At 39.6% G+C, this 132,631-nt stretch overlaps 2 protein-coding genes across 5 annotated transcripts; one reads left to right on the forward strand and one right to left on the reverse strand.

Annotated features, from left to right (window-relative positions):
* Positions 1-35,052: 35,052 nt before the first annotated feature.
* On the reverse strand, positions 35,053-61,324 carry CXHXorf58 (chromosome X CXorf58 homolog). Of its 4 annotated transcripts, XM_070365319.1 has the most exons (10): positions 61,171-61,324; positions 58,548-58,683; positions 57,257-57,353; positions 55,283-55,377; positions 54,752-54,863; positions 48,207-48,338; positions 42,465-42,694; positions 39,909-40,071; positions 38,519-38,559; positions 35,053-35,207 (listed from the first exon to the last, which is right to left on the reverse strand). In XM_070365319.1, the coding sequence occupies exons 2-9, from the start codon at positions 58,661-58,663 to the stop codon at positions 38,545-38,547; spliced, it is 960 nt and encodes a 319-aa protein (XP_070221420.1). In that variant the 5' UTR covers positions 58,664-58,683; positions 61,171-61,324; the 3' UTR covers positions 35,053-35,207; positions 38,519-38,544. The 4 variants fall into 4 exon arrangements, with proteins under 4 accessions (XP_070221420.1, XP_070221422.1, XP_070221421.1 ...); XM_070365318.1 differs by lacking the exon at positions 35,053-35,207 and having other exon boundaries at positions 36,533-38,944; XM_070365321.1 differs by lacking the exons at positions 35,053-35,207; positions 55,283-55,377; positions 61,171-61,324 and having other exon boundaries at positions 36,524-38,944; positions 58,548-58,682.
* A 196-nt stretch (positions 61,325-61,520) lies between these two features.
* Positions 61,521-115,022, forward strand: APOO (apolipoprotein O). Its single transcript, XM_005904035.2, has 9 exons — positions 61,521-61,698; positions 85,925-86,032; positions 87,204-87,323; positions 89,824-89,878; positions 92,559-92,654; positions 97,386-97,477; positions 100,846-100,926; positions 111,209-111,274; positions 114,772-115,022. Exons 1-8 carry the CDS (start codon positions 61,690-61,692, stop codon positions 111,242-111,244), a joined length of 597 nt encoding a protein of 198 aa, XP_005904097.1. The 5' UTR covers positions 61,521-61,689; the 3' UTR covers positions 111,245-111,274; positions 114,772-115,022.
* The last annotated feature ends 17,609 nt before the right edge of the window (positions 115,023-132,631 follow it).

Genomic DNA, 132,631 nt, shown 5'->3' on the forward strand with positions numbered 1-132,631 from the left:
AATGTAAAGACTCTGGAAACTGACCAAAGGCATACAACAACTTGAGAAGTATTTATTTGAGAAAATGTACTGAACTTGAGTAAGAACGATGGGAATCTAATGTTTTAGCCTGAGGCTGTTTCCATTCCATCTCCCTGTCCTGGAACTCTGTGGCATGGAAATTCTACCAGGGTCATCAGAGGGGGCCTGCCTTCCTTTGGAATGGAGCGTGGAGAATCCCACGTGTCATTGTGGCTAACACTGCAGCTCGCCTGAGGTCTCAGTAGTGATCTGGTTTAGCAATAGACAGTGGACAGGCCAGGAGATCTTGGGAATTAGATAGCTCCTGGTGCTCCAGGAAGCTGTGCTCATGGACAGGGCCATGTGTATCTAAGGGGAGTCCTAAGAAGGCCCTATGAAGCTACTTGTCCCTGGCTGGATGTGAGGTCTTGTAAATGCAGAAAATAAAAACTGCAGCAGACTTGGAAACTGCTTGAACTTTGAATGCGTTCCCCAGGCCACACACATATTGCTCAGCAAAGAGCAGAAGCCTTACTGGCTTAAGGTGTTTAAGTGTAACTTCTGAGCAGTCATTGGTTGACCACAAAGCTGTGTCGACTCGGGAGATCCCTGGGACTCCAAGCTTAAAAATAAAAACGAATTAAAAAGGGAGAAACTGAGCTGAGCCATCAGTGGCTGTACATGGGTGGGGGAGGCGAGTGGGGAATGGCTTCCATAGAATTCCTCCTGGCGAGTCGCTAAACACACAACAAACCAAAAAAACCACAAAAAAACAAAAATTTTAAAATGAGCAAAACAACCACACAGAATCCAGGGTTGCTAAAATATATTATCTATAATGTTTCTAATGAAAAATTACGAGACATGCAAAGAAACAGCAAAGTGACCATACCCAGGAAAATAAGGAGTCATTAGAAAGCTGTCTCAGGGATCAGAGTATTATGGAGATGAGTGAGATTAGTTTTATATCCTGTATTCCACATAAAATTTTATTGAAAACAATTGCACGTCATTAAAATTTCTTTGAAAATATTTGTAGCAATTGCTTAGTGTGCCGTAATATGGCTATACATAATTTATCTAACTATGCCCCTATTGTGACACTATACTACATTTAAAAAATTTCTTTCATTTGATATATTCCATGCTTTTGATTGTTTCCTTTATGTAGTTTTGTAAGATGGAATTAAAAAATGAACTAAAATCCTTGACAAATATTGCCAGGTTAAGCACCAGGAAAGTTGTACAATATTAAACTCACATCAGCAGTGAATATGAATTTCTCTATTACCACATCTTGTACTTATAAATAAGCAATTTAATAGGTGAAAACTGTATTTTAATTACTATTTCTTTGATTACAGTAAATGTTGAGTGATATTTCCCATGTCTATTTGCCATAATGTTCTATGAATTCCTGTTCATGTCTTTTATGCATTTTTCACTGGTATTTTGGTGTTTTATTATGGATTTTGAAGGATTCTTCATCAACAATGCTTTGTTACACTTGAGTATAGTATTTCAAATGATGACTAGGTATCTTTAATTACTGGAGATTATTAAAAATCATATAATCAAATCTCATTAAATGTGGAAAACAAATAAAACAATTTAGAGAAAACAAAGGGATGGAGAGTATACTGATGGAACAAAATGATTAAGAATCAAATATATTTGAGAGATAGGAGAGGCTAATAAAAACATTGAGAAAAGCATGGTATACATTACAGATTCAAAAGAAACCTTATTCAAAAGTTAACAAACATACCCCTTAGATCTGGGGTATGAGAATTTTCTTCGTAGGGTGCCATCTTCTCTAATGGAAACATATATTCATACTTGTATTGAATACCTGCTAGGTGGGTGCTAGTAGGAATGAAAGAAAAGATCTCCTTTGCTTTCAATCTAATGAGGAAACAGACACCCATAAGTCACTTAAGGCAAGAAAAGGTGCCAAGTAGAGGGAAAAACAGGATGCTGTGGGAGCTCAGTTCAGTTCAGTCGCTCAGTTGAGTCCGACTCTTTGCGACCCCATGAATTGCAGCACGCCAGGCCTCCCTGTCGGTCACCAACTCCCGGAGTTCACTCAGACTCACGTCCATCGAGTCGGTGATGCCATCCAGCCATCTCATCCTCTGTCGTTCCCTTCTCCTCCTGCCCCCAATCCCTCCCAGCATCAGAGTCTTTTCCAATGAGTCAGGAAGTTAGTTACTATTGATGAGAATCAGGTTTATGGAGAAATTGGCATCTCTAGTTGGTCATGAAGATTGACTTGGATTTCTCTAGGTGGAGAATACGAAAAAGAATTTTAAAGAAAGATTATGCAAAAAATCTGAGGAGGTCACACAAGGTGGGAGGTTCTGATCCAGGCATGCACACAGATCCAATCCATCATGCACCCGGTTTTCTATTCAAGTGGATTCTAGTACTGGTAGAAATAATCAACATAGAAGAGCACCTAGTAAAATTTGTGAAGATGAAAAAAATGGCTTATTTTTATCTAAGGGCTCATTTAACTCATTAAAATTATTTATCTCTGAGAATTAAAAAAATAACTACCATAGAAAATTTAGGCTCTGTAGAAATAATCAACACAATAAAACTGAGAATGGCAAAAACTTTATACAATTACATTTGTAATCGTAGGTTGGGCTCCCTGGTAGCTGACTCCATCTGAGACTAGAATGTGAATACAAGTTATCTAAGAGGTCATTCCAGAAAGCATCACTAGGGAGGTGGGAAATAAGACAGGGATGGGGGTTCTTTCCTGATGGCTCAGTGGTGAAGAATCTGCCTGCCAATGCAGGAGACACGAGTTTAATCCCTGATCCAGGAAGATCCCACTTGCCGCAGAGCAACTAAGCTCGAGAGAACAAGGGGAAAAAAAAAAAAAGACAAAGATAGGGATGAACCAGTAAAGGGTAAAGGGTGTATCATCAAGCAGTTTTTTACTGGGGGTGACTGGGTTCAATTCCACCATCCTCCCCAGGGTACTGGGAAAAACCGTGTAGAACATACCTGAATCATCCCCACCAGAGGACTAGGAACCTGGGGTACTGATTGCCATCTGTCACTGGCTTAGGGTTACTTGCAGGCACATTAAGTCCCCAGCACTTCTGGCCTGGGGTGTCTGGCTGAGAGCCCTCAGGTGGGGAGTTGCACGTATGTATTCAGAAGGGTGAGTGCCAAGGGAGGATGGGGAGGGCCACAATTACTATCAGCTACATTTGTTATTGACTCAAAACTATTAGAAGAATCACCTACTGACAAAATTTAGGGCCACAAAATTTGCATGTCAAGAAATTGGTTGACATTATTGCCATAAAAGTAAACTCACCTTGTAAGAGGTTAAAGCTAAGATTTTTTTATTGGGACAAATTTTAAAACATGTTTCCATGGTAACATTTTTATGAACAAGAATTTTCCAGATGAAAATAATTTCAGCAAAATGAAAGCAAGTAAAAAATTTAAAAACATTTTACCTGCATTATACAGAAAAAGGATATCAAGAAATTAAATTGATTTTGAGTTTGCTCAGGAAAATATGTTCTTCGTTAAATTTCATCAATGTTGGCATGATTTTGATTAGAATGTTTGTACTCACAAACATGGAGTCACAGTGTCCTCAGGCTCAAAACAAGAGGAGGGTAGAAACATCCTGTTCCTGAACTGCTAGAGGCCAAAAAATGAAGAGGATTTGTGCCAGGGGAAATTGCATGGGTAAATGCAGAGTGGAAAAGCATATGGAATGCTTTGGGAATGATGAATTCCTCACTGACAGAGCTATGGGAGCAGATGTTAAGCAAAAAAAAAAAAAAATCATATTCATGAATATTCTGTGGATCTGCAGAGTTCTTTGTTGAAAGAGGATAAGAGAAAAATTGGATATTACAGCCCTCCAGTGAAACGCCTCACGACTTTTCACTAATATCCCATGACCTTACAGAAATGAATAAAAACCCAATAAAATAATGAAAGATTGACAGACAATACAAAATTGTGAGCAGCCTTGAAAACTTTAAGGCAAATGGAGTTAGACTGAGAAAAACAGATCTATACTTCACATTATGGAATACTCAGGCTTCCCTTCCTGATAGACAGCAAATCAGAGAAAGATTTTTTTTTTAAGGTATATTGTTCTTGCTCCACCAACTGCATCCTGACTCAGAGATTTGTGCCTTTACTAGCTAGAGAACTGGCCCTTCAATTCTCTCGATTCCAAGGAGCTACACTGTAAGGGAAGCAGTTTTGTTGCTGAGTTTTGCCTCTTGCCTTGAAACCCCTCACCCGCACCAGCACCCTCTGACCCCTTTGGCCCCCATCTCCACTCCTCAGTCTACCCACTGTCTTTTTGTATTTTCACATTGAGACAGAACAAGCCCAGTAATCAACTAGGTAGGAAGTAAGAGCTGAGGGGCTGTGGTACAAAGCATATCCTCCCCCATTAATCAGTGTAGGTGACCACAGACAGGAAGGACAGTTGCACTTACTGCCGCTGGCTTCCAGTACCAGAGAAGGAGACGAGAGGAGGGCAATAAGCATCAGAGTTGAAAGAGGCACAATGAGGGAAAAGCCTGTTAGAAGCTGAAATGTGGACTGGAAGCTATGCTCATCACCTTACCCACTTTCCAACTGCAAATGCATCAAAAGAATGGAACCATTACCCAATGGATAGAAGTTAAGAGTAAAGGCAACCCACACACTGAGACTGGAAAGGTCTTCCCTTGTTTGTGTATGAATTAAGAGAAAAAACAAGTTGGGGTTTACAAAGACTATGGGATAAAAGAAGTAGTTGGGAGACTCAGAGAAAGGAAATATTTGTGAAAAATAATTTGCTTTCAGATCCAGAAGAAATAAGTAACACTGCTTGGCATTTTCAAAAGATTGCAAATAATCATAACCTCTGTGTGTGAGGAACAAAAGGTCACAGGTAAATGAGCAAAAGTTGAAAAGGTCATTGACTCAAAGACTGTAAGAAAAGGCAACAAGAGAATTAAAATCCATATGAAGTCAGTAAAGAATAGAAAGGATGTTGTAGAAAATTCACCTGCTGATGTGAGTCATCTTTGAGATGCTTTCCCAGAGTGCAAGAGAAAATGACAAGGAGATTTAGTTCTCACTACATGCTTCATGAATACCTACTACGGAGCCAGTCACTGTGCAAAGTGCCAGGATCTAAAGGCTTTCATATTCTCAATCCTGAGAGTATGAGAGGCTTTCATTAAATCCTTAAACACAAATTAACAAGGAGAGATAAGAAAGCCTTCCTCAGTGATCAATGCAAAGAAATAGAGGAAAACAATAGAATGGGAAAGAGTAGAGAACTCTTCAAGAAAATTAATGATACCTAGGGAACATGTGATGCAAGTTCAGTTCAGTTCAGTCACTCAGTCGTGTCCAACTCTTTGCAACCCCATGGACTGCAGCACGCCAGGCCTCCCTGTCCATCACCAACTCCCGGAGTTTATTAAAACTCATGTCCATTGAGTTGGTGATGCCATCCAACCATCTCATCCTCTGTCGTCCCCTTCTCCTGCCTTCAATCTTTCCCAGCATCAGAGTCTTTTCAAATGTGTCCGTTCTTCCCATCAGGTGGCCAAAGTATTCAGCTTCAGCATCAGTCCTTCCAATGAATATTCAGGACTGACTTCCTTTAGAATGAACTGGTTGGATCTCCTTGCAGTCCAAGGGACTCTCAAGAATATTCTCCAATACCACAGTTCAAAAGCGTCAATTCTTAGGTGCTCAGCTTTCTTTATGGTCCAACTCTCACATCCATACATGACTACTGGAAAAACCATAGCCTTGACTAGATGGACCCTTGTTGGGAGAGTAATGTCTATGCTTTTTAACACGCTGGCTAGGTTGGTCATAACTTTCAAGGAGTAAGTGTCTTTTAATTTCATGGCTGCAGTCACCATCTGCAGTGATTTTGGAGCCCCCCAAAATAAAGTCTGACACTGTCTCCACTGTTTCCCCATCTATTTGCCATGAAGTGATGGGACCGGATGCCATGATCTTAGTTTTCTGAATGTGGAGCTTTAAGCCAACTTTTTCACTCTCCTCATTCACTTTCATCAAGAGGCTCTTTAGTTCTTCACTTTCTGCCATAAGGGTGGTGTCATCTGCATATCTGAGGTTATTAATATTTCTCCCAGCAATCTTCATTCCAGTTTGTGCTTCATCCAGCCCAGCATTTCTCATGATGTACTCTGCATATAAGTTAAATAAGCAGGGTGACAATATACAGCCTTGATGTATTCTTTTCCCGATTTGGAACCAGTCTGTTTTTCCATGTCCAGTTCTAACTGTTGCTGCCTGACGTGCATACAGATTTCTCAAGAGGCAGGTCAGGTGCAAAGGCCGGTCATGCAAAGATGGGCACAATAAAGGATAGAAATGGTATGGACCTAACAGAAGCAGAAGATATTAAGAAGAGTTGGCAAGAATACACAGAAGAACTATACAAAAAAGATCTTCATGACCCAGATAACCACGATGGTTAACCTAGAGCCAGACATCCTGGAATGTGAGATTAAGTGGGCCTTATGAAGCATCACTATGAACAAAGCTAGTGGAGGTGATGGAATTCCAGTTGAGCTATTTCAAATCCTGAAAGATGATGCTGTGAAAGTGCTGCATGCAATATGCCAGCAAATTTGGAAAACTCAGCAGTGGCCACAGGACTGGAAAAGGTCAGTTTTCATTCCAATTCCAAAGAAGGGCAATGCCAAAGAATTTTCAAACTATCACACAATTGCAATCATCTCACATGCTAGCAAAGTAATCCTCAAAATTCTCCAAATGAGGCTTCAACAGTAGGTGAACTATGAACTTCCATATGTTCAAGCTAGTTTTAGCAAAGGCAGAGGAACCAGAGATCAAATTGCCAACATCCATTAGATCATAGAAAAAGCAATAGAATTCCAGAAAAACATCTACTTTTGCTTTATTGATTACACCAAAGCCTTTGACTGTGTGGATCACAACACACTGTGGAAAATTCTTCAAGAAATGGTAATACCAGATCACCCGACCTGCCTCCTGAGAAATCTGTATGCAGGTCAAGAAGCAACAGTTAGAACTGGACATGGAACAACAGACTGGTTCCAAATTGGGAAAGGGGTACCTGAAGGCTGTATATTATCACCCTGCTTATTTAACTTACATGCAGAGTACATCATGCCAAATGCCAGGCTGGATGAAGCACAAGCTGGAATCAAGATTGCCAGAAGAAATACCAATAACCTCAGATAGGCAGATGACACCACCCTTATGGCAGAAAGTAAAGAGGAACTAGAAAGCCTCTTGATGAAAGTGAATGAGGAGAGTGAAAAAGTTGGCTTAAAGCTCCACATTCAGAAAACTAAGATCATGGCATCCAGTCTAATCACTTCATGGTAAATAGATGGGGAAACAGTGGAAACAGTGTCAGACTTTATTTTCTTGGGCTCCAAAATCACTGCAGATGGTGACTTCAGCCATGAAATTAAAAGACGATTGATCCTTGGAAGAAAAGCTATGACCAACCTAGACAGCATATTAAAAAGCAGAGACATTACTTTGCCGACAAAGGTCTGTATAGTCAGGGCTATGGTTTTTACAGTAGTCATATATTGGTTTAAGAGTTGGACTATAAGGAAAGCTGAGTGCCAAAGAATTGATGCTTTTGAACTGTGATGTTGGAGAAGACTCTTGAGAGTCCCTTGGACTACAAGGAGATCAAACCAGTCCATCCTAAAGGAAATCAGTCCTGAATATTCATTGGAAGGAATGATGCTGAAGCTGAAACTCCAATACTTTGGCCACCTGATGTGAAGAATTGACTCATTTGAAAAGACTGATGCTAGGAAAGATTGAAGGCGGGAGGAGAAGGGGATGAGAGAGGATGAGATGGTTGGATGGCATCACCGACTCGATGGATATGAGTTTGAGCAAGCTCCTGGAGTTGGTGATGGACAGTGAGGCCTGGTGTGCTGCAGTCCATGTGGTCACAAAGAGTTGGACAGGACTGAGCCTGTGAACTGAACATAAATATAATTGTGATGGCTGTCACAACTGGCACTATAAAGACTGCTCAGAAGAAGCCAGTTCTGCTTCGATGGTTAGGAAAGGTCTCTTTAAAGAAGGTATATATAGCAAGAGATATAAAGTGTGAGTAAAACAAGATAAAAAAATAGAGAGTGGGGCAGGGTGTGTAACTGTGCAGCAAAAAATGCTTGTGGAACAGCAGAGAGATTGAAAGAGGGCTGAGGAGAGGAAGGTAAGAATGTGGTGCATGTTATGATGGGAGAGCTACTAGGGCCGTATCATACGACACCACTGATGGCTGGGTGAAGTGTTTGTATTTTATTCTAAGGGAAATGGGAAGTCACTGAAGCGTTCTAGTAGGTGGCTGATGGGATTTACATTTTAAAGGGTCATCTGGTTTCCAAATGGTGGTAAGGATGGAGTTGGAAATCTCACTGAGGGGTCAGTGAAGTGTGAAGGGTGATGATGACAGAGGAGCGAATGGTTAGGACATGCTTGGGAGATTACAACTGGCAGAACCTGGTGATAGGTTGGGTACAAGAAGTGTTAGACAGGGGACCATCTTGAGGACAGTACATATGATGATGCCATAAATTACAATGGGAAAGACAGAAGAGCAATTTGGGGAGGGAACAGGAGGAATGCAGGTTCGGACACATCAGGTCTCAAATGCTTGTGAGGTGTTCACCAGTGAAGAGGTCCAAAAAGTCCCTAGATAGACATCTAGATGAAGTTCAGAAGAGAGGTCAGAGCTGCAGAGATACAATGGACAGTCATTCACCATTACCTACAGTACTTATTTATTTTGCTTTTACATACCTTTTCCTGATGGAAGTATTCAAAGATACACAAAAGTAGAATTATATACTGAATTTCTATGTACCCATCATAGTATGTATAATATTTTGTCATGAGAATGTTAAGTATCCTAAAGAGAGAAAGATTCCCAACTCCAACTCATCCAAAAAAAATGGGAATGTCTGAACCTACTTCATGGAGTTATGATGAGAATAAAATGAGATTCACCATGTCAACAGTGTGTGGTTAACCAATGTTAGCCATTATTATTTTGGTATTGTTGGGTGGGCAATATTGATCCAATATTGGAGGGAAAAAATATATCCAGGTTAGTGAGTGGAAACAAATTACTTAAGTTTCTAAACTCCAGGAGAAAGTATTCAAATCACTGAATTCTTAGGGAGGGAAGAACCAAACAGAAGCTACTGACACAACCATGGCAAGTTTTGGAATTCTTGAAAAGGTGAGGCAAGCCAGGGACAGATCAGGAGTCTGACCTGGTAAAATTAAAGTTTCAAGAAAGTGTGAATTGTGCATATAAGATTCCTAGTCCCTGACAATAGAGCCCCCAACTTATGGTAGTGGCATTACATGAAGGGAAAATTCACATGAAGATGAAGCAAGAAGTAAACAGAACATGACATGATGTGGTCTGGTGAGAAGTTTGGGAAGCTTTTTGCTGTAAAGAATGACTCTGTCAGTAGACGTCCCCACACAAAAAAAGGATTATGAATAAAGGGTTGAAAATGCCTGTGCTCTGGAGCTGAGCTTTTCAAACATTAACGGACACACAAATGGCACAAATCTGGGCCTTCTGTGGCCCAGGAGGTTGGGGGTAGAACAAGGAAGGAGTTACCCACAACAGTGCCCCCAAGAACTCATCAGAGTTGAGGGAGGAATGAAAAGAGAGATGGTAGATACAGAGAACAGAGAGGGAGCATCCGCACCCAGGGACTTGCTGTTCCCACCAAGGCATGCGAAGAGAGCTCTTTGAGAAGAAGGTCTTCCTAAGCTGGAGGAAGATCTGTATCTGTGGACTGAAAGAACGCGCCACGGTTCATGGGAAATTAACTACCTGCCCACAGAGACACTTGGCAATGATGCTTAAGGAGGAGGAAAAGCCCTGCCATCATTCAGGGAGGAGAAAACAAGTCATCATTAATGGAGGGCTTGAGTTCCACACGCCACATGGTACTTTCCATGAATTCTCTCATTTAACCCTCATAGCCTTCCAATAAAATGGTGGTGCTGGCTGTTAAGTGGACTGGATTCAGTGACTCGGACCATCTTGTCAGGATCCCTCAGCCCTCCAGCTGCCTCAGCTCTCTCATTGCGCGTGGGAGCAGGCAGGCTTCCCCCAGATGCACAGGCAGCTCTGGGCTCACAGTGTCCCAACTCAGCTGCCCCAGAAGAAGACAGAGTCCCTCTTCTGGTTTCCCCACAGAAGGACACCGGTTGTTTATGTTCTGTGCTCGCCCTTGGATCCATGACGGTGGGCAAGAGGATGGAGTGAGATATTCAAGCAGGGGCTGAGGGTACTATGACTAGAAGTCCCACCAGAACTAAAAGGTTAGAGCGAGAAGAAACAGACAAAGAAAAGAGAGGAAGGCTGGTCTGGCTAACAGATCCAAAGGGGCCATGACAGGGAGGTCTAGGAGCTGCCCCACTTTACAAAGGACAACAGTAAGGATCAGAGAGGATCAGAGAGGTCAAGTCACTTTGCCCAAGGTCGCACATCACAGGCAAGTCAAAGAGCCAGGACACAAAGCGAGGCAGTCTGACCAGAGCTCTTAACCACTGTGCTCGAAAGCAACAAAGCCAGTTTGGTTTCAGACTTCTCTGCAACATCAGTTTTCAGAAGAAAAAGTCTAGCAACAGCTCGACTTTTAGGGGGAAAAGACTGTAACCGAAGATTTGTGTGCTCTGACAAATTGTCTTTCACAACAATAAGGAACAAACACAAAACACACATTGTGTGACAGGCACTGTTCTAAGGGCTTTATTTGTATTGACTCACCACTCCATGAACTACACTGTAAGACAGAAATTCTTATTATCCTCATTTTACAGATGAGGAAATAGAAGGCCAGAGAGGTTGAGGATCTTATCTAACAGCCAGGGTGGCGCCTAGGCAATCTGATCTCCTAAACCCATGCAGGCAACCACCCTCCCACAAGGTCATGGTTCAAAAGCATATCATCAAGACACACTTCTTGGAAAAAATGTAATAAAAATGTATGATGAAACAAGAGAGTAAATAAACAGAGGTCAAAATCATGTAAAAACAAAGAGTTTTTGAAAGTCTAAATGATTAATCTGTATCTATCATAAATGTAAGATTTTAGTAACAAAGAGGGAGGAAAGTAAAAGTGAGCTCAACCTGGCTGAGTCAGGAAGAACTAAAACATTACCATTTTATTTTAAAAAATTCTGATAATTTAAGAAATAGAGGCCACAGAATGCTTTTTAAAAAAATTGTTGTTCTGCTTGAGTATTTTATCAGTATTTAGCAGTTTTCCAAATATAGCTGGGACTGTAAAGATCTCTAAATGAAAAACTGTAATTTTTTTTTAAAAGGTAAGCAGTAAGGGTTTTTTGATAATATGAAGTCATGGATTCAAACATATTTGATATGTTTCACACCACTGCAATTAGCTTTATTGATACTCAAATGATTACCACTATGGCTAGTGGGAACAATGTAGGCGCCTGAATCCTTTTGCCATGATCTAGCAGTCTCTGATAGCTTTACTGCTATCAGAACATCTTGTATGTGTCCTTCCACAAATTCACAGAATGCTTAAAGGTCATACTTTACTAGTCCTAAAAGAAGTATATGTGCTCTCCAAAGCAAGAAGAAGATAAAAGCAAAGGAAATACTCGTAAGAGAAAAACAAATCATAAACTAAAGGAAATGGCAAAAAAAATTTAAATAGCATAGAAAAAAATGAAACATAATAAACTGGATGTATTAGCTATAATGAAAAATATAAATGGAATCTGCTCCCATATTTAAAAATAAAATTTTGCAGACTGGATTTTAAAAAATCAATTCTATGGTATTTAAAAGTGTCATAAAATGGCACAAAAAGGGAATAGGAAAATATATGCAAAACAGACATAAATGAAGGGACATCAAGATCAAAATACTTAAATTAGTAGAATTTGAGACCCAAAACCGAATGAAATGGCATGGAAATGTATAAAACTAAAATATGAAGGATAGATCCTCAATAACAGTAAGTCTTGGGCTTCCATAGTGACTCAGTGGAAAAGAATCTGCCTGCCAATGCAGGAGACACGAGTTCAATCTCTGGTCCAGGAGGATTCCACATGCCACAGAGCAACCAAGCCCATGCATCACAACTACTGAGTCTGTGCTCTAGAGCCTGGGAGCCACAACTACTGAAGCCCACGTGCCTAGAGCCTGTGCTCCACAACAAGAGAAGCCACTGCAATGAGAAGCCTGTGTACTGCAACTAAACAGTAGCCCCCACTCACCGCAACTAGACAAAAGCCCGCACATCAATGAAGACCCAGTACAGGCAAAAACAAATAAATACAATTATTTTTTTAAAAAGGTCTAAAAAATAATAACAGTAAGTCTTACAGCTTCCTGGAAAGGGACATGTATGTCAGACAATATATCTTTTTTCCTAGTGCCCATGGAGGAGTAAAAAAAACTAAATATATAGCTGTAGTAATAGTGGTGCTTAACCAGGACTCAACTGCTGAAGAAGACTGACAGGACCCCAAATGGCAAAGCTTACAAATGAACAGTTTATTACAGGGAAAGGACATACTACCGCAAGAGCGTGAAAGTCAGAACATACATCAGAGCATATGACTCACGGCAGGGGCTGGGGAGAAGCCAGGTGCAGGCTCCTATTGTCCTCTCACTGGAAGGGCCAGGCCAGATGTCTTGTGGATCAGGAACCACTGACGTATGCACAGAACACTTCGGAACCAGAGATACTAAAATGAAGTCTTTGCTGAGTTTATTTATATTTTGCTCACCACCTAGGCCTAGCCCTGCTGTAGAACCAGCAGAACCCTGGGGCGGGCGTTGGGGAGTGTCACACCAAACCAGGTGCAACTCTTCAAGCTCATCGTTATTAATAAACAAGGCTGACAAGCTGGGTCAAACCACCCTGAAAGTCTTTGGACTCCTGGATATGTAGACACACTACACATCAATGCTTTGTGCTATGACCAAGAGTCACTGTTAAGCAGGAGCTTTAATTTTACCAAACAGCTCAGGTTAATTGCAGGTCTGCTGTGATTCACCTTTCCAGTCCAATAGCAAAACACAAAGCATAACTCAGTAATTTCCAAAATGCTGAAAACATACAAACTCTATTTTTGGACCATAATTCCAAAAAAAAGGGATAAATATGATGAGTACAAAGTAATAAAAAATGCAAATTATAACAAGGTATGTTTTTGAGAACATAAGTCTGATGAAAATTCACAAGAATGTTAATATCTAGCATCAGTAAGGATCCAGGGTAACTGGGTCTCCACATTTACTGCTCTTGGAAATATAAATCTATAGACTTTTTCTCAGGTACATCTTGGTATCTATATCAAGATCCTTAAAAATGTACATTCTCTTGGTCCAGAAGTTACATATTTGGCATTTCAAGTATACTTGAGGATATGGGCAGGCAAGGATGTTTATTGCAGTGGAGTGTATAATAGCAAAATATTGGAAATGTAATGTCCAGTAACATGGGGACCACTTCACTAAGTTATATCCATGTCTAATTATTCCAAATAGTTTTGTGGAGGTCTGTTGTGGCAGGCTGTGTTAGTTGCATATCTACAATCCTTTCTCCTCTTCCTCTGTAGTTACAGAACCCAACTATTGTTCAGGGCGACAATGCTCACTTTCCAGGCAGAAAATCATGACAATCCTGTTCCCAGTTTCTCAGCTTCCCTTGTACCTAGGAGTGGCCATGTGATCCAGTTCTGGTCAATGAAATATAAGGAGAAATCTACTGGGGCTTTGAGAAAGTTTGTTGTTTTCCTAATCAAAGGGAAGGGCTTCCCAGGTGACTGAGTGCTAAAGAATCTGGCTGCAATGCAGGAGATGCAAGAGAGCAGGTTCCATCCCTGAGTCAGGAAGACCCCCTGAAGGCATGGCAACCCACTCCAATATTCTTGCCTGGAGAATCCCATGGACAGAGGAGCCTGGCAGGCTATAGTCCATAGGGTCGCAAAGAGTCTGACACGACTGAGCAACTAAACCACCACCACCAGTCGGAGAGAAATAGTCTGTTGATTCAGCCAGTAATCATCTACTGCAGACCTTATATTAAGGGAGAAAATTTTAACTATTTGTTATGCAAGAGTTGCTTGGTTTTCTGTTATTTGGAGCCCAAAGTGTCTCTAACTTGGTGGATGCTGTGATGTGCTTCCTCAGATGTCTCTTCAGGGCTAAGAGTGCTCCAGGCTGCCAGTCTTCAGCTGCCAGCCCTCTCCAGGTATTGCACTCAGTTGAAGTTAGCTGCCTTGCCCAATGTCACATCACCCCCCACACCAGCCCTGCAAGGCAGCCCACATCAACATCTCCACAGAAGGGTACAGGTCCAGCCTTCTTTCTTCAACTTGGAGGGCCCCCCAGCTCCAGAGCTGGAGCCCCAGTGACGACTGCACCATTGCCTAACTTCCCCTTCTGCCTAATTCTACTTTATTCTCTTTCCCGGTGGTGTTGATCTTAAGAGTAGTTCCTAATAAACTTCCTGCACTCAAATCTCTCCAGAGTCTGTTTCCTGGGAACCCCACCCACAGTACTGCTGACACAGTTATTCATATAAAAAAGATATTCAAAATATATTGCTAAATGACACAACAAGTTATAAAGCAGGACGCCTGGTGTTTTCTTATTATACAGATTACATGTCTCATATAGAAAAACTTTCCGTAAAGGAAAATACTAATAATTTAATAGTGGAACTTGTGTTTCCAACAATACGCTGAACTAGATATTTAGAGAAACTCCTACTTCAGAACACATTAAATGACAAAAAAGAGAGAAGTTTTAATGTTTTAATACACAAGGCGGTGGTAGGAAAATACGGGAATTCCTGCGGTGGGGGCAGGAATGATAAGAAAGCACAAATTCACAAGAGTTAGAGATCATGTTACTCTGGAGGTATCTGCTGATTTCTGATGGCCTAGAGCCAGGTTTTAATGAGCCATTGCTGTGGGGGACAGGAGACAAAGCTTAGAGCCCAAGTAGTGTGAGAGGTCAGGATGGAGATGATTGTATCAAGGCTGGAGAGCCAAAGAGCAACAGCCTCCAGAAGATCAGTTGGGAAAAACCCACCTTGTCAATGGAGCTCGGGAAAGTCAACTTCATAGGAACAGTCAAGCACAAGCAAACTTGCATGGGTGTGGGCCAGATCTAAGCCTCAATCGCTGTGGCCAAAATAAACCCCATGCCCAAAACAGAGTTCAAAGTGGTCCTGGGAAGTGCCCTGAGAAAACTACCAGAAGAAAACAAAAACTTTTCTTTGAAAAAACACATTTACCAGCTTTAAGAATTACCAAAAAGTTACTAATTTAGAATAATATGTAAATCACGAAATCTGTGAGCATTAGCATAAACATCAAAATTCAGAATCAGGTACATAAACACACAAAACAATAGATATGTGATATTTAGGTACTGATTACAAAATACTAATGTTTGTTGTATACCAAGAACTAAAAATAGAGTTGCCAATTAAGGGCAAAGAGACTATCAAAACTGACTAGGGTATATTGGAAAGAAAATCAAATAGGAGCTTATGCAATAAAAAGTAATAATTTAAATTAGAAACTCAAAGGATCTTATAAAAAGAGCAGATAGAACTAAAGATAAAATTGGAAAATTTATGAATTATGGTCTGAGATATTTTCAGACATAAACAGACATCATTAAAAGAACTTTTAAAGAACATATCCCAGAAGGATAAAAATGATTCTAAGAGGAACATCTGGAACATTGGTAATGAAAAAAGGCAAGAAAAAAGAAATAAACAGCATACATAAGACATCTGTGGTAGGCAGCCTCTAAGATGACCCTTAATGATCCCTGCCTTCTGGTAATCATGCCCTTGCAGAAACCCCTCCCCTTGAAGGTGGGCTACACCAGATCATGCACATCTAATGAAGAGAACAGGGCAAACATGATGTTGCTTTCTAGGTTAAGTGGCAAAGATTCTTTTTGTCTTGAGTACTCTCTCATCTTCTTGCTTAGAAGAAAGCTAACTGCCACATTGTGAGCTACTCTAAAGAAAGGCCCATGAAAGAAAAGTGAAAGTTTAGTCGCTCAGTTGTGTCCGAGTCTTTGTGACCCCATGGATTGTAGACTACCAGGCTCCTCCGTCCATGGGATTTTCCAGGCAAGAGTACTGGAGTGGGTTGCCATTTCTTTCTCCAGAAGATCTTCCCGGCCCAGCAATCGAACCCGGGCCTCCCACATTGTAGGCAGACACTACCATCTGAGCCACCAGGGAAGTCCCATGGGTAAAGAAAGGCCCATGGGTAAAGGAATTGAGGGAGGATTCTAGTCAACACCCCAAAAGGAACTGAATCTTGCCAACAACCACATGGGCGAGTTTAGAAGGAGAACTTCCACCAGTTGAGCCTTCAACTAAGCCCTGGCTGACAGCTTATTGTAACCTGATGCAAAGACTTGAGCCAGAGGCACTCTGGGAATCCCAGGTGGCTCAGCGGTAAAGAATCTGCCTGCAATGCAAGAGACTGTTTGCAATGCAGGAGACACAGGTTCAATCCCTGGGTTAGAAAGATCCCCTGGAGGAGGAAATTGCAATCCACTCCAGTATTCTTGCCTGGGAAATCCCATGGACAAAGGAGCCTGGTTGGGCTACAGTCCATGTGGTCCCAAAAGTCGGACACAACTGAGCAACTAAACCACCACCACATATGTACCTGGCTAAACTGAGACACCTGATCCACAGAACCTGTAAGGTAATAAATACTTGATGATGTAGACTGCTTAATTTTAGGTGAGTTAGTTATGTAGTAATAGATAAGACAATGTCAATTTTCCCCAAATTGATGGATAGATTCCATGCAATCCCAACCAAAATCTCAGAAAGATTTTGTTAGAAGTTGTCAAGCTGACTCTAAACTGATATGGTAAAGCAAAGGAACTAGAATAGTCGACAGTATTGAAAAAAAAAAAAAAAACAAAGCTAAAGGACTCACAATGCCTGATTTCAAGATGTGATATAAAGCCAGAGTAATTAAGTGTGGTATTGGCAAAAAGATAGACCCCTAGATCCATGAAATAGAACAGAGAATCCAGAAATAAACCCACACATATATTGTCAATTGATTTTTGACCTAGGCACAAAAGCAAGTTTTACATAGATAATTTCTTCAACAAATGTTGTTTGAACCACTGAACATTCACATGCAAAACAAGCAAGAGAACCTCATTGTATACCTCACATCATATACACAAATGAATTAAGCATAAATTACAGACCTAGATGTAAAATCTAAGGCAATAAAACTTTTAGAATGAAATCTTCATGACTTTCATTAGACAAAGAATTCTTATCTCCAACACTAAAAGGACAATCTATAAAAAACTGATAAGCTGGACTCACTAAAATTCTGCTCTTTAAAAGCACTTTTAAGAAAAGGAAACAGACAAACCACAGTCTGAGAAAAATATTTGCAAAATACATATCTGATAAAGAAATTGTAGCAGAATACATAATGTACTCTCAAAACTCAGTAAGAACACAAACAACCCAACTAAAAATGGTCAAAATATTTAAACAGATACTTCACTAAAGAAGATATATGGATGATAAAAAGCACATGAAAATCTTCTTAACATCATTAGTTATTAGGAAAACGCAAATTAAAACCATAATGAAATATTACTCCATTCCCTCTAGAATGGCTAAGATTAAGATGACTAATAACATCAAGCGCAAAGCAAGGATGTGGGGCAACTCAAATTTTTTTTTTTTTACATATTAAATTGTATTTTTAAATTTAATTTTTATTTTTTTTCCTATACTTTGCTAGTGGGAATGCAAAATGTTACAGTCACTTTGGGAAAGAGTTGGAAGTTTCTTATAAAGTTGAATATACACTTACAAAGTTAAACATACATAGGCTGAATAATTGCTTTCCAAATGTGCCCACATCCTAACCCCTGGAATTTGTGAAAGTTACTTTACATATAGTAAAGGGAACAAGTTGCAGATGTGATTAAATTAAGGCTATTGGGATGAGGAAATAAGTCTGGATTGTCTGGATGGGCCTCATGTAATTACAATGGTATTTTATAAGGGCAACACAAGAGAAGTCAGAGTAAGAGGAGAAGGTAATGTGATAATGGAAGCAGATAACTGGAGTGATGAGTATTGAAGATGGAAAAAGAGACCTTCATCCATCCTTCTATATTCCACCTGAAGAAGGAATACAAGTGGCCACAAAGATATTAATTCTCTCCCACATTGATCAAAAATTCAATGCAACCCCAAAGTCTTAGCACAATTTCTTTTGGGTAAAACGCTGACAAATAGATTAATCAAATAGAGAGTTCAGGAATAAATCTTCACATATACGAACAACTTATTATTATTTTTAAAAACTATTTATTTTGCTTTGCTGGGTCTTTTCTCTAGTTGTGGCGAGCAGCGGCTACTGTCTAGTTGCAGTGCATAGACTTTTCTCATTGTGGTGGCTTCTCTTGTGGTGGCTTCTCTTGAGCAGGGCTCTAGGGCTCGAGAGCTTCTGTGGTTGCAGCACGTGGATTCAGTAGTTGCAACTCGAGGGCTCAGTAGTCCTGGTGCACAGGCTTTAGTTGTGTGCAGCACGTGGAATCTTCCCAGACCAGGAATTGAACCAGTGTTCCTTGCATTGCAAGGTGGATTCTTATCCACTGTACCATCAAGGAAGTCCATGAACAACTCTACTTTTTTAAAACAAGGGTGCAAAGGCAATGTGGTAGAGAAAGAATAGCCTTTTTAATAACTGGTACGTAATAATTTGTTATGCACATGCAAAAAAAACAAAAAACAAAAGGAACTTGGATCCAAGCCTCACACCATATGGTGAAGACCATATACCAAAACTAATACAAAATGGATCATAAAATAAATGTAAAACCTATAATTATAAAACTAGAAAAAGGGCTTCCTGGTGGCTCAGTGGTCAAGAATCCGCCTGCCAATACAAGAGACGTGGTTCGATTTCTGATCTGGGAAGATCCCACATGCCACAGAGCAGCTAAGCCTGCGAGCCACAACTACTCAGCCTGTGGTCTAGAGCCTGGGAGCTGCAACTACTAAAGCCCTTGACCCCTACAGCCTGTGCTCTCCAACAAGAGAAGCCACCACCATGAGAAGCCCACACACCACAACTGGAGAGTAGCCCCCACTTGCTACAACTAGAGAAAAGCCCAGGCAGCAAGGAAGACCCAGCACACCCAAAAGTAGATACATAAATAAAATTATTTTTAAAAAACTAGAAGAAAACATGGAAAAAGCTTTGTGACTAAGTTAGGCAAAGATTTCTTAGATAGGACAACAAAAGCATAATCCATCAAAAACCAAACTGATAAACTGTGTGCTGTGCTAAGTCACTCAGTTGTGTCCAACTCTTTGTGACCCCATGGACTGTAGCCTGCTAGGCTCCTCTGTCCATGGAATTCTCCAGGCAATAATACTGGAGTAGAGTGTCATTTCCTACTCCAGGGGATCTTCCCAACCCAGGGATCAAACCCGGGTCTCCTGCATTGCAGGTAGATTCTTTACCGACTGAGCCACCAGAGAAGCCCAAACTGATAGACTTCATCAAAATTAAGAACTGCTCTTCCAAAGAGGTCTGTGATGAAAAGACAAGCCACGGACTGGGAGAAAATCTCTGCAGAGAATATATCTGATAAAGGATTTATATTCAGAGTATATAAAAACTCTCAATACCCCAAAATAAGAAAACTACTGACCCAATAAAAATATGGCCAAAAGATTTGGCAGGACACTTCACCAAAGAAGATATATGAATGGCAAATAAGCACATGAAAAGATGTTCAACATCATTAGTCCTTGAGAAAATGCATATTAAACTACAGTGAGATATCACTTGACACTTATCAGAATGGCTAAAATTAAAGAAATTGATGATGTCAAGGAAATGAAAGCCTATATCCACACAAAGACTGTACATAAATGTTCAAAATAGTAGTTTCATTTGTAATAGCTTCAAGCTGGATACAACTCAAATGTTCATTACAGGTAACTTACCCAACATGGATAAACAAATTGTGGTGTATCCAAACAATGAAATATACTATTCAGATGAGTACGTGCAACAATACAAACGAATCTCCAAATAATTATGTTGAATGAAAGAAGCTAGACAACAAAACAGCACATGCTATTTGATTTCACTTACACAGAACTCAAAAAAACGCAAACTAATTTATACTGACAGAAAGCAGATCAGCAGTTGCTTACAGATGGGGCTGGGAAAGGCATAAGGCAGGGACTACGGTGGCATGAAGAAACTTATGGGGATGGCGGAGTACGTATTCACTACTTTGTGGTGATGGTTTTATGGGTGTATATGTACATCAAAACTTCTCAAATTGTCCTTTCAATATGTACAATTTATCATATGTCTATTATACCTCAACAAAGCAGTTGAAATTTAAAAAATTAAGATTTGTGTATTGTGTACTGAGAATATTGTTCCCTGACCCAATTTTCTATCTGAGGATTATAACCATAGTCATGCTTGACTAGGAACTCATCATTTATTAGTTATCAGAGGCAGAAGAGCAGGGATTAAAAGGCTCAGTTATTTTTCTCCTCTTTGAAAATAATTTATCTTTTGACTTGCAGAATTAAACTTCTTCAATGTACTTCAAAATTCAGCTACAATGTTTTGCATTTTAGTAAATCAGGAAGGAAATAAATGAAAGAAAAAACATAAAACTTAAATTTGAAAAATTTTATCATACTGCTTTGTCCATTATCATTGTTGGTCTCTCATCTCAGTCTGGCCAAAATACAATTAAAATCTTATTAATTTCACTAGCATGGAGCTTCAAGTCTAGAATGGAATGAAAGAAGAAAATGGAGTTTTGTCAGAAAGGAATGTCACTCTATAATTCACATTCCAGCTACAATTCCCTGTTCCAGCTATTCTTCATGAGCAAAGGCAAACATTTAAGACATTTAAGGAGTCATGTCCCTTTCTGAAAAGACAAATAGTAGCAACAATAATGGCATATGAAAAATTAATCAGAGTGAAGCTCCAAATATGGGAAACACTGGTGTGAGGTTCAAGTTCAGTTAGTTTAGTTCAGTCGCTCAGTCGGGTCTGACTCTTTGGGACGCCATGGACTGCAGCACGCCAGGCCTCCCTGTCCATTGCCAACTCCTGGAGTTTACTCAAACTCATGTCCATTGAGTCATTAATATCAATCAACCATCTAATCCTCTGTTGTCCCCTTCTCCTGCCTTCAATCTTTCCCAGCATCAGGGTCTTTTCAAATGAGTCAGTTCTTCCCATCAGGTGGCCAAAGTATTGGAGTTTCAGCTTCAGCATCAGTCCTTCCAATGAATATTCAGGACTGATTTCCTTTAGGATGAACTGGTTGGCTCTCCTTGCAGTCCAAGGGACTCTCAACAGTCTTCTCCAACACCACAGTTCAAAAGCATCAATTCTTCAGTGCTCAGCTTTCTTTATAGTCCAACTCTCACATCCATACATGACTACTGGAAAAACCATAGCTTTGACTAGATGAACCTTCCTTGGGAAAGTAATGTCTCTGCTTTTTAATATGCTGTTATGCATAAAAGATGCTTGCTCTTCCAAGGAGCAAACGTCTTTTAATTTCATGGCTGCAGTCACCATCTGCAGTGATTTTGGAGCCCAAGAAAATAGTCTGTCACTGTTTCCATTGTTTCCCCATCTATTTGCCATGAAGTGATGGGACCAGATGCTATGATCATAGTTTTCTGAATGTTGAATTTTAAGCCAACTTTTTCATTCTCCTCTTTCACTTTCATCAAGAGGCTCTTTAGTTCCTCTTTACTTTCTGCCATAAGGGTGGTGTCATCTGCATATCTGAGGTTATTGATATTTCTCCCAGAATTCTTCATTCCAGCTTGTGCTTCATCTACCCCAGTGTATCTCATGATGTACTCTGCATGTAAGTTAAATAAGCAGGGTGACAATATACAGCCTTGACATACTCCTTTCCCGATTTGGAACCAGTCTGTTGTTCCATGTCCAGTTCTAACTGTTGCTTCCTGACCTGCATACAGATTTCTCAAGAGGCAGATCAGGTGGTCTGGTATTCCCATCTCTTTCAGAATTTTCCACAGTTTCTTGTGGTCCATACTTTCCTATTCTATTGTTTTCCTCTGTTTCTTTGCACTGATCACTGAGGAAGGCTTTCTTATCTCTCCTTGCTATTCTTTGGAACTCTGCATTCAGATGCTTATATCTTTCCTTTTCTCCTTTGCTTTTCACTTCTCTTCTTTTCACAGCTACTTGTAAGGCCTCCTCAGACAGCCATTTTGCTTTTTTGCATTTCTTTTTCTTGGGGATGGTCTTGATCCCTGTCTCCTGTGCAGTGTCACAAACTTCCATCCATAGTTCATCAGGCAATCTGTCTATCAGATCTAGTCCCTTAAATCTATTTGTCACTTCTACTGTATAATCGTAAGGGATTTGATTTAGGTCATACCTGAATGGTCTAGTGGTTTTCCCTACTTTCTTCAATTTAAGTCTGAATTTGGCAATAAGGAGTTCATGATCTGAGCCACAGTCAGCTCCTGAATAGGATGTTATAAAAATATGAAGTAATTTTTAAGGACTTACATTATTTTCAGGTAACTGATGGAAACTTCTTGAGGGACAAATTGTTATACTTCCCTCTATAGCATTTGCTTGGCCACCAACTCAGGAGGCATCTGCAAAAGTGTTAGGTCTTATATGTGAAATATATATTAACTGACAGACAGACTCTTTATAATAGCATAGAAGTAGTGCAGCAATGCCTTCCTGAAGAAATTATTAACTGCATAACCACTCATGTAGAAACTCTGTTTGCCTTTCAAAGCTAATACATTAACAAACACCACTGACAGTGATTGCAAATTTTATAGGAACAGTTTATAGGAACTCAACAGTAAAGGATTTTTTAGAAAGAAAAGGAAGGAAATTGATTACATGATTCTAAATGTTCAAAATCTGGGAATTCCCTGGCAGTTCAGTGGTTAGAACTCAGTGCTTTCATTGCTGAGGCTGGGGTTTGATCACTGGTTGAGGAACTAAGGTCCTGCCAACCAGGTGGTATGGCCAAAAAAAAAAATTAAAATCTTAAGTTTAAAAAAGGACACAGAATAATAAGATTTTAGTACTTGATGCTCTATGTAACTTTTTCCCATGATGAAGCAATAATACAGTCTCCTTGAAAGTGTTAGTCTCTCAGTCATGTCCGACTCTTTGCGATCCCATGGTCTGTAGCCTGCCAGGTTCCTCTGTCCATGGAATTTTCCAGGCAAGAATACTGGAATGGGTAGCTGCTCCCTTCTCCAGGGGCTCTTCCTGACCCTGGAATCAAACCCATGTCTCCTAAATTGCGGGTGGATTCTTTACCATCTGAACCACCAATACTAATTATTTCCAGAATAATACTAACAACTCAAAGAACTGTTGATTTGCTTTAAATCAAACATCAAGGCTTCCCATTCATAAATAGTACTAGGCTAAATTATTTAAAGTGTGATTTAATTTAGAATAGTTTTGTGGCTTATTTTCATAGTGTATAGTGATTGTTTTACATATATATATTATGTTTATAAAATTAATGAGGTTCTAGTAACAAGAATTTACTTCACCTCCACTATTCAATCTTTGTTTGGAAGTAAGGTAAGATGCTCAGATTTGTGGACCAGAAAGATAAGAAAGAATGAAGATTGCCCAAATACCAAAAAGTTTCAACCCTTCTCTATAAATTTACGGTATTATATTCAGCTATGATTCATAGGAATGACATTAAGTTTAAAATATTCATATGTATCATTTTTTAAAGTTCTCCAAGAGTAAGTCATTTCCTTCTGTATTTTTGGAAAAGTGAATATTCATTTCTCCCTGGTAATATTAAATTTTGACAATCTTTGGCATTAAAATTAACCTGTCAAATTATATTCTCCAACATTTGCAGAGATATGAGAAACTTCTAAACGTGAAAATATCAATGATGGTTAGGGACCAGACTAAAAAAATAAATATCAAAAATTATACCATTCTGTCACGGAGTATTAAGAAAGAACCAAACACAGCCTGAGCATATATTAGATCAATAATTACTACAACTTTCTATAAATAAAAAAAAATCCTCTGGTGTTAAAAGATGTTGGATCAGCATTTCCGGAAATCTATGACTAATGCCATTATACTGTCTATCTCAGGGAGTTTTATTATGATATCATCTTGAGAAACTTTAAATATTAATCCATACGTTATTCTCAGCATACAATCCATTGCTTTTTCCTTATTCAGAGTACTTTCTCGTGGGGTGCATGTAAATTGATGTGATTCTTTTAACATGCTACATAGGATCAGATGATGGTATTCAGGTTTGTATTAATTTAAAGTGAATAAAAATTCTCTGTGCAAAGACTATGCATTGCCAGTCCCTTATTGCCTTCACAGATTATTTCTGAAGGCATAGCATCAAAGGGATATTACTTTTGACAAAAATTTTACAGGTCACTCCCAGAAATATGTTTCTGTAGTTTGAGTAATTTTGGAATAAATTAAATCATGATATTCATTTTCTTTCTTTTGGCCACATCAAGATCTTAATTCCCCAACCAGGGATGGAACCCACACCTCCTGCATTGGAAGCATGGAGTCTTAACCACTGGACCACCAGGGAAGTCCCATGATATTCATATTTTCCTAATAAAATCACACAAATCTTTCTCTGTAAGGTAATTTCACTGTCTCCAAAATGTGATTCCCCCTTCCCAGCTATGGCAAATGCTGTAGATGTCCTCCATGTATCCCCTTGCCTTTACCACTTTCATGAACACAGCCTAACTTCCAATTTACCAAGCCCTAACCACCTTTTTTCTTCTTATTCATCAAATTGTGTATTAATATTTAAGAGCATCATTAGGAAGACCACTGCAGGGTACTAATGGTAAACAACTTTTTAAATGTAAACCGGAGAGAATATAATTTTGAGAATTGTCATTATAGAGAGATGAAGAACCAGAAAAAGAAGAAAAGAGTGGATTAAAAAAATATAAATATTGGGACCAACAGGTAAAACTGTTGTTTTTGTTTTGTGTGTTTATGTGTTTGGTTTTTGTTTGGTAAGCAGGCTGACCTTTGTTTAGGGCATTCTGCTGCTGATTTTTACATAGCAGGGGAGAAGTGCCAGGCAATTAATGCCTGAGAGTCTCAAGAGTGAGACTAATTCAATGCCTGAAGGAACTTGGTATATAAATATCCCAGCTCCTTCTGTCTTTGGTGGGGTCACTGAGGTGTGTATGCCTTAAACTGGTTCTCACATTTTCTACAGCATGATTAAGTTCCAGTCACCCATAGTGGCAACAGACTTAATAATTCACTCTGTTGGCTGCCCTGCCTTCCATGTCTTACCTTCCCAATAACTTCCTCATTCTCCTACTGAGGGATTTGTTTATTTTTATATCTTCTAAATAAGCTACTTGCACTTAAGTCCTTGCCTCAGAGTCAGCTTCTGGGGAAAACCAACCAAGGACCAGCTCTTACTGCTTTGGTTAGTTCTTTACTCAACATTTGAATTTATTTGTAATTTCCTAGTTTTATAGTACAATAAAGAGAACAAATAGCAACTTAGTTAAGAAATGATTGTTCAGCTCCTTCTGAACATACTATCTTCTTTCTATTCTGTGTCAAGAATAGTCACTTTAATTCCTTTGTAATCCTCCAAGGTATAGAAATCTGCAATTGAATTTGGTTACCTGGAGAGAAAAAAATGAGGTCTCTGGTGTCCCTGTTGGAGAAGGAAACGGCAACCCATTCCAGTACTCTTGCCTGGAAAATTCCATGGATGGAAGAGCCTGGTAGGCTACAGTCCATGGGGTCGCAAAGAGTCAGACACGACTGAGTGACTTCACTTTCTTTCTTTCTATAGTTCCTTTTGGAGAAGAAAACGGCAGCCCACTCCAGTATTCTTGCCTGGAGAATCCCATGGACAGAGGGGCTGGTGGGCTACAGTCTATGGGGTTGCAAAGATTCGGACACGACTAAGCAACTAACACACACACACACACTGGTGTCCCTGTGGTCAAATCAAGGTCCCAGTCAGTAATCAGTGATTTCAACGGTGCCTTCCAGCTTTAAAGATGATAACAATAACCCTGTGTACGAGACAGCAAAAGAGACACTGATGTATGGAACTTATGGACTCTGTGGGAGAGGGAGAGGGTGGGAAGATTTGGGAGAATGGCATTGAAACATGTAAAATATCATGTATGAAACGAGATGCCAGTCCAGGTTCAATGCACAATACTGGATGCTTGGGGCTAGTGCACTGGGACGACCCAGAGGGATGGTGTGGGGAGGGAGGAGGGAGGAGGGTTCAGGATGGGGAGCACATGTATACCTGTGATGGATTCATTTTGATATTTGGCAAAACTAATACAATTATGTAAAGTTTAAAAATAAAATAAAATAAAAAAAAATTCTTTGAGTTTTAGCACTAATGTACAGAAACTCTTCCAGAAAGTTAAAGAGGACGAAATACTTTCTAACTCATTTTGAGGACAATATAATAATACCCAAACCAGACCAAAGCAGTGTAAAAAGAAAACTATAGAATAGCATCACTCATAAACTTAGACACAAAAATCTTCAAAAAATTTTAGCAAATCAAATCCTGCAATTTATAAAAAGAAGTATATACATCATAACCAAGTGGGGTATATTCCAGGATGTAAAGGTAAAATATTTAAAATCATATCAACAGGCTAAAGTAGAATAATCACCTGATAATATAATGGATGCGGAAAAAGCATTTAACAAAATTAAACACTCATTCATAATAAACACTCTCAGCAAACTAGCAATGTAGGGGAACTTCCTTACCTTGATAAAGAGCATTGAAAAAAATGATTTAAAAAACCCCTATAGCTAACATTATAAGTGAAAAGTGTTAGTTGCTCAGTCGTGTCTGACTCTTTGCAAGCCCATGGACTGTAGTCCACTAGGCTCCTCTGTCCATGAAGTTCTCCAGGCAATAATACTGGAGTGGGTAGCCATTCCCTTCTCCAGGGAATCTTCCCCACCCAGGGACTGAACCTGGGTCTCCTACATTGCAGGCAAATTCTTTACTGTCTGAGACACTAGGGAAGCCCCCAGCTAACATCATACTTAAGAGTAAAAAACTGAATGCTTTTTCCCTAGGGTCAGGAACGAGGCAAGGATTTCACCACTTTCACCACTCTTATTCAACATAGCACTGTGAGTCCTAGCCAGTGCAACAAAAATGATAAAAAGAAGTAAGATGTTTATATATCAGAAAGAATGGAAACCATTCCTATTTGCAGATGGAATCATTGTCTACATAGAAAATCCCAAGGAATCTACCAAAAAAAAGAGAACTTTTTGAGTTCAACAAGTTTGCAGAGTACAAGATGAATACCCCGAAATCAATCTATTTCTGTATACTAGCAATAAGCATATGGAAACTGAAAAAGAATACCACCTAAAATCAATACCAAAAATAGCCCCACCCAGGTACAAATCTAAAAAAAATCATGTAAATAATCTATATGCTAAAAATTTTTTTTAATATGGATGAAATAAATCAAGGATTTAAATAAATGGAGAGACATGCTGTGTTCATGAATGGGCAGACAATATAGTAAAAGTATCAATTATTTCTAAGTTGATATACAGGCTTAACACAATTCCCATCAAAATCCCAGAAAGATTTTTGTGTAGATATGAACAAGTTTATTCTAAAAGTTATATGGAAAGGCAAAGAACAAGAATAGCTACATTTTGAAAAACAGGAATAAAGTGGGAATTATACCTCTACCTGATGTTAACATACTATATAGCCACAGTAATAAAGACAGTGTGATATTGGTGGAGGAATAGACATACAGATCAACAGAACAAGATAGAACCCAGAAATAAATCAAAACAAATACACCAAACTGATTTGTTTTTAGAAATATGCAAAAGCAATTCAATGAAGGAAGAACAGTCTTCTCAACAAATTGTGCTTGATCAATTGGACATCCATAAGCAAAAATAAAAGAATATTAACTTGAACCTTAAATTGAAGAAAACCACTAGACCATTCAGGTATGACCTAAGTCAAATCCCTTATGATTATATAGTGAAGTGACAAATAGATTCAAGGGATTAGATCTGATAGACAGAGTGCCTGAAGAAATATGGACAGAGGTTCGTGACACTGTACAGGAGGAAAGGATCAAGACCATCCCCAAGAAAAATAAATGCAAAAAGGCAAAATGATTGTCTGAGGAGGCCTTACAAATAGCTGTGAATAGAAGAGAAAAAGTGAAGTCACTCAGTTGTGTCCAACTCTTTGCGACCCCATGGACGGAGGAGCATACCAGGCTCAGGCTCTTCCGTCCGTGGGATTTTCCAGGCAAGAATACTGGAATGGGTTGTCATTTCCTTCTCCAGGAGATCTTCCTGACCCAGGGCTTGAACTCGGGTCTCCCACATTGTAGATATACACTTTACCGTCTGAGCCACAGGGAAGTGAAAGGCAAAGAGAAAAGGAAAGATATACCATTTGAATGCAGAGTTCCAAAGAATAGCAAGGAGAGATGAGGCAGTCTTCCTCAGCGATCAGTGCAAGAAACAGAGGAAAACAATAGAATGGGAAAGTCCAGAGATCTCTTCAAGAAAATTAGAGATACCAAGGGAACTTTTCAGGCAAAGATGGGCACAATAAAGGATAGAAATGGTATGGACCTAACAGAAGCAGAAGATATTAAGTAGAGGTGGCAAGAATACACAGAAGAACTATACAAAAAAGATCTTCACGACCTAGATAATCACGATCATGTGATCACCAGCCTAGAGCCAGACATTCTGGAATCTGAAGTCAAGTGGGGCTTAGGAAGCATCACTATGAACAAAGCTAGTGGAGGTGATGGAATTCCAGTTGAGCTATTTCAGATCCTGAAAGATGATGCTGTGAAAGTGCTGCACACAATATGTCAGCAAATTTGGAAAACTCAGCAGTGGCCACAGGACTGGAAAAGGTCAGTTTTCATTCCAATCCCAAAGAAAAGCAATGCCAAAGAATGCTCAAACTACCGCACAATTGCACTCATCTCATACACTAGTAAAGTAATCCTCAAAATTCTCCAAGCCAGGCTTCAACAATATGTGAACCATGAACTTCCAGATGTTCAAGATGGTTTTAGAAAAGGCAGAGGAACCAGAGATCAAATTGCCAACATCCATTGGATCATCGAAAAAGCAAGAGAATTCCAGAAAAACATCTATTTCTGCTTTATTGACTATGCCAAAGTCTTTGACTGTGTGGATCACAAAAAACTATGGAAAATTCTGAAAGAAATGGGAATACCAGACCACCTGACCTGCCTCTTGAGAAATCTGTATGCAGGTCAGGAAGCAACAGTTAGAACTGGACATGGAACAAGAGACTGGTTTCAAACCGGGAAAGGAGTATGTCAAGGCTGTATACTGTCACCCTGCTTATTTAACTTATATGAGAAACGCTGGGCTGGATGAAGCACAAGCTGGAATGAAGATTGCTGGGAGAAATATCAATAACCTCAGATATGCAGATGACACCACCCTTATGGCAGAAAGTGAAGAGGAACTAAAGAGCCTCTTGATGAAAGTGAAAGAGGAGAATGAAAAAGTTGGCTTAAAACTCAACATTCAGACAACTAAGATCATGGCATCCGGTCCCATCACTTCATGGCAAATAGATGGGTAAACAGTGGAAACAGTGACAGACTTTATTTTCTTGGGCTCCAAAATCACTGCAGATGGTGACTGCAGCCATGAAATTAAAAGACGCTTACTCCTTGGAAGCAAAGTTATGACCAATCTAGACAGCATATTAAAAAGCAGAGACATGATTTTGCCAAGGGGTCCATCTAGTCAAGGCTATGGTTTTTCCAGTAGTCATGTATGGATGTGAGAGTTGGACTATAAAGAAAGCTGAGCGCCAAAGAATTGATGCTTTTGAACTGTGGTATTGGAGAAGACTCTTGAGAGTCCCTTGGACTGCAAGGAGATCCAACCAGTCCATCCTAAAGGAGATCAGTCCTGAGTGTTCATTGGAAGGACTGATGTTGAAGCTGAAACTTTAATACTTTGGCCACCTGATGGGAAGAACTGACTCATTTGAAAAGACCCTGATGCTGGGAAAGATTGAAGGCGGGAGGAGAAAGGGATGACAGAGGGTGAGATGTTTGGATGGCATCACTGACTTACTGGACATGAGTTTGAATAAACTCTGGGAGTTGGTGATGAACAGGGAGGCCTGCCGTGCTGAAGTCCATGGGGCCGCAAAGAGTCGGACATGAGTGAGCAACTGAACTGAACTGATTTAGGCATATAATAAATATTCAATATATATATCTGCTGAATTAGTATTTTCGTTATTGTCATTGTTGTTGATAATAAAGAATGAGTCTCTAGATCTTCCTACCAATTTACAGGGAATACACAGGGTAGAAGAACATGTTAAGCTATGCCATGGGAATTCAATCAGCAAAATCCAGATCATGGGATATGCTAGAGATAAATGATCCAGTTTTGACAACAAATTTTAAGAAGGAGGAAAAAAAGGTGAATGGGGAACCTACAGATTAAAAAGAGGTAATAGGTATATAAAAATAATAAGCAAAACTAAACCATAGTGTTTATGGATGCATGCTTAGGTGGTGAAACTATAAAGTGATGAAATGGTTACCATAAAAGTCAGAAGTATGGTTACTCTCAGGAGAAGGGGAGCAGTTAGAGAGCCTCTGAAGTGGTTAGCCATGGTTCTTTTTCTGACATGGATTATGGTTACAAAAGTGTCTTGGCTTCCAATAATTCATTAAACTGTCTATCAGTCATATAGCTTTCTATTGATGTGTTATATTTAACAATAAAAAAGTTTAAGAAATAAACAAGAAAGACATATATTTTCAAGTTAATTTCCAACCTGATTTCATAACACAGAGTTGAGAAGATACGTCCAGTAGCACAACATTGTATAGTATTTCCATTAGACAGATAAAATAGATATAAATAACAGCAAGGTCACAGATCACAGTAAAATAAAGAGGAAGTGATGAGTTTTGAGTAATTAACTGTGTTTTAATATAATAGTTTACTTAATTGTAAGCCTATACATTTAATTTTTAATAATGGCTATATTTAACAACTGGTTTATGAACTTCCTGGAAATTATACTCCTGTCTGCATCCAAACAATTCTCTTGCTTTCTTGTATTTAAAAAAAAAAAAAAACTTTAGTTTTTAAAATCAAATGTATACTTGCACAGAGTTTTAGAAGTCAAAGAGTTCTACAATGATTGCTGTAAAATCCACTAGACCACTTCTCTTTTTTCCATTTTCTGATTCATAGAGGCAACCATGTCAATTCCTTTATTGGATTCTGTCTTCACATGGCTGTCTTCTTATACAGACGCCAGTCCTATTGCTTTAGGGGCCCACCCTATTCTAGGATGACCTCATCTTAGGTAATTACATCTGCAACAACTCTGTTTCCAAATAAGGTCACATTCTGAGGTACTGGGACTTCAGCATATATATTCTGGGGAGGAAGATGGGACACAATTCAACCTGTAACAGTGGGAAAGGGATTTGATGTTTTAATTGTGTCTTGAACAGATTTTCACCCGATTCTTTCTCCTTCACTTCACCCCCACTTCCAAAAATAACCTGTTAGCTGTTGCCATTTACCAAGTCTTTTAGGGGTTGCATGGTGTAAACAAGTTTGCTTCTTAGCTTTCCTTAGTCTGTTTAAGATACAGTTTTCTTAGATATGTCATGTCAACTATGTCAAAAACTCATGTTTCATAACTAACAAAATTTTTTCACTGCTTTCTCTTTATCACTGAAAGTTTATGCTTTAAAAAATCTTTTTACTGTTATTTTAGTGGGGTTTGTGGGGGGAGAAGAGACTAAGATAGATATTCAAGCCAGAATTTTTAGTCAGAAGTCCTTCTATGTGTATCTTAATTCTCTCCTCAAAGGGTGCCTTCTTTCTTAATTCTTTCACATCTCAAACCACAACAAAGCTTTTTAGGGAAAGAGTTTCTCTAACCTCTATATATGTGAATACTGGCAGGATAGAGAGAGATGGGGTAGGGAGTGAGAACCAGATTTGGCTGATTTAAACTCATACTCTATGATACCACTCAGCCTCCATAAAGTGGATAAACAAGAATAAATATAGTACTCACCACTCAAAAAGAGAATGGCTGGAAAGCAATCTGACAATGCATATGAATAGCTATAAAAACGTTTAAAACTTCTGATGCAGTAGGTAGTGCAATTCTCGGCATTTTATCCTAAGGAGATAATTCAACAGAATTAAATGACAATGTGTGGACTTTTACTTATGAGAAAATGATACACTGCTAAGTCACTTCAGTCGTGTCCGACTCTGTGCGACCCCATAGACGGCAGCCCACCAGGCTCCCCCGTCCCTGGGATTCTCCAGGCAAGAACACTGGAGTGGGTTGCCATTTCCTTCTCCAATGCACGAAAGTGAAAAGTGAAAGTGAAGTCTCTCAGTCGTGTCCAACTCTTAGCGACCCCATGGACTGCAGCCTACTAGGCTCCTCCATCCATGGGATTTTCCAGGCAAGAGTACTGGAGTGGGGTGCCATTGCCTTCTAAACATTCTGAAAAACCATCCCACTGCAAAAACCACAGAAACCCTAATAAAATAAAATAAAAAATCTTTTAAAGGATAGTTGAACTTGTGAGGAAAATCCTCAGGAGTGAAAAATAAAGAGGGAGCTACAAACTAGCATGGTAAGTGACTGATGGCCCTGAGCACGTCTGTCACTCTCAGGAACCTAAAGTCTCACGTATTAATGACCTCATGTATGTGGGAGACAAGATCCTGGGCTCAGACAGGTTGGGACTGAGACCTTCGCATAAAGCCAGCCTCTCAAAGGACAATGAGGTGAAATAAAATGGGGAGAGAAAAGACAGAATGTGGGACCATCTTCTTCAGTATAATTGAAGAGCACAAAATACAAAGAGAAAATCTTTCAAGTTTCAAGAGAGAAAAGAGAGAGCATCTAAAAGTCACAACTACTAGATTGGCAGCAACAGGGGAACAACAACTTCAGACTGCTGAGAGAAAACCATTGTCACTGTAGCCTTTGATAACTACAGAAATTAAGCATTTAATAATATTTAAGAATAAGAGTGAAATGAGGACATTTTCAGAAAACAAAAAACTGAGTTATCAATAAAAGATGTGCATTAAAGGAACTTTCAAGAGTATTCATCGGGACAAAGAAATATGATCTCAGAAAAAAGTCAGATTTATAAAACAACAATGATGTCTAATTTGGAGGTTAAAAACAAGGTGGTGCTACAATATTGGAGAACAATAACTTTTAAGACAAGGGGATGCTGATTAGCATTCTAAGACCTTTGGATACTTTGGTAAAGGGAGTGGAGATTTAGGTTTCAAGCACACATGATAAACTTTAAGAGTAATCACTAAGAATAAAAATAAGTTACAAATTCCAAAATAATAGAGGGGGGAAATGTGGAATCAAAAGAACAATCTGAAAGAAAACAGGAAAAGGGAGAAAAGACAGAAAAATCAGGCCAGATAGCACAAAATAAAATGGTAAACATAATTCCACATATCAACAATTAAAATACCAATAAAGTATAACTTTAAAACCACCAGTTAAAAGCCTTAAACTGTTTAACTTGTTTAAAACCACCAGTTAAAATCTTTAGATTGGATTAAAACAAAACAATCCATATATTTGCTGTTATCCTAGAGTAAACCTGGGTTTCAGTGGTAAAGAATCCCCCTTCCAACGCAGGAAATGTGAGTGCAAACCCTTGGGAGGATCCCCTGAAGAAGGAAATGGTAACCTACTCCAGGATTCTTGCCGGGGAAATACCCTGGACAGAGGACCCTGGCAAGCTGCAGTCCTAAGGGTCACAAAAGAGTCAGACCCGACTGTACAACTAAACCACAAGAGTAAATCTAAAACACAAAGACCTGGTATATCAGAATAATTAATGCTAGCTGCTGTAACAAATCACTCCTAGGATCCCTGGGGCTTAATGCAACAAAGTTTATTTCTTGCTCACATCACAGTTCATCAGGTCAGGGTGCTGCTTTGTTGCTTCTTCAATCAGTGACATAGGAATCTAAGATCTTTCAATCCTAGTTCTACCATTTTGGAGTTTATTTTTTGCTCTGAGCCATATGAGCTCAGTTGTGTCTGACTCTTTGGGACTCCATGGACTTAGTCCATGGAACTCTCCAGGCCAGCATACTGGAGGAAATCAGTCCTGAATATTCATTGGAAGGACTGATGTTGAAGCTGAAACTCCAATACTTTGGCCACCTGATGCAAATAACTGACTCATTTGAAAAGACCCTGATGCTGGGAAAGATTGAAGGCAGGAGGAGAAGGGGACACAAGAGGATGAGACGGTTGGATGGCATCACCAACTCAATGGACATGAGTTTGAGTAAACTCTGGGAGTTGGCGATGGACAGGGAGGCCTGGCGTGCTGCAGTCCATGGGGTTGCAAAAAGTCGGACATGACTGAGCGACTGAACCAAACTGAACTGAGCCATATGAGCAGGGGAAAGAGAGCATCAAAGACCATGCATAACATTTTGGGGACCAGTCCTAGAAGGGGTATACATCACTTCTGCTCACATTCCTCTGGTGGTCCCAAAATAACTGTAAAAAGATTTGGGAAATGTATCTTGTGTTCACAGGAAGAGGAAGTGGAATCAGTAAACATCCAGCCAGTCTCTGACACATAAAAATGTTGAAAATAAGAACAGATGCAAAAGGATATGCCAGGCAGACACTAACCAGAAGAACACTAGAGTAGCTCTGTTCATAATGGACAAGTCTTCAAAGAAAAATGTATTATTAGGAATAAAGATAGTAACTACATGATGATAATAGATTCAATTCATCAGGAAGTGACACAGTTTCTGAAATTATATATATACCTAATGATATCTTCTGGAGAGTCCTAGGTGGCTTGCTGGTAAAGAATCCAGCTGCCAATGCAGGAGACACAGGAGATGCAGGTTTGATCCCTGGGTCAGGAAGATCCCTGGAGAAGGAAATTGCAACCCAGTTCAGTATTCTTGTCAGGGAAAATTCTGTGGACAAAGGAGCCTGGAGGGCTACAGTCCATGGGGTCACAAAGAGTCGGACACAACAGAGCAACTGAGCATGCACACATGCAAATAAAGTTCAGAGACTTATGAGGAAAAACCAGCAAGTCTACCACCATCATAGGCTATAACCCTTGTTTCTCAGTAACTGACGTCATACAGAACAGAAATTAGTAGCATAGTATAGAGAATATAAGTAAATTAACAAGCTTGATCAAAAGGACATGTATAGAATGTTTTACCTATCTATAGAGAGTGTACATTTTTCTTCAGAATACAAATAAGACCTATAAAAACTGACCATATACTCGGTTATAAAGGCAGTCTCAACAGGTTTACCAGAATCAGTATCATACAAATCATGTTTTCTGATTACAGTGCAATTGAGTTAAAAATAGCAGAAAGATAACCAAATGGAAGAATACCATGTATGAAGATGTTCACTCTAGTGTAAATTGCCTACAATAGTGAAAATTAGAATCACTGAAATATGCAGTGATATGAGTACGATTAAGTAAATTATGCCTTATCAATCCAATGGGGTATCATGGGCCATTAAAAATTATTTTTAAAAAATAGACCATGCTTAAGATACAATATTAAGTGAATATTTTAGAATCTGTATGTTGCTTATGATTACAACCATGTGAAAATGTGTGCATTTAGACAGATTGGAACGATATGAGCAAGTGAAAACAGTTGTTATAGTGATGAGATTATATGTAATGCTACTTTAAAAATTATTTTATTATTATTTTTATTATTGGCTGTGCAACTTGTGAGATTTTAGTTCCCCGACCATGTATTGAACCCCAGGCCTTTGGCAGTGAAAGTGCTGAGTCCTAACCACTGGACTACCAGGGAATTTCCAAATTTTTTTTATCTTTTATTTTTTGTGTTAGTTTCTTTTTTGTGTGTGTGTGTGTGTTAGTTTCAAGTGTACAATAAAGTGATTTAGTTATCCATTATGGAGAAGGAAATGGCAACCCATTCCAGTATTCTTGCTTGGAAAATCCCATGGATGGAGTTGTCTGGCAGGCTACAGTCCATGGGGTGGCAAGGGGTCGGACATGACTGACTTTCACATTATCCATTATAGGTTGTTATAAGATACTGAATATAGTTCCTTGTGTTATACAGTAGGTCCTTGTTGTTTACCTATTTTATATATAGTAGTGTGTATATGTTCATCCAAAACTCCTAATTTATTTTAAAATAGACCACATTTTGGCATCCCACTCCAGTACTCTTGCCTGGAGAATCCCATGGACGGAGGAGCCTGGTGGGCTGCCATCTATGGGGTCGCACAGAGTCGGGCACGACTGAAGTGACGAAGCAGCAGCAGCAGCAGCACACTTAAAATAGGTTCTAAATTTTCACTTTATATGTTACTCATGATTACAACTATGTGAAAATACGTGTGTATTTAGATAGATCAGGAAGGTATGAGTAAATGAAAACAGTCACTATGTTATAGAGATGAGATTTTATGTAATTCTGCTTCTTAAAAATAATTTTATTTTTGGCTGTGTTGAGTCTCTTGCTGCCTGGGCTTTTCTCTGGTTCCTGTGAGTGGCGGCTACTCTCTAGTTGTGGTGCATGTGTTTCTCATTGTGGTGGCTTCTCCTGTTACCGAGCACAGGCTCTAGAGCACGTAGGCTCAGCAGTTGGGGCTTCTGGGCTCTAGAGTACAGCCTCAGTAGTTAGGGCACAAGGGCTTAGTTGCTCCGTGGCATGTGGAATCTTCCCGGACCAGGGATTGAACTTGTGTCCCCTGCATTGGCAGGTGGATTCTTTCCCACTAAGCCACCAGGGAAGCCCTGTAATTTTACTTTTAAAATACTTTTTTGTGATGTGATTACATTGTGTGTTAGTCGCTCAGTCATGTGCGAATCTTTGCAACACCATGCACCGTAGCCAGCCAGGCTCTTCTCTGTACATGGAATTCTCCAGGCAAGAATACTGGAGTGGGTTGCCATTCCCTTCTCCAGTGGATCTTCCCAACGCAGGGATAGAACCCAGGTCTCCTGCCTTGCAGGCAGATGCTTTACCATCTAAGCCACCAGGGAAGCCTGATTACATTCTTTAATGTAAGTTAAAAGAATCGACAGAAGACACATCTCAGTCTGGCAGCTGATGCTAGTTATGCCTTAATATCCATTATCCCTTTCTTTTATAACAATAGAATCTTAGGTGGGTACATAACTGCTCCACACAGCCTCCCTTGTAGCTAGGCATTATGATGGGACAAAGTCATATCACAGCTAATTAAATATGAGAAATGGGTGCTGTTAAACATAAAGAATCTGTCCTTTGACTTTTTCCTTCATCTTGTTATCTGAAATGTTGCTGGTTTTGCTACTGCACATACTGTGTGGGTGGACTGGATCTGATATGCATTTGATTAGATGAGAGACTGCTTCCCAACTTAATGAATGAGAATATGTGTGACTCATGAGGACAAATTATGTCTTCTATTCAACCAGTGTCCAGTACAAGCTCTGAAAACAACAAGATTATCCATCCTATTTTTAGAAATCAAATGAGGATATATTAATATTGAAGTGTACACACATGTTAAATATATTCTAGTGGGAATTATATACATTTACTCCAATATTCTTTATCATTTAAGAGAATGTTTTAATAGAGAATGAGATCCATTTATAGGCTGCTTTGCCTGAGTTAAATCAGGAAATCAACCTTCACATTTTAAATATTAAGCAAAATCAAAAATTATATTTTTAAAGTACAATAAATAATGCACTTTGTTTAATGTCATAGCCTTAGGTAAGGTTTGATGTAATCTAATAGATTGGACCACCACAAAAATTCATTAATTGGCACTATATCAGGAATGAGAATTTATCAATTCAAAAGGAAATTGATAGATATTACTCAAAATAGTCTTTATACTTAAAAACAAATACAAAGTACAACAGTGAAGCACATGCAGCATTCTGTCCCAGGTGTTTTCAATGCTCAATAATAATTATGTATGCTATGTCATGCCTTCTATAGCAACAAATTCATTATTATTTTTATTATAATTCAGAATGGGTCAATCACAAGCTGTTCTGTAAAAACAACATGCTATTAATAAGAAAAAAAAGACACTGGAGGCTGACTCAAGAGCAGCCTTTTATTCTGTGAATTCTAATATTTATGCTAAGCATGTCCTGTTTAGATTTTTTTTTAATGAAGGAAAATAAAAATTGAATTAAAGTTCCAGAGATGAAATACTCACCATTTCTTGAAGAAAATCTTATACAGCTAGTTTGAGGGCACCTATTTGAAATGATTTAGATTAAAATTCTGTCAGTAAAAAAATACCTGTACCTATGGTAATACAGAAAGGGCTTTAAAATCTGTCACACGTTTGCTTAAGAGAGCATACTGAGCACTTGTATATATTTTGTTTTCCTTTAATGCACATACTCATTTATAGACAGACAAGCATATTGTTGAATAAGTTGATTTTCTGTCAATTAGCTGTGCATTAAAATTATGGAGAGTTATTAATAAACAAGTCTTGACACCAGGCAAATAATTCCTTTTCCTCTTTTTCCAATTCGTCATCTGACAGTTCTTTAACTTTCACAATGTCAAAAGATGGGGCGGAGAAGACAACTGTCTCTTTCTGCTTTGCACCTGGTATGTCCATTTTTGGTTCCTAGGTAGAATTATAAATAAAAATGGAAAGTGTTTTATAGTTGGTTTCTACTATTTTATGTTTTCATATTTTACTGTTCATACTTAACCTTATCTGAAAAAAATTTATAGCAGATTTTTAAAAAACTACAAAGGAAACATGAATACATGTTCATTGAAAATATTCTTGCAACGTAGTATACTGAAGCTGACTTTCCACACTATAGCTCTTAATAAGTGTAGATAGAAATGACTTCCATTTTGAGAAACGCACCATTAGAGATGTGCTGAATCAACAGTATCAATATACAGAAACAATTGGGCTTTTTGCCAACTCACGCTGATGTGGAGCCAAGATGGCTGGTATTTATCAGAATAGCTATTTAAGAATTTTTAAAACATGTGTTACCAAGAGGAATGTAGCTTTATACCATCTAAAGTGAAATGAAGTCGTTCAGTCGTGTCCGACTCTTTGTGATCCTATGGACTGTATAGCCTATCAGGCTTCTCAGTCCATGGGATTTTCCAGGCAAGAGTACTGGAGTGGGTTGCCATTTCCTTCTCCAGGGGATCTTCCTGACCCAGGGATCGAACCTGGGTCTCCTGCATTGTAGGCAGACGCTTTACCCTCTGAGCCTAAAGTGAAAGTGAAGTCGCTCAGTCATGTCCGACTCTTTGCGACCCCGTGGACTGTAGCCCACCAGGCTCCTCCGTCCATGGGATTCTCCAGGCAACAATACTGGAGTGGGTTGCCATTTCCTTCTCCAGGGGAATCTTCCTGACCCAGGGATCAAACCCTGGTCTCCCGCATTGCAGGCAGATGCTTTAACCTCTGAGCCACCAGGGAAGCCCTAAGCCTAAAGTATATACCAAATGTATGTTTCATTTGTGAATTTGTAGATTAGGAAAATTCTACCTAAGGAAGTAGAATTACCTACAGTTTGAATATTGTCCAAAACAATGAATTCAATACAAGTTAAACTTACAGACCCCACAGAAGCATTTTTTTCTTTAGCCATCTTATAAGCTCTTTTCATTTTTTCAACTTTCATTAGAGCTTGTTTAGATCGACGACCCAGATGTCTAATTTGACTTTGCTGTTGGTAGGGCCGATATAAAGGTTGAAGACTTGATAAGGATAAAGGGGACCTAGAAAATATTTGTATAGACAGAAAAATTGCACAAAATAAAATTTACATGTAAAACAAGTTCCAACTTTTATTAAAGCACCCTTTAGCAACTATATTGTAAACCTCAGTGCTTGGAGCAATATTGCATGTAAGTATTTAGGCCAAAGTTATCATTTTTGCTTGAGTTACACAGCATAGTTCTTTCCCACTTATGAAGGTGTATGCTTATGTTCCTGCTTAGTTGCTTCAGTCATGTCTGACTCTGTGCAACCCTATGGATAGCAGCCTGCCAGGCTCCTCTGTCTATGGGATTCTCTAGGCAAGAGTTCTAGAATGGGTTGACATGCCCCACTCCAGGGGATCTTCCCAACCCAGGGAGCAAATCCGAGTCTCCTGCATTACAGGCAGATTCTTTACTGCTGAGCCACCAGAGAAGCCCATGAAGGTGTATAGACGATGTTTATGATGATGATAATGAAAATTACAAAATGTGGTATCAATTTAAAATCAGTTTTCCTGGAAAACACCATGTAATAGCCATTTGACTCTTTCAGAAATATATACTATATATGAATACCAACAAATATTAAATTTCATAATGGCTGAAACAAGTTGTTTATATCAGTGTTGGAACCAGACATGGTTGGTGCCACGCTCTTAGTTCCCTTGGCCATAGGGCACATATACCCAACTTCCAACTGTCAGCATTGGCTTCATTTACTCTGAGAGCTTTCTTATGGAAACAAGAGCCCACGTGCAGGGAAGTGTCCCAGAATTAATACCTCCCCTCCTAAGTTACCCTTCACCACTGAATGATGGGTGTTGGTGTATAAATATCCCAACTCCCTTTCCCTCAGTGGGATAACTTGAGTTGCATGTTCTACACTGGCTAGGTCATTCCCAGGAAGGATTAAACTCATTACCCACAGTAACAACTTGCTTGCTAACACACACTGTTTTGGCTGCTGGGCCTTCCCTGTTTCACTTTTCTATCCCTTGAAATGACTGAGCACAACACCCGCTGTCATCAATGGTTCCTGGGATCCACCCCTGAAATAAACTACTCATACTCAAATCCTTACCTCAGGGTTTGCTTCTGGGAGATCCCAAACTAAGACTGCATTCAAAGGAGTCTTTATGAAAGTACTTTCCCCTCTTCAGTTGATTTAGAATATGGTTACTTACTTGGCTTTTTAAGTGACTCATTCTTGGATCATCAGTAGCATGAGTCTAAATAGCAGGGAGCCTACAGTTATATATGGTGGCAGAGAAAACTGCATCATTTATTTGACCTTGGTGGTAATAGGGTTAAGTTCTCTATTCAATGCTTATATGGATAAGTTAGAGAAATCTATTTCATGATGACAGACTGCGCCCTACACTAGGCCATCTGTCTGGCAAATGTACAGCCTTGATCATAAAATAAATGGGATAAATCATGTTATTGGGTCAGCAACCACTCATCTCTACTCCTGGGAAAAAACCCAATGTGTTTGCCTGACAGTGGGTCACCAGTGTCTTTTCATGTACTAAAGCAGTATTTTTTCATTTCAAATATAGCTGTGTGAAAAGAGACTACCAACAGGTCCTCTTCAATCTTATTATTTTCTTTTTCTTAGGAAAAAAGCTTAATTTGTAAACAAGATGGGTTAGGTGAGGTTTGGTAATGGAAAGAAAAAAAGAATTGGTATAGCCATAGTCTGTCCATGTTGTTTCAGATCATAATACAGTCTATTTTGCTATGACATGTTTTTCTATAATGTGAACTGGCTCACATGTTATTGGTAAAGAAGGGAATAATGTCACTGCAATTTATATGCAATTTATCCTCTGCAAAGGGAGCCAGAATAGCAAGACTAGAATTATAACCTTCAGCAGAAAAGGAAAATGTTTTCCTCTGTGCAGCATGGGCAATGAGAGCCCTTTTGGTTGCATTTATGAAAATAACACTGGCACCTAGCGCTCTCTCCCCATAGAGCCCCCCAAACACACACAATCTACCCTTACTGCCCTCCACCCTACTTTCTGCCTTGCGTGGTTCCTGGTTTGTGGCAGTTCGCACTGCTTCTCATCTCTACTTAAAAGGTCACCACACTGGTCCAGCGCTTCACTTCCATCTGTACTGTCTCAGTGCCCACTACTTCCTCTAATTAAAGGGTCACCAGTATTTTCACTCTACATTTTTCATATTTGCTCTGGTGGCCTGTCTGGTGATACAAGTTATCTCCCCAGGTACCAAATGTTCTTTCTGCTAGTGCTCTGTTTACAAAGTTGCATAAAATTTGAGCAATCTGCTCCAACCCATTTTTTTCTCACATGCTCTGTTATTATCTTTCCTGAGCTATTTAGCAGAATGTGAACATTTCCAGAAATGCCCCTAGTATTGTAAGTCCAGTGAAGTACCACTTTTACCTAACTTCAGAAACAATCCGTAGCTGGTGCTGACGCATCTCTTCTGTTTTTGGTCTTTGTAATAGATACTTCATTTCTTTTTTTAGGCGTTTTGAGATTATTCCAGACTCGGCATAATCAACTATGTCATACATTATCATTGTCCTGGGAATGTTTTTGAGGCTTAATCTTCGCCAACAGTTATTTCTGCCACCAGAAGATGCAGGGATCTCATCCAGATGACTGGAATACTATATGAAAAACAACCAAGCATGATTGGCTGTGGTACTCCAGAAGTTTTTAGGCACATTTCCCAAGAATCCAGTCAAATGCTACTTCATCCAAAAAGCATTCCCTGACCCCATCTCTGGACTGTATTGAGATCACTCTTCTATGCTCTTATTACTGACTACTTGATGTTCTAGCTACCTGTGTATGTTTTAGCTCTCCTGCTGTGACAAGGCAGGATCCCTGTCACATGGTATTGTGCACATAGTACCACACTCACTGAATATTTATTTAATGCATAAACACTAAATCTTTAAGATAAATATAACTCAGATAAAATTGAAAATACTGGTATGATCTACATACCTGGCAATGCTTGTTCACGACATGCTTGCACTGAAAGCACAAACCTTTTGAGAAACAATTAGTTCACCTCTGGTGCTAAGTGGTGAATTTCACCATTTTCATGTGGAGTATTTGTAGAAATCCCACTTTTCTTTTTCTACATTTAAAATATCCAATTAGGAATTTAAAATGTATATATAATCGATTCATCCTTATAAATGTTCATTTAAGAGACAGGAATAGAGCAGGAGAAACTACTATGCTAGGCATTTAGGGTATCTCTCTCATACACACACACATCCCCTCTCTCTCTTGCATTCTCTAACTCACACACATACAAGCAGTCCTCCCTTTGCATCATTTAGGCTTGTACAAATTCCAATTACCACTATTTAGCAAAATAAGCTTAGTCCTTCAACAACACAGTTCAAATTTCACCTACCCAGTATAGCTGAATTAAATGCATAAACTACAAACTCTGTTGCTAGCTCTTCAATGCATAGATTACTACAGAAATAACAGGTGTGCGTGGTGGTGGACGACAAATCATGTCACTTCTTTCAAAGTGTGACAGTGATTGGACACTGTAGATCTGCTTTTTAGTTCACACACAGACAGCAAAGTATGTAACTGTGTTGTCTCTTTGTCTCCCAGTGATAAACCCATGTGACATTTTACCAATAAAGATAATCAAAAGAGGGAAAAGTCCAACAAAGAAACAAAAAGTGGTAAAGCTGGAAGTGAAATTCAAATTAAATATAAACAGAGTTCTAGAAGAAACAGGTGACCATGGAGATGTTGATACTTTCATCATGCAGGAGATTGCAGCTAGGCTGCTAGAGGGAGTTAGTGAAAGTGAACTTATCAACATAGATGGGGAAAATGGCAATGATGGAAAGGGTAAAGTTTTCTTAGAGGAAGTAATGTTGGCAAAAAAGAAACTTCAGAACACTTCAAGTACAAAGTGTTCAGAACACTTCAAGTACATAGTGTAGGGAATTCCCTGGTGGTCCACTAGTTAAGACAGTGCTCTCACTACCAGGAATCCAGTTTTGATCCCTCGTCAGGGAACTAAGACCCTGCAAGCCAGGTGGAGAAAAAAAGTACAAGGGGTAAAATATTGGCGGGTGATGCAAACTCAGGAGTATGAAAATTTTCCAGGGCATAGAGAAGATACTCACTCCTTATTGTAAATTATATGAGACTAAAGCGGCAAGCACTGTTTAAATAACTCTTGATAAACTAGCTTTTTTACAGGTTTTTTTGAGAGTCACATCTCTTATAATTCACCAGTTTAAAGTGTGTAATTCAATGGTTTTTAGTATATTTTAAATGATAAGCTTTTTACAAAGAAGTAAAACATTTTAAATTCTGAATGTTTTAAATTACAGTGTACTAAATAAATGTTTTGCTTTTTTCATTTTCCTATATAACATAGAGTAAGGGAGTTTTTAATGTTTTGATAAGGTTTTTTAAAGGCACAGAACAATCACGATTTTTCCCATTGATGATTAAGTTTGGTCTGCATGGTTTCAGCTTTCATGGTCATTTCTATGACCCTGTACTACCATGCAAAGTGAGGACTGCCTGTGCATTTTATTTCCTGAGAGTAGAATGGCAAAACGGGTAAACATCTCAGACCTGTCAATGATTTGCTCTGCACTTATTAACTATACGACCTTGGGCAAGTTTTAGAAAATCTCTTTAAGCTCCATTTTTCTCATCTTTTAAAGGGTCACAAACTTTACAAACTTGAAGGTTAAAGGAGATAGTATGTATTTAAAGAGCTAGAAATAAGGCTGTGTCCATAAAGGGCTCAATAAGTGCCAGCAATCATCATATCTCTTTCAATGTTTATCTGGGAACTTCTTTCTGTGACACCAGTCCTTGGCATAGTCACAATCTGCAAGGATGTGACCCACATCATTCACAAAGATGGTTGACATCCCCAAGCTCTACTTCTTCCCTGGTTCAGTTCTCTAATCTTCTAGGTTAGGGCTTTAAAAGAAAGAAAACACAACTGGGAATCTCTAAAGCACTGCATTAATTTCATGTTTCACATGGAAGCAACTGAGTGAATAGTTAAGGCCATATATTACTACTATTATTATTACTAGCTAGAATTTGGGATCCCTTGTTTCTTTAGAACTATAAAACACGGGTTATAATAGTATCTACTTCTTAGGGTTCTTATGAGAATAGGAGCTAGTATTACATCAGCATTTGCTATCATTACTACTCAGGTTTCCAGTTTAAGTTCCCTGATTCAGTACTGCTGTCAGACCAGTTATGCAAACCCAAACCTAGGAGCCATGTTGGACACCTTCTTTTATCTTACTTCTCTGTTCCCAAGGCCCACTGCTTTTATTCGCTAATTATCTTCTGCATCTCCAGCTTCACTGCCCTAAACCAAGATACCACCATCTCTCCAAAAATACTGCAGGAACCTCCAAACAAGGAGACAGTTCTTGCTGTCCTCTAATCCCTTATCTACATTGCAGCCAGACAGATCTCTTCAAGTATTAGCTTGCTGCTGCTGCTGCTAAGTCGCTTCAGTCGTGTCCGACTCTGTGTGACCCCATAGACAGCAGCCCACCAGGCTCCCCCGTCCCTGGGATTCTCCAGGCAAGAACACTGGAGTGGGTTGCCATTTCCTTCTCCAATGCATGAAAGTGAAAAGTGAAAGTGAAGTCGCTGTCGCGTCCAACCCTCAGTGACCCCATGGACTACAGCCTTCCAGGCTCCTCCGTCCATGGGATTTTCCAGGCAAGAGTACTGGAGTGGGGTGCCATTGCCTTCTCCAAAGTATTATCTTAGATCACCTCATTTCCTAAGATACTGTACCAGCTTCTCACTGCATACAGAATCAAGGAAAAAAATAAACACCTTACTATGGTCAAAAGCCCTGTATGATGATCTTTTGCCAGCCCTCCAGGCTGACAGCCCTCCACACCTTCTGCACACTCCCTTCTCCAGGCCCACAAACTCTTTTTCAGGCCCTCCAGTTCATCCTACCATAGAGCCTTGCCTGGGGTGCACCACCTTGAGGCTGTGACACATTGTTGATTGCCTGCCTATCAACCACTCTCCAACTCCCTTGCTTATGGAGCCCTGGTTTTATTTATTCTTCACGTACAGAACAGACATAAGCTCTGGGAAGGAAGACCCCAGCATATGAACCGTGATTGTCCTACATCAATTATGGGAAAATGATCCCATTTCCCTTTACAGTGATTGGTTTAGGGGGAGCATGTGATCCAGTTCTAAGAAGATCTGAGAAGAAGTCTGCTGGGGGATTCTGGGAAAGATTTTTCTTCTTGAGATAAAGAGGAAAAGATGCTGAGTCTTCTTCCTGCCTTTGAGTATAGTTGAGAATGTGCTAGTCATCTTGTCACTGTGTGAAGGAAGCTGAAAGGACTGTAGAAAAGCTGGCTAAGAACCCTGTTACCCTGGAGTTGTGGCACTAGCTATTCCATGATGCTCCTGTCCAGGGACATTCTAATGTGGGAAGATAAATGTCCTTCATTGTTTAACCCTCTTGTGGTTGCAGATATTCTGTTACTTGTAGCAGAAAGCACCCAAACAATAATAGATCCCTTCCTTACTAGGTCAAATCTCCATCATGTACTCTTTTTAGCACCATGCATTTACTTTTTATTTTTCAATTTTTTGTATTGAGATAAAAATTTACATAAAATTTACCATTTTAAAGTGTAAAATTCAGAGTGTGAAGTAAATTTATGATATATATCACTACTAATTCCAAAATATTTTCATCACTCCCAAAAGAAACCCCACATTCCTAAGCTATTACTCCCCAGACACAATAAGCCACATATTATATGATTCCATTAATATGAAACATTCAGAACAGGCAAATTCAGAGAGATGGAAAGCAGATTAGTGGTTGGTAGGGGCTGGAGTGAAGGGAGAATGGGGGAATCCACTTAATGCATGTCAGGTTTCCTTTGGGGTGACAAAAAGGTTCTTAAACTAGATGGTAGTGATGTTTGCTGGAATCAAGATTGGCGGGAGAAATATCAATAACCTCAGATATGCAGATGACACCACCCTTATGGCAGAAAGTGAAGAGGAACTAAAAAGCCTCTTGATGAAAGTAAAAGAGGAGAGTGAAAAAGTTGGCTTAAAGCTCAACATTCAGAAAATGAAGATCATGGCATCTGGTCCCATCACTTCATGGGAAATAGATGGGGAAACAGTGGAAACAGCATCAGACTTTATTTTTTTGGGCTCCAAAATCACTGTAGATGGTGATTGCAGCCATGAAATTAAAAGACGCTTACTCCTTGGAAGGAAAGTTATGACCAACCTAGATGGCATATTGAAAAGCAGAGACATTACTTTGCCAACAAAGGTCCGTCTAGTCAAGGTTATGGTTTTTCCTGTGGTCATGTATGGATGTGAGAGTTGGACTGTGCAGAAAGCTGAGCACCGAAGAATTGATGCTTTTGAACTGTGGTGCTGGAGAAGATTCTTGAGAGTCCCTTGGACTGCAAGGAGGTCCAACCAGTCCATTCTAAAGGAGATCAGTCCTGGGTGTTCTTTGGAAGGAATGATGCTAAAGCTGCAACTCCAGTACTTTGGCCACCTTATGAGAAGAGTTGACTCATTGGAAAAGACTCTGATGCTGGGAGGGATTGGGGGCAGGAGGAGAAGGGGACGACAGAGGATGAGATGGCCAGATGGCATCACTGACTCGATGGACGTGAGTTTGAGTGAACTCCGGGAGTTGGTGATGGACAGGGAGGCCTGGCGTGCTGCAGTCCATGGGGTCGCAAAGAGTCGGACACGACTGAACGACTGAACTGAACTGATGATTGTACTTAATGCCATTGAATAGTACACTTTAAAATAGCACATTTTGCATTTGGAGAAAAGTCTAGGGTGGTAAGTGAAGCTGTAACTTTTACACATGACATTACTATTTTTAAAAAAGTATCTATTGGGTTATCTGCCTGGTGAGATTATGCAACTATTTCTTTTTTGTTATTATCCTTTCTTATATAAAAATAAAATAATAACAAATCTGAAAAAAATAAAATAGCACATTTTATATTGTGTGTATTTTACCACAATAAACTAATGTATGATTCTTACTTCCTGAAAGATAGGGTCACAAGGCTTATTTTGCTGTTGTTTGTTTTCAATATCCAAATCTAAATTTCTTACTTGCATATAATCTTTCAGGGTGACAACATCTATGTCATCAGTTATTTTGAACTTCTGGAAAAGACGTTCATCTTCCTTAATTTGATGATAAAATTTCTTTCTCCCCATTATTTTGTAAGCATCAGCCTCAGCCTATAAAGAGAAAAAATTTACTTTTAAAATACTAATATAATAGCAATAACTATCAGCACACATTTTACATATTTTTGAGACAAATCCATCAAATATTGTTCCTTTTTTCTAGTAACTTGCTGTTCAATAAAAAGACTGTATTTACAAAGAAAAGATTATGTAGATTTTTAAACCACTTAAAATCTGTTTCCATAACCATATCTACATAGTTTTCAAATGCAGCGAGAAGAGTAGCAGAGTCTACAATCCCCAGAGGACCAGTCATTTTTTTTTTAATCTGTTTTTCCCCCTTAAAAAAACATTATTTTCCTTTAAAAAGCAAAACAAACCTCTAACGTCATTCATGCTGTCAATGCAGAGAAAGCCTATCTGGTTATTAAACAGGTTGCCCTAGGAACCGCAATGAAAGGTACCGGGGCCAGCTCTCTTTTATGTGGTAGTTAATACGTCGCCCCCAAATGGAAACATGTACGTTTCAGAGTGCTCAGACCTCCCTCTCCTTCAGACTCTTCTCGGTAGCAAAAGAGCAGCAAACAAAGGGTTTTTTCCTCTCCCAAATGTCAACATTTTGTACTCAAGGAAAGACCTGAGAGTGCAGAGACAGAAGAATCACAGAAAACATGGAGGCTCAAATCCTGTCTAGCCATATTTGCTTCATACCTTTTCATGTATACCTGTCCCTATGCTAAGAGCTATACATAGACTGTGAATAAAGACTTCAGCGCTCTCCACCCTCCTCCCTCCTCCACCATAAGTATGTGCTGACTCTTCTAATACATATTTATATTACATATCCATGCTTCTGGCCACAGAGATTATGCTTATGTGAAGGGAGAGTGGCATAGATGAAAATTCAAGCATCGTTAGATTCCAGATCAGTTTCTTTTTTCCTTTGTATTTCAGAATGTGATACTGTGAAAGTGTGGGAACTCTGTTTTCATGCTGATATTCGGCTATAGAATAGAGACAGGACTGAAACTCAGAATCTCTGTTCTTTTTACTTACACAAAATAACAGGAAGCCTTAATGTATTTATTTCCATTCTCATTTTTGTTATCCAGAATATTTCCTATGTATTTCTTTATTTAAATTGCAAAGTGAAGAACACAGACACATGGGGAAAATGAAAGAAAATATTCAAATGGTTGTAGTTTGATTCCAAATGCACTAAATCAAAGGCATAGAAACAGTTTTCTAAAAATGTGATGGAACCTTCCTTTAGGCAGATCATTTTTGTTTTCCCTTTCATTAGTTTCCTTAAACACTATGCATCTAAAGAAAAGGCAGTATATTGGCACGTGTCTCCATTATGCTTTCTTGCAGTTTCCTGTGGGTTCTAATTCTCATTCCCACAATGACACTAAAGCTAAAAGCAAATAGTTGTACACTGAAAAGGTCTGAAAACCAGATAATTTCTGCCTTGAGAATTTCTTTAGTAGATATAAATGTATTTTACTTTAGTTCAGGTTACTTAGAAAAGGTATTTCTGGGACTTCCCTGGCTAAGATTCTGTGCTCCCAAGGCAGGGGGATCAGGTTTGATCCCTGGTCAGGGAACTAGATCCCACGTGTCGCAACTAAGACCCAGTGCAGCCAAATATGTAAACACATATTTTAAAAAGAGAGAAAAAGTATTTCTTGTCAGTTCCTCCCTACTCTACTCCACTCAGCCACCACTACCAATCTCTCCAAGCCCTAGTTTCCTTATTCGTACAGCAGCTCAGCTGTGTGGCTCAGGTGTATCAAGCCCATTCCAGTCTCTCAGCCAAAAAACCCCGGCGCCTGGCAGCACAGGGCAGACTTGTTGCCCAACTGTGTCAGGGGTTTGAAAAAAGTTTGCCCTCCAGTGGCCAAGATGTTCTTTCTCAGACATTGGCTGTCTATGGCCAGGTTCAGAAAGTCCTTCTGGGTAGGAAGGGATGGGAATGAAGAAAAAAGGAAGAAAGGAGAAAAGAAAGGGGTAAAATTAGGCAAGGATTCCATGAGAGCAGCCAATCAAGACTAGAATTCTAGAGGCAGGTTCCATTCTTAGTGGGTGACTCAAAGGGTCAGAGGGCTGTTGTTTTTGTTGTTTTTAGTCCCTAAGTTGTGTCTGACTCTTTTGCGACCCCATGGACTGTACCCTGCCAGGCTTCTTTGTCCAAGGGATTTCCCAGGCAAGAATACTACAGTGGGTTGCCATTTCCTTCTCCAGGGGATCTTTCCGACCCAGGAATTGAACTCCAGTCTCCTGCATTGGCAGGCAGATTCTTTACCACTAAGCCACCAGGGAAGCCCAGGTCAGAGGGGGGGCATCTCTAAATTTGATACCTCTCCTGGAATAGCATAGCTGTGGCCCAGAAGCCCCCACAGCCTTGTGGCTACTTGCTGGCCAAGATCTACAGTTGGGCTTGTTAAGTTACTCTCATATCTCAAGTCACTTCCCTCCCTGGCTGGAAATTCTCACTCATGAAGGTAGTAATAAATGCTCAGGAACAGGGTATCTTGGTTTAGGAAAGTTCAATTATATATAAGCTCAGAATTAATAAAACCACCATCACTACTAACATTGTTCAACCCTGAAGTGTGCACAGTATGGTGGAACATTGTTTCCACCCTGAAGTGTGCACAGTATGGTGGAAATATGAAGTGTTCAAGTCTCAGTTCTGGCTCTGACAAGCCTCTCCAAGTTCCAGCTTCCACACAGGAAAAATGGGAATGACACGTACCTCATCAGAGTTATCAGGGGGCCACATAAGAAAACTTATTTAGTAGGGTTCCTGACTCAGAAGTGGTTAAGAACACGGTTCTGGAGTCAGGCTCACTTGGACTTGATGTCAGTTCCTTCACTTTGTAGTTGTGAGACCTTAGGCAAGTTACTTAATCTTTTAAAACATGAAGACAGTAACAGAATCTACATTCTAGAATATATGAGAATTAAATGATAATAATGTGTTTAAAATGTTTAACATCATATTTAATGGTGTTCACTAAGGGCAGCTATTATTAACCATGTTTTTTCCTTTTACATAAACATTCAATCCTCAAAAAGAACAGGGATTTTCAATTTAACAATTGCTGGATGTTAAGAAATTGTCAACTACCCAGAGGTGTCTAGGTCATGACACTCATAAAGACGTCTAGGCACCTTTATGACAGTGCTTGTCAAACTATATTGTGCCTAGAATCACCTGGGGGTCCTGTTAAAATGCACCTGTTGATTCAGTGGGTGTGAGGTGGGGCCTGAGAGCCTGCGTTTCTAATAAACTCCAGGGAATGCCATTGCTGCAGGTCTGCAGATCACACTTAATTTTATATTTAGTTTTAAAAACTGTTTTTGGTTCTTGTATAGTTTCCTTTGTTCACAGACCACATTTTGAGTAGCAAGGCTTTAGAATATTCTAAATATAGTTGGTGGACTACTATATGACAACCCTGTGTAGATAAGCATTGCTCTGGAAATAGATAACTGAAGTAGGTAAATGAAATTAGATCTTTTTTATACACATGACTATTCAATTGTTCTGGCACCATTTAAACTGCCTTCAAACCTTTGATAAAAATCAACTGATTATATATGTATGGGTCTATTTTCGAATTATCTTTTCTGTTTCATTGATCTACATGTCTGTCTTTTTGCCATCATTATAGCGTCAGGATTACTGTAGTGTTTTAAGTCTTGGAATCAGGCAGGGTAAATTGTTTAATTTTGTTTTTCTTCTCTACAGTAGTTTCAGTTCAGTTCAGTTCAGTCGCTCAGTCGTGTCCAACTCTTTGCGACCCCATGAATTGCAGCACACCAGGCCTCCCTGTCCATCACCAACTCCCAGAGTTTACCCAAACTCATGTCCATCAAGTCAGTGATGCCATCCAGCCATCTCATCCTCTGTCGTCCCCTTCTCCTCCTGCCCCCAATCCCTCCCAACATCAGAGTCTTTTCCAATGAGTCAACTCTTCTCATAAGGTGGCCAAAGTACTGGAGTTTCAGCTTTAGCATCATTCCTCCCAAAGAACATCCAGGACTGATCTCCTTTAGAATGGACTGGTTGGATCTCCTTGCAGTCCAAGGGACTCTCAAGAGTCTTCTCCAGCACCACAGTTCAAAAACATCAATTCTTCGGCACTCAGCCTTCTTCACAGTCCAACTCTCACATCCATACATGACTACTGGAAATTCTATATCCTTTCACTCGTTTTTGCTTTTGTGTGTGACAGTGTGTTTGTAAATACATGAGAAAGGCTGTTGGAAAATTATAAGGAAATGAAACTGGAAATGGATATAAGAACGAGGGGAAAGATGGAACAACAAAAAAGAATTGGTGAAACTCCCTTCCTTCATAAATGAACTTAGATTAAACATCTGAATGGACTAAAACTGACTTACTTCTTTTACATTAAGAAATAAACTTAATAAAGTTGCAGCAATTTGCTCAAGACATAGTGTCTATTATACATTCAAAGAGCAAAATAATTTAGTGACCTTAGAGTCACTGAAATTTCCATTTCTACAGGTTTTCTACTAACTATGAATCCAAATAGTGCCAGAGTTTCTTTTGAAGCCGAACTAAAGGGTAAAAGGAACCCTAAACTGTTCAAGTTAGGTATGTTCTGACCATTTACAAGCCTTTACAATATTTAGTGAAAAAAGCTGAATAGTATAATCTCATTTAAAAAATAACAAAATTTTTAGCAATATATTCATATTTTTATGGAAAAAATGAAGGATATACAACAATTAACAGTGATCATCTCAGGTAAATTAAAGCTACAGCACAAAGAAGAAAGGTATACTTTCCTTTTTAAAGAAATCTCTGTGCTATTTCCTTTTTTTCAACAGTTACTTTGTAATTAAGATAAATTTAAGTTACTATACAGCATTTTTAATGCCTTGTAATATATGCACAGTGCTTTCCAGTCATGGACTCCAAGCTTCTCATTTGCAGCAGCCTGGGCATAGCAGGGTCTGCTAGGAACTGTCTTGGGAAAACGTAAGTTCCTAAAAAAGCCCCATTATATAACCTCAGAAAAGCAACAACTGATGACATTTTATAGGGACAACTATAAGCTTATTCTGTAGATATATATGATATGAATTTATCTCTGGAATGGAGAATAAATATATACTTTTGCAATTGAAATCATTCTATTGATATATAAATGAACAAATATTAATGTTTCTGAAACACCATATTCCACATGAAACCACTAGTCCTTATGCTATATTTCTGAAGCCAAGCTAAATTTTCTCTGATATTGCCTGAGAAGGCATAGAAAAGCAGTCTCTTTTCCTTTTCTGATATTCTGTAGAGAATAAATGTTGCACATGCTGGATGTGGTCAGAAACTGCCAGGGTGTGTGGTCTTTTATTCTGAATACATGCCAGTACTGATAATTTCAGGTGGGTCATACTTTCATGTAAAATATTTCCAGAAGTCTACAAGAAAATAACCTTTGATATATGGTTTATAAAATGAGAATGTACCTTTTCTAAAAAAAATCAATTATACTCCTGTAAAAGGGTCAAAGGAATAAAACTTTTGTTGTAGACCCTTGCTATTAAAAATATGGTCTAGAGACTTCCCTGGTGGTCCAGAGGTTAAGAATCCACCTTGCAATGCTGGGGACACAGGTTTGATCCCGGGTAGAACTAAAATCCCACATGCCTTGGAGCAACTAAGCCTGAGTGCCACAACTAGAGATTCCGTGGTGCAACAAGATCCCGAGTGCTGTAACTAAGACCCAGTGCAGCCAAAGAAATAAATATTTTTTTAAAAATGTGGTCCATGGATCAGCAGCAGTTGCAGCACCTGGGAACTGGGTAGAAATTCAGAATCTCAGGCTTCATCCCAGATTGACTGAATCAGAAACTGTATTTTAACAAGATCAGGTGAGTCCTATGCATAGACACAATTGTGATGAATATTCATGAAAGTAAGAAGTATAAGAACTCATGTAAAAAAGGATAAATATTTTAAAAGTTCCTTTTCAATACTCTAGCATACTTTTTCTAAACAGGCTACCAGAATCAAAGAGACAGTGATAAAATACCATTAAAACAAAATTGCACCAAATGTTCTACATAATTAAAAATAAAAATATTTAACAATATAATTAAATTATCACAATAAATATTAATATAATTAATAAAACTCCTGACCAATAAGTCACTGTAATTCATTATTAACAAATCAAAATTTTTGTACAAAGAAAACTGATGGGTATTTTCTAGGTCCTTATACAAGTACTTCATTCCAAATATTTTCTTTTTAGCTAATAAGCAAAGACACTTTGAAACATGATGCTTAAAAAATACTACCTGCCTGCTGGGCTGTTTAATGGTGAAATAATGTAATCTGTATATTTTGAATGCAATTTAGATATCACAGAAATGTTAAGAAGCTAAATTAACACAAACTCTACATCATGAAACATCACCTCACTTGACGGCTTTAAAAATTTTTTTCCGCTGAAATACTTATAACCATGGCCTTCAGTGTGAAGAAAAATTTTAAATACGATGAAAGGTGGAAATATTTCGCCACTAAATCTGAAATAAAGACCAAAATTAGTCATTTGGTATCAGACTTGGGACTCGGTTATTTCTCCCTCTTGTACTTAGGCTCATTCACATAGTTTCTTACATGCAGGTTAAAGGCTATACCAGGGCATGAAAAGAACTAGCAATGACACGGATCACAAAGGATGAAAGAGCCCCACTTTGGCATGTGTGCTCACAACTATTCTCATACGTGTGTCAGACTGAACACATCATAGGAGATGAGAGCTACTCTCAAGGCAACTTTTGGTCTGAGAGAGTCATGCCTTGGCTTCTTCACATGATAAATGTAAATAAGAACAAGATACTTAATTTGTAATTATAACATGAGAAGTTATGAGGACTTAATAAATTTCTAAGGTTTCTTCATACTAAGTACTTCTTGAAACGAATCTGCATAAAAACATTACCTGAATCTAACTTTACACTTCATGCAAGGATCTTTAGCAAGCTCAGCCTCTAAGGGGCTCACTTTCTTCAAAATTTCATGTGTCACGTGATGTTCCTGAAATAGATGATGGTGCTATCAATGGAACACAGTACCCTGCCCAGGCACAATTTATTGAAAACAACACAGGAGGCATGGTAAAGTGAAAGTACACCAGACTTGGTATTCTAAAGATCTGAGTTCTAGTCTTGGCTCCCTCACTTATCATCTGTGTCACCTTGAGTCACTACTTTATTCCTTTGGCCTCCAAGTTTGGGTATGTACCCCTCCTTGAGATTCCAGGCACTGTTCTTTCCCTAAGACAGCACTTTTCACAATGTGCTATAACTAACTATAAATGTGTCTGTGTTTCCTACTAGATTGTAAGCTTCATGAAGGCAGGGGCCATGTATTTCTTTTTTACCATTGTATTCCTAGTATCTAGTACAGTGCCTGGAACACAGCAGGTACTAAATAAGTATCTGATGCTGAGTGAATCACTGTAAAATGAGGATAATAATAGAAATGGTACTAGATTTTAAGCACCTTTTATATACCACACTATATTAGGTACCTTATACACATAAATATTTGAATATTATCATTCCCATTTTACAGATGAGCATGCTGAGGCTCTTGGAGTGTCTGTAACCCATTCAAAGGCATAAAAGTAGTAAGCAGAGAAACCAGGACTCAAACTTAGATCTGTTTAATTCTAAAGCTCCCATTTTCCCCCGCTATGATCCTGCCCAACCTTTATGCCTATGACAATCACATAAAAATGTACACTACAGGGCTTTTCAAATGACAAAGCATTATTAATGTAAGGTATTGCAGTAACTTGAAGTGTTAGGTTAACAGATTAAAAAAAGAGTTTCTTTCTTTTTTTCTGTTACTAAAAGAATCTAAAATTATGACAAACCAGCATTACAATAATTAAATACATGTTCCACATGTGAAGACAATAGACAATGGACCTGAAATGTCACAGGTTCACCTGAGTGGGTTTTCTCTGAGGTATTCTGCTTTTGCTGACATCAGAAATGGGTCTGTAGGTCAGATGGTGAGAAAGTGTACACATTTCTCAGCGTTTATCATTTTTTTCAGAACTGCTAAAATTCCCTTAATGTGACTATTACTAATTATAGACTACTGTAATCACAGGTGATTTTATTAGGACAATATTAGGTACTATATGAAAGAAGGCTTAATATTCTGCCAGGGTTGCCAGAGTTGTTTCTTTGGGGAGTGGGGGGATGTGCACCTTTTTGTTTGTTGGTTTGTTTTTATTCAAATAGGACTATATTATTCATAATGTGCTGCACTTGCCTTGTTTACTAATGAGATATTTTAGCTACCTTCTATTGCAGAATCATATGCAAGGCTGCAAGGCTTAACAGTATGAAAGTTATCAACATTTATTTAACCAGTATCCTATCGATGGACATTATAGGGTTTATTTTCTTTGCTGTTATAACAATACTGCAATGAAATTATATATATATTGTAGAATGGATTCCTAGAAGTAAAACTGCTGGGTGGACAGTAAAGGCACTTTTAATTCAGAGATTTTTAGCATTGTAAGATCACTGTCTCACATCTTCAAATAAGGAATGGAATTTTAAAAAATCACATCGGTTTCAGAAAAGAAACAATAGTCACTCAGGTTAAAAGTAAATCCATGTATACCCATGGGTGGTTCATGCTGATGTATGGCAAAAACCATCACAATATTATAAAGTAATTATCCTCCAATTAAAATAATTAATTTTAAAAAGTAAATCCAGAAATATCCATTCAGGGTTAACCAAAGAAGAAATCCCACAACCCCCTGCAATATGATTAGATTCAAAGAGAAGAGATTTTAAAAGGCTATATATTCTATCTTTATTTAACACACCTTTTACTTTGATAAGTAATTATATCTGTCAGAGCAAACAAAAAGCAAAATACATACCGCTGCACAAATTGTATGCTTAAGGAGTTGAAACACAGTTTTGTCGAGATGAGATAACCAAGCTTTCTGTATGATGTGAGCCGAAACATCTTTATTTCTGAGAGGAAACAAAAGAGCTTAAGATTTGTGAAGTAGTTTTCATTTTCCTAAAATCTTGGGGAACTCTGAATTTACGCTTCCTCCTCTTGCACCTCCCCATCTCCCACCCTAAGTCTGACTTAATGAGGAACATTTGGATGTGGTAATTAGAACTGGTCATCTGTAGAATCTAGTCAGAATGAGGATATGAAATACTTGAGAATATTTCCCTTGAGATTAAAAAAAAATCCTGGTAAAACTTTATCATCAAAAAAATGTTGGATACAGGAAGCTTGGGGCTGGTGCACTGGGATGACCCAGAGGGATGGTATGGGGAGGGAGGTGGGAGGGGGGTTCAGGATGGGGAACACGTGTACACCCATGGCGGATGCATGTTGATGTATGGCAAAACCAATACAATATTGTAAAGTAAAAAAAAAAATTAATTAATTAATTTAAAAAAATAAAAAAAATGTGCTGTCTAAAAACATCTATGACCTAAAATTATTCCATTAGAGTTAGTTCTTAAAAACACTGTCCAACTAGTTCAAATGCTAAGAAAATAGTGTATAGAATATGTGAAGTTACAGGAGGCCCAGTGTTCTTCTGGGAGCGGATGACCATGCCCTAGAAAAAGAAATTCCCTTCTCTGATCTTTGTCTGAGCCAGTCTCATCCGAGTCAGGAGGTCAGAGCATCATTCTACTTTGATCATGTCCCAGCACTGGCAGATTGTAGGAATCTCACTCTCCAAGAACTGCCCCCTACAACCCTATCATTACCCCTCACAGGGTTACATGCAAAGAGAGGTACTCCTGTATAGTGTCACTGCCGGCTGGCAAAGTGCAGACTACAAGATGTAGAGCAGAAAAGTCCTCAAGTATGGAAACAAACTCTTGAATAGTAGCTGATGCCATCTATTAACTTTCTGCAAATTGCTTACCTTCTTCCAGTTGCTACTTCCTCACTTACAAAATGTGGTAACAAGACTGCATCACAAGGTTGTGTTAAGATCAAAGAGATGTGTGTTAACATGCTTTGTCAATTATGAAATAGTATAATTATAATTATTATTCAATTCAAAAGTAATTTTAAATCACACAAAAAAACCCTCTAATTTATGAAACAAGAAATGTTGGATGTTAGCTGGGTAAACACGATATGGAAACTGTCCAGTTGTAGAAGATGATACAAGGCAAAAGATGGCTACTTACTGTTGTTTTTCCTTTGTCTTTACAGTATTTGACAAGTGTACTTTGTGACCTTTTCCCAAGTGTGGATTATCTGATTTTGGGACACCAGTGACTGGTACCTTCAGGGAATGACTCATTTTCCTCCCAATGAAATACTCTGAAAGTATATAAATTAAACATTTGAGGTCATAATCTATGTTATTACACTGTTTGGATGAGACTCAAGTTCCATATAATTGTTAGGCTAATTCCAGAGCCCCTGAAAAAGGAAGGTTTCATAGATCTCAATGTCACTTACCTCCTTTGTGTGCTACAAGAATTATGAGGTATATAGGAAAGACTGTATCTACCCATAGCCTTTTAATTGGTCTCCTGGTCTCCAGTCTCTTCATCCTCCACACTGCAGCTGGAGTTGACTTCTGAGAGTAATAATCCACCTGTATCACTCTTCAACTTAAAATCTTTCAGGGACACCTCATTTCCTCCAAGCTAAAGTGCAGACTCCTTAGAATCATGTGCAAGTCTTTTCACAATCTAGCTCCATTCTCTCTCTAATCTCAAAATACCAACTTTCCATTAGCATTCCTCTCTATACTCTAAGAGAATAAGAATTTCTTGCCAAAGTCAGTGTTTTACAACTCTGTGCTGATGATCATGCCATTTCCTCTACCTGAAACAACTTTCCTACCGCCAGCAAACATCAATTCACCCTTCAAGGTCCCACCTAAGTGATGCCTCTTCTCGTAAGTTTTCCATCGTCTCCTTTTTACAGAACTACTCACTACTGTCTTCAAGGTTCCATAATACTGTATATGTTTTTCTTTCATAGTACTTCTCATATGCACCATAATTTGATTTCTTGGCTGTCATTCCAACAAGTTGGTTGAAGGCAGGAGGCATCTTGCTATCCATGGAATCCCCAATGCACATCAGAGTGGATGGTTTTTACATGCTTTCTAAAAACTTTTCATCCTGGTTTTATCATGGAATAGCTGTGAGACTTTGGGCAAGTCCTTTAACCTCTCAGTAACTCAGTTCCCTCTCTGGTAAAGTGAGAGGATGTGTAATAAGTGATTTGATTCCACCTCTGATTTTCTATCCCTTACACATTACTCCAATTTGGAAGCAGCTCCCAAATTCTTAGTCACTGCTGAGTGTCTTGTACTAAACCAGGGTCTCTTAATCTTTTCTTTTGGTGCCATGGACCCCTATGGACAAACTCCTTCTAAGAACTATGTTTTTATATTATGTATTTATATTAAATACATAATATAAAATATATGGGATTATGAAAGACTCCAATTATCTTGAAATTATTGTCAAAATATTTTCAAAGACAAAATTCTAGAAATGGGTCTTCTTTATGCATTAAATAATATGAGAGCTCTGTACTTGTGAAGTGGTAATAAGTAGAAACAGTATTTCAAGAAATTTGCTGTTACTGTAATGTGATATGAAAATACTGTGTTTTCTATTGATGACAAAGTCACAGGTACTGCTGATACTACTGTGGTTTGTTACCTACATATAATTGAAAGAAATGCTAAAGTTCAGGTAGAGGTTTGGGAAAATAAAGTTGCAATTTTTTCCCAAGTTCACATACTCCCTGAATTAAGACTTCCTGCCCTAACTGATCACTTATAAGTCACACTTTTATATACATATGACATTCCATTACTGAGGCAGAGCCTTCAGAGTCTCAATATTTCTCTTTAGAAATGGGGATGGGGATGGCTTGGAATACACTGATCTCTTGAGAAAGAGAAAAGCAGTCCTTAACATCCAGGAGCTGGCCTGGCATTCACAGCTGGGCTTAGGTGTTAACCCTGGCTTCCTACCACCACCCAACCCAGAGCAAAGCCCTGCTTCCTTGAACCCGCCCCCAAATCACCCAACCAAAGCCCAAACCCTAGAATAAATCTTTCTAACACTCTCTCACTGAGATGCCCCACTGTTTCCCAAGGTGTGCGTTTTCCTAGCAGCTGCAAGAAACAAACCCAACTTGTTCAACTACAGATGTGTTCCTAGTGGTCTTTGGCTGGAGGGCAGGGACACAGCACCACACAAATCCCCCAAATCTTCTAGATGCCTGCCTGGATGGGCTTACACTTGCTATGGGGTTAGATGTGAAACACAGAACGAAATATTATAGGAAACACAACCCCATTATGAGCCACTGTGACAGTTGTTGAGGTGAGACCACAGGCTTTAAAGCTCGACTAGGTAGATTTGGATCCTGACTTCCCACTTTCCTTCTCTGTGGCCTTGCACCTATTCTGTGCTTCAGGTTCCTCATCTACTAGATGTGGAATAGTAACCGTGTCCACCTACTTGGGTTGTTGGAAAGAGAAGACAATATGTGTATGGAGTTTAGGTAAGAGCCAGGCATAGGGTAAACGCTGTTGCTTGTTGCTATTCTTGTCAATAAGATAATTATTACCATTATTACTTATTTCTATTAGTATTAAGGGAACAACAGTTGATCCCCAGTAAGAGACAGAAGCTTAAGTATTTTAAAGAAGAAAAAAAATGTCAGGGTCTTTCGAGATGAAAGGATGTAGCAAATCAGTTTAAATTTAAAATCTTAAAACTGTCCCGCCCAGAGTGGAAAAAAAAAAACAACAAACAACACACAAGTAAAAACCTTTTGTGAGGTAAATCCAGGCCCAGAGGTCGGCGGTTTGCGTCTGCGAGGCTTTCGATGCCGCCCGAGGCCTGACGAGCGCCCCCACCCGGCGGCCTCCGCACACAGGGTTCTCAGCCTACGCCGCTGGGCGTCCAATCACCGCGGCGAAGGCCGATTCCCAGCGCGGCGCGGGCTGCGGCGCCTCCCTCCTCGCGCCCCCGCGCGCGGCCCACGCAGAGCTGGCGCTTTCCCGCCGCCTAGCAACCGCCGGCGCAGGGGCGGAGCCTCCGGAAGGCGGGGCTTGCGTTCGCTCGCCGCCTGAGGCGCCACGCTCTGCAGTTCAACAACGCGGTTTTCAGACCTAGGCTTCCGAGCTAAGCCTTGGCCGCACCTAATTGGCTGTACGGCCGTCACCCGCACCGCGGCCCATTTGCGGTCGGAAGAATCGGGCCTTAGCCGGCCGCCGTAGCCGCCTCTCTCTATAGTGGGCGGGGCCAAGGCTGGGGTGACCCCGCCGGAGCTGCGGCTGCCAGCGACATGTTCAAGGTGAGAGAGTGGAGCCGGGTCACAGCTGTCACCGCCCCCTCCCGGCCGCCCGGAGCCCTCCCCGCGCTCTCGTGGGCCTCTCCGGGGACCAGGCCCGGCTCGTCCCGAGGTTTTTCCCGCCTCCGGGCCGGCTGCGTCCCGGCCTCGCTGTTCATTCAGAGATCCGCGTGGAGCTAGCGGCTGCCGGGCGGAGGCGTGAGACCTGGGGTGGCTGGGTGAGGCCTTTTGGGTTGTGCTCTTGTGAATAAAACACTTAAACATTTAAAGTACCCCTAAAAGTATCCACCCTCTGGCTGGTCCCCTCTTGGGTTCGTTAGGAACGTTAGGCCACATCAGGGCACTGCGGGGTTTGGCTTTGGTTGCCTGGCAAGGTCAGGTTTCAGAACCTGCTGTATGAATGGGGGAGGGTCACCTTTGGAGAAGGTGCAGCAGGAAGTTGGAGAGGCTGGCCTGGGAAGGGCTGGGTGAGAAGGAGCAACTGGAACTTCTCTCCCCCTCCCAGCAAACGTTATATAGTATGAACCGATTGATTTCTTTCTTTCCATTTTATGAACTCGTGTCCTTTTGAAAGAAGTTGACTTTTACAGTGAAGACTGTCTCGAAAATCTGCATTTTAATACGAAGGCATTGTTCTCCTTTAAAAAGAGTAAATGGTATTTGTATATCACGAAAAACAAATCACAGGCTATTAGAAAGGAGTCTACAAAATCGAGTCTTGAAGCAGTGCACCTGTAAAATAGTGCTAATGAAATGTCAGAATTGTACTATTTAAATGTTTTATTGAGCTGCGATGTGCTTTGGGGGCATTAGGACAGTATAAAATCAGACCATGGATTTGGCCTTCCACTTGTGGCGTTGCCACTTTGCAGCTGTGTGACCTTGGGCAAGTCACTTGGCCTTTCTGGGCCTGATTTCCTATTGGTGAAATTGGGGAACTAGCTTCTACCTCCTAGGGTTATATAAGGAATAAATACATTAGGTGTGAAGCACTTGGAAGAGGCCCTGGCACATAGGAGCGACATCTAAGTATTTGCTTTTATTTTGTTTTCAGGCAGCTCACAGTTTAGTTAGAACAACAGATCACAAAAGTATCTTGTGTTCATTTCATAAATTTGTGTTGAAACACTTACGTGCTAGGGAGTTTGGCTCAGTTTTAGGGTTGCAACAGCTAAGGATATGCTATGATCAGTTTATATTGTCATTAATGTACTGTGGTATTAAAAAGGAGAGTAGGATCTGTCTGTCTTACTAGGAGTTCTCAACCTGTGGATCTCGTTCCCTCAGAGGGTCTGTGGGTAGAATTCGGGGGTCCCTGAACTTTGATGGGAAAATATAATCTTTTTCACTAATCTTCTGGTGAAGTTTATCATTTCTTTCAGTTATGAATGTAGGTAACTGTTTCAGTTATCCATTTTTGGATAAAACCACAATGATTTGTTATTTCTCACCATCTATAGGTTGGCTGGGCAGTTCTAAATTCGGCTGGTGGCTAGACTACAAGGTGGCCTTTCTCCCATATCAGTGGGCCTGGGGCCCGTCAGTATGGCTATCTTGGGCTTCCTCACATGGTTACTGGTTTCCAAGAAGGCTTGTCCTGAGGCATGAACACCTGCTTGCATCACATTTGCTGATGTCAAGATAAGTGACATGGCCAAGCCCAGAGTCAGTATGGTGGGGGACTACACAGAGCATAGATGTGAGGACAATAGGGTTCATTGGGAGCAATTCATTTAATAGCTACTACAGCAACAAGCTACAGTAGTATTAGCAGTACCTGTTACCAGTTGAAGTCAGTAGGACCAGTGCATGTCACAAACATTGTCATATCACATTATAGTTGTTGCAGATCTCCAAATATCATTTATATTCATCATTACATCAAAAGTATAGTAGTTATAAGACTCACTATTTTATTTAATGAGCTAATAAACACATTACTGTATCAGATTTTTGGTCTTAAAAACAATTATACTGCACTGTAATTGGGATTTTATACAATTAGAAGCATTTTTTGGAGAAGGGGTCCAAAGTGCTCATCAGACTGCTGAAGAGGTCTATGGCGCAAAAAAGCAAGGAAGCCCTGGGGACTTCAGACAAGGCAAGTTTTGAGAGACAGGAGTTCCTCAACTGATTGAGTTGAAGAACAGCAGCAGTGGTACTCCATTGGGAAAGTGCCACTGACTTAGTTCTGCTGTATCAAGGGAAGGATAAAGGGAGCTGAAATTGTTGAAACTTTTTTTTTGAGTAGAAAAGCTCACAACAAACCTTGGTGGATACCAAAATGTAAGGAGGAGGAAGAGGGGAGGCCAGAAATTTTTGAAAAGCAACTTTTGATAAGTAGAAGTAGGGGCATAAGAGTGATATTTAGAAAATGAAGAGGGAAGTTCAGGTTTGTTAGTTCAGTTCAGTTCAGTCGCTCAGTCGTGTCTGACTCTTTGCCACCCCATGAACTGCAGCACGCCAGGCCTCCCTGTCCATCAACTCCCAGAGTCCACCCAAACCCATGTCCATTGAGTCGGTGCTGCCGTCCAACCATCTCATCCTCTGTCGTCCCCTTCTCCTGCCCTCAATCTTTCCAGCATCAGGGTCTTTTCAAATGAGTCAGCTCTTTGCATCAGGTGGCCAAAGTATTGGAGTTTCAGCTTCAACATCAGTCCTTCCAATGAACACCCAGGACTGATTTCCTTTAGGATGGACTGGTTGGATCTCCTTGCAGTCCAAGGAACTCTCAAGAGTCTTCTCCAACACCACAGTTCAAAAGCATCGATTCTTCGGCACTCCGCCTTCTTTATAGTCCAACTCTCACATCCACACGTGACCACTGGAAAAACCATAGCGTTGACTAGACAGACCTTTGTTGACAAAGTAATGTCTCTGCTTTTTAATATGCTGTCTAGGTTGGTCATAACTTTCCTTCCAAGGAGTAGATGCTTTCAATTTGGGAAAACCCAATGGCATAAACAGTAAGGAAAATTATCTCACGAAATCCAGGGGAAGGGTGGATTCCAGTGGGTCAACAATGTCTTCAAGGTCCCCATCTCTTTTCTTGGCTTTCCGCAGTAAGATTGGTTCCCCTTAAGTTTGCAAGATGACTACTAGTAACACACACTTTCTCATCCACTAGAGCAAGAGAGGACAAAACTTCAGGCTTGGATTACACTCTTCCTTCAATCTGATTGGATCAGCTTATGTCAGGTGTCTGCACCTTACCCAATAGCCAGTGCCTGGGGAATGGCATGACCTGATGGGCTTAGACAAAACAGAATCAGCTCAGGATGGGGTCACTCTACCTTAATCACTTGGGAGAGAAGTGAATCCATGAACACAATGGGACCCTGGAAACTGGATGTGCAACAGCAATGTCTGTTACAGAAAGATGAGTTAGATGGGTTTGGAGAAGTGTTCACTGATTTGGGCGATTTGGTTGGAAGACTTTCATGATCTTTATACATGTAGGTTTACTGGTGGAAGTGAAAACTAGATTAGTATGGGTTGGTGACTGAAAGATGAGTTAATGCAATTTAGAAGATTGACTGTCAAGGGAAGTAGGGAGAATATAGTAATTAGAGGGACGTGTTTGGTCAAGATTTTAGAGTTGTTTGTGGTTGTTGCAGTATTCAAGATTTGGCAATGTTTATGGCCTCGGGAAAATTCCATAGACAGAGAAACCTGGCGGGCTACAGTCCATGATGTCGCAGAGAGTTGGACACGGCTGAGTGTGCATGCACGCAAACACACACACCCCATGGCCCTGGGAAGAACGTAGGGGAGAAACTTTTACAAAAGAGAATCCCTCAGCTTTGCAAAGGAGGAGAGATAGTCCCTTCCACTTGTGAGATGGTAGGGAAAGAAGGATGGCAGTGATGATAGACCACTGCTTCTCAACTAGATGGTATCACCTGCCTTGGGTATGTTTTAGAAACTTGGTTGGTTTGTCACATGTTTTTTATTAAAAAATTTTGGGGGGGCATGCCATGTGACATGCGGGATCTTAGTTCCCCAAATAGGGATTGAACCTGTGCCCCCTGCAGTGGAAGCATAGAGTCCTAACCACTGGACTGCCAGGGAAGTCCCTGTTCTTCACATCTTTTAGTTGTGTTGAACATGCTGAAATATAATGCTTATAAATCTTTCCTTTTCGTTCTCCATTGTGTTACCATCAAATCAATATATTGGTCTCTTTTTTTGGACTTATATGTGTAGGGCTTCCCAGGTGGCACTGCTGCTACTGCTACTGCTAAGACACTTCAGTCGTGTCCGACTCTGTGTGACCCCATAGACGGCAGCCCACCAGGCTCCCCCGTCCCTGGGATTCTCCAGGCAAGAACACTGGAGTGGGTTGCCATTTCCTTCTCCAGTGCAGGAAAGTGAAAAGTGAAAGTGAAGTCGCTCAGTTGTGTCCGACTCTTAGCGACCCCATGGACTGCAGCGCGCCAGGCTCCTCCATCCATGGAAGTTCCCAGGCAAGAGTACTGGAGTGGGGTGCCATTGCTTTAGTGGTAAAGAACTCACCTGTCAATGCAGGAGACATAAGAGATGTGGGTTCGATCCCTGGGTCGGGAAGATTCCCTGAAGGAGGAAATGGCAACCCACTCCAGTATTCTTGCCTGGAGAATCCCATGGACAGAGGAGCCTGATGGGCTACAGTCCACAGGATTGCAAAGAGTTGGACATACTGAAGCAACTTAATACAGAAAACACATATGTGTAGCTAGGTGATGAATTTTACTTCAAGATACTGGGTTGGCCAACAAGTTTGAGTTTTTCTGCAAGCTGATATGGGAAAACCCTGAATGAACTTTTTGGCCAACTCAATAGCAGAAGTTACTTAGAAAATTATTTGTCATTAATGTCAGTGTTGGGACTTCCCTGGTGGTCCAGTGGCTAAGAATCTGCCTTGCAATGCAGAGGACGTGGGTTCAATCTCTGGTTGGAGAACTAAGATCCCACATGCCTCAGAGGAATTAAGCCCGCACACTGCAACTAGAGAGTCTGTGGGCCAAAACAAAGATCCTGAGTGCTGCAACTAAGACCTCATGCAGACTAATAAATATATAAACAAATATTTTTTAAAATGGAGGTGTCAAATCTAGTAGGTGAGGACCAGTGCTCCTCAAACTTTAATGTGCATGTGACTCTTGTTAAAATGCAGATTCTGATCCAGGAGGTCTGGGTGGGGGCCTCAGAGTCTCCATTTTTTTTTGACAGGCTCCTGGGTGGTTTAGATACTGCTTGTCTCCTTTCATAATTTGAATAGCAAGAACTGAGGCAAATTGGGAAGTGAATGGGTTTTTGTTGTTGTTGTTGTTTTCCAGGTGAGTGATTTTATGAGCATGGTGAGATTTGGAAGAGGCATTGACCAAAGAGCAAAAAAGATAAGTGAGAGGCTTTGAGGGCTCTTCTGAGAGCTTGCTACTATCCCTGTCTTATGATTGCAGCCTGGGAGTGGGGATGAGCAAATGGTAGGGACTGATCAGGTTTATCAGCTTGTGTCAGCTAGGACTGGAGGACAGAAGAGTTGATGATATAGGTATTGATGGAAAAAGTAAAGTTTGCGTGACTGGTTATGTGTATCAGTTCAGTCTCTCAGTCGTGTCCGACTCTTTGCAACCCCAGGGACTGCAGCACACCAGGCTTCCCTGTCCACCAACTCCCGGAGTTTGCTCAGACTCACGTCCTTCGAATCGGTGATGCTGTATGTTATATGCATATACAATTAAAATATTGAAACTCTTAACCACTATTTTGGTTTAGCTATCCATCTTCAAGTCAGTAGGGGGCGCTGGTGGATTACAAAACACGTTTGAAAAGCTGCCCAGGGTTTAGTGCTTTGGCTTCCCTGGTAGCTCAGATGGTAAAGAATCTGCCTGCAATGCCGGAGACACAGGTTGGATCCCTGGGTCAGGAAAATCCCCTGGAGAAGAAAATGGCAACCCACTCCAGTATTTTTGCCTAGGAAATCCCATGGACAGAGGGGCCTGGTGGGCTACAGTCCATGGGGTTGCAAAGAATCAGACACGACTTAAGTGACTAACACTTTCACTTTTTTCCAGTATTTACATTCTGTTGCAGGAAGCAGATTTTCCAAGTGCTGCTGCCAGAAGCTTGAATATTGACTTCATACACCCAGTCTCCAGATTCATGTTACTAGATTTCATTCATTGCACGTATGTCTATCACAGTTAGTTCATCTATGAGTTGGGCGCTCTACTGTACCTTGCCAGGTGTAAATGAAACGACCCATTTTTTTTTTTAACCTGGGAGAGAATCCCCAAATTTGGCCACATAGCAGAATTATTTGTGAGACAGTCTCCAAGGTGCTGCTCATGGATCTGATTGAGTTTTTAAGTGAGGTCTAGGAACCTCTAGTTTTGAAAAAGCCCCTCAGGTGACTGTGAAACCTAGGTTTTAGGAGCTCATGATGCGATCAGGGGCACAGATAGGGATAGTTCATTTGGATGCACTGGGACAAGTGCTCTGATGTAAGAGTCAGGGAAATGTAGAGCAGTAGTTCTCAACCTTGATTGCATGTTAGACTCACCTGGGTAGTTTTATAAAAATGTTGTCTATTTTTATTTTTGGCTGCCTTGGGTCTTTGCTGCTGTGCAAGGGCTTTCTCCATTTGCGGAGATCCGAGGCTCCTTGTGGAGCACAGGTTTCGGTAGTGCAGGCTTCGGTATTTGTGGCTCATGGGCTTAGTTGCCCCAAGCATGTGGGATCTTCCCAGACCAGGGATTGGATCTGTGTCCCCGGCATTGGCAGGCGGATTCTTAACCATTGGACAACCAGGGAAGCCCTCACTGGGTAGTTTTCTATAAGTCCCTGTGCCCAGACTGCACCAGACCAGTGCCATCAGAATCTTGGGTTGAGCTCTAGGCATCTAGTTTGTAGGGCATGTAGCCAAACTTGAGAAGTACTGACTTAGAGGAACAAGCACCAGCAGGGGGCATCAGGAGACTTGGTAGAGAACATGCTCTGGTCCTGGTCTTTGAAATGGTGCACACAAGGTTGAAAGAGCCTTCTTAAGCAGAGAGAAAAAGCTCATGCAAGGACACAGGTGAGAGTTCAGTGCTAGGATAAAACCTGGGCTTCACTGTGTAACCTGGGGTGAGATACTAAAGTGATATGTAGCTTTGTCCTCATCTGTAAAAGAAGGATGGGACTAGTTGCAACCTGGGACTTCCCTGGTAGTCCAGTGGTTAAGACTCTGTGCTTCCAGTTGCAGGGGGCTCAAGTTCAATCCCTGGTCAGGGAACTAAGATTCCACACGCCAGTTGGTGCCGCACCCTCGCCCCCCCTCCACCCCCTGCAAAAGACTAGTACCAACCTTAAATTGTTGTGTGGATTTATATTAACTCAGACCCAGAGTTTAGCACAGCGTTTGGTACAAAGTAAGTGCTCTGTAGACATGAGCTGTTAATATCTTTTAGTTGGTGTCTTGTATAGGAGGCTGCTATGGTAGTGTTATGGTGGTGCACAGTCTTGGGACTTTCCAAAATTATTTTTTAATGTCAAAACTTGGTATTTGATTGGATGTGGCAGAGTTGGGAGAAGGAGAATTTCAGGATGCTGCCCAGGCTTTTGGCTTGGAAAATTGAGTGGCTGTTAGAACTATTGAATGAGATGGGAAAGTGGAAGAAGGCTGAGTTTGGCTTGAAAGAGATGATAACTTGCTTTTGAATAGGTTGGACTTGTAGAAGTTTCTGTGGACATTAGAGGTGGTAATCAGTTAACATGGAAGTAATCAGTTAACATGGAACCCAGGAGGGTGGAGTTTTCCTGAGGAGGTGTGGGCTGAAGGTAAAGGAATCATCAAATGCCTCAAGGGCCAGAAGATAGCCTAGTGAGAGCTGGTCTATGTTACTTCCTTCCTGTAGAACAGAGATGTGACCTGTACTCAGAGCTCACTCCTCAGAAGGGCCTGAGGTGGCCGTATCCTTGGCTATAAGGTGTTATTACCTCGCATTGCTTTGTGACTGTTTGGTCTTGATGTAGTGCCTTTATTGCTTGTCTTTCTGAAATAAATTTTCTTATTATGAATAGTATGTTACTAGTATAAACTGAGGGGAGAATTACACTGATAAATGGAAAAGGAAAATCATCTGTAAATTGGAAAAGAAGTACTGTAACTTTATTTGACTTGAATATTACATGTCACATATTTTGAAATAAAGATTTTTTTGCCCTTACAGTTTAAGTATCTCTGAGGGAATTCTCCTTGAGGAATTATAGTGAATACATTTTGCTCACATAAAAACATATTTACATGCAGAACTAACTGAATGTTCTTCCTTTCTTACCCTTCAAAGATGTTGGGTGGTATGTCACAAAGGAGAAGGAAAAACTGCTCTGTACCGCAGGCTGCAGTCAGAAAGCACAGGCTCAGGTTCTGGTTGTGTTTCTGCTTTCTGGCTGAGCAACTTTAATGAGGTTTCTTTATCTCCCCAAGTCCCCTTATCAGGGTGCTGTGGCCCCACACATGGCACAGGGTTGTTGGAAGGTTTAGATGGAATAACATGTAGGAAGAACGGTAAACCGCCAAGCACTAAACCGACGTAAGGTACTTTTGACCCCTTTTGCATCATACCTGTCCACCAAAATGATCTAGAGTTTCAGGTTAGCACTATCGACCTAGGGCTATAAAAAGTAACTCAAACTTGAGTAAATTCACTTCTCATTTGGAACTGAATTCTGCTCAGGACACTGTACCACTCTTCCCAGCGACTTTGAAAATACAAATAGCTTCTCACGTGCAGCTAACAACGGAAGAAGAGGAGGAGGAAGCAGATGAGTTCTACCGTAAGAGAACGGGGAGCAGAGACCAAATGGGGAGCAGTAGATAATGCACTTGACATTTATGGTAAATTTATTGCCCCATGAGACCTATGCATATTTACTGACTTTTTATGATTTAAAGGTTTAATGTTTTAATTACACGTATATGTACTCCACACCCATGTCCTTTCTAGGCTAGCTGGGACTTCTTAGAGCCTGAGAAATGAACTTTGATACTTGTTTGTACAGTACATTTAAAATTACTGCACGTAGTTAGATGCACAAGAAATCTCTGTAGCATTGATACATACCTATTTCAAAAACTTGAGAATTGACTTATAATATGACAGGAAAGTACCAAAAGATTTTTTTTAATGAAGGAATTAGAAGAGTTTGTATCAGTTGATTTTCCCCAGTAATGCTAAAGTGGAAATTTATGGTTAGTGCATACAACATGAAACTTCATATGGCTATTTTCAGGGAGGAAAAAAACTCAGTCTCGAGATATATTTTAGAATTTGGAAACTACTTGTTTTTCACTCTTGCTGCATGGCCTCATGCCAGTTTTATTAGAAACCTTGAACTGCCAATTACTTAGTGTGGTGGATTTCAAAACTTGGTTCATTGTACACTAAAACTTGTAGAAGGAGAAATTTAGAGCAAGGGTTGTCTACTTTTCATTATGCTGACAGCCTATAACTTTGAATATTAAGCTGTGTTTTCATGATAATAGCACTATAGACAGTAAGTTGTATTTTGAATGAATATTGTTTTAAAGGCACTTTGAATACAGCCACCCTTTGTCTTCCTCCTTCTTTCTCACTCTTTGAAGCAAGCAGTTTGTTTTGTTCCAAGCCCTCACTGGCTCCAACTTAAGGACGTCTTTGTTTGGTTGGGTGAGGATGAGGAACCCTCTGTGGGAGCTAGAGACAGGTTTACAAGTGCATGTTCACTGCTTTAGCTGGGACACAGACACAGTGGTTTCTTTTTTCCAGATGTTCCTATTCATTCCTTTGAACAGTCTTTTAAAATAGGATATATGAAAACAGTAAAGTTTCATTTTTCTTTCCCCCCCACTCTGTAGATGTCAGTCTTGTGAAGTAACAGCTTGCTTTTCTTGTGCTTGCTGAAATGAATCTCCTTTCCCATTAAAGGTGCTGCTTCATGTGTCATTTGATGACATGGGTTAAACTGGTGAGTGAGTAGGTGAACACCAAGTGATGGGACTCCAACAAGTTTCCTAAATCGTTTGCTAATGGCTTACCTCACTTGGCAAATATTGACACTGAGCCTGTTGGTAGAGTCACATGGTTCGGGAGTACTGTTAAAAGTTGCTGTGTTTAGTCCAAATATTGACTTTTCCTGTTTTTGTTCCTTATTTTCGCAGAGATTTTCATTATGAGTCTAGACTGCCATCAGCTGATTTGAGCCTTGCACACGATTTTTTTTTTTTTTTACAAAAGAATTTTGCAGTTTCCTTTTCTTTGAAGGATAAGAAGCCTGTGAATAACTGAGATGAGGTTGAGGGCAGTTGTCAGTGAGTTCACCGTTCTCTGTGCACATGGTGGTCTGTTAGAAAAAGAAGTCTGGGTCTAGATAGACTTTACTTTGACAGAATACCTCTTCCTCTTAGAAGATGGAAATCGTTTTAGTTGTTAGAAAATGTAGAATCATTTGAAAGGGAAGTCTTGAAGTAAATATTCCCTTGTGTGGTTTTTTTTTTTTGCTACCTATATTTCCTTAACTTAGAAAAGATTGAATGGATCTTGGGATGCCATTTGGGTTTAGGTAAGCACTGTTAAATTTCTGTCTGAATGAGGAAGTTCAGAATAAATTTGCTACATGGTAAATTATATGTCATCTTTGTTCCAAGTCTGTGAAACCAGTACAGCCCAACCAGATGACTCAAAACCGGCCCGAATGAACAATTATCTCACTCTTTGGCTCTGAGGTTTCCTTCCTGTTTATCAGACAAGTTTATTTATTTATTTTTTGTGTGTGAATTCAACAAAATTCTGTAACTATTTTAAAAGATGAAACAATTGCAAATGAAACATATTTGCTTTGCTTTGCTGACCTAATTTTGTGGTGAATTCTGCCCTCCAATGATAAAACAGAAGGTGGTTTTCTGGAAAAAAAAATGTTAATCTTGAAAATAGCCTTGGTTTTTTTCTTCCCTTATCTCTTTAGATCACAGTGTGTTTATAGTGGATGAGGAGGAACTAGGAAATATCAGTTACCCCAGCACCGAATTAACAGAATTCAGAGTTTCTCATAAGATAAGTTCTGTTTGTCATACTTGGAAGACAGTTTTTCTTTTCGTTGGTTAAAGTCTGAACTCTTAAAATACTAACTTTATAGTCCCTTCACTGTGAAACAGATCGAAATGATTGTGGTTTGTCTTGTTGAAGTGTAAGGGCTTCCAGATTTCTACATGCAGATGAGGGCCTGTCAATATAGTCATTATTAAGAGGACAGATTTAATTACCTTGTCAATACATTTCTTCCAAACATGCTGTCACTGATCAGTATATTTATTCCAGAAATGTCATCTGATCAAAACATTTTATCCTTTTTCATTTGGAATTACCATCACATTCTCTGGCAGGTTGTTTAGAATATCCTCAGGAGCCAGCCATTTTTGTTTCTTGCATGTTATAAAATTAATATTCATTGCAAAAACTTCAGGATATTCAGTTAATTCTAAAGAATCATCCTTAATCCCACCACCTGTATATAACCATTGTCATATCTTTTTCAGACTCATTTCTGGGCATACTTATATAGACATCCTTAGTTTGATATTTTCAAAAACCTCACAAATCCCCCACCCCTTTAAAAAAATCTAATTTATTTCATTTTCTAATTTGCTTTTATTTCAGATATATTGAGACATTTTCTTACAGTCTTAAAATTTCATGTGAAGGCATTTAGAAATGAAAGCTGTATGATCACATAATGAAAGTGAATTTCCTTTATTTGTTATATAAATAGTTACAGTAAGTTCTGATATGATCTATCAAGGTTACTACTTTGGAGAGAAAAAAACTTATTTTTGAGGAGGAAAAGGTATACTGTATTTTTTTCTGGTTGCTTTTTTTTATGTTTACCACCTTAACCATTGTTCTTAAGTTCCATACTTTTTAATTATGGTGATAAAACTCATATAACATAAAATTTACCATTTTAACCATTTTTAAGTGTATTGTTCAAGTGTGTTACATATACTCACATTGTTGTAGAAAAGATTTTCATGTTACCAAACCAAAGCTCTATACCCATTTAACAACAACTCCACATTTTCTCCTTCCCTACAGCCCCTGGTAACCACCATTTTGCTTTCTGTTTCTATGAATTTGACTCTTTAGATGCTTCATATAGATGAAATCATACAGTATTTGTCTTTGTGACTGACTTATTTCACTTAAGGTTCTAACATTCCATTGTATATATATATGGCATTTGCTTAGCCATTTATCTGTCCATGGACAGTTGGGTGACTTTTCACCTTTTATTTGTTGTAAATAATGAACATGGGTGTGCAAATACATCTTTGAGGCCCTGATTTCAATTCTTTTGCATTTATATCCGGGAGGGGAATTGATGGATCATACAGTAATTCTGCTTTTAATTTTTTGAAGAGTTTCCATGTTGTTTTCCTTAGCGATTGTACCATTTTATAATCTCACCAATAGTGAATGCACAAGGGCTCTAGTTTCTCTCTTATCTTCTCCAGCACTTTTATTTTCTGTTTTTTTTTTTCATAGTAGTCACCCTGAGGGGTATGAGATGAGAAAATACCTATTTGAAAAATAGTGTAAATCATGCTAAAATAACTTTTCCTTGTAAAAAGTCAAATAGTACAGTTATGATAATTATCTGTTTTCCATCATCTGCGTCCCTCTAATCCTCTTCTAAGAGAAAGCCTCTGTTACCAGTTTGGTGTGTGACCCTCCAGATTAGAAAGGATTGCTGTATCAAATGTAAGTACTGTACTGAATGCTTATTATGGGGGGAGGCATATTCTTTTAATGTTTGGAGAATGCAGACTCATTTAGTTTCTCTTTATTTTTTATTCAGTTTATGGCACATTACTAAGGACAGCAATGCAGCCTGATTTGGGCAAAATTGTTTATTGTTTTCATCATTTTGTTTTACCCTAAATTCTTTTACATAATCTATTTTTTGTTTTATGTTCTTTTTTTTAGAACATGAATAACCTCAAAAGTATTGTCAGTTTTCATAGACGTAAAAAAAAATCCCTATCAGATTTTTCCCTCTTAAGCAACTGGAAAGAATCAGATTAAAAGCATTTTGTTTTTAAGTGAAAAATGCTTTCAAATGGAAATTTTTGCAGAAAAGGTTGATTGAGGATCAAAGAAGTAGTGTAACATTTAGGGAGAAAATGCATAATTGTGCCTCATTTCCTGTAAATATAGGAATATCTAATTTTAAATGGCATTTACTTTTAAAATGTTCCCAAATGCCATTTATTTTCTACCCATAGTGATAGATACAAAAGTGATGTTATCCAATAACCTTAGAGATAGCTACACATTTTAGTGTACAGGTTATATGACAGCTAGTTATATAATAGCTAAAATGGGCAGCAATTAAAGCATTAGATTTATTTATACAGTTTTGATACCAAGTTATTTATTTTGAATAGATTATCGTTGAAACCCCATCTGATCTTGAAATTAAAAGAGAGCTTCTGGATTGAGAATGTTGATATGTAAAAGTCATGATTTATGGTTGCTTGCATTTGTTCCATCTAGAGATTGTAGCTGTTGTTGTTTAGACACTCAGTTTTGTCTGACTCTGTGACCCCATGGATTGTAGATTCCTCTGTCTATGGGATTTCCCAGGCAAGAGCACTGGACTGGGTGGCCATTTCCTTCTCCAAGGGATCTTCCTGACCCAGGGATCCAACCCAGGCCTCCTGCTTGGCAGGCCGATTCTTTACCACTGAGCCACCTGGGAAGCCCATAGATTGTAGCTAATTATGAGTATAACCGAAAAGATTGTAGTGTGGTATGAGAAATCATCCTTATGATCCAAACCTTTGTTTCTTTTGTTACTCTTTACAGAGACTGTTCCTAGTGACATTGAGTCTTAACATCAGTTGGGTGACTTTGCTTTAAAAAAAAGGAAGACAGGAAGGCAGGCAGAAACTTTCTGATTGTTGATTTCCTTTCTCTCTACAGTTGTTCCCCAGAATTTCCAGTTGTGGTACATGATTCCTTTTTCTGTGTTACTCCTGTCCTTTGTCTGGTAATGCACTTATCACAAGTGGCGTAATTATTTGTTTATCCAAACTTTATTAGATTGTGGGAGCAGTGACCGCATCTTATTGTCTTTGAAGTCTGTTTTCACTGTTTCATTAAAGAATTGCTTTGATGTTGTCTTGTGTGTGGCTTGGTAAGGCTATTAAAGGACGTAGGGAAACTCAGAGAAAAAGAGCTTTTTGGAAAAAGAGAACTCATTATGAAGTAGCAATTGAAAAACCTGATGGGGATGTCCATGGGGAACTAGACAACCAAGCTGAGGCTTAGGGAGTGACCAGGCCTCGGAATTGGCCTACTGATTTGGGTATCAGTAGCAGAGAATGGGAGTTGAAGACTTAGATTTAATGAAGTTGTGCTGGAGTGAGAAGAAGAGAGGATTAAGTACTACTCTGACTCATCAACCTTGAAGAGATGGGCAGACAGAGAAAGAGAAGGCCCATACAGAGATCGGTGGAGTGCCCTACAAAGCTTAGAGGATGGAGCTAGAGCAGAATCTTAGAAACTAAAGGAAGAGAGAGTTTGGTGGAGGGGTCACCAGTTTCAGGGCACAACTGAGATGCCAGATGTCCTTTGCAGTTTACTTACTGGGAGGTCATTGGTGGCCTGGGAAAGGCCACTTTCAGATATCTTGAGTAGTGAGGGGAGGAGGGAATGAAATAGAGAAAGGAGGCAGAATCTGTCTTTCTAACTTTGTGTTGACCTATACATACAGGAAAGTGCACAGATCACAAGAAATTTTTGCAAACAGACTGTACTGGTATATCTTGTACTCGAGAAACCTTCAGGGCCCTTCTGCTTACTCCCCAGCTCACTAAGGATATCCACTGTTCTGTCTTCTAACCAGTCTTTTTTTTTTTTTTAATGTCAGTGGAAGGAGATAGAAGGATAGGACAGTAGTTAGGGGACTAGGGGTAGAGGGAATTGTGTTGTGTTTAAGATGGGAAAGATTTTCTTGAATGTAAATAAATCCCGTAACTTCTCTAGTAGTTGGCCAGTCACTGTTTCTTTTTATGTTTAGGACAATTTTCATTTCATCCTTTCAAGTGTTTTTAAAAGTAAGTACAATTCAGTGTTTTTACAAACTTAAGTTGAATAATTGTTCCTCAAGCATCTGCTTTTGGAATAGTGGTTTTCTAAACTTGGCTGATCATGGGAATAGATTCTTGGGACTCTCTTAGGTTTACTGAATCAGACACTCTGGGGGAAGGCATTGGAATCTGTGAGTCTAAAAAAAATTTCCAGGTGATTCTGAAACCTTTTACGTTACACAGTCCTGGTACACAGTACATTTTATTGAAAAGGAAACTGGTGTGTGTATGTATACATACAGAAATGTACACTCATATATGTGTATATATATTTAAATTTATATATATGTATAGATATTTAAATTTATTTTATTGACCTATAGTTGATTTACAGTGTCATGTTAGGAAATTGGCATATATTTTTAGTGGAAATTCTAGTAAAATAATATATCTGTAATGGTGGGAGAATAAAAGTATACTCTTCTTAATAATAAGAGAGACTATATGCTATGTTTTCCATAAAATTGATAAAGCAAATTATCAGGGTTTTGAGCCCCACCGTTCCTGAGCATCCTTGAATAATTCTGAGGATGACTGATTCAGTTTGAGATTTTTATGTGTCCCTAAAGCAGTCTGTTAGTCAGAGCTATGGTTTTTCCAGTAGTTGTGTACAAATGTGAGAGTTGGATCATAAAGAAGGCTGAGCGCCAAAGAATTGATGCTTTCGAACTGTGGTGCTGAAGGACCACAGCTGAGGGACTCTTGAGAGTCCCTTGGACTGCAAGGAGATGAAACCAGTCAATACTAAAGAAAATCAACCCTGAATATTCATTGGAAGGACTGTTGCTGAACCTTAAGCTCCAATACTTTGGCCACCTGATGCAAAGAGCCGACTCATTAGAAAAGACCCCGATGCTGGGAAAGATTGATGGCAAAAGGAGAAGGGGGTGGCAGAGGATGAGATGGTTAGATAGCCTCACCCATTCAATGGACATGAATCTGAGCAAATTCTGGGAGATAGTGAAGGACAGGGAAGCCTGGGGTGCTGCAGTCCGTGGGGTCGCAAGGAGCCGGACACAACTTAGCGACTGAACAGCAACAGCATAGCAGTTTTCCTGGGACACAATCAGAAAGTTGTCCTGGAGCTAGAGTTCTGGACAGTACACTTTTATTTGCAAAACAAGGACAGTTTAGCCTCTGGGTACCCATTGTGATCTGAGTGTGAACTCACCTGATTCATATCTTAGTTAAATATGTACAGGAATCTGCCCTTGCTGCTAGTGCTGAAGGCTAAACTCAATCTTATGTCTGAATCTTAAAAAAAAATTTTTTTAAGTTATAACCTGAGTTTTTTTGAGTTAACTCATAAGCTTCCTGTAAACTCTCAGGGACCATGTCTGCTTAAGTGTCGTATCATGGTGTGCATGCGTGTGTTCACTTCAGTTGTCTGACTCTTTGCGACTCTGTGGACCATAGCGTGCCAGGCTCTTCTGTCCATGTGATTCTACAGGCAGGAATACTGGAGTAGGTTGCTGTGCCCTCCCCCAGGAGATCTTCTTGACCCAGGGATACAACCTGTGTCTCTTACGTCTCCTGCACTAGCAGGTGGGTTCCTTACCACTGGTGCTACCTGGGAAACCCATGTTACCTGATGTGGAAAAGATATGTAAAAAATATTTGTTTTAAAATGAAATTCTAGTTGACCTCTTCCAATTGTTATATCTTATATAACACTACTTCCCTAGCCAGATTTGTTTTTGTTCTTGTCAGTCCTTGATGAGCTCCAGTGGAGAGAGCAAGAAGTGGAAGCCTTTTGAACAGTGGTGGCCTGCTCTTTTACAATATTTCCTGTTAGGGCTCCATCCAACCAACTGCCCATCCTGGTGCTCAGTTTGCATTGACAATCAAGCGCTCTGTGGACTATGTAAAACAAAAGTTGAGAGACAGAGTCCACAGGTCTAAGATGGAGAATATACCTTGATAAGCACAACGTATAAGATGTATTCTTAGGGAATATAGTCAGACAGAAAGAAAGAGGGTTTAACCACATGAGCCAGAGAACTCCATGACACTCCCTCTGAAGTTTGCAAACTCAGGGTCACCAGCTGACCTGTTTCCCCTATGACTATGGGTCTCTTACAGCTACCCCTTTAAAATCTCAAGGAAGCCAATACATTGGTCTCCTTAATTTGAGACCTTCAGCTAGCTGAGTTCCAGGAGGGGCGTCTAGTGACTGAAGGGCACACTACAGAGGATAGGCTGGACCAAAAGCAGTGCAGCCTTTGGATCTAGTTAGTCCCGTGGCTGTAGCTTAGCACTCATTGAAGATACAGAGTGGACTTGACTTTGATCTAGCAAACCAGACTCTTCTAATTCAAGGTAGAGAATGTTTAATCGGCTCTTAGAAGGTGCATATATACCCAGTTTCTGAGCCAAACCATCTACCTAGGTGGAGAGTGAGCCTGGCAACAAGGAAAGATCCTCAAAGACTGTCACTTGGGACAGTGAGTGCTCAGGCCATGGGTACACATAGTCTAGAGATCCTAGCCCCTCACCAGAAGAGGTCCAGGGGCGATCTCACTTCTCAGGAGGTATTTTCAGTCTGGTTGTACCATGATGGGTTAGGATCCCTCATGGAGAGAGAACACCTTTGTGTTCATGTCTCACAGGGCAGCATAACAGGAGTGCCCATGAAGAAAAGGTCAGAAAGCCAGCACTTTAGTGATTATGACCCATTGGTTAAATCTTTCTTGAGGACATCAAACTTGCAGATTCATATTCTTTTTCTTCATTGGGGAGATAAAAGATTGAAGAAGATTCTTCTGTGCTGCTTTTATTGCCCTCACACTTTCCTGGGGTGATCTCTGCCCATTTTAACAGACTTTCCTTCTTAAATTCTGATATTGAGTAGCTTAACCCAAACAGTCAATATGAGCTCTGATAAATTATGATAGCCACCCAGTAGGGGCCCACCATTGAGAATCTCCATTTTGATAACGTCTGGTCAAGCCAGATGGAGTAGTCTCTCACCAAGAGGAGCCCTCTTTGATACCAAAAAAGAAAATAAACCACCCAAGATGCTGGGTAGTGAATCAGCATCAGACTTCTCTGCCTGTTGATCCTTTACCCAGGCTCTTCTGTGAGTTTCCACTGCACAGGTCAATACCACCAGATCCTTACCATGGTCAGGTGTATGGCTGACTCATTCCTGAGAATGACCCTTGACCTGCAGTTTCCACCCATATTTTGGCATAAACGACATGATTTATGTGTGTATGAATTTTTTTTGACAATTTATACACACTGAGATGCACAGGTTGTAAGTTATACGGATTGTAATGAGAGCTTTGACAAATGTACACACCTTCTGTAACTCTCACCCAATCGAGATATTGATCATTTCTGTCACTGCAGAAAGTCCCATTGTGCCCCTTCTCCACAAGTCTACCCCACACACACTTCACCTCCCAAGCATTGTTGTTGTTCAGTTCTTAAGTCGTGTCTGACTCTTTGTGACTCCATGGACTGTGGGACGCCAAGCTCCTCTGTCCTCCACTATCTCCCGGAGTTTGCTCAAACTCATTCCATTGAATTGATGATGCCATCCAACCATCTCATCCACTGTCTCCTCCTCCTACTGCCCTCAGTCTTACCCAGCATCAGGGTCTTTTCCAAAGAGTCAGCTCTTCACATCACATGGCCAAAGTATTGAAACTTCAGCTTCAGCATCAGTCCTTCCAGTGAATATTCAGGGTTGGTTTTCTTTAGGATTGAGTGGTTTCATTTCCTTGCAGTCCAAGGGATTCTCAAGAGTCTTCTCCAGCACTTCAGTTCAGAAGCATCAGTTCTTTGGCACTCAGCCTTCTTTATGGTCCAATTCTCACATCTGTACATGACAACTGGAAAAACCATAGCTCTGACTATAAGGACCTTTGTCGGCAAAGTGATGTCTCTATATTTTAATATGCTGTCTAAGTTTGTCACAGCTTTTCTTCCAAGGAGCAAGTGTCTTTTAATTTTGTGGCTGCTGTCACCGTCCACAGTGATTTTGGAGCCCAGGAAAATAAAATCTGTCAATGTTTCTACTTTTTCCCTTCTATTTTCCATGAAGCGATGGGACCAGATGCCATCATCTTAGTTTTTTGAATGTTGGGTTGTAACCCAGCTCTTTCACTCTCCTCTTTCACCCTCATCAAGAGGCTCTTTAGTTCCTCTTCACTTTCTGCCATTAGAGTGTTATCATCTACATATCTGCGGTTGTTGATATTTCTTCCAGCAATCTTGATTCTAGCCTGGGATTCATCTAGCCTGGAATTTCACATGATATACTCTGCATAGAAGTTAAGCAAACAGGGTGACGGTGTAAAGCCTTGTAGTACTCCTTTCTCAAATTTGAGTCAGTCTGTTGTTCCATGTCTGGTTCTAACCGTTGCTTCTTGACCTGCATACAGGTTTCTCAGGAGACAATTATTGACTATGCTAATTTCTATCACTGCATATTAGGACTAAGACCACAGATTTTAAAGCATAAAGATTTCCTTAAAATCTAAATGGTGAGAGATATCAGGAAATAATATTTAATCAAGTAAATTGGCACTTCTCAAGGCGGGAGGAGACCTCCAAGGAGACTTTTGTGAGTATCTGGACACATTTTTGACTTATAGCTGGGAGAGGTTGCACTAGTATCTAGTGGGTACCGGCCAGGATGCTGCTGTGCCCCCTGCAGTGCACAGGACAGCCTCCCGACAGAGAATGATCCAACTCAAAATGTTAGCATTGCTGAGACTGAGAAACCCGGAAGTAAACCTCTGCAGAGAGAATTGTGGCCCTGGGGGGTGTTAATTTCTGGATGGCCCAGGTCTCTGGGGATGAGGTTTTGTTGTTGTTTTAATTTGTTGAGAGCCTGCAGTAAACTGAAAGGGCAACTGCAGGAGAGAGCTTTCTTAAGTGCTACCACCCTTGGAGCCACAGTTCCTGCTGTGGAATGGGAGGGAAGGGAGGCTTGGGTCAGGAGAGGCTGACAGGAGAAGAAGGAGATGAAGAAAACAACTTGGGCAATAAAAGGGCAGGCTTAGCATAATATTAAAACTAGAAAAATGGGCAAGAGTGGGGAAAAGTAGAGATTAATGACTCCTAGGCACAGCAGATAAGAATCTGCCTGCCAGTGCAGGAGACTCAGGTTCAATCCCTCGTCTGGGAAAATCCCACATACTGCGGAGCAGCTAAGCCTATGCTTTAGAGCCCTGGAACTGCAACTTCTGAGCCTGTGTGCTGCAACTTCTGAAGCCTGCTCACTTAGTGCCTGTGCTCCACAACAAGAAAAGCCACTGCAATGAGACGTTCCTGCTTCACTGCAGCTAGAGAAACCGCACACAAAGCAATGAAGACCCAGCACAGCCAAAATAAATAAGTAAACTTAAAAAAAAGTTAATGACACCTAAAGTACACGAAGCAGAATAAAAAATAAACAAGTGAGACTACATCAAACTCAAAAACTGCTGCACAGCAAAAAAAAAAAAAAAAACACCATCAACAAAGTGAAAAGACAGCCTATGGAATGGAAAAAAATGTTTGCATACCATGCATCTGATAAAGGATTGATATCTAATACATAGAAAGAACACATACAACTCAGTAACAAAAAACCAAATAACCCAGTTAAAAAATGGGCAAAAGACCTGAATAGACATTTCTCCAAATATGATATGCAAAAGGCCAGAAGATACATAAAAGGATGTTCAACATCACATGTCATTAGGAAAATGCAAATTAAAACCACAATGAGCTATCACCTCACTCCTGTTACAATGGCCATCATGAAAAAGACGAGATGAATGCTGGCATAGATGTGGAGAAAAGGGAGCCCTTGTGCACTGTTGGTGGGACTGTAAATTGATAGGGCTACTATGGAAAACAGTGTAGAGAGTCTTCAAAAAAGACTAGCAGCAGAACTATTGTGCTCCAGCAATTCCACCTAGGACTACATCCAAGAGACACAAAAACACAAACTCAAAAAGGCATCTGCACCCCCATGTTCATAGAGTTATTTATAATAGCCAGGACAAGGTTTCATTATATATATGTATGTGTGTGTGTACACAATATATATACATTTCTTTATTTACTCATCTATCAATAGACACTTAAGATTGTTTCCTTGTCCTGGCGTCTATTGATAGATGAGTAAATAAAGAAATGTATGTATATTGTGCACACACACACATACATATATATAATGAAATATTGTTCAGCCATAAAAATGAAATCCGACCATTTGTGACAACACGGATGGACCTTAAAGGTGTTATCCTAAGTGATATAAGACAGAAAGACAAATATCATGTGATCTCACTTATAAATGGAATCTAAAAAACCCTAACTCATAGAAGAAGAGATCAGAATTCTGGTTATGATAGGTGGAGGATGGGAGGAGGGGGAATCGAAGGAAGGTGGTCAAAAGGTACAAACCTTTGGCTATAAGGTAAATAAGTACTAGGCATGTGAGGCACAACATAGTGGCTAGGGTTACAGTGGTGTACAATAGATACGAGAGTTGTTCAGAGTGTTAATCCTAAGAGCTCTCACCACAAGGAGAAAATTTGTTTCTTTTTGTCATTTATTAGAAGATAGACATTAGCTGAACTTGTAATTGTTTTGCAATATATGTAAATTAACCATGCTGTACACAAACTTAGGCAGCGATGTGTGCCAGTTACTTCTCAGTAGAACTGGAAAAATGCATATAAATTCCAGCAAAATGTTAAATTTAAAAAGTAAATGAGTTGAGATTGAAAATAAAAGATGAAAGTGAGTGAGATTAATCATTAAGAACATAAAAGTAGAAATCTGAATTAAAACAGTAGAAGGCCGTGAGAAGAAATATGTGAAAAGTAGGGAGGATTAAAGATTGAAAGCAGGAATCAAGAATTTAAAAAGTCAACACAAGGCATTGTATCAAATGAGGAGGAAATAGGGGTCAGCATGAACCCAGAATGCTTGGATGGGGAAGTGGGAAAGGGATGAGGCACCAACTGTGGCTGGTAAGAAGGGGAATTGAACAAAGTCGGGGTGGGGCCAGCCAGCTGGCTCAGTGGAAAGTCCCCAGTATCAGCAGGGTTGTCAGTAGTCTGAACAGACCCAGAGGGCAGAGAGTGCTGATTTGGCACCTCTAGATACCAGCAGCCTGATAGGCCATCTCCTGGGGAGTGGGGAGGGGCATACTGTCAGCAGTGGCTCACTAACCTTTATCCTGAAAGCAAAAGAAATTAGTGGCAGTATTGCCTGGAAATTAATACCTTTCAAGTATTCCACTTGATGATTCGGGGTGTGGTCATTATTTTTAAACCAGTTTAAGTAATAACCATTTCTTTTTTTAAAAAATAGCTTCCAGCTCTTTGTTTGCTTCTGAAATATGGGAATTTCCTTTTGTGTGTGTGTGTGACTCCAGAAGTAAATTTCAACAGACCTTTTGAGGTTTTAACTAGCACTATATGCTTTGTGAGTATTTCTGAGTAGCCTAGTCTTTCATATTACAGGCATTGCAGATCTCAGGAATAGGATTTCCATGATGCAAAATCATGCCTGAGTAGTTAGAACAGGTCAACCACTCATTTACTTTTTGCCTGTGTTCTGTCCCTTCATGCAGGCAGAAACTATTCTTGAGCATTTTTAATGTGTTAAGCACGGTTGTAGGCATGAGGAATACAGGGTGAGACACAGCCCCATCCTGAAAGGGCTTCTAGTTTGGGAGGCAAAACTTCATAGACATAAATAAATGGATAAATAAGACAAGAAAAGCAATAAACCTCTGTGCTCCTGGGCAATTGTGCAGAAAGCAAAGCAAGTGTAGAACATTCTAGGTGGAGGAACCAGCATGAATGAACCCATAAAGCTGGAAAACAGCATGGGAAGAATGCAGGAGTCCAAGTTTTATGGGAAAAGGCAGAGTGACTGATGAAGTTAAGAAGGTGGTTGGGGTCAGATCATAAATGGGCCTCTTAGGCTCACATAGAAGTCCTAGGTAATAAATACCAAAGGATCTCAAATACAGGTAGAGGATAACTCAGGTTTGCAGTTTAGAAAGATAATTCTTTTGCAGTGCGGTGGTTTGAGTCATCAGAGGGCCAGGTGAACAGTTAGAATTAAGCTGTTGAAACAATCCAGAAAAGAAACAAGGGCCCAAGGGGAGAAGAAAAGAGGAGAGAGTAAATTAAGTTCTTTTTAACAGGTAGAATTAACAGGACTTAATAACCAATAGAATGGGGGGTGTGGAGATGACCTTAGAGTTTCTGATTGTGTTGTCTAGTTGGAGGGTGGCACCGTTCCTGAGAGAAAAAGTAGATGAAGAGTGGGCATTTCTGGTGGAAAGATTCAAGATGGTCAAGTGCTTTGTATTAATTTTTTTAATGTATTATTTTTAAAAACTTTTCTTGATTCTACAGCACACATTCACCTATCAGGCCTCGTATAGACTTGGAGGCACAGTCAAGATCCTGATGAGCTGGTTTTGGGTGTGTTTGGTGTTGGGAGCTTGTGTCCCATGCAAGTGGAAATGTCCAGAAGTAATAGGATAAGTGAGTTGGGAGCTCAGAAGAAAGCTCTGGCCTGGAGTTGCATATCTGGGAGTCACTGGCTTTGTGTTGAAGCCATGGGCATGAGTGACCCGGTCAGGGAGAGCAAGGCACAGAAAGAGTGTGAGTTCAGAAACTGAGATTAGGGGAGAGCAGCTCTGGGTAGGAATGGAAAGCAAGGGCTGCTGAACATTTCATTCTTAGAATTACAGAAAGGATCTTCACTCTGTTCAATGAATCAATTGGTGAGATCATTAAAAACTCCTTCCCCTGTTATTGGTGTGTGTGTGTGTGTAGTGTATCTTTTATTTTACTTAAAAGGCTAAGTAGAAAACTCAGGAACTACTGTCTTTTGGAAATGAAGGTAAAGGTGACTTGGAATTTTGAGTCCATGAGAACATGTTTTTTAGGTTCTGACTTCCATAAAACTTCAAGAATACATTTATTTCCCATAATGCACAATAAGCCCTTTGGAGCAGAAGTGGCTGAGGTTGCAAGTGTGCCCACCTTACACACCTTCAGTTTGGAGAATTGGGAGAAAGCTTAAATTGCTTCTGTGTTTCAGGTAATTCAGAGGTACGTGGGGCCGGCCAGCCTGAGCCTGCTCACCTTCAAGGTCTATGCATCATCAAAAAAGGACTCACCTCACAAAGATACTGTGAAGGTTAATGAGGTAATATGTTGTAATCTATTTTGAATATCTGATAGAGTTACTTTGGGAAGGATACAAATTGACTATCAGGAAGATATAACAATTCGGAAGATATTTAAAAGGAGGAAATATATTTCCTTATAGTTGTTATTATATGTGGGATGCTGCTACACTATGGCTTTTTCAACTTTAATTAATGGTACTTAGCTAAGGGCATAATTAAGGAATATTTCTTAGATTTTTACTGGGGAAACTGCTCTATCCCAGTAGATTGTAAGCACAAGTCACTTCTAAGTGATCTTCCTGCTTCTAGACTGCTTATTAAGCCAGGAAAACATTCACATTTTTTCCTCTCCTAAGCAATTAAAGACCAGGGCTCATCCTGCTTCTTGGCTGGATTAGAGGCTTATAAGTAGATGCTTAATAAATATGAATATATAAAATAGGAAATCATCTCTCCATTGTTTACATTCCTTTTTGTCTCTACTTCCCACTGATTATTTTGGCTATTTGGTTTCTTTTGAAAGTAAAATACTCTGAGTAGAGTATCATAAAGATCTACCTTCAGTCATGATCAGGGTTACTTGAATGGTGTTTACATAAAGCTAAATAGCTTATTTTTTTGCCCTTTCCTCTCTTCTTTTCAGGCCTTGGGGCAGTGGCATCTTTGAGGGTGAAGCAGGCAGCCCGTGGTGGCTCTGAAACATTTCCTCTCTGCCTGGGGAACAAACCTGCTCTCCTGCTTTCGTTAGCGTTAGACTGATCGTTAGAAGATGACTAGGATAGACTAGACTAGAACTAAGTCTAGACTGACTCTTCAGTTACTCTCAAGCTTTTTTTCCTACCCCACCACCCACCCTTTAGAGTAATAGAATCCTTTTTTCAAACTAAATCTAAGGTGAAATAACAAATACCAGTATATAAAATGGGTGAAGAGGGCTGCTTTGTCTGCTACAAGCAGGGTCGGAGGAGGCTGCGACACCTCAGAAGAGCCCTGCTCTCTTGGCCTAGGCCTTATTAAGAGTAAGTATGGTACAAAGATGGTCTAAAGCAAGGTTCAGGGTGCATGTAATGCTTAGTCACTGTCGTTCATGAATTACTAGAAATACGGTGCTTATAAATTTGACGATTATTATTTCATTGCTGTCTACCCTTCTTCATTTTTTTCTGTTTTGTTTTTCAATCTTTACAGCTTTCACTCTACTCTGTTCCTGAGCATCAGTCTAAATATGTGGAAGAACCAAGGACCCAACTTGAAGAAAGCATCTCTCATCTCCGACATTATTGCGAACCATATACAAGTTGGTGTCAGGTACAGCTATTCTGAAAATAGAATGAATGCATTTCTGTTTAGAGTCAGTAGTGAAAAGTCTATATTGGCTCTAAGTTTTCAGAAAAAGGCACAACAAAGGGCCCCACATTAAAGAGTGCCCACCTTAAAAATGTTCATCAGTGCCATCTCTGGAAGAGAGCAGAGAGCCCTAACTTCCTGGTGGCAGCTGTTGCCATAGCTGCGGAGAGAATTTCCTTCCCACTGGGCAGAGAGTGTCACATTGCCTAGAGAGCAGAGGCCCATGGTACTTATCTTTTTTTTTTTTGGCCAGGCCTGCTTGGCCTACGGGATGTTTTAGTTCCCCAACCAGAGCTTAAACCCCAGCCACAGCCGTGAAAGGTCTGAGTCCTAACCACTGGACCAGCAGGGAATTCCCCCATGGTACCTATCTTGTTGGTCATGGCTACGAAAACATTATCGTCCACCAGGGAGGATACTGGGACTGGAACTTTAGTAGGAGGAAAAGGGTACACTGCAAACATTTATATATATTAAAGTTAGGAAGTTTCTCTCCTCACAGATTCTATAAGTCAGTACCACTTTAAGCACGATGGGTACAGAGCATTTCAAATGCAATAATAAGAGAGTAGGTAACTAAAAGAGGGTGGAATTACATGTTTGAGTACTGAAATGATTCCTCTAGTGATCAAAGATCTGCATCTACAGATTGACTTGTGCTGCTCAGGTTTTAGATCAGACATATGTCATTATGTTCATGAAAGCACATCTGCAGCTTTTAACATTGGAAACTGAAGCTTACAGTCTACAGAATGTTTTTGTGGACTTTGATCTATATATTTGCCATACTTGATTTTGAAAATTGATGACAAAGTAACAGAATGTAGATGTGTATGCTGTGGTCTAGATTTACTTTGATTGAGATTTATAAACTCAGTTTTCATCCAGATCTTTTAAAATTTTAAATTTCCACTGTCTGTGCCAGTGCTGAACTTTTGTTCACCAATTTAGAAAGAAAATGGTAAACATAGACCCTGTCAGCAACATAAATTAGGTCATTATACTAGAGTATCATAACCATATTATAGAGTTATGAAATACCTAAAGATTTTACACATAATGTGCTGTAACACATTTAGACTTTATTCTCTTGTTCTAGAAGATTTTTAAACCATCTGCTGGTGGTTAAGATAAGGTCAGCACATTTGCAAATATTTTTGTACCATGTAGGCATGACTGCATGACTACTATTATTTCTCTCTTGCTTTTTTTTTTTTTTTTTTGTGGTTAAAAGTACTTTGTCTCTTTACCTTTCAACCTAAGGTTGCTTTTTGTTTTTTACTTTCTTGTCTGTGCTTGATGCTTAGTGCAGCAAAATGCCTCTGAACCTGACAGAATAGTAATCAACATGTTTATTTGTACTGCTTATAAGTAAAAAAGCTTTTTTGTGATTATACTAGTTTTTATTTTCCTGTAGATTGAACTCTTCGTGAATGAAAGTACTTTTCATTCCTGATTCCATTTTCAGACCTACAAGTTCTAGTCCCTTTCTTTAAGAACTAATTTAATTTTCTTAAATTAGAACTGATTCTCATTCTTAAGAACTGATTTAGTTTTTCCTCATAGTTAACAGATTATGCAGCAGAAGAAGTGGGCAGTCAGTCTAAACATTGATCTGTAGCTTTTCTTTTTTTATGTGCAGAAAAAACTAATAATGGATTTTAATGAAGCAGTACTCGATTTTTTTTTTAAATGTCCTTTATGTCCTCCCTAAATTCAGCATTTATTATTTAAGGCCATTTAACAGTATTAGTATAACTTGCTCTGACTTGAATTGAATTAAAATAAACAAATCATTTTCCAAGTGGCAGCTGGTTCTGGTATCTTCTAATACCCACATATCTCTTTTTCCATTTTTTACTGTAGACTTCTTGAAGGTGGATACTTTCTAGCCTAGTTCCTAGTTTTCTTTAGGATCATCTGATGTTCATGTAAAAAGTCTTTTTATTATTAAGAGAATGTTAATACTTCATTTGCTCAAGATTGGGGTACGTGTCTCCAAATCTGGATATAGACTCCTTTGTCACATTAAATTGGGTCATTTCTGCTTCAAATGGGCAGTTTTCAGATACAGGCTCTAAAATCATGGCAAATCAGGAAATAGACTTAATATTAAAGATTTAATCTCACAGGGAAAGGATTTCCACTTTAATTATCGAGGGGATTGAGTGTTTTTCATCCTCTTCAGTTTCAGTAGAAGAATAAAAAGGCTGGGTTGTTGAAACCACTCTATTTGAAATCTTTGCTTCCTGTGGCAATAATAAGCCATTCTGCTAAGCAATTTGTGGTGAACGGGAAATTACAAAACAAAAAAAACAACACAAAACCCCTCAGATAGACAGTAAATCCCTTTGTTCAAGAAGTGCTAATAACATGATAATTTATTCAGTAAAGACAAATACATATTTATTGTTACTTTCTAATCAAAAAAGTCTATTCATTCTTTTTTTTATCTTTTTAGGAAAAGTACTCCCAAAATAAGCCCAAGATTCAAAGTTTGGTTCAGTGGGGCTTAGGTAAGTTGATTTTTAATTAGGCACAGTCAGTTTGTTTGACATTGGATGTTTTAACTGGTATTCCGTGGATGGACTTCAGGGGATCTGTGAATTCCTTAAAATTATATGTAGAATTTTAGAGCTATTTGGAAATTTCTGGAAAGAGGATCTGTTTTTTTCCATCAGATTTCAGGAAACTAGTGTTCTCATTCAGGTAAGTCTCTTCAGGATCATTAGGATTGTTGACCTAGCAGGTGCAGATACACTGGATTTTCTTTTTTAATCTGTTTCTAGATGCAGTGTCCTAGCTCATCTATAGGTTTTCGGAATCAGGATCGCTCATTGGCATGGCTATTAACACATGTTATAGAAGTCTAGATGCAGGAAGGAACTAGGCTAGTGTGCCTAGGAAAGGCTTTATTGCATGATTCATGTGTTCTTACATGTTTTCATTTGTTTTTTATCATCTTTAATTGTTTTTCACATTCACTTAACACGTACACCCATAAACTGATTTCACAGTCTTGTGTTCAACTAATATTAGGAAATTAATAGACATTGATCATATTTCATTCCCTTTATTGGGCATCTAAACCAATCATCCTCTTCTTTTACAAGTGTTTGTTTCCATGACAGAATAAACATGAGTACAATTTATTTCTCTGTGAAGATCATCAGAGCATTGATGTGCTAATACCCCTGAGACTACCTACCATATAAATAAAGTCTTCCTTTGAAGATAGACATATTAGTGGCTTACCAGTTCTTTAAATTATTCATGTGGATTAATATCTTAATTTTAAAAACAGTTATTCAGTGCTTGTTAAGTATCAGGGGCTAATCTATGTGACTTGCAAGTATTAATTGATATAGAATCCTCATAACAACTCTGGCAATTAGGTACTTTGTTACCTTCTTTTTTTCCCTCAGGAAGCTAAAGATGTCCTGATCTTTTATCTCTGTGTGACTGAGGTGATCTCTTTGTTGTCACCTGTCATTTCCCATAGAAGTAAGCAGTATTTGCAATATGAGTCTTTTTTTTCTTCTCTTGGACTCAGTTACCGCAAAGGCTCTTAAGAAGAAACATTCCATTATGAGTTGCGTTGTTGTCTGCCAAGGCAACCACTCCATTTCCCAGCAGTCACAGCCAAGATGTGTTAACTAGAAGCTGGACTTCAGCTTCAGTGCAGTCTTAGAGTCCCATTTCTTTGTGATTTTCCCGCTTTGGCTCAGCTCACCAAGGGATCTGGGTGTCCTATCACCTGCTCTGTGTTCATGGCTACAGTTGAAAATAACATGCTGGTAGGCAAAAATAAAGAGAAGTAGAAAATTGCCTCAAATGACCCAGGCAAGTTAAAATCAGGTTAAAGGCAAGACAGGAATTGGTGCAAACAGCACAAACCCTATTGGAGAAGGCAGTGGCACCCCACTCCAGTACTCTTGCCTGGAAAATTCCATGGACGGAGGAGCCTGGTAGGCTACAGTCCATGGGGTCACGAAGAGTCAGACATGACTGAGCGACTTCACTTTTACTTTGCATTTTCATGCATTGGAGAAGGAAACGGCAACCCACTCCAGTGTTCTTGCCTGGAGAATCCCAGGGACGGGGGAGCCTGGTGGGCTGCCGTCTGTGGGGTCACACAGAGTCAGACACGACTGAAGTGACTTAGCAGCAGCACAAACCCTATAGCAGTATTTAAAATGATCACCACAGTTCCCAAAGAACCCAAGGAAAGGAAAACTGGCATGTGTCTAGTCTTATCTGGAGGAGAGAATTACAGAGTATTCCAGTTAGTTTGGTTCCACTTTCATTTGTTAAGTCACCACCATGGCAGGCATTGAAGAGAGAGGCTGAGGAAGACAGTGGTCACAACCACTGAGGTGCATATAATAAAGTGTCCAATACTATCTCAAATACAGAGGCATTCGTAGACCACCATCGAAGGTACAGAGGAAGGAGACTAGTTTAACAGAGATTGGGGAGATGGAAGCAGTCAGGGAAGGAGTTCTGAGGAGGCATCGTGCAAATGAGGTCATCAGGCATGTTCAGGCGTGGCAAGTAGGCTCACATGTTGCATTTGTTTGTATTTATCTATCAACAGTGACTATTTCCCGCATGTACTTGCGCTACAAGTTTCCTTCAGTGTTTAGATTTTTCATTTCTTGAGTCTGAATAATGAATTCAGATGGCAAAAGATATGTTTTTTTTCCCCCTGAGTCTGATATATTTGGCTTCTGAGTTTTAGAGAGCAGTCAACAAAGCTTCAGACAGTGACACATCTGTCCAAAGATTTATCCAAGTTTATTCTGATCCTGTGTTTGAATAGCGAGAGGTTCCTGTAGTTGTATTTCTCCCTTTACAAATAATTGATTCAGATCTGTTGCCTTCAAGAATTATGAAGATAATCTAATGTTACTGCCAGATTATCATCAGACTAAAAAGTGTTTGAGAATTGGATACTTACTATGTGACTAGTAAATCATGTTTATCTCTCACATAAAAAGAACTTGTTGAAGCATATTAACAGCAGACTACATTATTTGAAAAGTATTTGATACTACATATACTTTTATATATGACTTACTGTTTTGTTCTTTTTGTTTATTTTTATTTATTTTTAATTGAAATACACTTGGTGTGTGTGTTTTATTTATTAATGAGCAATTTATGGTACTATTTTCTGGTCTGATTCTATTGTAGACAGCTATGAATATCTCCAAAATGCACCTCCTGGATTTTTTCCAAGACTTGGTGTTATTGGTTTTGCTGGAGTTGTTGGACTCGTTTTGGCTAGAGGTAGGTACAATTTTGTAGTTTTTTTTAAGAAAAAAATTCATAAATCAGAGATAAGATATATGTTTGGTTCTTTGTTTTCATTTATCAGTTTTTGGAATAATGAATTGGCTTCTGCATATAGCCTTCTTGGTGTATAATTGATATCATTATTTTCTCCAGTATATTTGATTTTAAACATATATAGAAATTGTAAAAAAAAAATGAAAAAAATTATGTACTTTTGATTTAAATAAGTTAGTTATCCTTCATAGGCACATTTACTTCATTTACTTGGTCAAATTCCTGTTGCTCTTCAGTACAGAAAGTGAACTTTTGTTAACTAAGACCTGTCACACCTGAGAAACTGTTTCTAAATATTTCACTATTAAGATCAGGCTAATTGGTTGGAATTCTGGCAGTTTACCTCTTAAATGTTATTGTACACATGTAGAATGGCATATGTTCAAGGTTGTGCACTGTAGTATTTTTTTGTAATATAAAAGATTAGAAAGTAAAACAAATCAGGCTATTAATCACAGTACAGTGATTTCATAGCTTATAATTTCTTGATGTCTTATAGCTTCAGTCAGTGATGATAAAAAAAATCTTTTAAAATACTTAAAGTTAGAAGCTAACAAATATCAACTTAGAGATATTACTACATCTTACTACTGGATTACAAAGTATTTATAGGAAATACAGGATGATAAAATACTTTACCGTAATGAGATGAATTTGTTATGAACTACTTGGAAGTTTCACTGGTTATAAAATTCAGATTACAAAATTTTCTAAATTAGAAAGATTATGAAGCCTGTAATCAGGTTCCAATAAGAGATGACTATAGAGACTAGTTTGATAACTGTTTCTCAGTATTAAGAACCTTTCTATACCTGCCTTAACTGTTCTTTTACAATACGGAAGAGTGCGGTCCTGTTGTAGTTCCTGTGTCCTCCTCCCATTTGGTGCAGAATATATAAGAATTAAAAGCAGAGTTTATTTTTGCTAATCGACTTGGGCAATAGTTGAATCAGCTTTTTGTCCCAAACTTCTTTCCCCTCCTTCTGTAAAGCTGTCCAAAAAAGCATTCCTATCTTATTTAGATAGTGTTTAGAATTTATGGAGATCCCAAGGCCAGGGTGTTGGAATGTTGACTGGCTGTTAGGGAGCCAGGAATGTGGAATCAAGTGAGATTAGCTTCCTCCTTCCCTCTCCGTGGGGAGAGCACATGGAACAGTTTTACAGCTCCCTGTGCCATGCATGCGCTCTGCACTGTGTTCATCCTCCGCACATCCACTGGGCTGACCGTCCTGAGGATGACCGGGAACTGTGCTCCCCTGAGCAGATCAGCAACAGAAGGACATCTGCTGCTGTGGGGCCTTTGCCTTTGTCTTTATTTGCTTGTTTGTTTACATGTTCCCCTCTCCCTTTTCCTGAGAGAGCTCTAGTTGTATTAAAATACTTTAAAACCTTAATTCTTTTCCAGAAAAGTACACATACACACATACTGTACAATAGATCTTTTCCCATGGGTGCTGGGATATAGGAGCCTGGGTGGGGGTTCCTAAGCAAAATGAGTGGGAGGGTGGTCAGAGTGATTTGCAGGCCCCTTTAGGTAGATGCTGGCAGCAGTATGATGGGCTAAGTCTGTCCTGGTAGGATTTCTTTTCTTTCTTTTTCAAACATTGTATTTATCTTAATATAATTTTATTTTATTTTTTAATAAAGAAATTCAGTTTTTTTTCTTAAGTACACACAGTTGTATGAATTGCTTGTATACAAATTAACCAAGGCTTGACAACTCAATAGACAGGTTTCATTTATAATTAGGACTTTTATTTTGATAGTAAATATCTCTAAAATGCTAGGCAATTGTTTATCCTTTCAAGCATAATTTCCCCCCTCCCCATTTTGTAAAGTAATATTAATTATTATAGAGTATGTTGTACTTAAAGTAGAAAAATTATAATAAAAATATATATGTATTTAAGGTATACAAAGTGATGTTTTGATATGTGTATATGTATATGACAGGGCTGTCTGCTGTCACCCTATTTGTTTATACACTGAGCACATTATGAGAAATGCCAGGCTGGATGAGTTACAGCCTGGAATCAAGATAGGTGGGAGAAACATCAACAGCCTCAGATACGTGCATGATCCCACTCTAATGGCAGAAAGCAAAGAGGAACTAAAGAACCTCTTGATAAGTGTGAAGGAGGAGAGTGAAAGAGCCAGCTTAAAACTAAGTATTTAAAAAAACTAAGATCATGGCATCTGGCCCCATTACTTCATGGCAGATAGAGGGGGGGAAAGGTGGAAGTAGTGACAGATTTCCTCCTGGGCTCCAAAATCACTATGGATGGTGACTGCAGCCATGAAATCAGAAGACGGTTGCTTCTTGGCAGGAAAGCTATGACATACCTAGACAGTGTGCTGAAAAGCAGAGACATTACTGACAAAGTCCGTATAGTGGAGGCTATGGTCTTCCCAGTGGTCATGTACGGTTGTGAGAGCTGGACTGTAAAGAAGACAGAGCACTGAAGAATTGACACCTTCGAACTGTGATGCTGGAGAAGATTCCTGAGAGTCCCTTGGACAGCAAGGAGATCAAACCAGTCAATCTTAAGGGAAATCAACCCTGAATACTTGCTGGAAGGACTGATGCTAAAGTTGAAACTCCAGTATTTTGGTCATCTGATGAGAACAGCTGACTCATTGGAAAAGTCCCTGATGCTGGAAAAGATTGAGGGCAGAAGGAGAAGAGGGTGTCAGAGGATGAGATGGCTGCATGGCATCACCAATGCAATGGACATGAACTTGGGCAAATTTCAGAAGATGGTGAGGGACAGAGTGGCCTGGTGTGTTGCAGTCCATGGGGTAGCAAAGAGTCTGACACAGCTGGGCGACTGAACAGCAGCAGCAACAACATATGTGTATAAATAGTGAAATGATTACTGGAGTGGAGCTAATTAATATATCTTCTCACATAGTTACCTTTTTTGTGATGAGAGCATCTGAAATCTCCTCTCAGTAAATGTCCAGGGTTCAGTATTATTAACTGTAGTTCTCATACTGCACATTAGATCTCTAGACTTACTCATCCTACATAACTGCATCTTTGTATCCTTTGATCAATATCTCCACATTTCTCCCACCTCCCTACTCTTGATAGCCACCCTTCTACTCTTTGCTTCTGTATATTTGACTTTTTTAGCTTCTACATATCAGTGAAATCATGTGCTGTTTTTTCTTTCTCTGTCTGAATTATTTCACTTAGCATAATGTCCTCTAGGTTCATCCATATTTTTGCACATGGTAGAATGTCCTTATTTTTAAAGGCTTAATAATATTCCATTGCAAATGTATACCATAGTTTCTTTATCCATTCCTCCACTCCAGACATTTAGTTTGTTTTCATTCACTATTGTGAATAATGCTGCAATGAACATGAGGTATTTCAGGTTACTGACTTCGTTTCCTTTGGATATACACCCGAAAGAGGGATTGCTGGATCATACGGATAGGTTTCTTGGGCATTTAGCAGATAATGGTGATGAGGGTGGCCAGGACTGTGGTGAGGACAAGAGGTATCTCTCTGGAAGAGAGATGAATGGATGATTATTCAGAGGAAGTAGGCCCAGCCAGGCCACTCAAGGAGGGCAGGTGGTTGTTGCCCTTTGTTGTTGCCTTCTGGAGGCTCCCTCTGGCCATGCTGACAGTTGCAGTCTACATCACTGGCTTCTTGGGAAGTGTGGGGGTGGAAACAGGCAGGGAAGCAGGGGATTGTACTTCCTTCCAGAACTTCTAGGACCCCCAGGTCATTGTGTGCACCAGTTGGAGCTAGAAACTCAAGAGCAGCTGCCTATCAGCTTTCTCTGTGCACAGTGCTCAGTTGCTCAGCTGTGTCCAACTCTTCGCAATCCCATGGACTGTATCCCACCAGGCTCCTCTGTCCATGGGATTTCCCAGGAAAGAATATTGGAGTGGATTGCCATTTCCTTCTCCAGGGGATCTTCCCAACCCAGGGATCGAACTTGCGTCTCCTGCACTGGCAGGCAGATTCTTTACCACTCAGCCCTCTGGGGAGCCCCTATCAGATTCCTCTTATGTATTCTTGATTATTTTCTTCTTTTGAATTATTTTACTTTGGTCATTTCCAAGAGCTCTTTTCTGCTGTGTTTCACAAAGCTCATTTTTCTTTTAATGCAGTAGCTCCTTAAATTTATTGATGATACCTAACAACAAGTTTGATTTGGTTTTAAGTTATTTTTCCTTTGGTCATTTTTCTGTCTTTCTTGTCTTGATGTCCTCTTTTATGTTGTGAGCTTTCTTCACCTTTCCTCTGTTGTACAGTCATATTTAAGAGCAAGGCGATTGAAACTCTAATAAGAACTTTTTACATATAGATGGGACTTGTTGAGAAGCAGGTTCTCTCTCTGGGTGAGCTGAGAGGGAACTGACCTTAAAGGAGAGTGGTGACAATGCCCACCTGAGTGAGGCTGGACTCTCTCCTTCAACACACACATGCTGTTACACCAGCTGTCTTGGCTCTCAGCAGCAAATCCATGGCATTTCTGTAGAGGTACCTTGTGCCCCTTTTAAGATTTTGTCTGGAGAGATGCCCTAACCACAGCAATTTGGCACTGGCATGGTGTGAAGGAGTCTTACACAGTGTTAGATGTATAAGGCAAACTGTGATGATAGAGATAATAAATCTTCTGATGGTGTCCACAACCTTTTATTTAATAGGTTCAAAGATAAAGAAGCTGGTATATCCACCTGGTTTCATGGGATTTGCTGCCTCTCTTTATTATCCACAACAAGCCATTGTATTTGTCCAGGTAAGTTATATCAGTAAGCTTGCATGTCCCTTGTTCTTGCTCGTGTATGTATGGGTTTACTGCTTCATTTAATTTTATTTTGCAGACTTTATAATACCAGAGTAAAATTTCTTTGCACATATAGATTTAAATGGTTTTGCAGCAAATTTAAATGGTTTTCTCCTCAGTTCTGGCCCTCCTTTCAATGTCAGTATTCAGAGAAGACAAGCTAATTTGAGTATTAATCAAAGAAAATTTAATATACCTTTTTTGCATAATTACATGGGAGCCTAGAGACTCAAATTCCAGAGTTGGTGTTTATAGATCATTCTCAGGTTGGGCGTACCTGGTCATAGCCTGCCTTCCCTGGCATTGTAGGCATGGGCCTTGTGCTCTGGCCCTCTGCGCCTTCCCCCTCGTCTGGTGCCAGCCTCACTTTCCTTGCTGGGGACTTCAGGGAGTGCAGTTCGCTCTGTTGGGAATGCCCTTTTTAGGGCTGTCAGTTGGCTGATCCTTTCTTACCCTTGAGGCCTCAGCTTGATGGCATCCTGGCAGGTAGAACATAGTGGCCGAGACACGAGTACAGCTGATGCCTTCATCAGCTCAAGCTGCCATGACAAAATACCAAGCCTGTGAGGCTTAAATAATGGAAATTTATTTTCTCACAGTTCTGAAGGCTGGAAGCCCAAGAGCAAGGTGTGAGCAGGGTTGGTTTCTCCTGAGGCCTCTCTCCTTGACTTGCAGATGGCCACCTTCTCCGTGTCCTCGTGTAGCCTTGTCACTGTATACACACTTTCCTGATGTGTCATCCTTGTCTTATAATGACACCAGTGGATTAGAGCTCCACCCTTATGACTTCACTTGACCTTAATTACCTCTTTAAAGGCCCTTTCTCCAAACAGTCACATTGTGGGTTAGGGCTTCAACACATGAGTTTTGGGGGACACAGTTCAGTCCATAACAGCTGGACCAGCAGTTCTCAGACTGTAGTCCCTGGATCAGTGGGATCAGGATCACCTGGGAACTTATTAGAAATGCAGGTTTTCAGGCCCCAACCCAGACCTGTTGACTTAGACACTGAGAGTTAGGGCCAGCAGTCTGTGTTTTAGCAGGCCCTCTGTAGGGTTTTTGCAAGCCCATAATATTTGAGAACCACTGATAAAGACTAGACTCCCTCAGGGCAGTGGTGTCTGGACTCGGAGGGACTGTACACATGAAATCCCTTGGAAAACTGGCAAGAACGAGGCTGACTTAAAGTTTTGAGATCCTAGGTAGCTTTTGGAGATGGGGATTCATTTGCTAGAACTGCCATATCACACTGAGACTGGTTTCTAGGAAGAAGAGCAGTGCCATCACCAGAACTAGTTCCTGAAGCTCTGAGCCAGTCCGTCCAGACACTGTGCCCCCTGGAGTCCTTACAATATCATCAAGTCTAGATTCCTGGATGGTGCTCCAGTTGTAGGTGGGAGCCCAGTGGATCCAGCTGTGGGAAATTGTTGGCTTTGGTGGCAAATACCAGTACAATCTTTATAACATGGGTTTGGCGTTGTTTATAGCAGTCCTGGAGGCAGTTACTGATCCTCTGTCTGCTTCAGTCCCAGCTCTGGAACAGTGAATCATGTCTGCCTGCCCTAGATCACAAAAATAATCAAACATCATCTCAGTCTGTTATGGTTTAAATAGTAAATTGGCTGGTGGTTGAGAAGCATATGTAGTAGCCCTCTGAGTAGAGGTCTTTTTTTTAATCTTCCATGCCACAGCATGCATTGCAAAAGAATTTTTTGTATTCACAACCAAGATAGTAGCCTACAAATCTGAGTTGTATTCTAATTTATTTTTAAAGTCAGTGGGAAAGAGTTTTGTCTTTTTTTTTGTACCTAGAGTAAGCCAGAACAAAGCAATTAACTGTTTTCACTAGATATAAAACATTAGTGATCTGTTTGGAATGATGAAAAAGTTCTGAAAATAGTGGTGGTGATGGTCACATAACATTGTGAATGTAATTACCACTGAATTGTACACCTAGAAGTGGTTAAAATGGTAAATTTTATATTATGTGTATTTTGCACAATAAAACAAAACAAACATCAGTGATCAAAAGAGAATTAGTTCCTATTTCACAGTTTCTTTTCTACTTCCTCTTTTTTTCCCTCCTAATGAATGCCATGACCTTGGACAAGCCACTTAATCACTTTTAAAGTTTTGTTTTCTGTTCAGTAGTGTTTGAAATATTGTCAGAAAACTCTGAAAGTGATGGGTGAATATTATTTTTCTCTCAGAAATTTAAAACACTGAGAACAGTGCCATACTGATAGTAAATGCTTGTTACATCTACCAATGAGTCTGAGAATCACATCATATCATATTTTAAGAACAGTTGGCACAACTGGAAGAATATAACTTGTAAGAAACCAGTGTGTTGCAGCCAAAGGCTGGGTTTACTAGCATTGTGACCTTGGATGAGTCATTTGGCCTCTGAATATATCCTAATAATCTTTGCCTACTTACCATATAGGATTGTTATATAGAATAGAGATAAATCATGTGAATGTGCTTGGTAAAGTAAAATGGTATATAGAGACAAATGGTATATAGAGATTATAAAAATTCGGAAGAGAATAATAACTGCTTTCAAAAAATCAAAGTAGTTTCATGTAGAAGACTAATCAATATTGTCATAAATAGGACCAATGAATGCAAATTATTGGAAGTTTCTTTTTAAGAAAGCTCAATATTTTTTTAAAAAGTTTCCAGTAATTGAAGTCAGCAGGCCAAAGGTGGATCAGCACCTTTTAAGGTAGGGAGCTCACTTACCCCAAAATGTTCTCTGACCCTGGACCCTACCTTTCTGCATGTTGTAGAAAGGATTTTGGAGCAGACAGCAAAAGTCCTATAGAAACTCAAAGACTTTTATGTTTTGAGGGATCTGGGAAGACTGACCGTCTTTACTGGGCTCACTTGTTTTTTTACCTAGCCCCTAAAATGAATGAATGATTTTCATCTTGAGTTTCAGACTTGGTTGGCTGTTACATGCTAGATGTGATAGGTAGAAGCCTTCTTTCTTATCTGATTTTTTAGGAATTTCTCATATCAGCATTTTTTCCCTTGAAATTGTGAAAGGTTGAAATATACACCTATAATTTATGGCACATTATTTTAAACAGTAGCTATACATGGGCAAACTATTTTTTCTTCTTACCCCATCATTCTTGCTATCTTTTATTTGCTTACATTATATAGTTTTAATGTGTATGTTCAATCAAGATTCCTGTGGTAGTTGTCTGCTTAAATACACTTGTTTTGGAAATGGGACAAAAGAAAGCAATAAATTCTCTTCCTTACCACTTCATATATGAAATAGCAATGGATCTTTTATATTTTATTTCAAGGTCAGTGGAGAGAAATTGTATGACTGGGGTTTACGAGGATACATTGTCGTAGAAGATTTGTGGAAGGAGAACTTTCAAAAGGTGAGAAAGATCTTTTTCATTATCTTCCTTTCAGTTTAAATGTGTGGTTTCTCTCAGGTTTTATAAAATTCTTAATAACCCTGTTGCTTGCTCCTGCTTTTTGTGTTTGTATTTCCTTATGCCCGTGGCTCAGATTCTTCTCGGGTGGCCTTTATTGGAGGAGCAATAGAACTTCTATGCATTTGATTGTTTTTAGCCGGGCTGAATATAAGAAGGGATCATAGAATGCATTCCACTTCAGTCTTAGACCATAATTTCCACTCTGTGTATTTACAATTTGTTCAGAGTGTTGCATATTATCTGAAAGTTTTATCAAAACTAGAATAGATGGAAACAGGGTATGTTCCCAGCAGAAGATGAATAGCCGAGACTTCTCCTCTTGCTATTTCACTCATCATAGGCTCCATTCTTTGCTTTATCAGTACTGTATCTGTTCATCCCCTAGCCTCTGGGCCCAGTTAAGGGCATATGGGGGCCCAGCCACCAGTTACAGGCCACTCTACTGACTCGTAGGCGAGCATCAGAGGGGAAGAGGTTGTGGAATTATAAGGACATGCTATTTTTTTGTCTCTTCTCACAGCCACTTAGCTGATAAATGTTGCCCATGTTTGCTGGAACGTTCTCTCTGCTCTGATAAGGAAGAGTAAGTGTAGAACAAGGCATCATGTCTTCTCTGAGCACTCAGAGGCACAGCTCAATGAGGAAGAATTAGGGTTCTTATTATTAACATACCTTATCATAGAACACTTGATTCTGGTCATCTCAAATCAAAGTACTCTTTTAAAAAAATATAAATACCTTTCTCAAAGTCCAGGAATTTGAACTGGAACTTGAAAGTAACATTGTAGAATAAATTATAAGCCCTTCTCATTAGTTACATAAATACTCTTCCAGTGAAATCTTAAGACTAGGTTTTGTACTGGTGATTTCTAAAGGAATTAACCTCTATTGAGCCTGTTTAAAACCAGCTAGCTCTTGAGTAGGAAGTTGTATATTAATATCAAGTGCCCTTTGGCAATCCATCTTAAAGAATAAACACTCATAGTTTTATTTTCATTTCTCTGACATTTTCTTTGGAAGCTCTCTTTCCTGTTAAAAAAATTCCTTAAGTCCACACTGAGTTTAATATGAGAAAGGAAGTAGACTGTCAGGAAAGCTATACACACACAGCCTTAGAAAGAAATGTGGAAAATGAAACTCCACCTCAGTTCTGCGTGCTCGCTGTGGTGTCAGTACAGAACTAATGCACACAAAAGCCATGGTGAGGGGGGGTTGTCCCCTGGGAGTCTGAGCGTTCACTGTGGTGTCAGGCAGACACGTGCTCACCAACTGGACTGTGGTTGGAATGCAAGCTGAACAGGCCAGCACTTTATGGCTGTTTGAAAACGCTGGATATGGGGAGTGAGGTAGTAAAGATGCCTAATTAGTCTGAGGTTGGTCTATATATCTTCTCTGGTCTCCTGTCTGTGCCCTTGCCCTCTTGAGCATCACTGAGAGTTCCACTCATTTACTCTCAAGCACAGTTCTCCTGACAGCTATCTGTCGTGACTAGAAGCTAATAAAATGGATATTGACAACTTAAACATTTAGCACAAGTTCTAAGTGAAAAATATCAGAAGGCCCTATTAATTCAAGATTTGATGTACTTAGATTTGGGGAATTATTTTTGATAGTGAAATGCTTTTGTTTTTTATTGATTTCCCTGCCCCCTGCCTTGTTGGACTTTGTGGGTTTCAGTATTTTTTGTTTGTTTTTTCTTTACTACTGAGAGTAAAGATTTAAACTACCCTGAAACAGGAATCTTTTGGAGCTCAGGAACTCTTTGAAAGGAATTGGGGAACACTTTGTGGAGGAGATTTTTGTTTGTTTCTTAGCATGTTTAGAAATTGGTTTTCAAGTCAGGCTTTAATTACCAGTCTCAAATTCAGTGCAGTCTGATTCATAATTGTTTGTACTACAATCATGTAACAGATATACATACTTTTGGTTGTAAATAGTCAAAAGAAATTTGTGGCCATTGTGTTTAAAATGGAGCCCTGAAATTTTAAGTGGTATGAATGGTGGTTCAGTTCTTAATTATTTCCCATGGAGCTGTATTGCTCTCAAAAACCCTAAGGAAGTCTGTGGCATTTTTTGGTCCGCCACATCCCTTTTCCCTTTTAGGAGTTAATTCTAAATATTTGCAGTGAGTCTTCTACCAGTGAAATTTGAATGAGGTGATCTTTCAGTTCTGTGGTTGGTTGGTGAAGAGGAATTAATCTGCTTCAGCTAAAATGAATTCTTTGCTTTGGCAGAACTGTGAAGCAAAGATGGGTGTGTCCAGAAATATTGTCATCATAGTGGGTCAGGGTTTTTTCCTTTTTTGAGATAAAAGAATATATAAAATATATGTACAATAACTGTGTATATGTTTATTTACAGTTTAAAATCCAACAATACAATGACCATTCATATACCAACCAACCATCCATCTTTAAAAATAGGAAATTACCAGTGTCTTTCAACTTCTTCCTGTGCCCCTCTGTCTACCCAGAGAGAACCACTATCCAGAATTTTGAAGTTTTTATTCCTTTGTTCTTCTTTAAACTTTTCTTGTAGTTTAACCTAAACACTGTGGTTCAGCTTGCCTGTTTTTTGCCTTTTAACGTAACTATATCAGATATACATGTAAATAAATATATAGTTTGTCTAGATGGAGTCTTACTCTGTGTATTATTTTGCAAGTTGTTTTGTTCCCTAAGCATTATGTTTATGGGCTGTGTATGGCCGTAGTTTATTAATTTATACTGCTATAGAATATTTCTTTATGGGGAAATCCCATGTTGATGGCTAGTTGGATGGTTTTCAGTATATTGTTGCACACACAGCTGTGAGCATATTTTTGTACATGTGTCATGGTTTATTAAGAGTCTTTTTTTTTTTTTTTTAATTAAGAGTCTTTCTAGGCTGAGATTCCTAGTTCATAGGGTCTGCACATCAATTTTACTAGATGACAAGTTTTCTATTTTTGCCAGTCTGGTGCTTTTGAAGTAGTTTTTCACTGTGGTGTGTGTGTATGTGTGGCTTTGTTTTGTTCCCCAGTTTTTGTTTTGAAAAAAAAAAATTCAGAACTGCAAAACAGTTGCAGGAATAGTATAATGAATATACCCTTCACTTAGATTCACCAGTTACCATTTTGCTACATTTGCTTTGTCTGTTGTTTTACACATGCTTGGGCACTCACACATGTGTATTTTATTTTTCTGAACCATTTGAAACTTATAGATATGGCGCTTTCTACCCATATCTAATTCAGTGTGTATTTCCAAAGAATATGGTCATTTACTGATAGAATCACAATACCATTATCATGCTCAGGAAAGTTGACATTTCTTTGTTTACATAGACATTATCTAATATGCAGTCCACAGTCAGATTTCCTTAGTTGCCCCAATAATGTACTTTCTTTCAACTATTAATAGCTTTGTCACCTAAGTATCTATCCCTGTCTCTTTAGTCTTGCCCACTATTATTTCTGACTTGATATTTCTTTTAAGGCTTTTTTCCCCTTCTAAGTCACTTTTAATCTACAGTTTCTCCTTCCATCCTCTTATTTTCCTTACACTGTATCTGTTAAAAGAACCTGGCACGTTGGACCTGTAGTTTCCAACAGTTTGGGTTTTACTGATTACACACCTAGGTGCAGTTGAAAGTGTTCCTCTCTTCTCTACATTTCCTGAAGATTGGCTGCTGGGTCCACAGGCTGCCTAATCAAGTTTGTGCTGGTCCAGTTGGCAAGGCCATAGGTCTATGCAGGCACCTATGTTTTTGCTTCACTTTACCAGTTTGGTGTTAGTGGCTGTTGAGGATCAATGCCTAGACTCACTGATTTACTGGGAGTTGGAAAATGGTGATATTCTATTTCTGTCATTTCATTTTCACGTGATAGCTAGAGCACGTGAATAAAGAACTCTTTCCGCTCATAATCTAGTTAGTTAGTTATAGGAAAGACAAGATAAATGCTCAGCTTTTTCTCTTGGATTTGTCTGGCTTTCAGAATAATAAATTTGTTCCCTCACATCCTCAGAATGTCTCCAACTAGTTTTTTTTTTTTTTAACAATCATTTTGAATTTGTCAATTTAAACATATTTGGGTTTGAATGCTTTGTAATTCTTATCCTTGTTGGAGTTCAGGTTGCTCATTTTGGCTGGTAGAAGCTGGCTCTGTGTCCTTCTGATGTGATGCAAGAACTCTGCAATAGTTTTCTGGCTGCCATGTCACAGTGGTCTCAGAATTTCTCTTTGTTGTTTTGGTGTACATTCCTTTGATTACGAATGAGGTTGAACATCTTTTCACATGTTTATTGGTTTCTTCTTGAAATGCCTGTTCATGTCTTTTGGCATTTTTTATGTGGGTCATTAGTTCCTTTCTTAATGATTGATGTAAAAGGCTTCGTTTTTTCCTAGATATTAATATTGTGGTCACATGTTTGCAGATGTCTTCTCCCGGTTTGAGGCTAGTCTTTTCAGTTTTGATGCCTTTTGATGATGATTAGGAGTTCTTAATATAGTTGATTCATAGATCGTTTCCATTACAGTTTTCACTCTTTGACTCTAGGCACTTAATAAAAGCAGGAAACTATTCATTGATTGTTCATTGCTAATCTGAAACCCCTTCAGAATAGTCCCAGCCCAAAGTCTGAGTTTCAGAGATGGAGGCCCGTGGTGGGTGGCAGGCCCCAGGGTCACAGATGGCCCTTTTGGAATTGTCTTCTAAATTAACCAAACACAGCAATGTGTTTCAGTAAAAGTCATGTTTAATTTTCAGTAGGTTTTAAAAACTTGTGACAATTTACTATCAAAGAATTATAAAATGACTGTTAAAGACCAACAATAACTAAAAGCCAAGGACTTAATACTTCTTTGAAGGGCAGGAAAATATAAAGAAATATAAACCTGTTACTAATGTGAAAACTGAGCAGAATTTCTAATGCTAAGCTTTTAATAGTTGTATTCAAGCCTTTGCTAGCTCAGCAGGAAAATAAAAGGGAAACAGTGGCCACCATCCTGAGTAAATCCTGTTTTCTCTTCCTCCATTCAAAATTCCTCAGCTTTCTAAACACACTCAAGTTTAGCTGTAAGTGATATGATTTTAAAATGATCATCTCTGAAATAAGGCAGTCACAGGAGAAATACTGTTTGAGTTCACTTACATGAAGTATCTAAAACAGTCAGATTTATAGAAGCAGGGGGTGAGGGGAAAATGGGGAGTTGCTATTTAATGGGTATAAAATTTCAGTTATACAAGATGGATAATTCTAGAGATCTGCTGTACAGCATAGTGCCTATAGTTAGCATTACAATATTGTACACTTTAAAATTTGTCAGGAGAGCAGATCTCATATTAAGTGTTCTTACCACAATAAAATAAAAATAAGGACAATATAGTGGGTTTTCCGTAAAGCTAAATTTATTCTGAATTTCTGCCCATTCTAGTTTTTGTTATTAAAATGCTAAGAAATAAAGGTACTAGGTAATGAGTTTTCTTTTGTTCTTTAAAAACAATATTACTTAGCAAAATAAAAAATAAGAAATCCTGAAAGAAAAGGTCTCTCCTTTTTTTGAAAGACATACACTTTTGGTATCAGAAAACGTAGACAAGGCACGATGCCGCGTGACCTGGTAGCCAAGAGAGTAGACTCCATAGTGGACACACCAGGCTCTTCTCCAGTTCCCCCCTCACCCCCACCTCTTAGAATCCTTGAGTGAGTGAAAGTGGCTCAGTTGAGTCCGACTCTTTGCGACCCTGTGGACTATACAGTCCATGGAATTCTCCAGGCCAGAAGACCAGAGTGGGTAGCCTTTCCCTTCTCCAGGGGATCGTCCCAACTGAGGCATCAAACCCAGGTCTCCTGCATTGCAGGTGGACTCTTTACCAGCTGAGCCACCAGGGAACCTTGGGAAATTGTTCTGGTGCTCTGGTAAATGGGGGTTGTTTCGATGATTCAGTGGGTTTATCCATGTCAGAAGCAGAGAAAATGGACCAACTTTAGACATGGTAGCCATGATAGATGTCATGTGACATCTGCACGGGAGAAGGCAACATCTCCTGATGGAAAATGGAGCCATAGAGCTTATACTCATTAGTCAAAAGTCCTTGTATCTGTTTTAGTTTGCTATTTGCTGCCGTAACAAATGACCACAACGTTACTGACTGAGATGAATGCAAATCTATTTTCTTAGACTCTGTAGGTTAGACGTCTGGTGCTAAATCAAGTTGTCCTTGAGTCCTTTCTGGAGGTTCCAGGGGAGAATCCACTTCCTGCTCATTCAGGTTGTTGACAGAATTCAGTTTCTTGGCGGTTATAGGGTCAAGGTCTGCTTTGCTGGCTGTCAGCTAAGGGCAGTTCTCAGCCTCTAGAGGCTGCAGCATTCCTCGTCTCCCAGCCCTCATCTTCCGTCTTCAAAGCCAGCCTCTGCAGTTGAGCCCTGTTCATGTCCTGTTTCTTTGACCCTGTCTTCTGTTCTCTTACGCTGTAGGAACCCATGTGATTCAATTGGGCCAACCTAGATAATCCAAGATAATCTCCCTATCGTAAGGTCAGCTGGTTTGCAACCTTAACTCCAGTGCCACTGTAATTCTCCTTTGCCATGTACAGTAGCACAGTCACAGGTTCCAGCATTAGGATGCAAACACCTCTGGGGGGCCATTATTCTGCCTACCACACCCAGTGAACTGGAATTTCATTGGGGTTTTGACAGGTCATTTTCCCTTACCTTTTATTTCCTCATTGAAAAAGTTAAGTGACCTACCACATAGGATATGGGACATTTATGGAGTACTTGCTGGGAGCTTGGCCCTGGGTGCTAAACTCTTTGCTCAGGAAGAGTCTGTGAAGCAGGTTCTATTATTTGTTCAGTCACTCAGTCATGTTCGACTCTGTGACCCCATGGACTGCAGCATGCCAGGCTTCCCTGTCCTTCACCATCTTCCAGAGTTTCCTCAAACTCATGTCCAATGAAATGGTGATGCCATCCAACCATCTCATCCTGTGTCATCTCCTTCTCCTTTTGCCTTCAATCTTTCCCAGCATCAGGGTCTTTTCCATTGAGTCAGCTCTGCATCAGGTGGCCAACGTATTGGAGCTTCGGCTTCAGCATCCATCCTTGCAATGAGTATTCAGGATTGATTTCCCTTAGGATTGACTGGTTTGATCACCTTGCTGGCCAAGGGACTCTCAAGAGTCTTCTCCAACACCACAGTTCAAAACCATCAATTCTTTGGCACTCAGCATTCTTAATGGTCCAACTCTCATATCCATACATTATTTCTGGAAAAACCATAACTTTGATTCTATGGACCTTTGTTAGCAAAGTCATGTCTCTGCTTTTAATATGCTCTCTAGGTTTGTCATAGCTTTTCTTCCAAGAAGCAAGCATCTTTTAATTTTATGGCTGCAGTCACTCTCTGCAGTGATTTTGGAGCCCAAGAAAATAAAGTCTGCCACTGTTTCCATTTTTCCCCCATCTATTCGCCATGAAGTGATGTGACCAGATGCCATGATCTTAGTTTTTTGAACATTGAATTTTAAGCCAGCTATTATTATCCCCATGTTATAACTGAGGAAACTGCATTTTGGAGAAGTAATTGATCAAAATGATTCAGCTAGTGAAGGGCTCAGACATTTCAGTGGGTTACTATACCTTAAAGGTTTAGCTACAAATACCCCTTCATATGGCAGTACATATTAATTAGAAATAAATATTTTGATTAATTCCTGTAGCCCATAGCAGTTAATATGGCAGACACCAGCTATGGACTACATGAAGTGTAGCTGATCCGCACTGAGGTGTGCTATAAGGGCAAATTCACACCAAATTTAGAAGACATGGTCCAAATTAAAAAGATTGTGAACTATCTCAGGATTTTAATATTGATTGACGTTATATTGATTACATGTTGCAATAATAGTATAATATTTTTTAGATGTGTTGGGTTAAAATGCATTAATCACTTAAAAAGAACAGTGAAACCCAATATGTATTAAAATTAGATTATAAGGAAAATGGTTACATTGTAAAATATTTTAAATAAAACTGTCTGGAGATGCAAAAAAATTGATTTCTGGCTTGTGCTAAGTCACAAACTGTCTTTTGAAGTCAGAATATTGTTTTTGCTGAAATCATGATGATTTCTGCCAAGAGAGATCTGATTTGTAATAGCGTGGATGGGCTCACTATTTCATTAGTGAGATATTTGACTGTCATGTTTTATTATACTATAAGTAGTATGTAATCAAACAAGAAAAATTTCCTAGCAACAGAGTAGTTTTCTTCAACCAGAAGAATGTTTTTATGTGCTCATTTTCTTAATGTCCAAAAGATTAAAAAGCTTATGAACTTAGCAGTTTATATTTTTGAGATCGAGTTGCTGGCAAATACCCATAGTAGAATATATAAGATGTCACTGAAAGTACTTGGCAAGCATTATGTTAAGATAATTCAGACCTGAAATACATTTAACTAGGTAGAGAACCACATGATTTTTATGACACACCCAATTGTTGGACATGCTTATCTCACTTATCTTCAGAAGCTTGTTTTTATCTCTTCATTAATTACATGCCCCAACTTTTTTTAAACACTCATCAGATTTCTAGGTTCTACCTCATTCCATTTGTTTATTCAACAAATGTTTGAATGCTCTGTGCTAAGAGGTCCAAGGGATATTGTGCACTTGTGAAACATACATTAGTGAAGGATTCAAACATGAATGAAAGAATTCCACAAATCAGGAAGTGCATGGGTGCTATGAATGTGAATAAAGATTCTCATCTGAATAGAAGGGCAGAGGGCAGAAGAAAGCCTTGATCTGAAGGACCAATAGCATTTAGCCAGGTAAAAATTGGGAGTGACCAGTCTAGGTCAAAGGATTTGTTTTGTAAAGGTCTTATCCCAGGAAGGAGCTTGGCAAGTTGGAAGAGCAACAGCAAGAAGGCCTCTGGTGTGTGCGTGACTGTGTGAGAAAGAGGCTCTGGAGGAATAGAGTAAGACACAGAGGTACTGAGTCCTGTAGATTCAGAGCAGCAAGTGGACCTGGATATTGTATGATGATCCACCAAGCAATACATCTTGCTTTATTCCCCAGAACTCCATCATCAAGTGGTTGTGGTCTGTAGATACAGTGGTCATATAATTTGTCATCCAAGACAGGATACCCTTGAGAGTGAAAGGGGACACTTATTAATTATACTGAAACAGCGGGTATAAACCAGTATGGATAACTTGAGCAAACCGGAATGTATGATCACTGTGCTTAGAGACAGGTTCTTAGCCCCTACAGTAAGCCTGACGTTGCCTAGAAACTATGCTCTGAAATTATAGGGTTAGGCGTTTGTTCCTGCTTTTTCACTTTCCCCCTCCTTCACTCATGGGTAACTCTGAGAGAAGGCCCCTAGGAGAACCTGCACCAAGTCGCCCACAGAATCACAGCCCCATTTTCACCCAAATGCAGCCTAGTGTTTTTCAGATTGCCACTCATGGGAGCTCAGTTCCTTGACGTACATCAGGTCTTATTAATGTGTTTTCAGAATTACAGTCTTAAGAACATATGAGAAAGAAAGTAAGGTCTTAAACATGTAGCCCATGAATTTTTCCCTCTAGAACCTTTCCTTCATCACTTCTCATGGATGACATGACCTAATTATATGTTCTCAGATGACAGCTAGGCAGGATGGGTGTGGTCTGATTATAACCTCTTTCAGAATAAACATGTTTTGTGATTTGACCCCTACAGTGAATGATATACAGAGTAGAGGACCTACAGGAAGTATTACCATATGTGTAAAACCTTTTTTTTTTTTTTTAATGTTCCAATCATAGTGACTATTCTTTTTTTTCCTCTAAATTTTACCGCAGTTTAGTTGATTTACAATATTGTTTTAGTTTCAGGTATATAGCAAAGTGATTCAGTAACCTTCCTTAACAAGGACGATAACATAAAGTAGTGAAGAAATCTTTTCACTGTTGATTGGATGTTTTATTGAATCAGCTGTTGGCCAAGTCTGTGTAGTGAGGATTAATGGAGTTTTATTTCCTCCTGTCCTCTGGGCCCGAGTCAGTTTCTACAACAGGGCCCTCAGGGAGCCCTAGTAATACCTTTAGCTTATGGAGACATGGGTCACTTTGCATCAGATAATATTCAATTAGGAAGATGTGCACTTTGAAACAGTGCACTATTTCTTTAGAAGTTTTACTATTTCTTTTCAAACCGCATTAATATTCTTACTTTCTGTCTTACAAGTCAGGAAATGTGAAGAACTCACCTGGAAATAAGTAGAATACTCCATGCTCTTCCCATTTTAAACAGGTAAAGAACAAAAAAACTTTATGGTTATTTTTAGCATTATTAGCACCAATTGAAATGACTTGTCTTTAATTAATTAATTATAGGCATTTAAACTTTGTGTGGTGGAAGCGTAAGGGCCAGGATGATATTTTATTTCATCTTTAATTTTTGGGCCTAAGTGCTATGACTTCTTTAATTGTGTTTGTTCTGAGAAGTACCTGGGTTTTTTAGACAAGCTAGAACTCGACAGTTGTGATTTGTCTACAAACCTATTTCAGACAATCATTTCTTAAGCTTATTTTTTTCAGACAGCATTTCACTATAGTCAGCACACTTGTATTCACCTAATAATCATTCAATAAACATTTGCTGAATGCATGACTTTGGTAGAGACGCTCGAGATTATATAGAATAAGTGACATAGGGAATTCACAGGTGTAATTTTCTTTCCTTAAAGATTGAGTAACTTGAGGCTGGGCTTCCCAGGTGGCTCGGTGGTAAAGAATACACCTGCCAATGCAGAAGATGCAGGAGACGTGGGTTCAGACCCTGGGTTGGGAAGATCCCCTGGAGGAGGAAATGGCAACCCACTCCAGTATTCTTCCCTGGAAATCCCATGGACAGAGGAGCCTATGGGGCTACAGTCCATAGGGTTGCAAAGAGCTGAACATGACTGAATTGACATAGCACACACACATATGCACAATTATCAAATGAAAAAAAGAAGCTAGTCTAATACATTTTTAGAGAGGATAATTACCAGAAAATAAAAAAAATTTAAGTATGTATCTTAAGATAGTAAGATTATGATGATTTTTATACTTTTTCTTCTATATAACTATGTATTTTAAAATTTTTGCAATGAATATGAATTTTCTTTTATAATAGAAATTTATTTTAAAAAAGTCAGTGTTACATTTATCGCAAGTCATGGCTACTGTTTTAAAATTCATGAAAGCTCTGGGTTTGAGGTTTTTCTTTCTCACGTTGTCCCAATATTTTTGGAGACCCAGAGAGTCATATAATCTTAGAATTTTAAAGAAGTATTTGGTATAACCCCCAGCCTCAAGAGAAATTCTCTGTAGCCCTGTGTGTTCCTAGTTTTTACCTCCACTGATAGGAAAAGCACCCTATGGGGCAACCATCTTTGGACAGTTCTAATTTCTAGGAAGCTGTTTCTTATACTAAGCAAAAATATGTCTCCTTATAACTACTACACAGTGGTCTGATCTTGCTTTAGCGGTCACAGAAAATAAATTCAGATCCTCTTTCACATCCCAGCCCTTCACATAGAAACCCTAAATCAGCATTTCTCACATTTTGTGATACAGATTACCTGGGAGATTGTTGAAAAGCAGAGGCTTAAGCCCCACCCCACAATTGGCATCTCTGGGGAGTGGGGCCAGATGTGCATCTGGGTGACTAGGGGGTAAGCTGCCAGGAAGTCACACATGTTCGTCAGAGATTTGACACTGGATAGTATTATATTTCTCTCTAGGGACAATGAGTCACAGAATATAGGGAAACTGTGTACATATTCATTTCATTTTTTCAAAAATGTTCCATGCCAGAGTTCAGCTTATTGTATATACAACCTTGATTTCGTTTTTTTAAGTTGTTTATTGGAAATGTAGTTTTTAATTATAAAATGATGCATATTTGCTGTAAAGAATTGTTTTTAGATAAATGTTTTGAAAGCTTGTTTTGTCTTCCAATCCTTTCCCAGAGGTAATTTCTGTTAATAGTTTGTATATCATTCCAAACTTTTTTCTCACACACACACATCCAAATATGCTTTTGGGTTTTTGATAGAATGAGATCATATTCCTTGTACTGTTTTGCAAGTACACCAAAAGTTCCATGCAGGCACATACTGCAATTTTATTATCACATCTAGAGAAATTAACACTAATTCCTTAATACCATTTAATATTCAGAGTATGCAGATTTCCCTGATTGTCTCATTAATAACTTTTTACAGTTGTTTTGGTTGAGTCAGGATCATAACAAGATCTGCCCATTGCATTTGACTGATGAGTCTCTTAAGTGTCTTTCATTTTTTTTTTTTACAAAGATATAAACTATGTTTTCAGATATTTTAAGTCCCTCTTAAGCTGTAATAGTTCCTTCTCCCTCATTTTTCTCTTACCATTTATTTGTTGAAAAACTAGGTGTATTTGTCTTTTAGAAATTTCCCATGTTCTGCCTGTGGCTGAGTGTATCCATTTAGTGTCATTCTGTTTTATCTCTTGGTTCCTCTCCTCTCTGCATTTCTCATAAACTGGCTGTTGGATTTGAAGGCTTAATCAGATTTAGGTCCAATTTTTTGATAAGAATACTTTGCAGACACTGCTATGTTTAGCTATGCTGAATGAATTAACATGCTTTTTTGAAATTAATTTTTATTGGAATATAGTTGCTCTACAGTGTTGCCTTAGTTTCTGCTATACAACATAGTGAATCAGGACAGGACTTCCCTGGTAGCTCAGATGGTAAAAATCTGCCTGCAGTGCAGGAGACCCAGGTTCGATCCCTGGGTCAGGAAGATCTGGAGAAGGGAATGGCAACCCACTCCAGTATTCTTGCCTGGAGGTCACCACAGAGCATTGAGTAGAGTTCTCTGTGCTATACAGTAGGTTCTCATTAGTTATCTATTTTATACATTAACTTGCCTTTTTTTTTGTCACTTAATATATTGTGTACATCTTTCCCTGTTGGCACTTATTCCTCCTTTAGCTGCTTAATAATTTCCTAGTATGGACTGCCATAATCTATTAAAACATTATTAATATAGATTGTTGGCAGTTTGAAGTTTTTTTTTTTAACAATGCAGTAAATCTATTGAATTCTTAGAGAAGTTCAAAACAGATTAATAAACTGAGATAGAAAAGGTAAGCTAGTAGTTTACATGTTTAAAAATGTTTACTTTTATTTTAAAAGATCAAGGAAATAGTCACTGGCCTCTAAAATTTTTATAAGTAGATTCATTACATATTAGGAGAAAGGCAATCTGAAGAAGAGGTGGCTTGTCTATGCTGTATCTTTGGATTTGATGTGTGTTTCATTCCAGAAAAGAATGATGGGGTGGTGATGTGAGGAAAGGTATGTGTTGGACTTGCTGTGATATCATCATGGTCTCCCCCAGCAGATGGATGGAAATATAGTTGTTTGATTTTCAGAAGGGGAGGAATGTAGTGTGTGCTGTGCCATTTAAGCAGTTACTTTTCATTTATTCACCCATCCATCTGGTTAATTTATCTCAGATATACAGCCAGTTGAGAATCTGCATATAGTATTGGAAATAAAAGATAAACCAAAATCCTTTCTGGTTTTTAGTGTACTCATTTATAAAATGGGAATAATTACAGTTTTCACCAGCTCATTGTGATGTCATATAATGGTAATATATGTATTTGATGTGACTTTCTCTATTTAAACCTAAGAAATTTTAAAAATGCAAACTCTTAGAGCTGTTTTTCTGGGAGGACACTATATTTATGTTTTTCTTTTTCTTTTAGTTATAGGTAAACATTGGAAACTCCATATGGTAAACCAGTATTTCTACAGAAAAATGGCAGAGAAGTCAGTATTGAATGTAGTAAATTGGCATTCTTCTTCTGGAAAAACTGTCCTAGGCCTCTTTGTTATCTTGGGTGATGCCATACTCCAAGTGGACTAATCTGAAATTCTTCCACCTAGAGATAATGTATAAGCCTTAGAACTCCTCGTTCTCATGTTGCTATTTATGTACATAATTAAAGATCTAAGTTAAAAAAAATTGTCCTTTTTTCCCCTGATATTGTTTGAGTGACAGTTTAAGTGTACCTGATGTCCTTTCCCTGTGTGTATATGTGGTATGTGTCTGAGTGTACATGTATGTATGTGCATGGTGTGTGTGTGTGTGTGTGTGTGTATGTAGGAAAACCACCCACTCGTCTTAGCATCAGCTGGCAGTCTCCAAAGGTTTCATTAAGAAGAATGACTCTAGGGGACATAGGTTCGATCCCTGTTCAGGGAACTAAGATCCCACATGCTGTGGAGCAACTAAGCCTGTGAGCCACAGCTATAGAGTCCATGTGCTCTGGAGCCTGCCCAACACAACTAGAGAGAAGCCTGAGCACCATGAAGAGCCTGCACGCCACAGCTAATACCCAATGCAGTCAAAAATAGGTAAATAACATTTTTTTTAAATAAAAAAAGAAGAGTGGCTCTGGAGCTGAGAGATCATGCTTCCATCGCCAGCCCAAGGAACAAAACTTGTAAGTAATAGTTGCCTGACCATAATGAGAAGACATACAAAAGAAAACAATGACCATGACTCCTTGTTTTATGCCATTGCCTCCCAGCTTGTATAGATCTTCCAGTTCTTGACTGCCAGTGGGAGGCATGGAAAGTTGCTCCACAGCATGTGGAGCAACCCACTCCAGTATTCTCGCCTGGAAAATCCCATGGACAGAGGAGCCTGGTAGGCTAAAGTCCATGGGGTCACAAAGAGTTGGACATGACTGAGCGACTAACACTTTAACTTCACTTTATACTTTTCAGAGTACAATTTTGTATCTTTCCTTTTTGGCTTGTTTCCTTACCTCAGTGCATTTGTACTCTGTTTTTTTTAATCCTGAGTTAATATTCTCTATTTACAGTTACACTTTTTATTCTGTTTCTTATAACCTTTTTTTTTCTTATAATAAGACTGACTCTTGGGGACTTCCCTGGCAGACCAGTGGTTAAGATTCCATGCCTCTACTGCAACGGGCACAGGTTCCATCCCTAATCAAGGTACCAAGATCCCACATGCTGCACAGCATGGCCAAAAAACAACAAAACAAGGCTGACTCTCAATGCAATTTATCTGTTACTTAATCAGAGTAGTTCTGTTTGGATAACTTTAATGCTTTGGAGGAAGCTTCTCTACCGTACAGTGTGATCTAAGCTTCTCTGAAGAGACAAATGTGGCATGCTCTATTCTGTGATCATATCTCCTAAGAAAAATTGCTGTGTCAAAATCAAGATTTAAAGCAGTTGTTTCAGTGGGGGGAAAAAAGACCAGTGATACTAGAGAATGCCTTCACAATCTTATCACCTGTGTCACACCTTGGGACAAAGTTACAGTAATAGTAGTAGAAGAATCGAGGCCAGCTGAGAGACCACCCACTGAGGCTGTGGAGTAGCAGGTGCCGGGGCCGCTGGGTCAGCAGCTTTTGTGCTAAATGCAGGGCTGGATTCCAGCCCAGTGGTGGCCCATGTGATGCAGATGGATCAGTGGCATTATATCTAAATGGCCCCCAAAAAATTCAAAATGTATGTATAATGCTTGTGTTCACATATAAAGATAGAAAAATGCAACTTACTTGTGGTTAAATGGCAAATCTGTGACATCACATCACTTTGCCAACAAAGGTCTGTATAGTCAAAGCTATGGTGTTTCTAGTAGTCAAGTATGGATGTGAGAGTTGATCCATAAAGAAGGCTGAGCACTGAACATTGCTGCTTTTGAATTGTGATGCTGGAGAAGACTCTTGAGAGTCCCTTGGACAGCAAGATCAAACCAGTCAATCCTAAAGGAAATCAACCCTGAATATTAACTGGAAGGACTGAAGCTGAAGCTCCAGTACTTTGGCCACCTGATGCGAAGAGTCGACTCATTGAAAAAGACCCTGATACTTGGCAAGATGGAAGGCAAAAGGAGAAGGGGGTGGCAGAGGATGAGATGGTTAGATAGCATTACCTACTCAATGGACATGGATTTGAGCAAACTCTAGGAGACAGTGGAGGACAGAGTAGCCTGGCATGCTGCAGTCTATGGGGTTGCAAAGAGTCAGACACGACTTGGTAGCTATACAACAACAACAAAAAGTGACAGTTAAAATTAGGCCAAGTAATGAGTAGTAATTATTTTCATTAGTTTGAAAAAAAAATTCTGGGACTTTCGTGGTAATCCAGTGGCTAAGACTCTGCACTCCCAGTGCAGGGGGCCTGGGTTCGATCCCTGGTCAGGGAACTAGACCCCACATGCCACAACTAAGACCCAGTGCAGCCAAATAAATAAATAAAAATAATTTAAAATTAAAAGAAGGTTTGAGTTCAACAACAACAAAAAGATTTTTCCTCATTTTTCTATCTGTGAACACACTTTGCACTTTCATTTTGAAAAAGGCTGGGTGTTTAGAGGGACATTTTTCTTTGTGACCAGCATTATTCATGATAATTTATATGAGCTTAGAGATTTACTGTGAGTGTAAGTTTTCACTTTTTAATTCGTTAATGGAATTTTAAAGTTAATGGAGAAACCACTGTCAGAGGGACCAGCAGTATATTGTGCAATGAACCCTCATCTGAGGTTTAATTTTAATTAAAAGTCAGTATTTGCAATCATGGTTTTGTTTACTACTGAAAGAAACGCTTGAGATTTTGGTATTCACTTTGTCCACTTCCTGTCTGATGTTTTGTTTCCCTTCTGATAGGTTCAGATTTCAAGTCAATAAATAGCCAGCACATAGTTCTAAGGGTACAGTTAGGTCAAACTCCAAATATAACGGAAGTTCAGGCTTATTTAGTTTATGAAATGATAGCCAAGCAAACGTCTAAGGGGGAGAAAAGTTTGTTTTCATAAACAGTGTTTCACTGTTTCACATTTTCACATTTTGTTCAGTGCTGAGTCACCTGTATTTCACATTTAAGGGCATTTATCTTCTTAATCAGCTCTAGAGCTTCGTTGTTCGTCTTTAGCTTTGGCACTTGAAGGCAAAAGAAAAGCGAAGGAAGTGACTCTGTTTCCTGCCAACCCTCCCACCTGTGAAGTAGTCTTCACACTCAGCATTGGCAGAGTCAGTCCATAAACTCTTTCCTCTCAGATACACGCTGAAGGTACACTCAAGAGTTCTTTCAGTGCTGGCCTGTCTTGGGAGTGTACGAGACCGATGGAAGAAAAAGCAAAAGGCAAAGATGGAGAAAAATGTAGGATGCAAAGGCTGCTCTGACACTCAGAAGTAAAGTCATATGCTCATCTGGCACAGTACTGAGATTTTGTTAGTGACTCCAAATTTGAGTGTGGCTGGAGGAAAGATTTTATATGCTTTTGTTCACTACAGGGAAAATAGCAGCTTTTAAAGATCAACCATCTCATTTATCTTCCATAACTCTTCTGAATTATGAGAAAACAGCTTTCAGGTAATGATAGAGTCTGAACACATGCATTACTTTCTCTGGAAACCCCAGGAAGATGAGAAGAAAGGGGTTGTTACGATGGCACTGGTGCCCTAGGAAAGGCTAGGGAGAGGCAGACGATAACGATTCTGTTTTTTACAGCAGACTTAGTGGAACTGTTCAGCCCTTGAGACCCTGTACCCACATGACATTGACATAAAGAAAAAAAATGAAAACACTTAAATTCTAAGAAAAGGAAGGAAGTTAATATTAAAAGTCTCATGTTTACTTTGTACATTTTGGTTTCACGTGTCCAGTGGGGCCCCTCCTGTAATGAATGCATTGTGATACATTTTTCCCCATTTTTTAAAGTTTGAGAAGGTTATGGTGTGTCCTTGTCTTTATGGCATTTTGTGGTTGATATCTGTGATTCATTTTCTGAGTCCTTCATCAGGAATGCAACCCTCTATTGCAGCATTGCTCAAGAGGGGCTGGGATGCACTGGGGGGCAGGTTTTCCAGAATAGGAAGTCCATTGTTTCCTTTCCTTAACCTTTAAGGATACCCATAGGCATTGGATTTGTTTCATTGTCACCTATCTGAGAGTGTGTGTCCCTGTGTTTCCCTATGTTTTGGACTTCCAAAACAGAGAAGATTGGACTGAGTACTCTCTAAAGACCTTCAATCCCTGTAACTTCCTCTTTAGATTTATTAAGAAGCAGTTGAGTGCATGGTCTAGATACTTTGTTTTGATAGGAGAAATGCAGTTTACAGTTCAAATGCAAAGACAAAGCAAGTATACAAAACAATCAGAATAATTACAGGGAAGCAGCGTTATACCACACAGATTAACTGTCTTATAGACAGTGATTCTGCATATTGGTCTCATGCAAAGAAGCACCCAAGGATATTTGTTTTTTAGAGAAGGAAGTCGAGTAATCAGAGGAAACAAGCCTGGTAAAACAAGACACTGAATGAGTGATGTTACTTTTACTGCATTAGGACCTAACTTGTGCTGTCTTTGTGTGATCGCTGTTGCTCCTTGGAACACTTTCTACAGTAAGTTCAACAGGAGTTAGCCTGGGGTTGGGCTTTTGGGCACCCTCGTTGTATTCTTCTAGCTTATTCCTTAATGTTACTGCACATGTGTTGTTATTGCATATAGACAAGATTTAATGTCTTAATACTTTCAGTATGAATAAGAATTGAAATGTCTGGCTAAGAGTTATACCAGTTGAGATCCTGCAGGTTGTGCTTTAATGAATAGATATACTTAATTTGAAATTAAAAACTTTCCTGACAGTCCAGTGATTAAGACACCATGCTTCCTCTGCAGGGAGCATGAATGAGTTCAATCCCTAGTGAGGAAGCGAAGATCCTGCATGCTGCATGTGGCCAAAAAAATAGGAAAAATATTAAAATTAATACCCATTTGCATAATAAAGTATACCACTGTCCTTTAAAAATCTTTTTGCTTTTTTTTAATAGCATCCCATTGTATGAATATTCCACATTTTACTTGTCTGTTCCCCCTATTGGTAGACATTTAGATTTTTTTAATTGTTAAATACAGTCTGCATTAAACATTCTTTTGCACACCCAAAAAGAAAAATCTCTTAGCTTAAACACGTACCATGCAATATCTACTGTTGTAATATACTTTAAAAATTCATTGATAGTATAAACTTCATCTAACTAAACTGATGAAAAAATCAGACTATTACTAGACCCTAAGTTTGAATGTTTTCTTAAGTAAATTTCAAATTAGAGCTCGAGTGAATGTCATGGCTTCTGTGCAGTAAGAGAATTAACCTCGAAATTCTGAGACTGCGGTCTCCAGAGAGACCTCAGGGTTGGCCCTTAGGAAACAGCTTCTCAGAAGTCCCCAATCTGATAAAGACTGGGACACCAGATTCTGCTCTGTCAGGTCACATAGATTGTTTGTGCAAATGCTGTGATTTATGATAAACATTTGATTTCCTTCTGGGGATCATGAATTTTGGTAGTTGCTGGGCAGAGGCTGCCTCTGTGACCAGCCTCCAGTAAGAACCGTGGCTGCTAAGTCTCTGTAATCAGCTTCTCTACAGCAGAAGCATTGCACATGTTAAGCTGCAGTTTTTGTACTGGAGAAAGGAAAATGCTCATGTATTCCTCCCAGGCTGGGCGGGCGAAAGCCTCTGAAGCTTGTTCATGCATTTCTCCAGATTCTGCCCTTGTCTTTTTTCCTTGCTGGCCTTGTGTACCCTTTGCTGTGATAAACCTACACGACAAGGACAACTGTATGCTGTCCTGTGAGTCATCTCAGCGAATTGTTGAATGTGTGCGTAACCTTGGGGACCCTCCAAAACAGCATATCAAAATGGTATTTGTTTTATTTATGTTGTGCCATCTCCTTCTGCTTTAGAGGAAAAACATAAATAAAAACTATTATATTTACATTAAATATTTCCAGGTCACAAGACATTAAAGCAGTTTTTAAAATTTTTTAAAAATTTTCTTTATTTTAATTGGAGGCTAATTACAATATTGTGGTGGTTTTTGCCATACATTGACATGAATCAGCCACGGGTGTACATGTGTCCCCCCATCCTGAGCCCCCCTCCCAACTCTCTCTCCTCTCCATCCCTCTGTGTCATCCCAGAGCACCAGCTTTGAGTGCCCTGTTTCATGCATCAAATTTGCACTGGTCATCTATTTTACATATGGTAATATACATGTTTGAATGCTATTATCTCACATCCCACCCTTGCCTTCTCCCACATAGTCCAAAAGTCTGTTTTTATATCTGTGTCTTTTGATGTCTTGCATAAAGGGTCATTGTTACCATCTTTCTAAATTCCATGCTGCTAAGTCACTTCAGTCGTGTCCAACTCTGTGCGACCCCATAGATGGCAGCCCACCAGGCTCCCCCGTCCCTGGGATTCTCCAAGCAAGAACACTGGAGTGGGTTGCCATTTCCTTCTCCAATGCATGAAAGTGAAAAGTGAAAGTGAAGTCACTCAGTCGTGTCTGACTCTTAGCGACCCCATGGACTGCAGCCTACTAGGCTCCTCCATCCATGGGATTTTCCAGGCAAGAGTACTGGAGTGGGGTGCCATTGCCTTCTCCATCTAAATTCCATATATATGCGTTAATATACTGTGTTGGTGTTTCTCTTTCTGACTTACTTCACTCTGTATAATAGGCTCCAGTTCCATCCACCTCATTAGAACTGACTCAAATGCACTCTCTTTTTATAGCTGAGTAATACCTCATTGTGTATATGTACCACAACTTACTTATCCATTCATCTGCCAATGGACATCTAGGTTTCTTCCATGTCCTAGCTATTTTAAATAGTGTTGCAATGAACATCGGGGTACACGTATCTCTTTCAATTCTGGTTTCCTCAGTGTGTATGCCCAGCAGTGGGATTGGTGGGTCATATGGCAGTTCTATTTCCAGTTTTTTAATGAGTCTCCACACTGTTCTCCATAGTGGCTGTACTAGTTTGCATTCCCACCAACAGTGACTTCCCTGGTGGCTCAGACGGTAAAGTGTCTGCCTACAATGCAGGAGACCTGGGTTCGATACCTGGGTCAGGAAGAGCCTCTGGAGAAGGAAATGGCAATCCACTCCAGTGCTCTTGCCTGGAAAATCCCATGGATGAAAGAGCCTGGTAGGCTACAGTCCATGGGGTCACAAAGAATCAGACAGGACTGAGCGACTTCACCCCAACAGTGTAAGAGGGTTCCCCTTTCTCCACACCCTCTCCAGCATTTATTGCTTGTAGACTTTTGGATCGCAGCCATTCTGACCAGCGTGAGATAGTACCTCATTGTGGCTTTGATTACCATTTCTCTGATAATGAGTGATGTTGAGCATCTTTTCATGTGTTTGTTCGCCATCTGTGTGTCTTCTTTGGAGAAATGTCTGTTTAGTTCTTTGGCCCATTTTTTGATTGGTGTTTATTTTTCTGGAATGGAGCTGCATGAGCTGCTTGTATATTTTTGAGATTAATTCTTTGTCAGTTGTTTAGTTTGCTATTATTTTCTCCCATTCTGATGGCTGCCTTTTCACCTTGCTTATAGTTTCCTTCGTTATGCAAAAGTTTTTAAGTTTAATTAGGTCCCATTTGTTTGTGTTTTATTTCCATTACTCTGGGAGGTGGGTCATAGAGGATCTTGCTGTGGTTTATATCAGAGAGTGTTCTAACTATGTTTTCCTCTAAGAGTTTTATAGTTTCTGGTCTTACATTTAGATCTTTAATCCATTTTGAGTTTATTTTTGTGTATGGTGTTAGAAAGTGTTCTAGTTTCATTCTTTTACAGGTGGTTGACTAGTTTTCCTAGCACTACTTGAAGACATTAAAACAGTTTTTATTCATCTTCTTCAAGCAAAGAGAAAGTAGTTTTTGGAAGCCACTGAAAACTCTAAGCTCCCTTGTTTAGACCAAATTAGTGATTGGGTTTTTTTTTCCTGATTCTTACAATAGAGTCTTTCTTCTTCCTCACGCTATGGAGGCAAACTGTTTGGGCTAGTTCATAAGTAAATAGGTCATAAACTGTACTCCATTCAAAAGTGACGTACTTCTGAAAGCATTTATTTGTCCTACAGAGAGAGCACTAGCTCATTTCAAAAATATTGTTCTCAGCCTAGATCAGAATGCTAAAGAGCACACATTGCACATTTTGTTTTAAACACAATCGTTTAATTGTTTGTTTTTTGATGGTGCCATAACCATTTCCCTGGAAAAGCACTACCAAATAGGTAAGACTTTTAGACTGTGGGATCATAGACCTAAATGTAAGAGCTAGAATCAGAACTCTCAGAAAACAACGTAAGAGTAGATTGACTCTTGGTAAAGGAGTAAATCTTGACCTTGGATTGGGCAATGGTTCCTCTGATACAACAACAAAAGCACAAGTGAAAGAACCTCGAAATTTACAACCTCTAGTGCCTATAAACAATTCTCTCAAGAAATTAGAAGACAACCCATTATATATGTGTATAACAGATTCATTTTGCTATATACTTGAACCTAACACAACATTATAAATCAACTATACTCCAATAAAAATTGGAAAAAAGAAGACAGCCCATTGAGTGTGGAAAATATTTGTAAGACGTATATCTGATAAGGGACTGTGTCCAGATATGTGAAGAACATTTACAACTCAACAATAGAAAGACAAATAACTTCATTAAAACTAGTTAAGGGATTTGAACAGACATTTTTCCAAAGAAGATTTACAAATGGCCAATAAATACATGAAAAAGATGTTCATGAGAATTCCCTGGTGGTCCAGTGGTTACAACTCCTTGCTTTTGCTGCCAAGAGCCCAGGTTCATTTACTGATCTGGGAACTAAGATCCCACAAGCTGCACAGCACAGACAAAAAAAAAAAAAAAAAAAGATGTTCAACATTTTTAGTCATTAGAGGAATACAAATGAAGACCACAGAGAGATACCACATCACATCTACTAGGATGGCTGTAATAAGTGGGGAGAATGTGGAGAAGACAGTCCAGCAGTTCCTCAAAATATTGAGCCTAGAGTTTTCATATGACCCAGAAATTCTAGCTATATACCCAAGAGAAATGAAAACATGGTCTTTGTGAAAACTTGAATACAGATGTCCACAGCATCATTATTCATAACAGCCAAACAGTGGAAACAACCGAATGTCCATCAGCAGATGAATGGATAAACTAAATGTATTTTCACACAGTGGAATATTATTCAGCCATGGAAAGGAATAACGTACTGATGAAGGCTGCATTGATGGCACTTTGAAACCTTATGCTAAATGAAAGCAATGAGTCACATATTGTAAACCATATATTGTATGATTCCATTTATTTGAAATGTCTAGAATTGGCAAATCCATAGAAAGAAAGTAAATTAGTGCTTGCTTAGGACTGTGGAGGGTGGGAGTAGAGTTGACTGTTATCAATCCGGGTTCAACTAGAGAAACAGAACAGCTAGGAGATATATATAGAGAGGTTTACTGCAAGGCTTAGGTGACTGTGGGGTTAGCTAGACAAGTCTAAAATCAATAGGGCTGAGCATCAGGAAAGGCAGACTGGAACTCTCAGGTGTGAACTGAAGCTATCGTTCATAAGTGAAATTGCTTCTTCAGGGAAACCTCAGTTCTTCTCTTAGGCCTTTTGACTGATTGAACCAGGCCACTTAGATTAAAGCCAGCTGATTATGGACTGTAATCACACCTATAAAATAACTTTCACAGCAGTTCCCAGATTAGTGTTTGGGTACTTAAGGATAGCCAAGTTGATACATAAACCTGACCACTGTTGGCTAGAACATGTGGGACATGGAGGGAAAGTGACTGCAAATGTTTTTTTTTTGAGATCATGAAAATCTAAAATTGTGGTGATGGTTACACAACTCTAAATACATAGAAAACTTTTGAATTGTACAGTTTAAATAGGCAAATTGTATGGTATGTGAATTATATTTCAGTAAAGATATTTTTAAAAAGACTGTGTATGTATATGCATACTTGTGTTTATAGCAACACTATTCACAATAGCCAGGAGGTGGAAGCAACCCACATGCCCATCAACAGATAAGTAAAATGTCTGTTAAGATACTGATAAATGGAATATTACTCAGCCTTAAAAACGAAGAAAATCTAGGGACTTCCCTAGTGGTTCAGTGGATAAGACTTTGCACTCCTAATGCCAAGGCTCAGGTTTGATCCCTGGTCGGAGAACTAGATCCCACATGCGGCAACTAAGAGTTCAGATGTCACAACTGAAGCTCCTGTATGCTGCAACTAAAACCTGGTGCAGCCAGATAGATAAAAATAAATGTTAAAAAATATAGCGTTCCTTCTTTATTTAAAAAAAAAAAAAGAAAATCTAAATGAGAAGTATTTTTAAAAAGGAAGGAAATCCTGTCAACATGCTACAATGTGGATGAACCTTGAGGACATTATGCTAAGTCACCAAAGGACAACACTGTGCAATTCCACTGAGAAGTATCTAAAGTACAGTAGTCCCCCCTTATCCACAGTTTCACTTTCTGCAGTTGCAGTTACCCACAGTCAATCAAGTTCCAAATATATTAAAAGCAGAATTCCAGAAATAAACAATTCATAAGTTTTAAATCCCTTTTGTGAGTTGTGTGATGAAATCTTATCTGGTCCCATCTGGGACATAAATCATCTCTTTACCCCAAGTATCTATGGTGTGTATACTAACTGTCCATTAATACCTTAGTGGGTGTGTCACTTACCAGATTGACTGTCGCAGGATTGCAGTGCTTATATTCAGGTACAGTACAGGCATACAGAGATATAGCAGATTCAGTTCCAGACTACTGCAGTAAAGTGAATATCACAATAAGTCAAGTCACACGAATTTTTTGATTACCCAGTACATACAAAAGTGTGTTTATACTGTACTGTAGTCTATAAGTATGCAATGGCGTTCTGTCTAAAAAAGCAATATATGTATCATAATTCCAATACTTGATTAATAAGAAATGCTGACTGAGACTTCCCTGGTGGTCCAGTGGCTACGATTGCAGTCCCAGTATAGAGGGCCCAGGTTTGATCCCTGGTCAAAGAACTAGATCCCACATGCCGCAACTAAGAGTTCACATCGTGCATGCCACAATGAAATTCAAAGATCCTGCATGCCACAACTAAGATAAGGTGCAGCCACATAAACAGATAAAGAAACAAACATGCTGACTACTGTCAGCCTTCAAAAAAATCATAATCTTTTTGTAATAGTAACATCACAGGTCACCATAACAAATGATAATGAAAAAGCTTGAAATACTGCAAGAATTACCAAAATGTGACACAGATAAACAAAATCAACAAATGTTTAGAAAAATTGCACCAAAAGACTTGCCTGACACAGTGTTGCCAGAAACCTTCAATTTGTAAAAAATGCAGCATCTACAAGGTGCAATAGAATGAGATATGCCTTTATGTATATAGGTTCCATGCTATCTGTGGTTTCAGGCGTCCATTAGGGGTCTTGGAACAATGTATCCCCCAAGGTTAAGGGGGCACGACTATAGTCAAATCATAGAAAAGAAAGAATGGTAGTTGCCAGGACCTAGGGTGACGGGGAAATGAGTTCTTATTTAATGGGTAACAGATATTTAGAGATATTTAGAGATATTCAGATATTTAGAGATGGTGAGTTCACATGATAAAATTTGACGTAGAGTTGTTTATTTTTCCAGTTAACTGAGACAACTGCTAAAAAGCAACTAAAAATCTGGTGTTAAATGATAGAAATGTGACTGCTTGGCCCTTCTCTGAGTTTGGTGGACTGCTGCAGGGTCCTCTTCAGGGAAGTGATGCAGAACCCAGACCCGTGGTAGCCACCTGACTGTACCCTGTGGTTTTCTGATACTGTCTGGCTGCAATTTCAGGCTATGAGTGGGGAAGAAGAGCAATCCACAATGAAGGGTTGAACCACTTCCTGATTTGCCTCTTTCATTTTTAAAATCTATTGCCAGTTGTCATAGTTGACAGAATGACCTAAAGGGGGTGGTGGCTGGAGCTGGTGAGGCCAAGCAGGCCAGGCCCAGTGGTTCTCAGGAGACATTTCTGATTTCTCAAATTAGAGTGGCTGCTGCTAGATATTGTGGGCAGAGGCCAGGGACGCTATTGATCTTCCACCAACACACAGGACAGCCTCACAGCAAAGAATGATCTATCCCCAAATGTCAGTAGTGCTGGCAGTGAGCAACCCTGCCCTGGACCTTTCCAAGACTAGCTCCTTGACATCTAGGTCTTGACCTAAATCAATCTTTGGTTTGGTGGGTTTCAGTCAACCAATGTAAGGTAGCTTTATTTTCCATCTGCACTATCTATCTTTTATCTACACCATCTCTTCCCCACATACAACATACTGAATAATATAAATTCCAAAAGTCTCCAGAGATTAGAGACCTGGTTCCTCCTCACTGCTATATCCCCAGCTTCTTGCATGGTCTTTGGGACATAGTGAGATGGAATCAATATTTGTTTCATCAATGAATGAAATGGATTTAACTTGCTCTAGTCACTTGGCCTCCTCCTTGCTCCCCAAGGCATGCTAACTGCTCTTTCTTAATCCTAAAGCCCCTGGTCCCTTCTTGCCACCCCAATTCCTCCTCCTACCATGGTTGGATTTGGGGAGGAGCAAAATTCCTGGGGGAGGCAGACCTGCAGGGCTCAGGGGAAGTCTCTGGAGCATGCACCATCAGGGAGAAGAAGGACTCATGGGAGACAAGCTAAATGGCAAAGGGTAGGATGGGGGAATCTGAGTCTGCCTGGCTGCCATTTTGGGTGGGAAAGAAAGGAACTAATATTTATTGAGTGCCTTTTTGGTGCAGGGCAAAATAATCTCACTCAGTCCTTTTAATAATTCTGAGATGAGGGCGCTCAAGTTCAGCATAATCAAGTCCACATAACTAGCAAGTGGCAGAATTGAGATTTAAAACAAGAATTCTGTGATCCCAAAGGTTCAGTCCTTTGGGGAGACCAGATAAAATGGGTCCTGTCCTTAAAAGAGCTTCTAATCTTGTGGAAGAGGGGGCAGGTAGGCCCACAAATTAGCATATGAATGTTGTAGATATGACCTCTTCACCAGCTTGGAGTTACAAGTGTCACTTCCTTGTTGTTGTTCAGTCTGTCAGACGTGTCTGACTCTCTGTGACTCCATAGACTGCAGCATGCCAGGCTTCCTGGTCCTTCACTGTTTCCCAGAGCTTGCTCAGACTCGTGTCCATTGAGTCAGTAATGCTATCTAACCATGTCATCCTCTGCTGCCGGCTTCTCCTGCCTTCAGTCTTTCCCAGCATCAGAGTCTTTTCCAATGAGTCGACCCTTTGCATCAGGTGGCCAAAGTATTGGAGCTTCAGCTTCAGCATCTGTCCTTCCAATGAATATTCAGGGTTGATTTCCTTTAGGATTGACTGGTTTGATCTCTTTGCAGTCCAAGGGACTCTCAAGAGCCTTCTCCAGCACTTCCTTGTAATTACACTTCCTTGTAATCAAGTTAATTGCTCAAATACCCACATACCCAAATTAGTAGCCAATCCAGTATTGTGCTCTCGCTTTTGGCCCATCCCCCCACCAAATTGTATTCCAGAACCCCAGGTGTTTACTAGGTTTGAATCCGTGAATCCTAAATGAAAGGTAAGATGGACTTTACCATCTGGCCATCCTACCTTTGGATGGCCATTACCACCTGGTCACTACTGAAATTAAGTCATTGCAAGGGCTGAAATACTGGCCTAAGATTACCACTCTTTATATTCCTGCAGCTGATTTGTACTCATGAACTTGGCCTTTGTTCCACAAGGAGTCCCCATGCCAAGAGAGCCACAGCCTCAGGCATGTACCCTCAAACCTGCTGTGATCAAATATGGCCACAGCAGTATTTCTGTTTCCACATGTTCTTGAGGAACCTGACCAGGCCTTCCAGCAAGAGGAGGAATCTAAGTCTCGTCCCTAAAAATATGATTTCCTCATATCAGATTGGATGCTGCAGAAGTGAGCTCCATGACTTTTAAGGTTAGGTCTGAAAAGGCAGTGTGGCTTCCATATGGTTGCTCACCCTCAGAACCTGGACACCATGCTCTGAGGAAGCCCAGGTCACACCGAGAATCCACATGTAGATGTTCCACTGACAGCTCCAGCTATGATCCTGGCATATAGCCAACAGTGACTGTCAGACATGCAGGTGAGCCTCAGGTCTTCTGGGCGAGACACAGTGGGGCAGCTGCCCCTGTCCCTGCTGAGCCGTGATGGAATTGCTGACTTGCAGAATCCATGAATATAATTAAATGGTTGTTTATCTGCTTCCAAGTTGAGGGATAATTTCTTTTGCCACCATTGCAACCGGAAACCCACATATCACTGGTGAGAGTTTCGACCCTGCCTTTGAGGTCACCATTCCAGATACTCTTGTCTTCATTGTTTTCAAAGGTCTAGTCAAGGATCAACCTGTAATCATTCTGATGCCTCTTAGGGAGAATTCATCTCCTTGTACTTTTTTTTTTTGCCTGTAGTTTTGCCAGTATTTTGACATAATGTTTGTCATATTGTATTAAAGCTACTTGTGTCTGCCTCCCAGGTTGACTTTGAGCTGTCTTGCAGGACAGGGCAGACCCATGTTGTACTCTCTCCACTGGCACCTAATATGTAGCAAGGCCAACAACTCCTTCTGTACTCACCACATGAAGCATAGACTCAAAAATCAACACTTTGGTACAGTGTCAGGTATCGTCAGTGGCTTTGTTTATGTACATATATCTGTGTGTTTTCTTTAAAAACAATTCCTGGGACTTCCCTGGTGGTCTAGTGGGTAAGACTTCGCAGGGCCTGGGTTCCATCCCTGGTCAGGGAACTAGATCCCAGGTGCTACAACTAAGAGTTTGCATGCCACAACTAAAAAGGTCCCGCATGCCAAAATGAAGGTCAAAGATCCTGCATGTCACAGCTAAGACCTAGTGCAGCCAAATAAATAATTTAAAAATAAAAATATAAACAATCTCTATATCTATCCATACCATGAAACATAATTCAGCCTTAGAAGGAATAGAATTCTGACACATGCTACCCCATGGATGAACCTCGAAGACATTATGTTCAGTGAAATAAGCCAGACATAAAAGGACAAATGTTGTGTGAGTCTACTTGTATGAGGCATCTAGAGTAGTCAAATTCATAGAGGCAGACAGTTGGATGGTGACTGTTGAGAGCTGAACAGGGGCTTAGTGTTTAATGAGGACACAATTTCAGTTTGGGAAGATGCAAAAGTTCAGTGGATGGACGGTTCTGATGGTTGTGCAACAATGTGAATGTATTTAATGACACTGAACTGTATGCTTAAAAATGGTTAAAATGATATATTTTATAACATGGAAAGAAAGAGTTCTATATAACCTGTTATTTCTGAATATCACCAAGGAGACCCATACTGCAAATTCAGCCCTGGAAGAAGCAGTAGAGATGCCTTCTGGACAGTTTCATCTCTTCCTTGCAAGCCTGCTATGAAGGAGCCTCGTGAAAGAAGTCACGCGCACATAGTGGGAGTCTCTTCCGTTTCCCATCATGTGCTGCTCAGAGCCTTTGCGTTGAACGTTCAGCCTATGATCCTTCCTGTGTGCTTCCCACTCCTGTGGCTTCTTCTCCGTCAACAGATTCCAACTTGTCAGAACTCATAAAGTGCACATGTCACCCTCCACATGCTTTGTGGTACCCCTGGTCTTGGTTACACCAATTCTGAAGTGGAGTGCCCAACACGCCTGATTCCTTGGCTTGAAGGAAAGAACACTGAATCAGAAGCTAGAAAGCCTGGATTCGTGTCCCAGGCCTGTGCCACACCACCTGGTGACCTAACAGGTTGTTTTACAACCATGTTCTACTCTCTCTCTCCCTGAGTGATAAATGCATTCTGAATTATACACCCATAGAATATGTGCTCACCTACCCTTCTCCCTAGATAAAGACTATTAGTCATTCATTCTCACTGTGAATCAGTTTAATCAGATTGTAAGTGGGTGTTGGACAGCACTGCCAAATGGAGAAGGCAGGCCTAGAAGAGGCCTAGGAGGAAAGGAAGCAAAGAGGCCAAGGGGAGTCTTTGATAAGTACCACGGGACTGCACTGGCTTCTAGCAACAGGAAAGAGGAGTCAGGAGCCGGGAGATCACTGGTCAAAAAAAAAACTACCTTTGCAAAAACACAGGAATTTATCATGAAAACAAAGAGGTACTTTTGTGAGGTAGAGGACTGTTACCCTCCCTAAACTGAGTTTGATGTATTAAGGAGAGAAAGGGAAGAGGTCTCAGACCCTCCTCTAGTTCTTTATTTTCTGAGATCACAGATGTATCTCCTTGGATTGTGTTCAGCCTAAAGTGGTTAAAAACACAGAAGTTTATTTCTCAAAAGAACTTTAAAAGAAAGTCCAAGGCTGGTGTGACAGCTCCATGGTCATAGGGACTCAAGCTCCCTTCAACTTTCTGCTCTGCCATTCTTAGGATAGAGTCTTCATCAGATCAGATCAGATCAGTCGCTCAGTCGTGTCGGACTCTTTGCGACCCCATGAATCGCAGCACGCCAGGCCTCCCTGTCCGTCACCAACTCCCGGAGTTCACTCAGACTCACGTCCATTGAGTCAGTGATGCCATCCAGCCATCTCATCCTCTGTCATCCCCTTCTCCTCTTGCCCCCAATCCCTCCCAGCATCACAGTCTTCATCCTTATGGTCTAAAGTGGTGCTGGAGGTCCAGCCATAACATTGTAGTTCCAAGCAGCAGAATAGAAAAGAATACGGTACACATGCCACATCATTTCCAAGACTTCCCGGAACGTCTACCTATAACTTCAGCTTACTTGTTGACTCTGACTTAACCTAGCTACAATGGAATCTGTCAAATACCTTAAAAATTTTTTTATTTATTTATTTTTGACTGTGCTGGGTCTTTGTTGCTGCCAGCAGTCTTCCTCTAGTTGTGGCAAGTGGGGCTACTCTAGTTGCCGTGTGCGGGCTTCTTATTGCAGTGGCTTCTCTTGTTCTGGAGCCCGAGCTCAGTAGTTGTGGTGTGTGGGCTCAGTAATTGCAGCTCACAGACTCTAGAGTGCTGGCTCAATAGTTGTGGCTCGTGGGTTTAGCTGCCCCATGGCATGTGGGATATTCCCAGACCAGAGATTGAACCCAGGTCCCCTGCATTGGCAGGCAGATTCCCAACCACTGGACCACCAGGGAGATTCCTGACAAATGTCTTTTAGCTGAGAAGCAATATGGCAAGTGAACAACTGGGGTTCTCTTAATTTGTGAGATATTTGGAGAGTAGATACTTGGTAGGCAGCTAGACCCTGCACCACAACAGCCTAAGAGACAACAGTGGGCATGGTCACTAGGAAATCCAGTTCATTCAGCCACACATTCCCTTAGCATCATTGAGCTGTCGTAATGCGACAGCTACTTTTACTTTAAAACTTTTAGCTCCTTTTCATGTGTAGAAAGATACCAAATGTGTCTGTCCTATTCATTCAACAAAATTTCCTGAATTCCAGCAACTGGCAGCGTAGTGCTGGAGAGGAAAAGATGAGAAAGATCCAGCTTTTGAGCCTCCCCTCACTTCATCACCACTGCTCTTGCTCTGTAGACTCATGCCACCTACGGACTCTCCACTCTCAAGTGCTAACATGGCTGTGACCACTGCAGAAGGGGAAACACTTACTGTGGGGGAAGAAAAGAGTCATGGCATT

The sequence above is a fragment of the Bos mutus genome, chromosome X, assembly GCF_027580195.1.
Source record: "Bos mutus isolate GX-2022 chromosome X, NWIPB_WYAK_1.1, whole genome shotgun sequence".
Taxonomy (NCBI): Eukaryota; Metazoa; Chordata; class Mammalia; order Artiodactyla; family Bovidae; genus Bos; species Bos mutus.

Bases quoted from the DNA above. Each gene is read 5' to 3' on its own strand.
- APOO (XM_005904035.2), top strand. The intron at 89,879-92,558 runs GTAAGTTGATTT...ATTCTATTGTAG, and splicing joins TTTGGTTCAGTGGGGCTTAG to ACAGCTATGAATATCTCCAA. The intron at 100,927-111,208 runs GTGAGAAAGATC...CTGTCTTACAAG, and splicing joins GGAAGGAGAACTTTCAAAAG to TCAGGAAATGTGAAGAACTC.
- CXHXorf58 (XM_070365318.1), bottom strand. From the start codon at position 58,663: ATGAGTCATTCCCTGAAGGTACCAGTCACTGGTGTCCCAAAATCAGAT. The intron at 57,354-58,547 runs GTAAGTAGCCAT...GTTTCCTCTCAG, and splicing joins AAGACAAAGGAAAAACAACA to AAATAAAGATGTTTCGGCTC. The intron at 38,945-39,908 runs GTAAGTTTAACT...AATTCTACCTAG, and splicing joins AAAATGCTTCTGTGGGGTCT to GAACCAAAAATGGACATACC.